Raw genomic sequence first — 144,179 nt, forward strand, 5'->3', positions numbered from 1 at the left:
TGACACTTTCAAAGTGGTTCTGCTTTACATTGTATGTTAACTTTAATATCTTTTTTTGAATACAACTGTGTGACGAGACGACTACAAACACCCACAGACAGTAATAACTTCTGATGGATTTGGATTGTTTATGTTTATTATTCATCACCTCCTCCTGCCCAGCTCTCTGAATGTCAACAAAGGGACATTTGTCTCAACTATATTTTTATCTACAGTCTCAATGGTGACTAGAATTGCCAGCAATGATAAAGTCATCCAAACAGCCACAAGCAATTCAGTATTAGAGGCTAACCGCATGATTTGGTCTCAGAAGTAACCAGATGTACAAAACACACATTCAAAAGAAGGGAGCGACTAAAATCAGAAATTGGACTTTCACCAGCAAAACTTCGGTATATGGTTTCCGTCAGGTCTCTGGAAAAGCCGGACCCAAAAGGACCCACACACATGCGCAAAAAAGTTGAAACGAGAGGAAGGAAGGAAGACCAAGACAAACAGAAACAGAGGGTCTGCGAGGACTGGAGGGCAGCTTCACTCTGAAACAGGCACAGAGGCAGGTCCTTTGAATAACCGAGTTTCCAGATCATTCCCGAGTATCTGAATAAAGACTAAACTACTTATTTTACTAGTGTTCATGTCAGAACGTTATCCTTGTGCTGGTTTTCTTGGATATTTAAAAGCTTTGGACAGATTTCCAACAAAAACTGGGATTATGTCCGGTGCCGAAATTTCAGGTTTGGAAATTACAAACTATGACAGGTTTGGTTAGATGTGACTACTTTAATCTTTCACAGGGCTCATGCTCTTCTTCCTGGACTCTCACCCTGCTATCTCTGGCTAAACCACACTAAAAAAAAAAATGAAACGTTGACTTTAATTAAAATTATTTTGTCAACAGGTTCCATGAAATTTTATCTTAAAATGTTAGTTTAAAGCAAAAGTCTTTAGGTCATCTAATTTAATAAACTTTCATTAAAGTAACACAATCCTTTTGAAGTGAGCCAATTTTATAAAACTACTTAGGATTAAAACCTAAATCAAGTTATGTTGTTTGGACATGAATTATGTATTTACAGGTTAGATTTGTTTTGTTAACACATTTCTTGTTTGTGGTATTTAAATGTTAAATTTAAGTTAGATTAATAAAAATATTATATTTTCAGCAAACTTGTGCTTTACTAATTAGTTTTACATAAATCTACAGGTTCCACACAAATGAATTTAGTACAAGCCACTTATTTCTCTTATTTTCTTTATTATTTTTTTTATTTATTCATTTATTTGTTTATACATTCATTGAACATTTTTTTTTTAAGAAAACAACAGCTGCACCACACAGTATTAGCCCATTAAGGTTAGTAACTAGTAGTGTGCACACAGATGCAGCATAAAGATAATGATTTTAAATTAAATGTCTCTGCCAGAAACAGAAGAAAAAACATTTAAGATCACATAATAGGCTGACCACAAAACCTTTAAATGAACTGTTCACCTTAACAGCCACAATCCTGGACAGCATCCCATGCCAAATTTGTGAAGAACCGAATAAACAGGTTCCAGTCACCAGGTTAGATTAAAAAAAAAAAAGTAATAGTAATAATAATAGTAATAATAATAATAATAATAATAAAACAGTCTACTAATATTCCCAAAATCATATCACCATCACAAATAAAACTTTAATAAAACATGCAAACATTATGGTCTGACAATAAAACAGCTTGCCAGTTTTCAGTTTTTTGCAGCAGCTTAACAGAACTCATTCAACACTTGCCACTGTCAGCTTTTATTTTACCTCTGTATAGGGAAAAAACTCAAGTGGCAAACATTTTAACATGGAAAGAATTGTTTGTTTTTGAAAGGCGACAAAATACACATTCATCCTGCATCCTCTCTCAATGAAACCCTTTAAATCTCAATACTTTGAATAATCTTTTAGACAGATTCCATGCAAATTAGACTGGACTATTGTAATTCTCTCTACTTGGGTCTACAATCTTCTCTTCTGCAGCGTCTCCAGCTGGTCCAGAATGCCGCAGCACGTCTCTTGACCGGCACTAGAAAGTTTGACTCTATCACCCCTGTTCTGAAAAATTTACACTGGCTTCCTATCAGATATCGAATTGATTTTAAAATTTTATTGTTTACTTATAAAATTTTGAATAATATGGCACCTGACTACTTAGCTGATCTCCTCTGTCTGTACAGCCCTCAGAGAGCACTAAGATCATCGGGCCAACTGCTCTTGGTGCAACCTAGGTCTCGGCTGAAGACCAGAGGAGACCGTGCCTTTGCCGTTGCTGCACCCAGGCTATGGAATACTCTCCCTCTTCATATTCGCGCGTCAGATTCCATTCAGTCTTTTAAATCACGTTTAAAAACGTATTTGTTTGATCTAGCATTTAAGGCAAATTAGGGTATTTTACATCTGGCTCTGTATTTAGATTATGTAATTATCTTATATTTTATATATTTGTAATTTATATTTTATTGTGATTTTATTTGTACTGCGATTTTAATGGAAAGCACTTTGGTGTACTTCGGTCTTAAAAATGTGCTATATAAATAAATTTTGATTTGATTTGATTTGAAATTATAACAATGTGACAACATTAGTTATTCAAGATTTGGTTTAATACAGATAAAAGCTACACTAAAATTACCAACCAGGTATTCTTTGAAGAGGATGCTTGGGTCTTCATTCAGGTAAAGAGGTAGTGCCCTGAGGACACACTCCCTCCTCTTTTCAGTAGCTTCATTCTGGAGAGAGTGACAGAGGTACAGAAAGAGAAAACAGAAATAGTTTAGGATGACACATTATATGCAAAATGAATGACATATCCACTGCAGAGATAGACATGTACAAGACCAATTAATGACCACATGGACATGAATAGTTAACCTGTGGGCAGGGTTTCCACCACATTATATATGTCCATATTAAGCAACAGAGGGAAGGACAAACTAATACAGCATCTTTTTGCATTCCAAAATTACTTACAGCTAGCTGTTTACATTTGAAAGTGATCTTATAACGCCATAACATTTTGCTATGAACAGAAAAACGCTGTGGCTGGGGCCAAAATTTGTCTAATTTTCCTCCCTGCAGCGCCTCCTTTTTTCTTGAAGACTTTTTGAGCTGGTCAGTGTATTGGTCAAGTTGCGCAAGAAACCTCGGAACAAGTGGAGCAGTAGTAATCCTCACAAGTTCTGCTTCCACCTAAAAACATGTCAACAAAAGTGGGCGATAAACAAACAAGAGAGAAAAACCGATCAGCTGATCATTGATCAGTTTCATGATTGAAGGAGAAACAGGAGAGGGAGGAGAGAGAATGAGAGGAGAAGAGGCAGCTGTGCAGCAAACACAGAATAACTCCAGCTTTGTGTCTTTTTCATTGTACCTGAAGTCCGGGACAAACTGCTCCTTTTCAGCTCAACACGAAACGCGTAATATTTTCTCTGAATACCAGACGATTCTGTTTTTTAGGGGACGGTTGGCAACTCTACTAACTAACCCTATGAATAAAATAAAGTTCACTATCAGTAACACCGTAGCACCCACCCAGCTGTATAGAAACTGCTAGCAATAACATATAACATGCTAGCTAGCACGCAGTACGAGTTATTGTAACTGACTGTAAAAAGTCAGCACAACGAAAATAAACTCCACCTAAACTTGGTTTATATCTGACCCAGATAGACTGCAGGTCAGAACTTCTTACCTGAAGTTCAGTTCACCGCCTCGGGTCTCTCCTCTTGCCTCCCCTTTCCCTCCTCCACCTGCTGGCCTCCACCACTTGCTAATGTTACTGAATCTGTGGAAGCTCCGCGATGCCACCACACGAAGTAACGGATAACGAGCCTATCTAAATCCCAGTAACGTGTTCCTGATTTTGGCATAATAACTAGTTACCGTGCTCATTACCACAATAATAACGTAGTTACTGTAACGCGTTACTTAATAACGCGTTAGTCCCTACACTGCTCATTATGCTTCTTCTTGACCTCAGTTAGCAATGCCAATCTCTCACTTTCAAGGCTGTCCTGCGTCTCTCCAGCCGGATAAGGAGAACAAAAATTTACCTCTGCCTTTCTAGGTTTTTTGACAGCATATGCTGGGTGATATCGATCAGTTGGTTTGTGCTTGAGGGAATTAATGCTCAGTTCTGGGCACTCCAAGTTTCTAAGCTTTGTCCTATAATTTGCCATCTTGTACTTGAGGCTAATCTTCCATCCATAGAAACTACTGAAAGATCCTTGTTCTCTTAAGCATGGATGTGCTTTGATTGAAGCTTCAGCTTCTATTTCCAAGTTTGCAGGATATGCCTTAAACATCATGATTTTCTCAGCTAGAGCTTCTAAAATGTCTGACTTAAGTTTGTGTCCTGGGTTCAGAAGCATTCCATTTGATATGAAAGCCTGGTTTGCACTTTGAAGTTGCATCTCCACGTCATACGGAAACTTTGGTATTTGGAATTCTGCAGGCCACTGAGATAGAGCTGTTTCTGAGTCAGAGGACGAAAGTAATGTCAGAAGATGATAGTGATGTTTCTTCCCCACTCTGGTTCATCCCAACTTCACCAAAGTGTGAAGCATCAGTCAGACGGATGACTTTCACTGTGCTCTTGTCCTGAATATCATCCATTCATTTAAGGTTGATAAACTCATTATCAAAGTCACTGTCCATGTACTGGCGTCTAATGTCCCCCTGAATATCAAACTGACGTTTGGTCTCATCCGAAAGCTCCTCCACAGACTTTGGCATGCCCGATGCGATCGTCAGTTTTTCAGTATTGTTGGAAGCAAGGATGATCCGCAGTTCTACTGGTTCAAACATCATTCGATTCCGTGCTTCAGTCTAGAAAAGAAAAATATATACATGAACAGAAATCCAGATGTCAGCATAATGTTTCACAACGGTACTTAACAGAGAACTGAGAAAAATTCTGACTAATCTCAACAAAAACACTGATTAAAGGTTTTCTTGTCTAGAAGATGTACGGATGGGCCTAACAGACTGTTAGATCCAACAAGTCACCGGGAGTTAGAGGCTGAACATCACAATAAAGCCAGGTGCTACTTTAGGTGCTTATGCCAGTGAGATTAAAGTGCATATTGAGTAAGCCGTTAATTACAGCTGTTTATTCACATATTCATTGTGTCCTTTTGATGTAAGGATATCTTTCAATGTAACCATTCGAAGGGGACCAATGAAGTAGTCATTTGATGGGTACTTCTCTGCCGGTTCATCATATGTTATCAAGGACATTTTGTACATGGTTGCATTTCAAAAGCTGCTCCCTATACCAAGACGAAAACTTGCTGACAATGAAATTCATTGTACCCTGAACAACACATATTCTTATTATCTCTCCAACTTCAGGTAGCCCATCAGTAAAACCACAGATAACTATCATTCTATTTCTGTAGTTGATCCCTCTATAGTCTGCACTTTTAGTTATGTTTACTTCTGTCATGTCAGGATACATCCATTTGAAAGGCAGAGAAATGTCATCTTTCAGAACCTCAAGAGGAACTCTTGATGCACTTGACACTTCAACTCCAGCTTTCTGTGGATGTAATGAGTGTAAGTGATAGGCAATCAGCAGTTGATGTTTCCTTGACAGTGTTAGAGCAACATTCTTAAAACACTTGGTATGATGAGCCACTTCCTTGAAAAAAAAAGTGTTTTCCCTCAAATCGCATTGTCAATAATCCAACAAGAGGGCCAAAACATCGGATCATCTGGGGGTAATGTTCCAAGTAGTGACGCTTTGGCAGAAGGTTTTTGTTGGGAAATGCTTCTTGATATTTCTCTCTGTGATCAGAAATTTTGATCTGAAGATATCCAATTGATTCTTCTGTATGGATCTGGGCAACAGCAAGTTCCACTATCTACTTTAAATCCAAAATGATTTCCCACACTGGATCACCATCAGGTATAACATCTCCAATCAAGAAGGGCAGCAGTCTTAACAGAGTCCAGTTTTCAGGTGCATTGTCACCTATTGTATTTTTTCTTAACAATGTTAAGAGAACTGGAGAACTGCTGGACGGGCTCACCTGAGCCTTCAGCGAGGACAAAAACAGGTGCGGGGGCCTGCTGGGCAGTTGCCGCTCCCACCCGCGGAGTAGGTACGGGCGCAGAGACTAGCGGTGCCTCAGCTGGCCTGGAAACTGGAGCAGGGACAAACTGGGCCCTGGCCCCCCTCACCCGAGGAACTGACACAGGTGCAGGAGATGGCTGGACTGCAGCTGCCCTGGGCGGAGGAGCACCGGAAGGCAAAGGAGCAGGCTCAATGAAAACAGTACCATCAAAAATAGGTGACGACCCTTTCCCACCACATTTAACAGTCCGTGCAGTCTTAGGTTTAGCAGTGTTCACAGTCTCAGAAAAAACAGACTCGGCAAACTTGGGTTTTAGCTTGTTCCCACCCCAACGAGCAGACCTCGAACTAAAAATCCCAGACGAATGCTTATTGTGATGAACTAGCGTGGGAGGATTCAAACCAAAACTGGCCTCCCAGTCCAAATCCTCGTCGAAAAAAGAAATCCCGAAAGTGTCTGAGGTAAGTTCATAGTCTTTACTGTATAACAGCTCAGGTGGAGTGTGGAAAGTGTAGTCCTTTTGACTCACCACCGGAGGTTGCTCAGACGTGTCCATATGACAGCGATGTGAGCGCCATTTCCTTTGGGCAGAGGTAGCTGGCGTCGTGAGCAACTGAGCCTCCGGTGCACAGAATGGTGACGCTGAGGATGGAGCGTGAGCGCCTGAAGCCATGCGGAGGACTCCCAACTGAAGCAGCGGCATCTTGAGTGCCAGCAGAGCAACAGGTGGAGACTTCTGGCAGCTCCGGGGACCGCCGAGAGCCAGCCGAGTGCCATGGAAAATGCGCCCAACGTCAGGGGTAAGCCATGGCTCCCAGCGGAGTTCCTCCTCCAGCTGGGCAAAGGCTGCTCGGCGTCGCTCCTGAAGTTCAATGTCTGCTGGGTCCATAGTATGGTCGCGATCTTCTGTTATGAGTAGGCTGTGTGCAGACAGGAATCATGGACCCAAAAGTGCAGACACTCGGAGGCACAAAGTAAACTTCAAAAAACAGCTTTAATGCTGAACTAAAAAGATACCAGAACTGAGACTTTAAACATAAACTCAGGCAAGCAGACAAAACACACAGCAAAATAAATGGTAGATCACGACACAGACACCGAGAAACACAGGGCTTAAATACACAGAGGGAGCAATCAGGGAATGAGTAACAGGAGGGAAACACAGCTGGGGCAAATGAGGCTTAACGAGACAAGGGGAAGCAAAACCAGATACATTAACCTCAGACAAGGACCTTCAAAATAAAACAGGAAACATGACACAGACTGAACTAAAGACACAGACTCGCACGCACTGCAACAGAGGGAACAGAGACGTGGGACCAGGGCAGACACAGACACTGACTGGACACGGGGATATAGCAACTAAGGATACACAGAGACGCGAGCTAAACAAGGGGATACAGCTGACAGGGGAGACAGAGCAACTAGAGAAGACAGAGACATAAACTATAAGACAGAACTCAAAGAAAGCAAGACTAGAAATAATAAATAATATAATAAACTCAAAAACCCTGGGACAACAACCCAGGCATCCTAACAGTTCGTGGACCAATATGTGGACGGTTTGTTTTATCTTTTCCCTTATAGTGAAAACTGACAATCACTTTATTTAAAGAGTCCAACGTGATGTATTTTTTGGATATGAACATACCCAGACACTGTGCAAGTTCCACTGGAACAACACCTTCCAAAAGATTGTGGAGTATGTCAGGTGGATATCCAGTTGACACATGAAAATGAGAAAGATTTTCCATCAGCACACACGGCCTTTTTACTCCAACACAATGTTTTCCACTCTCTACTGCATGTTTGACATGTTGTTTGTGCAGGTCTTTGGATCGAAGACTAAACTCTCCAGAAAGTACCGGTTTGGTCTGAAAGTCGCTGAAGCGTCCTCTGCAAAATCGACAAACATACACTCCTGAAAAGCTCTCCACAAAACCTGCAATCCCATGAGCACCTAGATTGTCTGCAGCTACACACTGTACCGTGCCTTTTATATTTTTTCCAGTCTGTGGGACAAATACCCCATGCTCCTCCAAGACAGCCAAATCACACAAAAGAGGTTCAAGCACTTTTTCACTTTACCCATATTCTTTGACGTAGCTGCTTTTACACAGTATTGCCAAGTACATGGATGACAAAGAGGAGTGTTGGTCCTGGGATAAGTTGCTTAATATTGTATCCTTAATATTAATATTGTATTTTCTTTTTTGAAGTACCGAGAGGGTTGCATACTTCAAACTCATCAATGTAAAGCATCACAGTAATTCTCAATTCATCAGCAGACAGGAACTGATTTTGTTTGAAAAAGTCTGCATCTTGAAATGATCTGTATTCTTCTTGCGTAGTTTCAGTTTCCTTGGATTGAGCATTGTAGTTTTCTACTATGTCATCTACTATACCATTCTTTGTTAGGAGCTGTTGTAGGGCCTGCAGTAATGGTATATATTGGTAGGTATGGTTGCTCTCCTTATCCAAAATATATTCAATTGGTTCAATTACATGGAACTTTTTGCTGAAGTACTGTTTCTGCTTAAAAGCAGTCCCAAGAGTACCGATATTTCCGAGTGTTTTTGTCAGCGGGTTAGAGATGCAGACTGCAGAGGCCAAATCCTCAATTTCTTTCACATTAAGATTAATATGACTGCTTTGTACAAAAAATGGTAACTATGGCATTTATTGCAGTCAAGGATGCAGAACTCATCAGGAAGTGCAAGTCCTGCAAAAATTCATCCACTGCACTGCTTGGAACATGGAGTACATTTTCCAGCTTAAGCAACATCGCTGCAAATTTCTCTTCTATCAACCTCTCATCACTTTTAGAGATCCCTGCCTGAGACAGATCTTGCGCTTCCACCTGACCTTCGTCGAATACTCCACTGTCTTCATGTTCCCCCCCTTCAAGAGCTGGCCTTTTAAAACTGCCTCTTACTGCTACTATTCCACCTTTAAAGTCACTGTAAGAATAACCAAGATCTATTTTTATGTGATTTGAATGTTCCTTAGATGTTTGTCCTAAATGTACAACCTTTGAACATGCATGGGACCGTTTCATTTTCTTTCAGATGCAAATTTATGTGAGTAAAATACTTTTCAGAGGTAACTTCAGAGAATCCAAAAACATGGCAGCTGAATCTGGCCAGTGACAATGGTTGCTGTGATTTCTCTCTGTTACGAACCCTACAAAACCGGGACATGAGTGCATGACTTGAATGTGCATGGACAACTAATATATGGGCAAGGATATGGGCGCCAGTGCCCATAATCTGGATGTTTTAATCTATGTTTAAATAACTGGCCCCCAGTTGAGGTCTTTGCACTGCAACCTTTTCACTGCCACATTCAGATCTGGAGAAGAAATAAAAGGGGTGGGTCAGTAAAGAAAACTTGACTCGTAAAACAGTTTTCTTTTGAAAAAGTATGACAGTTCACATACCACATGCAAGCTCAGCAGTACCACATACACCACATCAGTATAAGAGGGAGCAGGTAAAGGCCAGGATCTGAAATTTAGAAAGCAAAACAAGAAATTACAAAAAGTTAAAAATTATTGATTTAATTACAAGTAAATAAAATCTTACTCAGAAGAAAAGCAAGAGATCGACACTTCCATGTGCCAACTTTCTATAGAAAAAATTATCATCAGGTCTGTCAACCTTCTGTCTGTCCAGTTATATTTCGTCAATAATTTCATTTAAAAAAAATGTAATGTTTATTTAACAAAATTTATTTTACAACTATGTTGATATGTATAACTCTGCTAGGAAACATGCTGTCTTTATAGACCATTTTCACATAATACAGATGACAGAGCACAACAATGGTGTCACAGTGGCTTTCGGCCCTCAATTTTTGGATTTTAAATGTCACAACTTCATGCTATCATTGTTATCCTATTAGATATTTGTGTGATTCTCAAACTACAATAAAGCAAGTGGAAAAATATCCTAGAACCCCTTCAGCTAATCCCTTTAAAAATACCCATTAAAAATGTGTCTTACACGTTCTGCAAAGTAAGGACATGTTAGCAGTTAATATAGTTGTTTACAATAACCTGAGATAAACAGACACACTAAATTGTATCATTTGTACTATTATATCTCATCTTAATCCCAGGTTTGCTCTATGAGGGACATACTTCATCTGTGCCTCTAGCGCACGTTAAAAAAATTACAAGCGCAAATGTTGCATTTTGGGAAAAAATTATTTTGATCGTAGAAAAGTTTAATTTGAGCGAACAAAATTCATTTCTGCATGCAAGAAATGAATTTCATTGGTTTCTATTATCCATATACACTCACAATAACAGCCCCTCTCGCTCAGTTGTTTGCATTTGCTCTTGCTCAGATCTTAGTTAAATCAACACCGCTTATTCATATTCAATAAACCTGTGCATTTTGTGTTGATGAGACGTGATTGAAACATGTTTAGATGAAGTAAGGTGAGCTCTTGGAATATTTTAATCCCAATGCTACTTGGTCACTTAAATACTACATGTTATCTTCATATTACATAATGTTCAACAAAGTCTAAAGTCTGGTTAACATGAAGTTAAATGGATCTACAACAACTACCATCCTGCAGGGGGGCTGGGGCGTAACCCTGAAGTGACAGCTCACCAGTCTATCACACAGAGACAAACAACCATTTGCACTCACAGGAAATTTATAATCACCCATTAACCTAGCTTTATTAACTGCATGATTTTTAACTGTGGGAGGAAACCAGAATACCCAGAGAGAACCCACTACAAACTAGTCAGAGCACAGATTGGAACCCAGGACCTTCTTCCTGTGAGGCAACAGCGCTAACCACCACACTACCAATCGGTACTGAAAAACAGGAAAGGCGACTCAGCTTGACTGAGCTGGAGGCCTTCCTCAAACCACGATCCAGAGTTGTCGAGATGAAATCACATGCAGTGTTGTGAGATTTAACATCGCTATATTATTGACTTACTTCACTCAAACATTATATGAACAATTTAATATACCCTCTCTGCATTCATGCAGTTTCTACAGTCTATAGTTACAAGCTTTAAAGCATGAGGCAACTGTGCTGAATACACGCAAGATGCTTACATAAATCCAAGAGATGGCCAATCCCTTTTTTTCAGTGTATCTCTGCTTGTCTATGGTTGCTGAAGATGATCTGGTTGTGATGGCTTTATCTCATTGCTTCATACTTGGTTTACAACCAATCGCTGAGAATTAGCACCTTCAAGTCTTAGGACTTGGTTCTCCGATGGAAAAGGGTGGAGTGCAAACTGCCGCCAGAGCTTACTTTATATTTTTACATGCTGTAGTGCCATTTTTGGGAGTATTTCAAGTTGCTATACATCATTACAACTGTTATAGCCCATATTTTAATACTATGTATGCATTAAGTGCATAGTAACTACATAAATTGCAAAAAAGTGCAATAAACTACAAAAGAATTGAAAATCGTTTTTGTTCTTTTTTACATACATTTCTACTTGCAGAATTTTAAGAGGTTTATCCCTCAAAACTTTAAATCCAAAAAAGTTGCAAAAAAATAGTTTACAACAACAGGAAATTTATTTTGAGTGTCTTCATAGTTTATTTTTGAGATACAGCAATTTTTATATACTGCAGGAAAAACGAAAAACAATCATATGATGCAAATTTGCAAAGAAAACAGCATGTGCATCAAAATAAACTATTTCCAGCAGTGCAATTCGAGTTCTAAGCATCCCAGAAACTATTCAGAAAAGTCAAACATGACTTATAAAAACACCAGTATAGGCTTTTAAGGCCTACAAGTAAAAAACTACATTTTCCGCGAAAATGACATCACTTCCGGTTTTAGGCAGGTAATGGCGGACATTTGCGTCTGTTTCAATGTGGGAAGTGTTATGAACAGCTGATCGGATCGGCAAAGCTTGTTTCTGGAATATTATGTTTTTGTTCTTGCAAGAGCTTTTTATGCAATTTTTGCAAAGCTTTATGTGGAAGGAAACCGTGACCTAGGACAAGCTAATGGCATAAGATGTAAGTACAACTCCTCCGGTTTCATATGCAAAAAAATTATTGTGCTAGCTTAAGCAGTTCCGGTTCTACAGGGATTTAAAAATAGTTACGCAAAACGGAGCGTGCTGCTCTGACCGGCTTTAAAGGGTTAAGTAGATCTGGATGATTGGGGATGAATGGATGGAACATTTCATATGATAACTAACAACACAAAGTTGCAACAGGCACAAAAAAATTCCAGTTTTATTGCATGTTCAGTTCTCAGTTGTCTGGAGTAATCCTAACGACAAGCCAGATATAAAATAAGATAAGATAACATAGGACAATTCTCACAAATACTCATCAGACTTTAAATACATGAACTGACCACTCAAGACCACAAATGCATAAACAGCTTTGACACTTTTATTTATTTATCTTTTAGAAAACGTTATATCAAAATTGTAACTAAGAGCAAGAAAGAAATCACTATTGAACATTTAATATCCACAGCACAAAAGCAGATTTGCAGAACATGATTATCAGTTTGGGCATCTTCCTGTAGGAAGTAAGGCCTCATTACTGAAATGAACACTGAGTTCTCTTTGCCTCCCTTTAATAATGTCCACAGCCTATAGAACAGTGAGCTATATGTGTGAATACAATAAGTGTTCAGTCAAAAACTTCCTGAAGTCAGAAATGCTGAGATCCAGGAAGTGTGAGGCTGCAGTGTCCTTCTCCATGAAGCACATGAAACTATACTGGTAGTCAGAGATGGGCAGTAACTCGTTACAAGTAATGTTACTGTAATCCGATTACTTTTTTCAAGTAACGAATAATGTAAGGGAATATTATTGCAAAAAAGTAATTAGATTACTGTTACTTTCCCATAAGCACGCTGCATTACTGTGTTGCATATAATTAAATTTTTGCCAAATGCAAAGTGCATCAAATTAAAAGATTAAAACTAATAAACTAAATTTAGACAGAGGCTTTGATTCAGTTTTATATGACGGATTATGAAGAAAAAGTCAAGCTGGGCTGAAAGGTCTACTGCTTTATCATGGATTCAGGTTGTGTATCATGTTTTTGAAAAGTAACTAAGTACTAAGTAACTAATTACATTTGAAAAGAAATGATCAGTAAAGTAACTGGATTACTTTTTTGGAGAAGTAATCAGTAATTAGTAACTATGTTGGATTTAAAAATGGCTGTGGTGATTAACAGAGGAAAGAACTATGTGTTAGTCAGAAGTCTGATATAAAAACATCCAGCTGCTGCTGTCACATGTTCAGGTCAGGTGGTTCCACCCTCCTCCCTCTAAACCTGGTTCTTCTCTGACTTTTCTCTCTCTCACTTCTTTTTGTGTCTCTCTCTCTCTTTTTATTCTCTCGTTTATCATTTTGACAACAGCGCAGCTACTTTTGTGAAATTGAGAAAAATGTTTAAGTCAGCTTTTCTCTTTTCTCCACATACCTACATCCATTCCTCTTGGCCATTAAGATACGTGTTTATGACTGTGTGCATGTATATTCACTCTGTGTGTGTGTGTGTGTGTGTGTGTGTGTGTGTGTGTGTGTGTGTGTGTGTGTGTGTGTGTGTGTGTGTGTGCACTCTTAAGAGAGAGAGTGGAGCAGACATGAGTAATTTCTGCTCTGCACAAAATACTTTATATGATACTTGTAGACGATTTGACTGCAGTGAACCTCCTTAGATTTTTCCTGCTTAAGTTTAAACACACATTCAGACACAAACATTTAGACACACACACACACACACACACACACACACACACACACACACACACACACACACACACTCCACAATTCATATCAAAGAAAAAGAAACATACTGATTATTTTATATTTGTGTAAGAAAATAACATCCTGTTATTTTCTTACACAAAAAAACAGGATGTTCACTCACAGTGCGTGTTAGTTCACACAGGTGTTCTTCATCGCCCATGTGTCACATCCAGCTCTGATGGGTTGTGCATGTTTCTCCTTCGTCGTATGAAGTATTTAAAGGAGTGAGAGAAAATGTTCATGTCTTTTATACAATAAATACTGTGGAGTGTAACTTGGAGCTCTCTAAGAGAGCCATGATTGTGTCTTAGGATTAAAAATGTGTTGAGATTAAAAATAATGTACTGGTTTGTCTTTCTCTGCTCTAATGGAAGAGATCGAACAGCCTGTAACGGGATGCTCTGTGTTAGCTGGAGAGCTCAACATATCAAATCAAATCAAAATCAAATCACTTTTATTGTCACATTACATGTGCAGGCACACTGGCACAGCACATGCGAGTGAAATTCTTGTGTGCGAGCTTCACAAGCAACAGAGATGTGCAAACATAACAACACAAACGAGCAAAATACAAGAATGGCCAACCTGAAACTAATAAATATATGTACAATATATAATAGTGTATGCATTTCTGGATGTGTATACTAAATATTTTCCTACGTGTGTATGTGTGTGTGTATATCAGACTGCTTAGGTATGTTAACCTGGACAGTGAAAACAGTGTCTAAAACGGTGATGCATGTTAGTCATGTGATGCAGTCATGTGACCAATTAAACTAAAGTAGCGGAGGGCATTACACAGCAGTTGTTTTGTTTGCTCTCAGTTTTGACAGCCCTATTAAAGAATAATACAGTGGGGCAAAAAAGTATTTACTCAGCCACCGATTGTGCAAGTTCCCCACCTAAAATGATGACAGAGGTCAGTAATTTGCACCAGAGGTACACTTCAACTGTGAGAGACAGAATGTGAAAAAAAAATCCATGAATCCACATGGTAGGATTTGTAAAGAATTTATTGGTAAATCAGGGTGGAAAATAAGTATTTGGTCAATAACAAAAATACAACTCAATACTTTGTAACATAACCTTTGTTGGCAATAACAGAGGTCAAACGTTTACTATAGGTCTTTACCAGGTTTGCACACACAGTAGCTGGTATTTTGGCCCATTCCTCCATGCAGATCTTCTCGAGAGCAGTGATGTTTTGCGGCTGTCGCCGAGCAACACGGACTTTCAACTCCCGCCACAGATTTTCTATGGGGTTGAGGTCTGGAGACTGGCTAGGCCACTCCAGGACTTTCAAATGCTTCTTACGGAGCCACTCCTTTGTTGCCCGGGCGGTGTGTTTAGGATCATTGTCATGTTGGAAGACCCAGCCTCGTTTCATCTTCAAAGTTCTCACTGATGGAAGGAGGTTTTGGCTCAAAATCTCACGATACATGGCCCCATTCATTCTGTCCTTAACACGGATCAGTGGTCCTGTCCCCTTGGCAGAAAAACAGCCCCATAGCATGATGTTTCCACCCCCATGCTTCACAGTAGGTATGGTGTTCTTGGGATGCAACTCAGTATTCTTCTTCCTCCAAACACGACGAGTTGAGTTTATACCAAAAAGTTCTACTTTGGTTTCATCTGACCACATGACATTCTCCCAATCCTCTGCTGTATCATCCATGTGCTCTCTGGCAAACTTCAGACGGGCCTGGACATGCACTGGCTTCAGCAGCGGAACACGTCTGGCACTGCAGGATTTGATTCCCTGCCGTTGTAGTGTGTTACTGATGGTGACCTTTGTTACTTTGGTCCCAGCTCTCTGCAGGTCATTCACCAGGTCCCCCCGTGTGGTTCTGGGATCTTTGCTCACCGTTCTCATGATCATTTTGACCCCACGGGATGAGATCTTGCGTGGAGCCCCAGATCGAGGGAGATTATCAGTGGTCTTGTATGTCTTCCATTTTCTGATGATTGCTCCCACAGTTGATTTTTTCACACCAAGCTGCTTGCCTATTGTAGATTCACTCTTCCCACGTTTGAGACAGACGTTTGAAATCTGGGTATCCTGGTAGCACTGGGCAGCCCTCAAGTCCTGCCAGCCGGACTGATGCCAGCATCATTACCTTTTTAATTATGCTTGATCCACTGTGTCCATGTGGAATTCTCAGGGTTGCAGCACAAGAGGAAACGTGTTTTAATAAATGTCAGACTGGATCCTTATTGGCAGCTGCATGCTTCTGCTGCTTCATCACTTCCACTGTAGCACCTACTGGACTCTACTGCAGTGTGTGTGAAGATGAATATGCAAGTTAGTGTGTGCATGCAGTTGTTTTGTTCCTGCTCTATACTCTGCTCTTTGTATTTAACACAATACAAATGCAGACAGAAGTGACATGTGAATTTGTGAGTCAGTCACTGAACTAACACAGCCTCAGCATGTTTGTGTTCTCTGCTCATACGGGCGTCATGTTGTCCCTAACAACAACAGTCACTTCAAACTGCATTAGATTTCTTCATATTTCTTCACGGCTGCAAGTAGGGGTGACGTGGGCCGCGAATGGCCCCCAGGCTGCGAGTTTGAGACCTCTGATCTAGACAGTCACAACTTTTTCTTGTGTTTGTTTGGTTTTTGTGTAAGATAAAGGAATTATTAATTACATACGATTTTTTGACTGAGCTGTCTGTTACAGTCATGATTTTAGTATAGATAGAAAAGACTGAAATTAGTGTGTCTGGGTCGGTTGTTTGATGCCTGACCCCTCTACAGGATTAGATGTGCTTGAACAAACAGTAAACCTGACCTGATCTCATTCCTAGAGCACAACAAAGTGCAGTTATGAGCCAGCTGCTGGTGCATCGTGTGATTTTCTGAACACGTTTGTATTCTTCACTTTATATTTGCAGTGTTTTTTATCCATTAGTTGTTCAGTTCTGTTTATTTTACAGGCTTGTCTGGAATGAACATTGCATTTAGGTTATAAACTCAGTGTTACATGACACCGTTTCATGCTACCTACTTCATGCTACTGTCCCAGTACAGCTTTACATGGATTAACAGAAGAAAAAAGTCCCGGGCTTATAGTCCTGCAACAGATGAGTCCATTGACCACAGATGAATGTATCATCCTCAAACAAAGTACCTGTCAAGTATTACTATTATTAGTGTTACAGATGTTAGTGGGTTTATCTAGATGATCATCGTACACGTTCACTCGAGCTAACCCAAGTTACTCTGTCCACTGCGTGTAAATCTGCCACTGTGTGTGGATATATAACACGTTGTGGGGGTTGCACATATCAGTGGGTGGTTTCAGCAAAATTAAAGTACTACTTAATAAATAATAGCCAGCCTTTCTTTCCACCCCTCCTTTAACCATAATAAATCCATTACAACAGCAGAACATAGAGCTGCTCCTGTTTCTACTCAATAATTGATGAAAACAAATTCCCCCAGGCACTAATTAGATCAACAGGAAATTAGTATTTATTGGAATACAGGCCGTTGAAAAAGGTCATATTGAATATTTGCTCAATGTCTAGTCTTGCATGCAACACTTTTTTATGGTTATTCAAAAGGGTTCAATGGAAAGTCCATTGCCCAATAGTCACCAATGTATGAAAACTGTGTGTGTGTGTGTGTGTGTGTGTGTGTGTGTGTATGTGTTTGTCGCCAAATAAGACACTACTACAAGAAAATAGAGTCTTTAAGAGAGATGCAGTGGGAAATCAAAGAACTATTCAGTTCAACAATCAGAGAGAGCCTCATTCACTTTAGTAACTCAGAAAACTTTAAATGTATGTAGAACAAAAATACAGACGCTTACAGAATAAAACTAGATGAAGCTTTCAATTCACAAAGCTGTGGAACAAGGTCTGACGTTACACCATGGCTAGCCATACTTTGGCTTTACCATAGCTGTTAATGCAGAGCCATTATGACCATATTATTAGTGTAGTGCAGGGGTTAACCTTTAACACTGAAAGAGCCATTTGGAGACAGATACGGGCCAATCGATCCCTATACGACCGTTGCAAGAGCTTGGTTCGCATTGCCGGCAATAAGTCGGACTCATTCCCGGTGGGTGATGGGCTCCGCCAGGGCTGCCCTTTTTCACCGGTTCTGTTCATAATTTTTATGGATAGGATTTCTAGGCGCAGCCAAGTGGCGGAGGGCTTTCGCTTTGGTGGCCTCAGAATCTCATCTCTGATTTTTGCAGATGATGTGGTTCTGTTGGCTTCATCGGGTGAGGGCCTCCAGCTCGCACTGGAACGGTTCGCAGCCGAGTGTGAAGCAGCGGGAATGAGGATCAGCACCTCTAAATCTGAGGCCATGGTTCTCAGCCGGAAAAGGGTGGAGTGCCCACTCCGGGTCGGGGATGAGTTCCTGCCCCAAGTGGAGGAGTTCAAGTATCTCGGGGTCTTGTTCGCGAGTGATGGGAGAAGGGAGCCGGAGATCAACAGACGGATTGGGGCTGTGGCTGCAGTAATGCGGACGCTGCACAGGTCCGGGGCAGACCCCGGACACGCTGGAGAGATTATATCTCTCGGCTGGCCTGGGAACGCCTTGGTGTTCCCCCAGATAAGCTGGAGGATGTGGCTGGAGAGAGGGAGGTCTGGGCTTCTCTGCTTAGGCTGCTGCCCCCGCGACCCGGCCTCGGATAAAGCGGATGAAGATGGATGGATGGATGGAGCCATTTGGACCCGGTTTCCATGCAAAAGAAAAAACTGGGAGCCGCAAATACTTTTTGAAATCTAAAATGAAGATAACACTGTTATTGTTTTTTACCTTTATGCTTTGTGTGAACAACTAAGGTGTGTTGCTTATGAAATCCACAAAGTGCTACAGAGAAAATTACATGTTATTTATGTAATTAACACATTTTGTACTCTTAAAGAAATATAACAAAAGGAAAGCTGAACTAAAATGATCCAGCAAACAAAAACTGTTGTGAGCAATATGGGTAGTGGCTCACAACAGATATATCTCCTTTGGGCTTTTGGAGCCTTGACCCGACTGTTAAAAAATAATTGGAAAAAAGCTCTATGCTGCTAAAAAATGAAAAATAGATATTTGCCAAATTCAGCTTAAATATGTATTTTACCTGGTTAATGTGTGTGGCGGGACGTGGTCTGCAGCGCCGCTGCAGGGGAGGCGGACGCACCTGAGCGGCACCCGCAATCACGCCTCGCCGCCTTAACGTCTGTGCTCTCTGTGTTGTTGTGTTGGTGTGTGTCGGGCTGTGAGCTGCAAAGCTACAGCCGGCTGTACGTGTCAGCAACTGTGTATGAAAAGTGGTCATTAAAGAGATGCTGAAAAGCGTGTTCATGCAAACATCGTCGGGTCTGCCGTGATATGTTTACAACGGGACTTCTGCTCCTGAACCTCTGCGCACAGCGTCTGCAGGTCGGGGCTGTACGAAGTCACTTTATCTTTACAGGACTGTAAGCTATCGTCTGTGAGGTGTGAGCGTGTTTGTTTTAACATAGTTCACGGTGGAGAGCAGCTGCTGATATAATGTGGACCCGAACATCCATAATTGGCCTACCTGGGGTTGAAAGTCTCGATAAATGCACGGCGTTTCAGCTTCCACGAGTGTGACGCTTATTTTGAGCAATGAAAAAATAATATAATTTTATTTTTATATAATCTTCCAATTTAGAACTACAAGTTAAAAAAGAACTAATATAAATAAAATACACTTCAGCTAAACACTTCTAATTTATTTTCCCAAACCACGCGGAGCCACAGTATAAGGACTAAAGAGCTGCATGCAGTTCCGGAGACGCAGTTTGCCGATCCCCATCCTTTACAGAGGATGTTCTGCCCATTTTCCTTTCAGGACACATTGAAGTCTGACTAAGTTCTCCTTTGAAGTGCCTTTTTTCATTACCACATCTGATCATGGTCTATGATGCATTCTCAAATGTTCTTTAGCTCAACTTTGATCACTTAGTCAGATGTGTATTCTCCTGCTTCAGTGTGTACCATATGCAGATATGTTTTATGCAAATATTTAGAAAGAGTTTTTGAGCTGTGGAGCATGGCTGGTTAGGACCCTAATGCCATCTCAAACGGCACACGCACAATCCCTTATTCAGTTCAAAAGTCTATGAAGAAAAAGTAACTAAATCCACTAAACTCAGAGGTAGAAAACACAGAAAAAACAAGAGATGCTTTGACAAAAACTAAAGGGAAACAAAGGGCTTAGACTTCAAATTCAAAATCATGAGAAGTGGAACAACAAGGAAGTCAAACTTAAGACAAAAAATAAAGAAACTGTCGCGGCCTTTTACGTTCCAAACACTAAAAAAGTCCAAGAAAAGGCCATAGGTGGCAACGGGAGGTTTGTTTTAGAACGCACTTCTGACTCCATTGTTTAAAAATCATATGCCATTTATTTCGTGGAAAATTACAAACAGAAATCAGCCAAATAACTTCTTAAAACTTAAAATTAAACGAAAGTTAACTTAATTTGCTTTAACAACTTCAAAAGTGGTCAAAAAATCATTTTCTAACCCTCCCGTCTTCCCATCTGACATTTGGCAAACAAAAAACAAAAAACCTCTTTACCACACCCATCCAGGGTGCTCTTAATCTCTTGATTAATGGGAGGGTCCATAAGCTAACAAACCAATCACTTTCCAAAAGCTTCGCCAATAAAATTACTTACAAATTTACATAACAAAACCAGGTCAGTATATTCTTACACCTTTAAAGAAAAAACAAAAATGAATACAAATTGCATTTTATAAACATTCAACAAAAATGGCCACAACAGAAACCATCTACCAAATTAAAACAGGCTCTAGAAAGAGTACCTCCTTGGCTTGGAGCTGGCTTGGCCCTGGCTTATCGGAAATTGAAGAAAGCGGTGACTGCTGTTCAAAACCCCACAAGGCTCGCCACTCTGATGGAAACTGTGGGAAGAGCGGTGAGTGCTCAGACTGTTCTTACTGAACGAAATATGGGAAAGATCTTGGAGGAGCTCAGGGCTCTTCAAAGAGAAATACACCTGGAGACCAGTGATGGACATTAGAACGACTGAAAAATGGATGCAGTTCGTTCGCCCTAAACCAGTTACCTCCATCTCTAATGCGGCTACACCCCCACCCCCGACTGCGCCAGCTGCTTGAAGGTGGACGCCGAGGAGAAGAACAACATTCTTCCAAGAGATATGAGAACGAACGGACTCTCTGCCCTATTCCTCAAGGCCACCTGCGTAGGCTGCGCACTGTTGATCTTTGCCTAACAAGCAGAAGGACACTTTCTCAGGCTGAACTTAACACACACCCTGACACGCACACATGCACACTGATACTGATATGCACTCACCACAGTCCCTTCCCCAGATCCAACGCCTCCTCCCATCCTTACCTCCCACTCGATGGAGACAGCGGCTCAGTTGGAGGTGCGATGAATCGTAGCGACCATGACCACTGTGTACATCGGCGTACCCCCCTCCCCCCTTTTGTTGCTTGTCTGTGTTTCATGGCGTTACAGTGTGATGACGTCTGTTCTTCTTTATGTGCTATGGAGTTTTTTGTTTTGTGCCCATGATGACTCATTTGTTGGAGTCATCATGGGCAGAAACCCTTTTTTTTCTGCTGCACCTATGTGTTACATATCTCACTGTCTATCCCTTTTTTTGCTGCCTAGTCCAACCTGTCTCCCCAATGTAAGTTTGTATATTGTATGTACCGTATGTATGGTCGACTAGGTCTGTCATTTCAGGTGCAGGCAACTGCAACCGACAAATAAAGTTTATCCTTACCCTTAATAAGGAAAATGGTAACTAACGTTGACACTGGGATGGTCATGATAGCCCAGCGATGAAGATGGTCTATCCTAAAGGTCAAAGAACGTGCCTAATCGCTTTCCACTCAGATACACAGAGTGGAAAGTGACTACAGGTTCCATCACAGCAGGTTTCAGTACTTTTAGAAACACAATACCTGCACAATACTTTTATAAACAAAGCTAGACATGCTTAACGTAAAAGCACCAGGCTACCTGTTGGAATTGCTCTTTGATATCAGAAGTGGTGAACGAACCTGACTGAGCTCTGATGGATGTTTTTTCCTTGTCCACCAATGAGATCCCAGTGCGAGCTAGTGTGCTAAACAAGAATTCCTCATAGCTTTCATTTCTGCTTTGGTATTTCCTTTAATCACAAGCCTGCTCATTAGCACTCAGTATGCTAATGCTGCTTTTGCTTTTCTCTGTCCTACTTGTTATGCTAACTTATTGGCCTGTATTAGCATCACTACATATCACTTGCAGCTCAGCCCTGATAATGCAGCCAAGTCAGCTACACATGCTGTTATATACATTAAATACATTTTTCTCTCTGATGGTTGTAACATGAATGTCCAAACTACAAATGTCAGCCTCATGGTAGAGATTGACTAAAGCCAGTGGAATCTGTCCTCATTAAACCCGTAAGTATATGCAAATCCTCACTTCCACTCTTGATCTTACTGCTGGCTGACACATTCCTCGAGTCATGCCACCTACACGTCATAGGAAACCTGACGCAACAGCAGACAAACACCAGTATAAATGGCTTATCTTACAAAGGATAACTTTTAGAGGAGGGGAACATTCCCTGGATGGAATGGGAAACGGAGTTATTGTGGTTGACAATAAAGAGCTGGTGAGGGATTTGTGTGTTAGTCAAAGTAAAATCACTAACTCTTTAAATAAGACACGACATGATGACTTGTGCACACTTTCCAGTGTGTTTAAGATACCATTAAATGTTTATGAATACATGTGTAATCAATATGTAGAATATTTTTAAGTTAGTGAGCAAGGATACATAGGTAAAACATGAAATGTTCATAATTTAGCTTCTGACTACAAATTTCAACATTTATTTAAACATTTGGGGGAAAAGCAAAGCTTGTAGCACACTCACATGTGCTACAAGACTCATATGAATTACTTCATCATTCACTGAAACAAAGAACAAAGAACTGAAGCAAACACGTGCTACTCGTCTTGGTGAGAGGGAAGAGAGAGACTGCTTTTCCTGAACTGGCTCGGTGTAGGGAAAGCAGCAACTCTGCAACATCTGAGTGTAACACCACAAAGTTAAATAACAGAAATCACTGGCCAACATGACAGAGTGAGCAGGGAAGTAACGTCACATAAACTGAATATTCATTGGTGTTTGTAGCTCAGGTCACCTACTAATTGGAAGGTTGATGGTTCGATCCCTGTCTGCATGCCAAAGTATTCTTGAGCAAATACCAACCCCAGGTTGCTCTCAGATGCATCCGGGGCAAATGTCTGCCACACTGGTTTCCTGTTTCTCGTGGCATTTTTTATCGCGCAGAAACATTACTGAGCAGAACTTTCTATTACAGCTTGTAATGGAGTAATAACCAATAATAATGCTGTCATAGAAAGGTGGAAACAAGAAGTCATTACCACTTAGTCACCCAAGTAATACTCAATAATCATCTTATATCAACAGTGGCCGCAGCCGAGTAATATTACACTGAAACTTATATATATAATATATAATAGTGGGGTCATAATAAGGGACCATAAAGTGGGGGTAGTAATGTGGAAACAAACATCGTAAGCAAAACCAATGAGTAATAACACAGAGGCACATCAGTACCTCCACGTCTGTGTGGCACAAACACATTCAATCTGGGAACAAACAACAAACTTTGTCCTAAACTGTGGTTTGACTGCAGTGTCATACTACAGGGAAGTGAAGAATAGGTTACAGTGAACATAAAACATCATGAAGTTGTGTGGTAAGGCAGGAATGGCCAGTGACTCCGTGAGGTTTTTATAGGCTCATTGTTCTAACTCTGATTTATGGCAGCTGACCTCTAAGTGGAGACAATCATAACGAATGGTTAAGGGGAAAGGTCAGATCGTCTCTTCCTCTGTCTACTACAGATTGGCAGACTTTAAATGATAATTCTGTGACGTGAAAAAAAACAAAAATTACACAACAATGCAAAAAAAAGAAAAGAAAACACTTGTCTCCGCCCACATCCCATTACACACATCTTTATACAGTATTTTCTCTACTTGTGTGTAGCGCTGTACCTGCTGGATGTTGGACTGTTAATAAATGAGAGTTTTGTTCGTTAATTCTGAAAGGAGCAGAACAACGGTGCAGTTGTAGAGAAGGTCGTGTTTTGTTGGTCCTCTTTACTTTGGACAGCCTGGGCTCCACTCCAGGAAGCAGAGTTTAACTCTGATGTGTAAACTTTGTTTCATCTGCGTTTCCTGTCACCTACAGCTGCAGTTATGTAAAACATTTATATATTACATGTCAAACCATGATAACTAATAGAAACCATGTCTCCGCCCTGTTACCACCTGAACATATGTCAGCACTGACACATGTGCTGTGTCCTCCAGGGGCTGCATCCTTTGAAGGACTCACGGTCTACGTGGGCCGGGTTCTCTGAAGACCGAGAAGGCCGGAAGTGCGAGGCTGTGAAATGGGACGGTCTAGCCTTCAGATTTGCGTCCCCGCTGTCTCGTTGGAGTTTAATCAACTCAACCGTCTGCTCGTTGCTATCTAAAATATAACAGGGCGTTTGAGTAAATTCTCGACTTCTATTTAATCAGTTTTTTGTTTGACGTTTATTCAGCTGTGTGAAAACTATACTATTTAATCTCAGCTGAACCGATTTACTCAGGAACAAATAAAACACTGAAAAAAGCCAAACAATAACATTTTTATGTTATCTGAGTGACTTATATATCACGTTTAACCTGAGTAACGAAAGACCGCGGGGGGGTTGAAAGCAATGTGCTGAGACTCTCGTCGGCTCTAGTGAGAAACGAAGGACGTGTTTGTCGGACGCATTTGGGGTCTTCAGATTTGGACAGCCTTCGTCGCCTGGCTGTGACGTACTCGGTCTACAAAAGCAGCCCCTGAATCTGGACACCGTTCAGATGTTCATATTCCTCAGTCCTGTTCTTTATTTACCTGTTGCCATGGTGACTGCTGGTCTCTGAGATCTCTTTTTGATGGCGTGCTGTCTCTGCTCACACACGTGTGTCACACGGGGGGAACATACTGATCACCTTTGTGGATTAAAACTCAGAGTTGCCCATGTCAGAGTTAACAGAGTTTATAGTTGGAGCCACGTTTGCTCAGCCTGCTTCCTGGAACAGGGCCCTGGCTGTATTTCCATCCATCCTCTCTTTGTGCCTTTTTCTAACCTGTCCTGTCTGGCAGCTTAGCAAGCAGAATCATGAATGCACTGTGGTGCCAAACACGTCTGCTTTGCCAAGAGGAGCTCTATAAACTCACCATAAGCTCTTCTTGTTAGGCTTTTTCAGATTTCATGGTCAGCTAAGTGAAATCCTTTCTCACTGCAGCTCGCTGTTGTAACTATTGGATAAACAATATTTCACTCTCTCTCTAAACACTCCACTGTACTGTACTGAGAGTAAGTCAGACTGGAGATACGTGCTTTATTCTTATTGTTGGATGAAATGTGCTCCGTTTGTATCTGGTTTGGTTTTCAGTGGACACAAGACAGAGACAAGCAGCTGTAGCTGTTTACAATGTTTCAGGTCCTACCAAAAGCATTTCAGTGGGTTTGAGGTCTGGACTTTGACCAAGTCATTGCAACACCTTGATTTTTTTCCAAAGCCATTCTGTCGCAGGTTGTGAGGACAGATGGCTCCACATTTGACTCCAGAATACTTCCAGCTCTAAAAGCTCCCTGAAGTCTTCAGCTGATCCAGTACACAGCAGTGAGAGCACTGCCTTCCACAGGGAAGAAACAGCATGTTTCTCCTGTGCTGGAGACATATTGGAGGTTTTAATTTTTGTCCTTCTCCTCGCATACGAAATGTTGAATAAACAAGCCCCTTAAAGACCTCGTGGTATGTTATTATCCTAACAGAGGCTCACTGGTGCTTCTTAGAGCACTTAAAAGTAGAATGGGAGGCAGGCCCCTCCTCTGTGGAACCAGCTCCCAGTTTGGATTTAGGAGACACCCAGTCTACTCTAATAAGATGGTGACACTGAATCCTCCCTTTGTTATCATGCAACAGATCTAGGCTGCTGGGGGATTCCCATGATGCACTGGGTGTTTCTTCTTCACTGACCCTTTTTTTACTCTCTGTGTTTATATATGACGACTATATTTAAGCCATTTTTAATTGTTAGATTCTGTGAACAGGAGTTTTCTCTGTGACCCCTCCTGCTGTGCCTGCACCAGCTGACTGACCCTCTGATTCATTTCCTCATTTGTGAAGTTGCTCTCAAAGCACAAGTGAATTGATCTGCAGAAATTTGCAGTTTTACAAACACTGAAATCTCAGGTTTGTTCTTTTTTGTCCCCCACGATGAGCATTTCCACAGTCAGTCAGGCTTCAGTGTATGAGGACAGAGACAGTGATTACATCGTAGATTTATTATCAGCTCAGAATAAAATCTCTAGTCTCTATTGTTCTCTGCAGCTGTCAGACTATGAGACAGTTTCCTTATATTATAGACCTTTGCTGTTTGTGACACACTGGTCAATGATCAATTATCTGTCATGTTATATGTGTCACACTGATGGAGAAAAAAGCGCCTGTAACAAGTGGAGATGATGTTGTCATGTTAAGTCTTCAACAATGAGTGTAACTCATCTGTTCCATCAACGCATTAAATACTCGAACCTGAGTTACCGAGTTTTGAGTTTTGAGTTTTCGTTACTGTAAATTCAGATAAATCAGCTCTTTCACGTTTCTGCACAGAGATCAGTAAACCTCTCTCAGCAGTGTGCACACTTAGAGCAGCAGTCATGTTTCTTTGTTTTAGTCCCATCAACAGGCGCTCCCATCAATATATACCTGTACTTCGGCATGTATGTCAGAATAATGATGTTAGTGGAACAATGTTAGTGTTTGTTCATCAAACAGTGACGCTGTGCAGTGCTACAGTTCAGTTTCACATACTGCAGAAAGAGCGAATCACACATTTATAAACAGTAAGCACACTCTACATGTTCTTCCTGTTAAAAGGGAGTTTTTCCTTCCCACTTCCCCCCGAGTGCCTACTAGAACTAGAAACTAGAAACACAAAAACTAGGGAACTAAACAAGGACAGAGAGCTATCAAAAATACTAAGGGCATGGAAGAAAAGCACACAGCACTGAGGAGGTTTGATGGTTAATGACGCAAAAACAAGCAGGGGAAAACTGAGGACTAAAATACACAGGCTGGATAGAGAGGATGGGGGAACTGGTGGAAACACAACTGGGACAAACCAGACATAATGGGATGAGGGGAAAGCAAAACTAGACACACTGCACACAGGACAGGGACTATCAAAATAAAACAGGAAGCATGACATTCACAAAGACGCAGACTAGAAACTGAGACGTGGAAACATAAAGCACAGAGACAAAAGTAGCTAGACGTGGAACTCAGGGAAGACATAGTGACAGAGAACCAAGACAAGAACAGCACACGGACACAAAAGGACAAAGAGAATAAAGAACAAAACCTGCACTAGAGACATGACACAATAAAACAGAAAACAACAACTGCACAAACACCGGGTCACCAGAACCAGCGCGGTGACATTTTCTCTTTCCACTGCTTTTATCTGCTCTGTTGTTTTCTGTTGACTCCTTCATCCTGGTGATTCCTCCCCTCATCGCTTGCTTTTTTGCTTTGTCTCTTTGTTCAGCATCTGTCCATCTACTCATCTTATCTTTAAAATATATTTTGTCTTCCACTGTGTATCTGTGTACTCATCTTTTAGGCTCCGTCCTAAAAGCATGTTGACATCCTTTCCATCTTCCTCCCCCCGTGTTTGCTTCTCTCTGTCTTCCTCTGTCTGTGTCAGTGTGTCTTTGTCTGAGTGTGGGGGTGACAGACGTGACAGATGTGTCCTGGCCTTTGATCACTCTCAGGTAGGTAATGAGAGGAACATCAGCCTCATAGTCTCGCATGTATAGATCCGAAACTCCGTCACTCTTCTCCATCTCCTGCTGTCCTCATGTATCCTCATTCCCTTTCCCACCAACTCAGCCATTGTTGCCTTGCTTCCTTTTGACATTCCCCGAAACAAGATGAGTCTTCACAATCATTCATTCATTTCTTTTACAGGTAATTTCCTCTGCATGTCAACATGTGTCTCTGTGGGTGTCACTCTATGAGTGATGGGTTTCTTGTCATCATTAAACATGGTTCTGTACCTCCTACTTTTACTGCATTAGCTAGGTTAGCATCTTCAGTGTATTTGAATGGTAACTAGACCCAGAATTAGCATTCAAACGGAGATATCAGCTGGCAATTGGTAAATTTTTATTGCCAGCAAAATGGTAGTCAAGTCTACTGTGTCTTTGTTTTCTTTATTTCCACAGCAGCAGCAACATAGTGGATTCAGATTTGAATTTTAGTGACCCTGCCCTTAGTGATACGCTCAGAACTGTGCCGTTAGCTTGCAGCGGGTAAACTGTTTAAAGCTACCGTTGCCAAGCCTCAAAAATGCTTTTGAGGTTGAATACCTTTGGGCCATTCCCTGGGTCTCCAGAAGATTCTTTTTATTTCATATGTCAAAATGCTGAAATACCCCAAGCAGTAATATTAGCTGTAGCTGGGAACGGGCTGTGATTGATGGCTACAGTCGTTGTGGCGTTAAGTCTGTGCAGCAGCAGTTTGTGGAAATATTCCTACCTGCACAAAAAACAAATGTGCAAAAATCACCATCAGAGATCAAAGGAGCAGCTGATTGGTCAGCTGACATGAGAAACTCACAGGAATTAGGCTGTAAGTGATGACGTCCAGCAATTATGGGTCATTTCAAGCAAAGATAAGATCATGTAAGATAAGTTGAGATAATAAATAGCAGCTACTGCTTGTGTAAATAATAATCATCCATCCATTCATTTTCTTCTGTTATCCAGTTCAGGGCTGGGTCCTATCCCAGCTGCATGTTGCAGGGCTAATAATAGAACTATTATTATTACTAGTACCTGTTTAAAAGCTGTGTTTAATTTATCCCTTCATTCGTTCATACATGCTCCTAAATTTGTTCATAAAGCACAAACACATTAGATTTGTGTGTCCACACCTGTGAGAGTCGCTTCCTTCAGCTGGAATCATTTTCATAGATAAATTAGTCTCCCTCTGTCTCTTACGGTAAATGTAAATTTGATCACACCCATGTTTTCAGGCAAAAAACATGAAATAAGAAACAGACATGTGGAACAAACGATGAGTATTGTGTACTTGGACGCATGACATCTCAGTAGACTTATGCTGGGCTTACACTGTGCGATTTTTGGCCCATTTTGAGCCGATTTTTGAGTCGTGCGACCGTTTTGGCGATCGGCCCGATTTTGGCCTTCATCGTGCGTCGTGCATCGTGTAGTATACGTGGGGCAACGAGAAGCGATTGACACCTCACGACCAGCTCCCGATCATCAATCGCTTGGTCATGGGGATTTGAAATCCTTGCGACCGTCGTGAGGCTGTCACCGCAGTTTGTCACACAAATGTCAGCGAAAAAGACGGCGCAGCACGGCAGTGCAGCGTGTGATCTGGACACAAGCGATGGAGGCACAACTTGTAGAACTTTGGAAAGCTCATCCGAGCCTTTTCGATGTGGCATCACAAAATTATCACGACCACAACAACCGTGAAAATAGTTGGATTTACACTGCTGCTCAATCACAGCTGGCTGATCAGTGTTTTTCATTAGCAATTTAACAAAGTTGATGGTGGTGGTGTGTCTGTGTGAGTGAAAGACAGAGAGAGTGACAGAATTTCTGTTATAACCTTCATTTTATGGACGCACAGTGTGAGCACTCAGGTCGCATCAGAGCATCGGGTCGTATAGTGTCAGACCTGCATCGTGACCTACCAACTTCTAACCCCTGTGAGTCAATCATACAGTTTGAGCAGGAGCTGAATCACGCGACTGAAAAAATCGCACAGTGTCTGCCCAGCATTACAGTGTGCTTCTAATGGGAGCTGTGAGAACAAGCATGCATCTGCAGAGTCGATGTGGACTCCATGTGTGGCTTTGCACAGACATGGAGTCGATAACCATCAGCCTGCTGCTTCAGCAGCTTTTGTGTTTGTATACTGAAAACAATAGAAAGGCTTTGCTTATAGACTCATCGCTGCTGCTCTCAGAGCTTTCCCCCTGCATCTCTTATTTGTTCTGATTTCTTGTGGTTTTTGTTCTCCGTGGCTCTTCCCTTCTTCCTTTCCTGTCCTGTTCTGCTCTTTCTTGTGCGTTAAGCTCACGTTCAGTTTCTTCCTCCTTTATATCTTTGGACTGGAGAAATTTATTTCCCTTCTTTTCAAAGGTATGAGAACATATAGGGAGCAGAGAAATAGGGCCAGAGAGATGGTGTTAATATTGATCTCGGTTAATTAGATTCCTGTTGGAGTCCTGTGAGGGATTGGAGTGGCAAAGCACAGTGTTTGAGTGCAGCCTGAGGAAAATGGAGCTTGTGTTAGAAGGATTTTCATTTTAAACGTGTGTTTGGACACAGAAGGAAGAAATCAGCGCTTCTCATATTTGAAATATTCCAAATCTGAGCCTATTTTTTAAATTCAAACTCGTGTTTTCTTTGATGCTTCGTCTTTTTTCTCATGCTTGGCAGCATTTATGTTTTCTGGCTTTAGCTTTCTGGATGTGTGTGCACATCGGCACTAACTCCTCCCATGAACACGTATGATGAGCCTAAAAGGTTTTGTAAATTCTTATAGGTTACTTTTCCACTCTCACAGAGCACATTACACAGCATGCCTCATTCACACAAGCACATTTTCTATGAAGAAGTGCTTTCTAGCTAACAATGGATGCGGCAGAGAGTATCTTGGATTAGCATCTGGCCAACGAGTCCAACCAGGGATCAAACTATCGACCTTCTGATTATTAGACGACCTGCTCTACCTCCGCAGCTTCAGCCAAACAGCTGCTTGATCCCTTCAGTAAATTTGATGACACCATGAAAAACCATGTCAACATTGCAGGAAGCAAAGCTAGCAGAGCTTGGTATCAAACTGTAGGAAAAAAGCTGGTTTTGAGCAGCCGCATGATGATGTAGACGTTTCTGTCACTCTGCATATCACACAGTCACATCCCATAATATAAAGCTGCTGACTGCAACCAGCAGAGCACGTTTGACTCTTCTTCATTCAGTCATGTTACAGCCACACTTAAAACATCAAAGGAGACAAAAGAAATAAAGTGATGTTGATACATTGTACTAATGCCACAGCATTGACATATCTATAATTATATTCCATCATTAACTTCACTCACCCCGCCCCCTGTTTTCCTCTTTGTTCTTTTTGACCACGTTCAGGACTTGTCTTTATTTTGATTGGTGGCTTTCAGTGTTGCCTTTGGCTTATTTAAACGGGATCATAAGGGCTGGCAGTGAGATCAGAGACAAGCAGTGCTTGAAGTTAACTGTAAAGATCCTACAGTCCAGTGTTAATGAGCTTCCGATCCCCTCATTGCAGCACCTGGAAACAAAAAGGAGGAAAAACTCCAGCTTAACAGGAAGAGAGGTCTAGATCTGAGCTCGGGTGTAAAAACTCCCCCGTTTAATGAGCCATCTGACATGACTCATTAAACGGGGGAGTTTTTGTATTTAGCATTTCCGTTGTTACACTGTGGCTCACAAATGAAGTTTGCTGTGGACATCTCATTGTGTTTGTGAGCCTGCAGTACTGCACTGTCTGCAGAGACATGCCCCTCTATGAGGAAAGCATTGAAGTACATGAACTGTACTGCAGCAGGCTACGTGTTGTGTGATCACAGACAGCTCTAAGAAGATCTTGTCATCTCTACCAAACCTGCCTACATTTGTCACAGTGAGCTCAGTGGGTGCAGCTTGTGTGATGGGCAGACCACACACACACACACGCACGCACGCACGCACGCACGCACGCACACACACACACACAAACACACAGAGAGAGAACCTCCTCACTTATCCGGCCATCATTCTGCATCCTTAATTGAACCTTTTCAACATCTTGCCTGTGGCTCACTGGCAGGGATCGCCTTTTTAAGACTGCTTTGCACACACCCGACTTTAACAACTTCCCACTTTCTGTACCGAGCAGTGAGAAATGGCTGTGAGGTCTGTGGTTAGAGTCCTGTCTTCTGTCTGTCTCATCTTGGTGTTTGTCACTGTAAAAAGTGATAGACACAAGACCATTAGATGCTGATATGCATGGATACTTCTTTTGTCCTCCAATTGTCCAGTTTCCTCAAATGTCTTGACACACTGCACATCATGCTACTGCATATTTATTTTTTGGCTAGTAACTACCCTTTGAGAGGAGTAGAGACACTGGAATGAAACTGTCTTATCTTTGGTATTTTTCATAGATTTGACTTTTGAAAAATGTGAGTGAATAATGTGTTTTGTGACATCCTGTTGCATACAAGTACAGCAGTCTTTCAGGCAGTGACCAGCAGCATCTTAACTTATTTGAAACTGTAGCAGAACATTATTAAAATGATTTTTTGGTGGTTCTTGTGCCAGCTAACAGCAGGCAGCAACATTTAAACATGTAGTGAAGTACTCTAGTACGTCCTTAATTTCACTGTTTGTGTTGTACCAGCTGCTGCACCCGCCCCTGTGAGGGAGGGGCAGAAAAGCAGCCAGTGGAGCAGGAGTGCCAGTAAGAATGTACTGGTTCCCAATTTGTGGGTAAAATTCTACTCATTAAGCTGGGATATGCTCTAGTAGTCAGGGGGCTGGAGGACTGCCAGCAATGATTTTTACAAAATGTTCAATAAAAATCTCAATCGCATCTATCTGTATCGATCATTACACGCTATATTTTTATAATTAATTAGCTAAAGCTTATTATCTTTAAGCTTCCACTGATGTATGCTCTTTCACTGGCCTCATAATATTATGAACAAATAATATTACAGTACCTAAAATCTATATCCTAAATCTCATCATTCCCAATCAGAGAGATGTCACTACTCAGGTATTACACACACACACACACACAGTGCAGTGAATCAGGTGGTAAACAGAGAACTTGGTAGTTTACTGTTAAACGTGCCTCTGATTATACATCAGCTCCGCCGTGAGAAACACACCCGTCAATCGACTTATCAGTTAATGAATGTTGCAATTAATTGATTTGCCAGACTGCCCATATTTGGCTGCTGTGGTTTCAAATCAGAGTCACACACATATTAGCTCAATGTGCTGCTTACCCACAATCACAAACTGTCTCTGAGCGTCAGGACATCAGGGACATCTGCTGACATGGCTGTTTGTCAGTTCCTTGGAGGCCTGTTGTGGAAAGTCACATCAGAACCTAAATAATCAGACCTTTTAATGGCCTTTGCTGCCTCACAATAGTTCAGCAGTTAGTGGCCTTGAAGATCTTAAAGGGGAAAAGTAAAAGGTAGCTTTGAGTACAACATGGAAACCGTGCATGAACAGCTTCTCGTATGACAGCAGAGTCAAGTCATTTGAACTCATTCCGAGTATGACACAGTATTATAGAGATTGAAAATGTGACGTCACTCAGGGGTAAAACCGCAAAGAATTCTGGGAACTCGTGGCAAGAGGTACTAGCGCACGGAGGCTTTCAAAGGTCCTATTAATAAACGGTTAACGAATGTGTATTTATGACGACGATTTGTGAGACTGGTAAACTTATGATACGTACGATGGTCTTTACTTTCTACACGGTGCATTTTAAGGTCCTGTACCCATCCATCGGTAAACTGTACCTGGGCTTGTTGCAGTGACCTGAAGTTACTAAACTTCATGAGTGTATGCACTCACTCCAAGAACCGTATGATTATAAATATGAGCGTGGTGAAGTTGGGCAGCACGTAAACGTATTTTGTCCCTCTGTGTGCTCATAAGGATCTAACACTTTCACTGGTTTGATTTTTTTCCTCGTATCTTTTCTTTGACTTTTCATTAAGTCTGTCCTTGTACGGACCGGCATTGTTCTCCTTCGTTTTGTACATACATTTTTGGGGGGCAAAGAAAAAGCAAGAATTTATTGGAACCGAAGAATGAACGTTTTGCGGTGCTGCAAATGCTTGCATTTGATGCAGGTACTTGGATTGTTTTGCCACGAGTTACCGGCATGCAATGCGCGAAAGTCACGTGGTCTGTCAATCTCTATAGCACTCCATGGTTTGGCTTCAGATAGGAAAAGTAACCTGGTCAGCCCACATCGATGCCCCACCTAGAGCGAGGTCACTAATAGCCTTGTTCATAGGCACTGAGTGGAGAGCAGACTGAGGCTCTCAGTTCTACCAACCTCTGTTTACTTCTAAGTGATAACATACGGACACTTCATCATTAGACCACGTGTGAGAATGCATTTATGAGGTTGTCACACACAGCCGTGACAACCAAGGTACCAAGCTGACTGCCAATCATTCAGTTAGCATGCATACCCAACTCTAGATATCTGATAGAAGCAGTGTCTTTGAGGCTCTGGCTGAATTGAGGTGCAGATAACAGCGTGATGTTAAAGGAATAGTGCATGCCTGAGAGTCTATCTCAGCTAAAACGATGATTAAGGGCTCTTACCCTTTAAATAGACAATCCTGTTGACCCAATTTAGAGTCACAATCAATCCAGCACTCGCCACATTCATTGAGACGCTAAGCATTGATTTTCTCTTTTCTGCTGGCTCTGATAGCTGCCTGCCCACAGGAGCCCAGGACAGGGGGGAGCCCAGGGAAGTCACCCACTCAGTACCTACACAGACACACACACACACACAGACATGCACACACACACACACACACACGCATGCACACACACACACACGCACACACACACACGCATGCACACACACACACACGCACACACACACACACACACACGCATGCACACACACACACACGCACACACACACAAACACACACACACACACATGCACACATGCACACGCAAACACACACACGCACACGTGCACACACACACACACACACACACACACACGCACACGTGCACACACACACACACACACACGCACGCACGCACGCACGCACACAAACAAACAAAGTGATGTTTCTGTTTATCTCTATATGCATCTTTGGATAATTGCATTGTTAGCTTTTAATATAATTAGCCTTGGATCAATACTACACTCCAGGCCATGTAAAGCTCACACATCTTTATAACAAACCTTCCAACAACTTCCAAATCTTTGTAATTTTAATCTTTCTTTTCTTTGTCACTCATGGTAGTTGCTGCTCCTTAAAAGCACTGAAACACTGTGACAAACATGAAAAACGCAAAAGAAAACCTGTTAGGTAGTTCTTCCCATATGGAAAAGATATATAAATCTTATAAAGTTTGTATCTGTCTTGTGTGAAACTTGTATGAAAAGCATATAAGTGTGAAAACAGATATAAGATCCCTTGAAAAATTATATAATGAAACTTGTATGTTTTGGATACTTACTAAAACAATGTATGAAAGTAATGAGAAAGTGGCCACTTTCATGAGTAATCACATATAAGTTTTTACTATTTCTTTTCCGTATGGGTTGTCACGTGATTAGCCAACTAGCTTCTTCATCTTCCCATAACCAGTTAATGATGCATTTCTGTGATAACGAAACAGTTTATGATTATTGTACTAGACAAATGCACAGTATTATTATCGTGTGTTAATCAGCATTGGAATTTACTCTGGCAACTTAAGTCACATCCAGCCTCCACTAGCTGCCCCCTGAACCCACTACTCCACCCATCCACTGCAGCTGAGCCACATACCACACCCCACCACAGAGCAAGACACTGGATACCAGGGCTTTGATTAAATTTTGCCTCAGACAGTCAGAAATATTATAATTGTGATCATTTATCAGTACTGATACTGTGAGCCTTCATCAGAGGTGTGAGCATCACAGCCTTTGTGTCAAAGTAACTGAGGATAAAACAGAAAAACATAAACAGATTTTCCTGGCCTGGGTTTTTATAGCAGATAAACTTAAAAATACTCTGCAGTAAATCAAAAATGGTAGAAAAACTTGAATCAACATGTGAACATGACCTGATGCTGCTGAAGGGGAGCAGAGCAAAGTTACAGAGGTTTGATTACAGACACAGCTGAGAGTTTTGCAATTTGGCATCATTTTAAAAAGTTCATTTCTTCAGTCTTGAACAGCAGAAATGAGGCTTTCTTGTCGGAGGTCATTTAAAAAACAAACAAACAAAACAAACAGTGTCTGAAAGCGCTGTAAACAACGGTAGGCTGGTGGGTAATAGCAAATAATGCAGAAAACAGACATTTGAGATGGGAAACTGTTCTTGAAGCACAGAGAGAGAGAGCTGTGCAGGAAGTGTGATTTTTATCGTGTGGAAGCAAAACAGCAAAGTCAGAGGGAGTTTATGACGATGTTTATCAAACGTGAAGTCAATCAATCAATCAATCAATCAATCTTTATTTATAAAGCACTTTTCATACAGAAATGTAGAACAAAGTGCTTTACAGCCCACCCCACCCCGCCCTCCAATTCGCTCCCCACACTCTCATTAGCATAATCGGTCATGGATACATACCCCCCCACACACACACACACACTTGAAAAGTAGAATTGGGCAAAATTGGGCTGGGCACACATGAGCCAGGTGAGGAAACACTATCACACGGAGCCGTCTGCACCGGGAGCCGGTCACAGACCGCAGCCTCCAGGCCGGGCATACAGCAGGAGGGAGGCAAAGAAGCCCCCCAGCAAGGCTGAGAGGACCCCCAGAGCCCCAGCAGCCACGGTCGATCACAGCCCCGGTGCAGAGAGCCCCCTCTGGAGATATGACCTAATAAGAGTATATACAGAATAAAAAGATAAAATACAATAAATATTATGTAGGACCTAATTTAATAATGTAAATAGAATAACAGGATAACATAAAATAAATAAACGTTAGGTGAAAGCTAAATTAAAAAGGTGGTTTTGAGCCTGTTCTTAAAAACATGTACGTTCTCTGCGGCCCTGAGCTCCTCCGGCAGGCTGTTCCACAGACGAGGACCATACCACTGAAAAGCTGCCTCTCCGTGAGCATGTGTCCTGACTTTAGGAACGATCAAAAGGCCAGCACCAGAGGACCTCAGGGTCCGCGAGGGTTCATATGGTAAAAGCAAATTTGAGAGATGAGAAGGCCCAAGACCATTAAGGCATTTTTTTTATAACTGTGTGTTTATTGAGTTTTAAACTTTACACTGACAGCAAGATTAAACAAACAAACAACCAAAAAAAAACAAAAGCAAAAAAAACCAACAAAAAAACCCCAACAACATCATAGCAGAACGAAACAAAACAGACAAAACAAACAAACAAACAAACAGGCAACCCGGCTCATGAATGCAGAGAAATAAGTGGAAAATCCAGACATTTTAGAATAGATGTATCAAAGGCTGCGCTTAGATCCAGTAGCACCAGGACTGAGAGCTGTTGGGAGTCCCAGTTACATCTACGATCAGTTAAAACCTTTAGGAGAGCCGTCTCTGTGCTGTGGTTCACCCTAAATCCAGACTGGAATTTTCTAAAATTTTACTTAAAAATGGTGAGTTGGATACAGGTCTGTTATTAAAATCATTACAATCCAAATTGCTCTTCTTCAGAAGGGGCCTCACCACCGCCGTTTTAAAGGCAGCAGGGAAGACACCCAACTGAAGAGAGCAATTCATCATGTATAAAAGCTCAGCCTCAAAAAATCCATAAAGTGTTTTAAGGAGTGAAGAAGGAATTGGATCTAAAAGACATGTGGTGGGTCTCACTGTGGAGAAAACTTTCTGAAGGTTCTCAGCATTAACCAGGACAAAGCTGTCCAGTGTCTCCTCAGGTACAATCGAGCCCTCAGATGTGTTTACAATCATATCGCGATTAGATAAAATATCAGATCTGATGGCGCTGATCTTTCCCCTGAAGTGGTCTGCAAACTGCTCACAGAGCGAGTCTGTGGGGGTTCTTTGGGAGCTTTTAAAATCAGGGTTAAATAAATGATCTATGGTGGAAAAGAGGACCTTGGGATTATTTTTGTTATTACTGATTATTTTGGCAAAGTATGAATTTCTTGAATTTCTTAATGTATTATTGTACATTTTAAGTTGCTCGCAAAGTATTTGATGGTTGGTTGCATTTTTATTTTTCCTCCATCTCCTTTCTGCTGCCCTGCAGTTTCTTTTGAGTTTTTTGACTTCTTCGTTTCTCCAGGGTGATGCATGTTTTACGTTAATCTTTTTGGTGGTGAGTGGAGCAAGGGAGTCAAGGCTTTTCTTCAGTTTGCTGTTAAAATAACTAAAAATCAGATCGCAGGGTGCAGGTAAAATCACAGGGGGGCATTTGACTAAAACCCTGGTAAAATTTGCAGCCACTTCAGAGGTTAGATAGCGCCTCCTCACAATTCGCACTGCTGAATAAAACCGGTGATGTTAAAAAACACACAGTAGTGGTCAGAGACAGCCAAGTCAACAACAGAGGACACACTGGTGGACAGCCCATGGGTGATGACCAGGTCCAGAGTGTGTCCTCTGTTGTGAGTCGGCTGTGTGACGTGCTGGGTAAAATCCAAACAGTGAAGAATGTTTAAGAATTCTTTTGATGGGTCAGAAGGATTATCTATGTGCAGGTTAAAATCACCGGTTAAAATTATCATATTATAGTTTGAATGTATGTTTGTTAAAAATTCTGAGAATTCCTTGATAAAAGCAGCGCTGTCTTTAGGTGGTCTGTAAACTGTGACAGATAAAACTGGAGGGCTGCTGAAAACAATAGCATGAAATTCAAAAGTGGTAAAATGATCAAATAAAATTTGTTTGGTGGTGAGTGTGTTGTTGGCTAAAGATGCACTGCCACCACCTCTCTTACCACTTCTAATAGAAAAAGAGAAATTCAAATTTGGTGGGGAGGCCTCAGTGAGGACAACTGGTGCATCCGAACCCAGCCATGTTTCAGTTAAAAATAAACAGTCAAGTTTATTATCTAAAATTAAATCATTAATAATAAAAGACTTGTTCCACAGAGAGCGGACATTTAAAAGTGCCATACTGATCGAGACTGGTGGATTTTTGACAGCAGAGTTCAAGGCCGGAGGTTATTAATGTTGTTGGAGTTACTGGATTTGTGATAATTCTGTTGCTCTGTTTGTGATTATGACGGGTATTGTGTTGACTGTGGGAGAGAGAGGTCCGAGTCCAGAGTTTCGTGTATTACTGTTAAAAGTGGAACAAATATAGGAGCTGGGACCAGGAGGACATCAGTCAGTGGCAGACAGATCAGCAGGTAATGTCAGTTTGGGGTAATGACAGGGCCATGTGCGGGAGTGACGGCGTCCCCAGGCATTGAGGTGGAGCCCGTCTGCCCCAAAAAGATGCCTCCTCTCCCAGAAGGCATCAAAATTGTTAATAAGACCCACACCGTGGGAGACACAGGCGGAGGAAAGCCAGATGTTAAGGCTGAGCAGCCGGCTGAAACAGCCTATCCCTCTGCCGCAGGTGGGGGTGGGCCCGGAGATAAAAGCACTCACCTGCAACTGACCAAGGAGGCTGAAGAGTTGGAGGAAGTCCAGCTTCAGCAGCTCAGATTGCTGTTTGGGGATGTCATTGGTGCCGATGTGGATGATGAGCCGGTTGGCCTGTGGGTGGGACACCAGGATGTTAGGAATTCTGTTCACGTCGACAGCGGTGGCTCCCGGGAACGACAGCGTGAGCGCCCCCCTCATCCGCATGTTCCTGATGATGGAATCCCCGAGGACCAGCGTGGAGAGAGGAGGTGCCACCGGGGGCTGCTGGCCATCTGAGACGCCCACGCCACGGCACCGGGTGTAATAATGTGAATTATTGTTTGCAAGATGTTTTGTTCCACAATAGATTGTGTTGCTGCACGGACGTTTTAGAGTGTCACACAAGTAAGGATTGTTAGGGTGTATGTTGCTGTTGTACATGGCAGAGGACCAATCTGAGTCGCATGACTTGTTAATAAAACTTACTACCCCGTTGGGTAGGAAATAGATATTCTGGAGTCTGTCGTGAATGAGACCAGAATATAACATGGTGGCAGCGGAGCGGACAGCGGAGCAAGCTGCACGGCCGGAGTGAACCCCCGAGAGACGCCTGTCGGAGGGGTGAGCAACTAGCGGCTAATCGAGTTAGCACCGCCGCGAGGCATGGAGGGCCTTAAATCGCTGGTATTGGACTCCAGTAACCTATCACGGACATGGAAGACCTGGAGGGACGAGTTTATGCTCTATGTGGAGCTGACCATGGACTTAGATGGCGAACAGAAAAAAGTAAGCTTGTTCAGTTATCTCGTTGGTGAGAGCGGCAGGGAGCTGCTAGACACGCTAATGGGCAACACAGCGAGAGATCGGTGGACAGTTAAGGACATTATTGAGAAGTTTGACAATCATTGCAATCCTTTAGTTAATGAAACTGTGGAGCGTTATCGGTTCTTCACGAGAAACCAAGGCGCCAGTGAGACAATCGACAGCTATGTGACGGAATTAAAGCTGCTGACAAAAACGTGCAATTTTGGAGTAATAAGGGACTCACTGATTCGTGACAGGATTGTATGTGGACTTAACAACCCGAGTTTGAGGGAAAGACTGCTGCGTGAGAAAAACATGACACTGGATGCATGCATACAGCACTGCAGAGCCGCGGAGCTGTCGCGGGAAAACAGCAAAACCATTTCGGGAGCTGCAGTGGAGGAGGTGCATGCTGTGCGTGGAGCTGCACGCCAGAAACGGATCAGCGACGCAGTGGACTGTAAGTTTTGTGGCAGAACACGTGAAAAAAAGAAAGAAAAATGTCCAGCATACAGGAAGAAATGTAAAAAGTGTGGCAGAGAAAACCACTTTGCAGTTAAATGCATGGCACATTCAGAGCAGAAGAGAAGGACGAATGTACACAACATGACAGCATGTGAGAGTGATGAGTATGAGGACGTTCTCTGTGTTACAGAGGCAGACACACATGTTTCAACTACAAAGAACACTGACAAAGTGAGAGGCACTCAACTCTTTGCAGGCATGCTGATGGGCAAAGAGATTGTAAATTTTCAGATTGACTATGGTGCCAGTTGTAATGTAATGCCAATCCACATGCTAAGCCCGAACACACAGTTGGAGGACACACAAACAGTGTTGATGATGTACAACAAAAGTAAGATAAAGCCGTTGGGAAAATGCAAAGTTAAGCTACGTAACCCGAGAAATCAGAAACTGTATCGGTTGGAGTTTCAAGTGGTTGACAAAGACTGTAAAGTACCACTGCTGGGCAAGAGAGCCAGCGAAGCGATGAAACTCATAAAAGTACACTATGAAAACATCTTGAAACTGGACAGCATCGTTACTTCAGAGCACCCAACAGCCAATGAGTGGAACATGGATCAGATTAAAACAGAGTATGCCGATGTCTTCACAGGAGATGGCTGTTTGGAGGGAGAGTTAAGGCTCGAGGTGGATGAAACTGTGAAACCAGTGCAGTTACCAAAACGGCGTGTCCCTATTGCAATGATAAAGCCGTTAAAAAAGGAGCTTCAAGATCTTCAGCGCAGAGGGATCATTACACCAGTAGAATGCAGCACAGACTGGATCAGTGGGATGGTTGTGGTCCAAAAGCAGAGTGGGGACTTAAGAGTGTGCATAGATCCAAAACCCTTAAACAAAGCCCTACAACGGAGCCACTTCCCATTGCCCACCATTGAGGACATTTTGCCAGATCTGTCAAAGGCTAAAGTGTTCTCTGTCTGCGATGTGAAGAGTGGATTCTGGCACGTGAAACTGGAGGAGGAGTCGAGCTACCTGACAACATTTTTGACTCCATTTGGACGCTACAGATGGCTGAGGATGCCAATGGGGATAAGTCCAGCTCTGGAAGTGTTCCAGAGGAAGCTCACACAAGCTTTGGATGGACTGGCAGGGATCTACATCATTGCAGATGATGTGCTGATCACGGGTCAGGGGGACACAGATGCTGGAGCAGTACGTGACCATGACGAGAAGCTGAGAAAGTTTTTGACTCGTTGCAGGCAGAAAAACATTAAGTTGAACGCAGACAAGTCCAAACTTAAACAGAAGGAGACTACGTACATTGGACATCAGCTGACATGCAACGGTCTGAAAATAGACCCAGAGAAGGTTAGGGCTATAGAAAAAATGCCCAGACCTACAGACGTGAAGGCAGTACAGAGACTGTTAGGTATGGTGAACTACTTAGCAAAGTTTTGCCCACATCTGTCTGACAATTGCGACTTACTGAGACAACTGACACACAAAGACAGTGAGTGGAACTGGACGACTCGACATGAAGACGCATTCCAGAGACTGAAAGAGGCTATAGCAGAGGCTCCAGTCCTGAAATACTACTGCCCAGAGGAAGAGCTGACAGTACAATGTGGCGCTTCTGACAAAGGGTTAGGTGCAGCACTCATGCAGACGGGTAAGCCTGTGGCTTTTGCGAGTAGAGCACTTACATGTACAGAGCAAGGTTATGCCCAGATCGAAAAGGAGCTTTTGGCTGTAGTTTTCAGCATGGAGAAGTTTCATCAGTACACATATGGTCGTAAAGTGGTGGTACACAGTGATCACAAACCCTTAGAGACCATAGTAAGAAAACCACTGTTGAGCGCACCCAAACAGTTGCAAAGGATGCTTATGCGCATTCAGAAATATGACATAGATGTGGTGTATGTGCCAGGCAAAGACATGTTATTAGCAGACACGTTGAGCAGGGCATATCTTCCAGAGTGCTCACCACAGGGCTCCATAGAGGAGGAAATAGAGAGCATTAACATGGTCACTCATGCACCCATCTCACCTGACAGACTAAACAGCATAAGGACTGCTACACAAGAGGCCAAAGCACTACAGATTCTCATAGATACAATTCACGGAGGTTGGCCGACAGACAAAAGAGACACTGACGGTGACATCAGACCATTCTTCTCATTCCTGGATGAACTGAGTAGTCAGGATGGACTTGTGTTTAGAGGTGAACGTGTTGTTGTCCCGACTACCATGAGACAGGAGATCCTAACTAGACTACACTCGACACACCTAGGTGTAGAAGGTTGTCTAAGGAGAGCCAGAGAGTGTGTGTATTGGCCAGACATGAACAAACAAATTAAGACTTATGTGACTAAGTGTGACATCTGCAGGTCAGTTGACTACAGACAGCAGAAAGAGACCTTGGTCCCACATGAGATCCCGACTAGACCATGGGCTAAGGTGGGCTCGGACCTGTTTATGTTTGACAACAAGGACTACCTTATCACAGTGGACTACTATTCAAACTTCTGGGAAATTGACTATCTCCCGGACACTAAGTCCACCGCTGTGATTAGAAAGCTGAAGGCTCACTTTGCCAGACAGGGCATCCCAGCTGTAACATTGCTGGCCTTACGGATCGGTTTATTGAGTCTGTTGGCATCTGCGACCCTCAGCCTGCTCCCCCAGCATGCAACAGCATAGAGGATCGCACTGGCCACAACAGACTCATAGAAAATCCTCAGCATTTTCTGGCAGATGTTGAAGGACCTCAGTCGCCTCAAAAAATAGAGACGACTCTGGCCCTTCCTGTAAAGTGCTGTGGTGTTTTTAGCCCAGTCCAGTTTATTGTCAATGTGTACTCCAAGGTATTTATAGTCCTCCACAATGTCAACACTGACCCCCTGGATTGAAACAGGGGTCAAGTGTTTCCTGGTCTTCCTGAAGTCCACGATCAGTTCCTTGGTCTTTGCCACGTTGAGCTGCAGATGATTCTGCTCACACCACGTGACAAAGGAGTCGACCACAGCCCGGTACTCTGTCTCATCATCCCTGCTGATGCATCCAACCACCGCAGAGTCATCAGAAAACTTCTGAAGATGGCAGGTCTCTGTGCAGTGGCTGAAGTCTGTGGTGTAGAGGGTGAAGAGGAAGGGGGAGAGGACAGTCCCCTGTGGTGCCCCTGTGTTGCTAATCACCTTGTCAGACACACACTGTGGGAGACGTACATATTGTGGTCTTCCTGTCAGGTAATCAACAATCCAGGACACCAGAGAAGCATCCACCTGCATCGCTGCTAACTTATCACCCAGGAGGGTCGGCCTGATGGTGTTGAAAGCACTGGAAAAGTCAAAAAACATGACCCTCACAGTGCTCGCCGGCTGGTCCAGATGGGTGTAGACACGATTGAGCAGGTAGATGATGGCGTCCTCTGTTCCGAGACGAGGCTGATAAGCGAACTGAAGGGGATCCAGATGTGGTCTTACTATGGGTCGCAGCTGGTCCAGGATGAGCCTTTCCAGGGTCTTCATGATGTGGGAGGTCAGTGCCACGGGCCTGTAATCCTGGGGGCCACTGGGACGAGGCGTCTTTGGTACAGGGACGAGGCATGATGTCTTCCACATCACCGGGACCCTCTGCAGACTCAGACTCAGCATAAACAGTTTATGAAAGACTCCACACAGCTGGGGGGCACAGGTCTTGAGGACGAGGGGACTCACTCCGTCTGGTCCAGCAGACTTGCCTGAGTGAAGTCTCCTCATTTGCATCTCAACCTGGTATTGAGTGAAGGTGATGGGTGGGGGAGGGGTGTCAGGAATCTCACAGGAGGCAACATGTGAAGAGAGAGGCTGGCACAGTGGTGTGGCTCTGGATTCCAGGCTGACTGCAGGTGAGGTTGTGGGGGTGGGAGCAGACACTGTGGTGTCGAATCTATTGAAAAACAGATTCAACTCGTCGGCTCTATTCTCACCTCCCTCAGCTCCCCTGCTGTTGGTTGGCCTGAATCCAGTGATGGTCTTCATGCCCCTCCACACCTCTCTCATGCTGTTCTGCTGGAGTTTCCACTCCAGCTTCCTCCTGTAATTGTCCTTAGCCTCTCTGATCTTGTCCTTTAGTAACACCTGGACCTTCCTCACCTCCTCTTTGTTGCCCCCTCTGAAAGCCCTCTTCTTGTTGTTGAGGAGGGCTTTGATGTCCTTAGTCACCCACGGCTTGTTATTTGGGTAACAATGAACAGTCTGAGCTGGAACAATGGAGTCGGTGCAGAAAGTTATGTAGCCTGTGATACACTCAGTAAGCCCATTGATGTCCTCGGCGTGAGGCTCACAGAGTGTTTCCCAGTCGGTCACCTCGAAACAGCCCTGTAGTTCCGCTATTGCCTCCTCTGACCACCTCCTAACAGTCCTGGTGGTCACAGGTTCCCTCCTCACAATTGGCACATAGCGGGGGGTGAGGTGATTCAGGTTATGATCTGACCTACCAAGTGGGGGGAGGGAGGAGGAGCTGTATGCATCCTTGACGTTAGCATACAGTAAGTCTAAAATTTTCTCTCCCCTGGTGGTACTGGTGGGATACTGGTGAATATGTACTGGACTGCACTTGAATTAAGTGTGCTCCCTGTAAGATTGTGGGTTTTATCTGTAACAAAACATCCAAAGAACCCTTATTAAACAAAAGCTCTGATTATACAGGGAGTAAAGAATTATTAGGCAAGTTGTATTTTTGAGGAATAATGTTATTATTGAACAACAACTATGTTCCCAATGAACCCAAAAAACTCAATATCAAAGCTGAATGTTTTTGGAAGTCGTTTTTAGTTTGTTTTCAGTTTTAGCTATTTTAGGGGGATATCTGTGTGTGCAGGTGACTATTACTGTGCATAATTATTAGGCAACTTAACAAAAAACAAATATATACCGATTTCAATTATTTATTTTTACCCGTGAAACCAATATAACATCTCCACATTCACAAATATACATTTCTGACATTCAAAAACAAAACAAAAACAAATCAGCGACCAATATAGCCACCTTTCTTTGCAAGGACACTCAAAAGCCTGCCATCCATGGATTCTGTCAGTGTTTTGATCTGTTCACCATCAACATTGCGTGCAGCAGCAACCACAGCCTCCCAGACACTGTTCAGAGAGGTGTACTGTTTTCCCTCCTTGTAAATCTCACATTTGATGATGGACCACAGGTTCTCAATGGGGTTCAGATCAGGTGAACAAGGAGGCCATGTCATTAGTTTTTCTTCTTTTATACCCTTTCTTGCCAGCCACGCTGTGGAGTACTTGGACGCGTGTGATGGAGCATTGTCCTGCATGAAAATCATGTTTTTCTTGAAGGATGCAGACTTCTTCCTGTGCCACTGCTTGAAGAAGGTGTCTTCCAGAAACTGGCAGTAGGACTGGGAGTTGAGCTTGACTCCATCCTCAACCTGAAAAGGCCCCACAAGCTCATCTTTGATGATACCAGCCCAAACCAGTACTCCACCTCCACCTTGCTGGCGTCTGAGTGGGACTGGAGCTCTCTGCCCTTTACCAATCCAGCCACGGGCCCATCCATCTGGCCCATCAAGACTCACTCTCATTTCATCAGTCCATAAAACCTTAGAAAAACCAGTCTTGAGATATTTCTTGGCCCAGTCTTGACGTTTCAGCTTGTGTGTCTTGTTCAGTGGTGGTCGTCTTTCAGCCTTTCTTACCTTGGCCATGTCTCTGAGTATTGCACACCTTGTGCTTTTGGGCACTCCAGTGATGTTGCAGCTCTGAAATATGGCCAAACTGGTGGCAAGTGGCATCTTGGCAGCTGCACGCTTGACTTTTCTCAGTTCATGGGCAGTTATTTTGCGCCTTGGTTTTTCCACACGCTTCTTGAGACCCTGTTGACTATTTTGAATGAAACGCTTGATTGTTCGATGATCACGCTTCAGAAGCTTTGCAATTTTGAGACTGCTGCATCCCTCTGCAAGATATCTCACTATTTTTGACTTTTCTGAGCCTGTCAAGTCCTTCTTTCGACCCATTTTGCCAAAGGAAAGGAAGTTGCCTAATAATTATGCACACCTGATATAGGGTGTTGATGTCATTAGACCACACCCCTTCTCATTACAGAGATGCACATCACCTAATATGCTTAATTGGTAGTAGGCTTTCGAGCCTATACAGCTTGGAGTAAGACAACATGCATGAAGAGGATGATGTGGACAAAATACTCATTTGCCTAATAATTCTGCACTCCCTGTATTTACATCAAGATTATGTTAATTCTTGATCATATGTTGTGTATGAGCAGTTTTTACATGTTTATTTTACTTATAAGACATGAGACATGGTTTCAATCATTAACATGGATTTTATTGACAAAAAGATAACCCTTCCTGGAACAATCCAAGAACAACTAACACTTATGCATGAACAAAGGCCCATAGAAAAAAAATTTCAAATGCACATTTGAGCACAAAAGAAGGGGACACTGCCACCTCGAATGTTCATCTGCCTCTCCACATCTGGAACAACGAAAAGGGGAATATTTGAGGCACATAACCTGCAGGTTTCAAAGTAGCTCTAGCTTTCTGAAAGTCTCACATTTAGGGCTGCTGCTGGCCATTTGTGTTCCCTTGGAGAAATTTGCAATTTGGCCACCCGTGCTGTTGACACTTACCATGAACCAGAGACCAGTGCTACTGAACAGCAGATTATGTTATCCTCAGGATAAAAATAAGAACTTTTTATGCTCTCCACTCGTAGTCCGCAATTTTGGTGATCAATGTCAGAACCTTTGGATTGACTGCAAGGTTTTTCTTAGACGTGTTCCGCTCCACTTTGGGTTTATCTTAAGGCACCTGTCGAATGAAAAACAACAACTTCATTAAGAAACTGAGGACTGGACTGTATGTTTTTTACATCTGCAATAAATCTAAATGTAGATCGAGCTTGCTTTTGAGTGCGTGTTTGGACATACAGGTCATTGTGGAACAGAAGGGTGATGCAAAGATGTTTGGTTAACCTGTGAGTCTTGCAAATACTGTTTCAGGGCAGTGAAACATCTGTAAACATCTACTACTCAAAGGTCTCTTTCTATAACTTGACATGAGCATCAAGGATATTTCAGAGACAGCCATCTGAAACGCAAATATTAATTATTTGTTGATATATCAATCTACAAATCATCTCAACACTCAAGCATTGCTGTCTTATACGTTTTAGCTGCAAATGAAAGGAGATCTGATTATTTGATTTGGATTGCATAACTTTAGATTTCACTGTCTCGTCATTCTTATGTTTCAAAGCATCAAATTGACTGGTGCCCCAAGGTTGCTGCTTGGCCTAATGGATAAGAAATGTTCATGCAGAAGAGCCAAACATCAGGATAAGTGCGTCACTGAAGATAGTGATATGGCCATTCACAATGGCCTCATCCACAGATAACATGAAGTGCTCGGCTGCCAAAGCAGAGTTTCTTGTTGTGTACATGAACAAGAGACAAGGGGACAAAAAAACAAGTCCACACATGACTCACACAACTAACTGCAATGTTACAACTGACGTATATCAATTACATACACTGGCATGCAGTTTGGGCCGCCGGTAAACTACAAGGTGTCCAAACATTTGCTGTGGGCCCTTTCCTTTTCTGTTTTTTAAAAAAAATAAAAAGAACATGAAACTTATTTTATTTAAAATTAAATGTCATCTGTAACTTTATGCCATTTGGAGATTATTTCATCTTCCACTTGCTTAACTGTTCACATGAACTAAAATTTTGACCATGGGTGCCCAAACATTTACATTAAAGCACCACCACAACTGCGACAGGTGTAATCTTTTGACATCTTTTTTTTTTCGTTTCGTTTACGACACCAACTCTCTGCCATCTATAATCCAGTTTTGAGATCCCTTCCCAGACGCCTTAACGCCCACTCACATCCTGGGCCATCTGACCTCAGGAATTCGCATGATAAGGTGGGGCCAGGTTTCACAATGAACACACCCGAAACTCTGGCTGATTGGGACCCACACCCAGTTTCACACCTTGGCTCAGGCGATTAGAGGATCATCAGGGGGTCCTTTTGTCCCTCTGTGGGGGGAAACTCCCACTAGGTTTATATCTGGGACTCTCCACCATTTGACCTTAGAACTGAAGAAGCTTCTCGGATGAGAGGTGAAACGTCTTCAAGCAACTTAAAGAAGTCCAGACGCTTTTCTTTGCAAACTACGATGACCTGGATGACTGAGAACCTTCACAGACAATCTTTTGACATCCTTAAATGCAGCACAATACTCACCTTTACAGCTCACTGAATAAATTTGAGAACTCACACCACTAATCTGCAGTGGAAGAAAAAAAACCTTATAAATCATGAAACTTGCCAAAATCCAAATACATGTCTGCACTGTACGTTTATATGTAGTCAAATAATTCACCTCAGCTGCTTTAGTCTACTTCCTCTCCACAAAATAAAAGAAAATACTTAGCTTATCCTTTACATGTCCATTACATTTTACAGGGCAAAGCTAGCACAGTGGGATACTTCCCTCACTTCATCGCGCAGCTCATCTTGGTGCGCACAAGCTCTCTACAGGAGTGCAGGTGTGCTGCTAGAGTGAAACAGCTCACCTATTAACTCTTAAGTTGCATGCTTAATTTCACATTAAGACAAATGCATCAGTGGCCGCTGTCGTCGTGGCCCCCCTAACGGGTATTAGCGGTGTAGACACTATCCACGTTGCAACTGCTGTGTTTACACGGTTATAGAAAGCTGGCAGCTAACAAATTAGCAAACAACAACTCTGCTAGCCAGCAAGCTAGTGGCTGGTCTAACTACACCTTACACCACAGGTGCCGAACTCCAGGCCTCGAGGGCCGGTGTCCTGCAGGTTTTAGATGTGTCCTTGATCCAACAAAGCTGATTTAAATGGCTAAATTACCTCCTCAACATGTCTTGAAGTTCTCCAGAGGCCTGGTAATGAACTAATCATTTGATTCAGGTGTGCTGACCCAGGGTGAGATCTAAAACCTTCAGGACACCGGCCCTCGAGGCCTGGAGTTCGACACCCCTGCCTCACACTGACAGACGACGTGCTTTGCCTTCATAGTTAGGGATTCCATACCTTTTACCGTCTCAGTAAACTACGAGCCATAGTGGTCAAGCAATGCCAAGTTAATTCTACTAAGCTGAGTTTGATATACTTGCCTTGCAACACTGCATGGATGATCTTTCACCACCCTCTCTCTTCCACCGCGTGTTCCACAGCCATACGTGCGACCTTGTGGTTGTTAGTTCAAATTCCTCATGTCGTTATGTGTCCCAACATCCAATAGCATGTCACATTGTTTTCATGACCACACCCTCTCACCCCAGGTGCAGAGGCCTATTTCTGTTCAGGAATGTTGTGAATACTTAGAGATTTATATTAATTGCAATTCCTACCTCTACATTTATTTTTTTAAATATATAATTAGCACAGCGTGGCCGTGCAATGTTTTATATGTTTTTTTTTTCATTTTTATTCCTATTAATTATATTTTCATTTTTCACCTCTGAATTATTGAAACAGAGCTAGATGACATTTTCAGCAAAATTATAATTCAAATACTCCTTTAATTATTGATTTTTCTCATTAATTTTTAGAACATTTTATGTATTTTTTGCATAGTTTTACATTTGAAAAATATACTTAAAAAACAAGAAAATTATGTTTTATTACATTTACAGTGATTTTATGTTATTTTACATTTGACATGTAAAATCACAGTCTATTTATGTAAATTTAATGATATTGTAGAAAAACAATACAAAACTGTAAAATACACAGTAAAATACTTTTATATTACAGGGTTTTTTACAGTGAGATGACAATAGATTTAAGAGTGACAGGACTCAGAGCTGCCGAGTCTTTGATTTTATTTATTTCTGCTGTGGTTTACTTGCACCTATTTAAAAGGGTGTAAACACAAAACATGATTTGATTTTATATGCTGGAATATGCAGAAAATCAGAGACAGTTGCATATATTTAAATTTTTGCTTGATGCAATGTGTATTAAAAAGAGACTTTTTCCATTTCATTACATTTTATATGATGGATTATTCAGAAAAACTGGAACTGGGCTGAAAGTTCTGTTGCTTTATTACATATTCAGATTGTGTATCATGTTTTTAAAAAGTAACTAAATAACTAATTGTCATGGTTCGGCTGTGTGGCAGGCAGGAGAAGGACCCAAACGCAAACTCACGGAGACGAAAGGTAAACTCAAAAACACAGCTTTAATGCTGTCATAAAGTGAAACACAAAAAACAGTACTAAACTTAAACTGGGGAGACTAAAGCACGAGGAGCCACAGGGAAAAATCACACAGCTATGAGGGAGACTACGACACTGACAAAGAGAAACACAGGGCTTAAATACACAGAGGGATAACGAGGGAATGAGACACAGAAGGAGGGCACAGCTGGGAGAAATCAGGACTGGACGAGACAGAGACGCAAAACTAGAAACACTCACATGAGGCATGGACCTTCAAAGTAAAACAGGAAGTATCACACAGAGACGCGAACTAGACACAGTGGAGACAGCAACTAAGAAACAGAGACAAACCATAAGGCAGAGGTCTAAGAACCAAAATACACAGAGGGAAATACTCAGCTTTGAACACAAGAGACTAGACTAGAGGGAGTAACAAAAGACCAACCATGAGAACATAATGCACAATGCAGGGTGACAGAAAACAAGAAACTCAAACATGCAAAGACACACAATAAACAGAACAGAGGGGGCACAGAGAGACATGAAGGGCAGGGGAGACTTAACATGGGTTGAAACACAAGGGGGAACTAATAAGCAAATGAACATAGGAGGCCTAATGAGCTAAACATACTATAAACATCAAAATGAACTAGAACTCAAAACACTGGGTCCTAAGACCCAGGATCGTGACACTAATTATGTTTGAAAATGAGTAATCAGTAAAGTAACAGGATTACTTTTTTGGAGAAGTAATCAGTAATGAGCAACTAATTACTTTTTTCAACTAACTGGACCAACACTGTTGCTGACAGACTAAATCGCTCCTTGTCAGCAATAATGGTTTCATTTGAAAAATCAATGATGAAAAGCTGTGGGGTTATTGGTTATTTAAGACGAGGCTGTTTTATTTCTCTGACACACACACACACACACACACACACACACACACACACACACACACACACACACACACACAAGACCATGGCCATCAGATAACTTCTCATGTAAATGGAGCTCACAGTGTGAAATATGCATCAATAATACTAAATGGTAAAAGTATTATGTTTTCTGTTTCCGCGCGTGTGTGTGTGTGTGTGTGTGTGTGTGTGTGTGTGTGTGTGTGTGTGTGTGTTTTCTCAGTGAAACCTTGAAGTAAAATCTTTCTCCCCTAGTGTGAGAGGTGGCTTTTTCCAGACACAGGAATGATGGAAGGAGGGGAGATGTGAAAACCTGCTGAATATTTTACAAGTCTGTACTTCACTACTCCACTACAAGAAATCCCTGATGGTGTGAAAGTGTGTGTGTATGAGTGAAATCCAAGTTTGACAGCTTCCACAGTATCTTGTAACTTCAGTTCTTTGGTTTTCATGTGTGAATCATGGCTGTTTCATACCAGCTGCACACACACACACACACACACACACACAGAATCAGAAAGTGAAGAGATATACTGTATATACGACAGAAAAGGGCAGACTGCACTTCACTCCTGCAAACACAGAAAACCTGAAGTTTGTATGCAGACTTTACTGTGTTGCCTTATTTTTAAAGATTGTGTAATTGTAAAGTACTGTAACAGTCAAATAATAGTCTGGCATTAACTGTGCTTTTTAGGTAAAGGGGATAGTAAAAAAGGAATAACATAGTGGAAACCAATGTAATAGTGCTTGTTAATAATATGATAACCTGTGATCAATAATATTGTAAAGTATAATTTTTAGTACATTTTAATTAATATTCACAATCTAAAAACAAATACATTTGCTAATCTCTCCAAATTGATTAGAGACAGAAACATATATTATAGACATCATTAAATGCATATACATAAAATGGTGTTGATAGATGGATATATATCAGTCATTGATCTTTATTCATTAGTATAATAAAGCAATCAATATATGACATAAAAACAGCAACGCACACAGTTCCTCGGGCAGCGTCATCATTCAGTTCAACATAAAGACAACACTCTGCTTTTTATTTTTTTAAATCAATCTGTTTCCATCATCCCTCACTTAATATCTCTGCCCTCATCTCAGGGTATCATACATCACTTGTCCTCCATACTGACAGGACATCCTTCTCTCTGCTATGATAAAAGACTGTGATGGACAACTTCCTAAGCAGACAAGTGAGGTTCTGATTTGTTCAGCTGCAGGTTCAGGATTGCAGTCCAAATGATGATATATACGGAGAGGATCGTGAATTCGATTCCCGCCTGGGGTGTCTGTGTCCAGTAAGGGTCCTAAGGCTAGACCCATGCTAAGCAAGCCTACCGCAGACATGAGCGAGACATAAATATGAAGGCATGCCGGCTCGGACGTCGCCTAGATCAACAAGGTCCGCGTCAGGTGTTGAGGAAGCAGGGCACCCTGACGAGAAGTGGACTACTGGAACAAGAAGGCATCGGTGGGCAAGAGACGAAAACAGGGCGTTGTTGGAATGCTACTACGCAAGTAACCCTGGTGGAAGGGGCTACATGAATAGGATGAGAGACCTATGGATTCTTCGATACCCAAAATCCAAACAACTAGTAGTTCAGTGTTCCAACATTCGAAAGAAGGGACTGCTCTCACAGCTAGAGATTAACGAGGTACAACAAGGTGTACTCTCAGTGGCAGGGGAACAACATGAGAACAGCACCATCAAGGCTGGAGACAGAACAATACTGGAAGAGCATATGGGAGAAGGACGCAACCCATAACAGCAATGCTCAGGAGCTAGTGGATCTGAGGGCAGACCACAGCGACCTCCCTGAACAGGGTCCAGTAACATCACAGGGGCAGATATCCAAGAAAAGGTCTTCAGTATGAAGAGTTGGACAGCACCACGGCCCGACATGGTTCACGCCTACTGGCTGAAGGAGCTGACTGCACTCCACGAGCGACTGGCAGCACAAATGAGAGATACCCAGAGTGGCTAACCAAAGACTGGACAGTCCTGATCCTCAAGGACCCCCAGAAGGGACCAACTCTCACATTCACTCTCACATTGTGTGAATGTGAGAGTGAATGAATAGTGGAATTGTTAAGCGCTTTGGGTGCCTTGAAAAGCGCAATATAAATGCAATCCATTATTAACCCTTTAAGACCTACCATAGAACCAAGTCCGCCAGAGCTTATAGTATATTTTTACATGCTGTGGAGCCATTTTTTGGAGCATTTCAAGTTGCTATACATCAATACAACCATTATAGCCCAAATTTTAATAATATGTCTGCATTAAGTGCATAGTAATTACATAAATTGCAAACAAGTGCAATAAACCACAAAAAAATCGAAAATCGTTCTTGATTTTTTTAACATATATTTCTAGTTAGAGAAATTTAAGAGGCTTATCCCTCAAAACTGTAAATACAAAAAAAGTTGCACAAACTAGTTTCCCACCAAAGGAAATTTATTTTAAGTGTCTTCATAGTTTTATTTTTGAGATACACCAATTTTCATATACTGCAGGAAAAATGAAAAAATATATTATAGTGCAAATTTGCAAAATAACAGCATATGCATCAAAATAAAATATTTCCAGCAGTGCAATATGAGTCCTCAGCATCCCAGAAACGACACAGAAAGTCATAAAGTCAAACATAACTTTTAAAAACACAAGTATAGGCTCATAAGGCCACGATGGTAAAAAACTACATTTCCGCAAAATGATGTCACTTCCGGTTTCGGGGCAGGTCATGTGGTCATGTGATAGTTCATGCCGATGGACGTAGGAAGTGTTACAAACAGCTGATCGGATCGGCAAAGCGTGTTTCTGGAATATTATGTTTTTGTTCCTGCAAGCGCTTTTTATGCAGTTTTTGCAAAGCTATATAAGACCACAGAACTTCCAGATCAAGACATGCTGACTGAAAGAAAAAAATACAATAAAATAACCCTAACCCTAACAATAAAAATGAAATAAGTCTGTTGAATAGTTTGCAGACAAAAAATATTATCCCGAAAACAACTTTGGTAAAATGTAGTAAAATATGCATTGCAAACAACAATATGAATTTTAACACAATTTAAAGCTCAGACATAACATTCAACATTACTATGTTGCTTGCATACATTAGTCCTCCATTTAATCAGGCTGTATCCATTAATAGTGACTTTATGCTATTTAACGTGTGGAGAAAACATTCAATTTTGAGTATAACTGCTCCACTCAAACAATTTGTGAAAACCAGTGTGCATTTGCCTTTGTAACAATTGCTATCTGGCAAAAATCAGTGTTTACACTTCAAGTGTATAAGACTTTAAGTTATGGACGAACAATCTTTGTATAATAGCCACAGAGCAAACCACATAGTTTATATGAACATTTTATGACTTACAATTTTAAACTTTAAAACAGTAGACACACAAGGACTTCAGGATGCATGCTCGTCTTGTATGTATTGTGTCATCCTAAGAAAAAAGGGAATCCATAATGACAATATTTAGCTTTTAGGCAGCAGTTTGAAAAAGGAATACTTAGTTTGGAAGAGTCCAAAAGGCCACATGGTAAATAGACTGGTTCTTATATAGCGTTTTTCTACTCGGAGCACTCAAAGCTGCCTTTAAACAACAATTCATTCACCCAATCACTTTTTCTAAACTGTTTAAATGGCCTGTATTTATATAGCACTTTACTAGTCCCTAAGGACCCCAAAGCAATTTACATATTCAATTCAATTTTATTTATATAGCGCCAAATCACAACATAAGTCGCCTCAAGGCGATGACATATCCAGTCATCCACCCATTCACACACACCTTCACACACTGGTGATGGCAGCTACATTGTAGCCACAGCCACCCTGGGGCGCACTGACAGAGGCGAGGCTGCCTGACACTGGTGCCACCGGGTTTAGTGCTTCCTGTCTAACATTCATACACATTCACACTCCGATGAATGCATCGGTGAGCAACTTGGGGTTAGTATCTTGCCCAAGGATATTTGGCATGCAGACTGGAGGAGCTTGGGACCAAACCGCCAAGCTTCTGGTTAGTAGCTGACCTGCTCTACCACCTGAGCTACAGCCACCTCGAAACATCTGTCTCAACCAAATCAGACACAAAATGAGGCAACTAAACACTAATGTTTTTTGGGTTTTTTTTTTTTTCATTTTGATCAAAATTAACCATACGATTTTATCAATTACTTATTAATATAAGACTGATGCTTATATAATTTGTATAAAATATGAAAACCTCTTAGGACTTTTGCCTACCATATGTATAGATATCTTTGCTCATAAAATTGCCAGATTATGGGCATAAAAAGTTCTTAAGCACAGATCTAACCCACCTTGGAGATGGCCACGATGATGTGTCTCATTTTTCTGCCAGCCACCCCACCTTTGCCTCGAAAGAGCTCCATCATGCGTGGAGTGTACAAGTCTAGCTCATAAAAGAATCTAGATACTGTCGATATGCGCAGGAATTCCTTGTCAAACTGAAAAACATGAACAATGCACTTACAATATGCACCAGAGGAAGGACATACCAGGAATTATTAGCTGTTTTATCACTATGTTATGTCAATATTAATGAAACAAGAAATAACTGGTCAACCATAAACACACTCTTGCGACATAAAGCTAGACATATAGGACATGCACCTCTTTCTCGGTGAACAGAGCTGGCCATCTGCTTTTAAAATCTGCAATGAAGGGCTGTCCTTGAATAACTTCGTGCCTTCTGTACGAAAAAGTCTTCTGCATTTTCATTGTCACTATATTGTCATTGTTTCTCTTCTGAACCTCTGAAAGCAGTGCAATTCTCTCTTTTTCCAGGCTGTCAGTGGTTTCTCCTTTTGGATACTGCGGACAGTAATTGACTTCTGCTCTTCTAGGCTTTTTCACATTCAATGCTGCCTGACTTTTGTCTTGGGCCTTGTTCTTTAGTGAATTTACCAACACCTTTGTGATGCATTTCTGGGGAGAGAAATTAATTAAAACAAAGTTATTACTCTGACAAATTTGTGTTAATATCTACATACTGTGAAATGTGAAGACTGTTACGGTGCGTACACACCGAACGCGATAGATGCGACCAGAGCTTCAGGTTTACATATAAAGTCAATGGAGGAGCATGATGAAGCACGACTGGGGGTCCAGCTAAACTTCGGAAGCAGATTTGCATTGAGAAAACGCTTTTCTGCCTACTTCACACGACTGACGCCTTTGAAGCGCGAAGTAAAATACGCGCTGCAGTTTGTGTGGTGCATTTTCGGCATTCGCGCTTATCACGTCTACCGCTCGAGCTGGTAAAATCTGCGGGACAGCAGCTCCTCAAACTCGGCAAGGGACAGAAGGTGGTACAGCTGAAAGCGGCCGTCATCCAGACGCAGCTTCTGGAGCAAGTGGTGAGACTCACCAAACTGCTCACGCTTGTGGAAGACCTGATGGACCCAGGTACGGTGAGGACGTCCTTTACGCACTGCTCTGCTCTCCACAGCAAATAGAGAAGGGAGACTCTTTCTTCAAACGCTAGATTGACAGCTGCCATTTTAATAACATACCGTCTGGCACTACTTCCTCCCAGATCTCTTCTTCATACGCGTGAAAATTGCATATAAAGCTCGACCAGTTCATGCTGGACGCGCTTCGAGGTGCAAATGTGCACGCGATCAGCTAAGGGCGTCTATCGCGTTCGGTGTGAACGCACCGTTAGTCAGCCTTAATGCAGAGCACCAGAGAAACTATAACCCGAACAATTATCCACCTAAATCATTCTGAATTCGAAAACTAAGTGAATATATTACAAAAAATAAAATGCACATGCAATTATTGTGACAGATTTTATCTTACTCCTTGTTATTAACTCCCCTAAACGCTGGTTTAGTTGAATTAAACCTTTCATCAATCAAGTTAATGCGGTTGCCTGCGACTAAACTCCACTGACAAAAACAGGAATTTTAGATAGAGCATCATAAAACACTCATAAAATCACCCAAACCATGTCGGTCAGTCTTACCACTACTACCAACAATCACCAACTCCAGTTAAGCAGAAAGTAACCTGTCATTCACGGAGCTATATGCGAAGACGTTACGGCTCTACGCGGCTTTCCCGCTCTTCAAAGTTAGCTAACTCCAGAGAAGGAAGAAACAGTCCTACCCACGCAGATAACCATGAAACACACCTCATTCAAAATTGACAGAAAAAAAAAAAAAACGAACTTACCAAAATAACCTCATAACCTCTAACTCTTGAGGTCACACTTCTTAATTATCAGCACGTCTCTGAACTTACACATATGATGGATTACACAGACTAATGTGAAAATATCCAGCTTTACGTTTCAACTCTCCTAATGCCGTTGCTCGGGGATATCCTTAGTTAAAGGTACATAACCTTGTTATTATTAAATGGTCAGGGGTTGAGTGGCTTCTGTGTCCACTTGCTGGCAGTCTCTCTTGCCATCAGCTAAAAGAGGAGTCACTAACCCCAATAACAGCCACCAGATCTGCCCTCGGTGCCTGAAAAATAGTGGCTTCTTCACACACTGCAGTTTGCTGTCTGACAGGAATTATGACACGTAGGAGACGGGGAGTTTTTAGCAGTAAATTTGGTATTTGAGAAACAGAGGCATCGTTTGGTGGGGGCTGAGTATCCGTTTGTGGCATGGACTATGAAAACCTACTCTGTAGTCAGTCAGGTAAAAGGTCCCACTCATGCGAGGTGCATGAGGGGGACCCACTTCACTTTCAGGAACTTCACTGATGGGCTCTGTGCCTGAGAGCATTCACTATCTTCACAGCATATGCACTTAGTTCGTTCCCCTATGAGACTTATGCTGCTGTGTAATTGTGTCTGCCACCAGGGACAAAATCTAATGATATTAACAAATGTTAGTGCTTTAAGTGAAATATTAATTTTGTTGTTGTCGTATGTCATCATAACATTTTACAGCAAAATGAAGTTTCCAATTTCACTTTAATTTTAATTTGAAGTTAGTGTACACTTATAGTGCACCAAAGCTCTGCACAGACATGGCAAATAGCACAAGTTTGTAAATTCAGCAAAAAGTCTGCAGCTAAAGAGCACAGCATCCCTCATTCATTCTCTGGAGAGTGAATATCTGTGTGTTCATAGAAATACTGGTGACTGTGAGTTCAGGTGATGCAGCTACAAACAGCACTGCTGAAAACATAATACTCATGATGTTCATCTTTCATGAACAAAATCAGAAGAAAATTTAGACAAGAAGTTGAAACAGAAACAAAGAGTAACACTGTAACGCACTGAGCTGTGGAACATTTGCAAACCAACCCCTGCTTCTTTGGGTTATGAGACATTATTTCAGTGGTAAAACGTGTGATTTGTCTCTATTTCCACAGTAGGAGTACAAAATGATCACAGCTGCATGGTTGGTGTGGGCAAATTTTAGTGAACAAGATTGGAGGAGTTCAAAACGTTTAAGAAAGAAAGATGTACCGGTTCATTTCATGAACTTAGCTGAAACTCTAAATAGTAAACTGGGAACAGGAGTTTACATAACAACAACAATAATAATAATGATAATAATAATAATATATTTTCTCATAGTTTCATTCATATAGTTATTTCAACTCTTCAGGGAAGACAAAAAAAGAGAGAGGAGCAGTTGTTTTTACCCCGAGCCACAGCAGCTGTTTATGACCTCGGCCTCCCACACAGGCAGCAGTTCTGCTGCACTGCCTCCTATTACAGCCCCAGTCGTTAAGGAGCGCTCGGCCAGAGCAGCAGCAGCCACCCAAATATTAATTGAATATAAGCTTGTTCAGCACGTGTGGCATTACACACATTCATGAGTGCACATATACACACACAGTTAAGTTTGTGTGATTAAGAACACACAGTCATTTGTTGGAGACTCACTAACAGCAGCTATGAGTGTCTATACTATCTTACACACCAATGAAATATTATAGGAACTGAAATAAAGTTCCTACAATGCAACTGGGTGAAAGATTTCATGTATCCACAACACACACACACACACACACACACACACATTTCACAAAACGTTATTAAACTTTAGTTAAAAGTACGTGCTGCACAATAATATGTAGTATTTACTGTCATATTCCCATAGATCATCATGATGTTGTTTATTATGTTGCTCTTTTTTTGCTTGTTTTCTCTTTTTTCTTTCTCAACAGGTGATCCAGGTGATTGATAGATGTGTTTTTTGTCTGTTTGTTTTGTTTGTTTGTTTGTTTTTTTGCCCTTTATCTCCATCCCTCCTCCTCGCTCTTTTTCTTTCCCCCAGTCACGTCTGTCCCGTGTTTAGCAGTTTAAAATAAAATAAACAATAAAAGGTGAATCAAATAGACCAATACGGCAAGGCTGGGATGGTCCATTTGGTAAAGTAAATCTGTTGGGCATCTTTCTTTGCCTTTAGACAAGAATTCTGATGCAAAAGAACCAAACGGGACAGACGGGAAAATAAATAAATAAATACTTGATTGTTAATGAACAGTCACAACTGTTTCCTAATCATAAGTAATGTTATGATTTATGTGCATTCATGTTTTGTGGTTTTGTTAAAGCCTTTTGGAAACACTTCCATCTACAATGGGGGAAACAATGAATTGATCCCCTGTTGATTTCAAAGCCTGCTCACTTATAAAGAAATGAACCCACAGAGATGAAAACATTATGCTTTGTGGCTGACTTTCAGAACGAAGGTTTCTTCCACATAACCCTCGCATCTATGCTTCTCTGGTTATCATGGTCTTGAGTGTTAGCGCCGACCACTGACGTGAGCAGAGCTAAACCTGATTAACAATCAAGGCAGAACTGCTTATTTTCACACTTCTTTTTGATTCATGATCCACAGGCTGTGAGTCAGTCCGGGGTCACAAAGTCTTTTCATGAGTTATGAGAGCATTTAGTGGGTATTAGACAGCTATTTGTGCTGGCTAATCACCGCAGGTGTGTGTAGGAGTCTGCCTTGTGGGTGAGGTTAATTGCAAGAAGGAAGGCCTCGGTGTCCAAGCAGGTGTCCACATAAGTAGAGAGGAGGCGAAGGAAGCGGTAGATACGGGGTCAAATATTAGAGACCTGCTACTTCTACTGTAATTCATCAGAGAAACTAGACACACACACACACACACACACTTCGGTCATCATCACCGCGGTTTAAGGCAGTATTACTTACAGTCACACAGTCTGCAGAACAACAGAAAAAAGAGCAATCAGATCATTGGTATCCATGTGACAGCGATAAGATGGCGCTGCCACGACTTCCTGACCACTACGCTCTCACTGTGAACCTTTTTACTTATTTATTGCTTTGTTATGCATTCCAAAATCTTCTAGTTTTATAGTTTCATCTTTGTGTATATTTACTTACTTACTGTGCATAATGTTTTCTCTCTCTTTTTGCACAGTCGAGGAGCGTACAGGACACATTTGACTGTGTTATACTTGTATAACTATGCGTGTGACAAATAAAAGATCTTGTATCTTGAATCTAGTAAAGTAAAGAGTTGAGTCAGTGTGCAGAGTTCTCTCCATCCACCCCTGATCTCCCGTCAGGTACACAAACGTTTTTGAGAAAACCTGAACAAAACATTTTTTATTGATAAGTTTGAAAGTGTGTTGCACAATATTATAAGCTACGCCATCATATTTCATAACAATGGAAACAACGTTAGACATCTGAAGGACGAGGGATCTCCCCTTGAAGCAACACACTTGATGTATCTTGGCCATGAATTACTCTTTTCTGTTTTTACATTTTTTATTTGACCTCTTTGCTTAAAAACAACAACAACGTCTGTCTCGGTCATTCTTGTTCAGTATAATTCTTACAGAAGAATCACCTGCAGCTTCAGAGGATACGTTTCTGAAACCTGACTGAAACTCTTCAAATAAACCATTCCTCTGCAGATGATCTATAAGCTGTTTGACAACTACTCTTTCAAGGATGTTTGATATGAAAGGAAGGTTGGAGATTGGCCTATAATTAGCTAAGACTGCTGGGTCTAGAGATGCTTTTTGAGTAAAGGTTTAACTACAGCCAGCTTGTAGGCCTGTGGTACATAGCTGATTATTAGAGATAGGTTGATCATATTTAAGATCGAAGAATTAATTAATGGCAGGACTTCTTTGAGCAGTTTTGTAGGAATGGGGTCTAAAAGACACGTTGATGGTTTGGGGAAAAAGAAACTAGTAGCTGTGGCCTAAATGATGTTATGTGTAATGAAAACATTCATGAAGTCATTCCCAGTTAAGGTTAAAGGAATGCTTGGCTCAGCAGAGGTCTGACCTTCTGTCAGTACACGTTACAGTGCCACTGAAATTTGAGGAGACAAAATCCTCCAAAATCTGTCGAATTCATTCAGAGATAAATTTGCACAAAATCACAACTTTCCATAAAACTCTGTAGACTTCCCTGACACCATCAGCTTAATCAGTATGATGATAATTATTGCAGTTGTACACATTTCCCACCACAGTATTCCAGAAACAACAGTGACATGTGTATCCAATTGTGAAAAAGATGGTGACATGAGAGATGATAAGAAACTCACGATGGAAACAGACAATAAGAAAACTAGTGAGCAGTGAGCGGCTGAGACGAGAGGCCGCTTCAGTGCTGAGCTGGACAGTGTCCTTTCAAACACAGACAGTCATAATAGCAGCTCTCCTGTCTCTAAAAGCATGAGTGTCATTAAATCAATAATTCATTTACTTTAATGAGATAAGTACTCGCAAAACTAATTGCATACCACCCCATTTAGCCCAGCCAGTCAGGACCTTAATGCAAAATATCTCATTGCTATTGTAGCTGCAGGACAAAGACTGAGGGGGCCTCAGGATGGAGGAACTGAAGAAGAAGCAAAAAGAGGAGAAGAAATACAAAGACAGCAACAAAGAAAAGTGTGGGAGAGAGTGGAATAATAGAGTGAATGAGGTGGATGCAAAAGACAGCAGTGGGACATTTCTGAGGAGTTAAATCTCACTTCTACAGTCTTTGGATCCTCGGCTTGTCCTTCCTAGCTTGCTCGTATCCACGACCGACTATGTTGTGGAATAATATGATATGGAAAATTTGTTTTTCACGAGTGTTACAGTATAATCTTGGCCTGGTTCTGTTATCCTCAGAACGGAGCAGTTCACAAAGTTAAAGGTCTTATCCAGGACACCAGGAGCAAATACAGTCAAAGGCTTGGAGAACCAGGGGACTGGAGTGCACACAAGCCAGAGGCACTGGGCAATAGCCTGATGATGCTCAGACGGCCCTTTTGCAAGGCAGTCAGGCAGGGCTGCTTAGGAGGCCTGCCTGGTAGAGCTGACAGGGCCCTCTGAGATGAATCTGGGAAATAAAGGGTGATCGTGGCTCAAGAGTTGGGAGTTTGCTTCACCCGTTGCCTACTGGTGGTGGTCAGAGGGCCCGGTGGCGCCAGTGTCCGGCAGCCTCGCCTCTGTCAGTGCGCCCCAGCTGTGGGTACAATGTAGCTGCCATCACCAGTGTGTGAATGTGTGTGTGAATGGGTGGATGACTGGATGTGTGTAGCGCTTTGGGGTCCTTAGGTACTAGTAAAGCGCTATACAAATACAGACCATTTACCATATGAGTCGCAGATGGAGATCAGAGATTCCAGTTGGGACACGGTCTACAGAAGAGACTGCAGAACCTGGATGTGACCAGAGACTGACTCTTTGGCTGTTCCACCACTCTCAGCCTGTCGCAGGCAACTGAAACAGCCCCTCTAGAAAGGCCCACCCCTGCTTGTAGCTTAAAGGCTAAATGGATGAGAGAAAATAGGACAGTTGATGTGACGGGTTCCACAGAGACGAGTAAATCCTCAAGTGGCATCAGATAAACAGAGCTCCGTGTTAATGGGCATTCATCTCCCAGTTCTCAGACCCAGAACATTATGGATATAGAAATGTTAGGAGCTCAGTAATATTACATGTATCTGGCATAGTGGACGGTATGTTCTCCTTTTGTCTTTGCAAAAGCCTCTCCTCTCTTCTTCATGTTTAAAACGTGCATAGACTTCACTTATTCTTTAAATATATATTAAATATACCTGTGTTGTTTAAAAGAAAAATGTAATCAAACATAAAGCCAGTAAAACATTTAATTTAATTTAATTTAATTTAATTTAATTTAATTTAATTTAATTTAATTTAATTTAATTGCTAAAACTGTTAGTTAAAGTTAAAGTTTAACTTTAAATAAAAAATTCAGACATTAGAAAATTGTCAAAATACAGTTTTCTTCCTATCTTAACACCAAGATTGTCTCTACCTGCTCTTGAAACGGGGAATTTTTGTGTAATCGACGAATAGTTTAGAGTATTTTACAGTAAATTTGTTGGGTTTTCTTTTTTTTCTGTTTTTTAACCAAAATCTGCAAAATTTCAGACAACTAATAATAAGAGAGATGCAAAAAAATAAAACAGATTTGTTTAAATTCAAATGATAATAAAGCGTGTTTTTCAGACAGGATGTTGTAGCCATGAAGTTTGAAACATTTTAATAAGAGTCTGAACGCTGAGGTGTTTCTGGCAAACCCTTGAAGGTTCACCGAGGCTTACATTCCTGATATGTACTGTATAGCAGGTTGCAAGTCTCACATCAAGTTCGAGTGTCGTGTTTGCAATCATCATCCTCACTCATCTTCTGTGTCCCGTTGTGCATCACATGGACTGTGTGTTCGTCTTCCTGCTCCTCACAGAAGGAACACATTGGTGCTTCTACAGCCTTTGCTCACATTTAATTCAGGACAGCTAAATGTTTCATTGTATTTCACCATGCACTGCTGTTAACTTTAGCAGTTTGAAACATAGTTGTGTGTTTGACTGTAGGCGTAGGAGCCACGTTCAGTGTGGTTCTAAGTTCAGGGTTCTCTGTTTCATTGTCAGCTCTTTTTCAGTTTTGTCCTCCTTTGTTTCTCCATAAAAGTAAAACAAATAAAAATTGAAAATTGAATTGAAAGAGAGGCAAAAGTTCTCCACTGTGTTCTGTTATTAACAGAATTTAGTGCAAGTGTAATTAATAAAGGTGTTTTTGTAATCGTCATCATTCTGTTATTGATGTCATTCAACCACAAGCCAAATGTTTCCTTTTAAATAAGGAACAATCTATATCAAGAAATAAAGTAGAAGTGATCTTACAGCAGCAGTACATTATTTGAATTTTAAACTTATGTTAACAGTAAACATTGTAACTCAAAAGGTAGTAATACTTTTTGTGTAAAAAGACAAAGTTAATATTGTCACCAATGTAACCTTTTAAAATAGTTTTATCCATACATTTATTACATTTGTAACACTGCATGTCTATTTGTATAATTGGCAAATCATTTTATTTATAAAACCCAACTAATAATAGCAATTCTGACCTTGTTTATTTATAGCACTTTAATCTCATATTTCTATTTATATGTATGTACTGTCATTGTTTTACTTAATGTAAACATCTCCAAACTACAGACGAGCTCATGTAAATTTCAACTATGGAAAACTTCTACAATTTAAGAAGCCATTAATTTACATAATTTGACAGTATCTGGTTGATCATTATGGGTGTTTTTAATGTGTTTGTTGGTTTTTTACTTTTGATTGATCCTTCTATCCTTTGCAAAGCCAGCAAGGGGAAATTGTAAAATATCTTCAGAGATACGTACTAAAAGGATCCCTCAAATATCAACTGATGTGCACGGCTCTAACTGATGAAGAAGCAACATGTTGGTCAGAGTAGTCTGTAGTGATAGCACCCCCAGCTCCCCTTTTGCAGTGTCCTCTCTGCTGCCAGCACTGACAGTGGAAGGTCAATGCAGAATGTGACTAATGACTATCCAATAAGGTCAAATATACATTTTCAGTAAAACACACCTAATAATGTGGTTATTGGTTCCCCTGCTAATCCAAAGAACATAAATGTAAAGAGCAGGCAGTTTTGTTGATTTTGGAAATCAGTGTACTGTCATCAATAAGATGCCAGTTTCAGAGTAAGAAAGTTACATCAAAGTAGTGTACACAAGCTTAATGTGGAGGGTGACCGAAGTGCAGTAGAGGTTATATGATGGGCGATCTGCATCAGACATCAAAGAAGTCATCTTGAAACCTCCTCACCACGTCTAATTACACAAACATTAATTTGTGCCATTTTGATGAAATCAGATGTATCCACTATGGTGTCTTGGCAGACTTTTAAAAGCTCTTTTTCAGTCCTGATATTGAACATAGATTATGGAGTGATCAGTCTTCACATAGATCTACATCTCATAGCTCATCCTTTGTGTCAATGGGACTGTAATGGATCACAGGGCTCTGCAGCAGTGTGCTGACGGGGAGAAATCTGACTACACAGATCTTTTCTCTGAGAGCAGCTGATTCTTACATGTAAAGATCACCTCAGCCAAATAAAGGCAGTCTATCAGACTGTGATCCTAAAATCATTCCTTTGTTGTTTTCAACCACACGACCGTTCACACACACCCACATAGACACCCAAACATATCCACTGCTCACAAAAACATGTAAGGAACACTTTTTAATCAGAGTGTGGCATCTGGTCAGTTAGCAGAGGGCGTTAAAATTAGGGGCAAAGGAAATGTCATGGTATTTGTATTTCAGACTGTGTGATCATGTTATTTGATCATTGTTGGTCATAGTTTTGGTTTTCTTTAGTGCTTAGTGACTGCAGTCCTTCCTCCCACAGTAGTTATGTCAGCCTGTGTTTAGTCTCTGTTCCCATGTCTACTCTATGCTTTTCCTAATCCCACATTTCATGTCTTTGTCGCTATGTTCCCTGTGTCTCCCCCGTTACTGTGTTAAGCTTGAGTGTTGCGAGTCAGAGCTTCGGTCTGTGTGTTTCCTGTTTTATTGTATCCGCGATCTCGTTCTTTCGGTCACTACCCACAGCTCGTGGCCATAGGTGAGGGTAGGGACTTAGATCGACCGGTAAATTGAGAGCTTCGCTTTTACACTCAGCTCCCTCTTCACCACGGTGCAGCGTCCGCATTACTGCAGCTGCAGCCCCAATCCGTCTGTCGATCTCCGGCTCCCTTCTCCCATCACTCGCGAACAAGACCCCGAGATACTTGAACTCCTCCACTTGTGGCAGGAACTCATCCCCGACCCGGAGTGGGCAATCCACCCTTTTCCGGCTGAGAACCATGGCCTCAGATTTGGAGGTGCTGATCCTCATTCCCGCTGCTTCACACTCGTCTGCGAACCGTTCCAGTGCGAGCTGGAGGCCCTCACCCGATGAAGCCAACAGAACCACATCATCCGCAAAAATCAGAGATGAGATTCTGAGGCCACCGAAATGAAAGCCCTCCGCCACTTGGCTGCGCCTAGAAATCCTGTCCATAAAAATTATGAACAGAACCGGAGACAAAGGGCAGCCCTGGCGGAGCCCATCACCCACCGGGAACGAGTCCGACTTATTGCCGGCAATGCGAACCAAGCTCTTGCAACGGTTGTATAGGGATCTAATGGCCCGTAGCAATGGGCCAGACACCCAATACTCCCGCAACACCTCCCACAGGACACCCCAAGGGACACGGTCGAATACCTTCTCCAAGTCCACAAAACACATGTAGACTGGTTGGGCAAACTCCCATGCCCCCTCAAGTATCCTCGAGAGGATAAAGAGCTGGTCCAGTGTTCCGCGACCAGGACGAAAACCGCATTGTTCCTCCTGTATCCGAGGTTCGACTAACGGACGAACTCTCCTTTCCAGCACCCTGGCATAGACTTTCCCAGGGAGGCTGAGGAGTGTGATCCCCCTGTAGTTGGAACACACCCTCCGGTCCCCCTTCTTAAAGATGGGGACCACCACCCCGGTCTGCCAGTCCGGTCCGGTCTGCTTTAAAATATGCTATATATATATATATATATATATATATATATATATATATATATATACAGTGTGTGTGTATATATATATATATATATATATATATATATATATATATGTACACCCAGCACGCCCCTGCGGGCGGTTTATCCTTCAAGCTCGGGTCCTCTACCAGAGGCCTGGGAGCTTGAGGGTCCTGCGCAGTATCTTAGCTGTTCCCAGGACTGCGCTCTTCTGGACAGAGATCTCCGATGTTTTTCCCGGGATCTGCTGGAGCCACTCGCCTAGCTTGGGAGTCACCGCACCTAGTGCTCCGATTACCACGGGGACCACCGTTACCTTCACCCTCCACATCCTCTCGAGCTCTTCTCTGAGCCCTTGGTATTTCTCCAGCTTCTCGTGTTCCTTCTTCCTGATATTGCTGTCATTCGGAACCGCTACATCGATCACTACGGCCGTCTTCTTCTGTTTGTCTACCACCACTATGTCCGGTTGGTTAGCCACCACCATTTTGTCCGTCTGTATCTGGAAGTCCCACAGGATCTTAGCTCGGTCATTCTCCACCACCCTTGGGGGCATCTCCCATTTTGACCTCGGGACTTCCAGGTTATACTCGGCACAGATGTTCCTGTACACTATGCGTACAGGAACGAGCGTCTGGCAGCACAAATGAACCAGCTGCTAGTTAACGAAAGACACCCGGAATGGCTAACTGAAGGCCGGACGGTCCTGATCCCCAAGGACCCCAAGAAGGGACCGGTCCCCTCCAACTACCGACCAATAACCTGCCTCAGTACTACATGGAAGCTCCTGTCAGGCATCATATCGGCTAAGATGAACAGGCACATGGGTCAATACATGAGCGGGACACAGAAAGGAATTGGCAAGAATACCAGAGGTGCAAAACACCAGCTACTGGTAGACAGAACAATCAGCCGAGACTGCAAGACCAGACTGACCAACCTGTGCACTGCCTGGATTGATTACAAGAAGGCCTATGACTCAATGCCCCACAGCTGGATACTGGAATGCCTAGAATTGTACAAGATCAATGGGACCCTAAGAGCCTTCATCAGGAACTCAATGGGGATGTGGCGTACAACACTAGAGGCCAACTCCAAGCCCATAGCACAAGTTACCATCAAGTGCGGGATCTACCAAGGAGATGCTCTGTCCCCACTGCTGTTCTGCATAGGCCTGAACCCCCTCAGTGAGATCATTAACAAGACTGGCTACGGATACCGACTACGGAACGGAGCAGTTGTCAGCCACCTCCTGTACATGGATGACATCAAGCTGTATGCCAAGAGTGAACGAGACATCGATTCACTGATCCACACTACCAGGCTATACAGCAATGACATTGGAATGTCGTTCGGACTGGAGAAGTGTAGTCGGATGGTAACAAAGAGAGGGAAGGTAGTCAGAACTGAGGGGATTGAACTACCAGAAGGCAACATTGCAGACATAGAGGACAGTTACAAGTACCTGGGGATCCCGCAGGCAAATGGGAACCATGAAGAGGCCGCTAGAAAGGCTGCAACCACCAAGTACCTGCAGAGGGTCAGGCAAGTCCTGAGGAGTCAGCTGTATATATATATATATATATATATATATATATATATATATATATACATATATATATATATATATATATATATATATATATATATAAGATCCTGTGGGACTTCCAGATACAGACGGACAAAATGGTGGTGGCTAACCAACCGGACATAGTGGTGGTAGACAAACAGAAGAAGACGGCCGTAGTGATCGATGTAGCGGTTCAAATGACAGCAATATCAGGAAGAAGGAACACGAGAAGCTGGAGAAATACCAAGGGCTCAGAGAAGAGCTCGAGAGGATGTGGAGGGTGAAGGTAACGGTGGTCCCCGTGGTAATCGGAGCACTAGGTGCGGTGACTCCCAAGCTAGGCGAGTGGCTCCAGCAGATCCCGGGAACAACATCAGAGATCTCTGTCCAGAAGAGCGCAGTCCTGGGAACAGCTAAGATACTGCGCAGGACCCTCAAGCTCCCAGGCCTCTGGTAGAGGACCCGAGCTTGAAGGATAAACCGCCCACAGGGGCGTGCTGGGTGTTTATATATATATATCTTTCAGTCTCGGCTGACTGCTCAGTCAACCAGTAGCTGGTGTTTTGCGCCTCTGGTATTCTTGCCCCTTTCTGTGCCCCGCTCATGCATTGATCCATGTGCCTGTTCATCTTAGCTGCTATGATGCCTGACAGGAGCTTCAGTAGTGCTGAGGCAGGTTATTGGTCGGTAATTAACCCTATGAAGCCGGTCGGAGCGGGCATGCTCTGTTTTGCGCAACTATTTTTAAATCCCGGTAGCACACCACAGTTTGTCCATAACAAACAACATGTTTAGAACATAAGGGTGTCCATAAGTGCACGTGGCACCAGGACACCCTAGAAGACAAGTTAATGATCGATTTTATAGTTGTATCACCAGACCTGTGGCCATATGTTCTGGACACTTGGGTGAAAATGAGGGGCTGAGCTGTCAACTGGTCATCACCTGTGGTGAGTTGGATCAGGTAGCGGGGGAGGATGCTGGACAGACCTGGAGCACCTAAATTTACAGTGAGGGTGTGCTGGAAATGCCTGCCAGCGGCCCCAGTCTGCGATATCTTCAACTCCCACCTCAGGCAGAGCTTCAACGACAGGACACTGAGTCTGAATCGACCGTGTTCAGCACCTCCATTGCTGAAGCCGCTGCACTGAACTGCAGCCACATGTTGGTTGGTGCCTGTCGTGATGGTAACCCCCAAACCAAATGGTGGACACCAGAGGTGAAGGGAGCCACCAGGCGGATATGCACATGTTGTGCTTAAAACATCGAAGGCGTGCCTCTTGTTTCCATTAGAACTAGCAGTAAATTGGACTGTAATTCATAAAAAAATAAAAGTCTGAGTCATTTACAGTTGTTAGTTAATACTAATAAACACACAGTGCTACATTAATCAGGATAAATAAGGAGCTTTGGTGAAGCTGTGTGTACTTTAATACAGTTCTACAGTAGAGCTACTGTACAGTGCCTACATTTGTGCTCAGTCATCACTCCTAAGTTATTCAGTGGCCAACAAAGCAGCAGGACAAAGCCTTCATTAATTTATCTCTGTTCTGTATTTAACAAGCGCTACATGTGCTGAGGAGGCACGCACCCAGCACAAAGGTTCTGCACTATCATTAAAGGCACACAGGGATACCAAGGCTAATCATTTGACCTTTGCTTTTCTTGTTCTGGGCATCGGGAGGAGCAGCACTATCTACACAGCATAAGTCCATTTGTTATATTGCATGATTTATGATAGGCTTGTTAATGTGGAGAATGCTAAAACAGTCCAACTGAGACGGCACTGAACAAATAGCTCCTGAGTTCAAAATTAGCTGGGAGGTGATACTTTTTTCTAACCCTGGCTGCAGCAGCTCTTGATATTTGAAAGAGCTTATTCATTTACTCTCTCTGAAAATACCAAGCAGCAGTTTTGAAGCCGGTTACACATTTTAACAAGGTTCTCGTCAGACTTTGTCCAACAAGAACCTTGTTAAAATGTGTAGGCAATTCTAAACACTTATTTAGTGACTAATTCACTCATTTAATAAACACATGACTGTAATTCAATCAGTTTGTGAAGATATAATAGAAAGAAGACCTGCAGTTGGAAGTAAAGCCAAAATACAGCGTTTAATCGTTTGTTACTGTGAAAAGAGCATCATGCAGTCGCTCAGCGTGTGATCAAAGGGAACCAGCTGAGCTCATTGCCATCATTTGGCATCTCTGTGGAAACCTGTGAGTTTGTTTGAAGATCCACCAAATAAAAAGCACAAAGCTAAACACCGCTGCAGCTGAAATGTGGCACCGCTGATTCTGGCTTTGAGCAGGAAGTTGATGTTGTGTTGAATGGCTTTGAGGAAAAGACTGTTGGAGGCCTGGCTGGCACTGAAACCTCCCCAGGTCTCTGCCTGAGGCAGCAGCATCTCAGCAGCCTCATTGTCTCCAGTGCAAACATTTCTCTTCAGAGGACAAGAGGCTTTCTCCAACTATACTTCCTGAAAAACCTCTGCAGTGTGTGCTTTTCTTTCTTTTTAAACCTTCTCTCTTTGTCTCGTTTTTCTGTTCCTCTTTCTCACTGTTGCTACACTATGCTCCTATCTCTTCCCCTCTTCTCCTGCACATTCATGCAGAATCTCTCTATTTGTCCACTTTATGTCTCTGGAAGCACTGCACAGCATTCCTAAATACATTTTCCATGGTGTCCCACAGAGGGTGTTGTCTTGATGTCACAAGGACAAATTTACCAGTCTTTTCTTATCCATGAGTCAGAGGAAAGGCTCATCAGTCCAAACATGGAAACCGTTGCCTCACGAATGGCTCTCTTTTGAAGCCAGTCCTGTCTTAGCAGCATCAGCATCACTGTCATAGCAATGTGATTGATTATTGCTATTGAATATTAGAGTACCAGCAAGAACGCAGAACATGCCTGACTTTGTGAGACAGAGAGTGTGCTCGGAGAGGAAACAGTCCTAAACCATGAGGAGGAATGACACTATATTTACTGCAGTGGGTGGAGACATCATGACAGAGTAGAAAACCAGTCAAAATGCTTTGATTGCCACAAATATTACCTTATAGAGTTAGGGGAAGAAATATCAGTGACCATGGGGATGAGAGGGGAGTCGGTTATTCTCTGAAGGTTTCTTCTTTTCACTTCAGTTTTATTTGTATAGCACCAGTTGCCTGAAAGCCCTTCATACTGTATTGTAAGGTAAAGACCCAACAATATTGCAGAGAAGACAGAGAAAACCCAAACAATCCGATGACCCCCTATGAGCAAGCACTTGGTGAGAGCGGGAGGAAAAACTCCTGTTTAACAGGAAGAAACCTCAGGCAGAACCAGGCTCAGGGAGGGGTGGGGCCATCTGCTGGGGGTGAGGGGAGGAAGAGAGATTAATAATAACTCATTATTAAAGACAATGTGGAGTATAAACATGCTCTCAGAAAAAAATCTTGAACGCTTTCTTTAAACCTTCTTGTCTGATCTGACACTTTGTATATGAGGAAAAACCCAAATGAGTCTTTAAGATTAACCGAAGTTTAATGTCCAGAACTGCAACTGTTCTTCTGTTAACAAAGCAATGATTTGCATTGTGTTGTTTACTAGATGGTTAACAGGTGACTTGTTGACAGTTATTTGTATTGTTATGGTTACAGATGATTTAGAATAAGCTCTGGAAACTGATGAGGTCACAGAGAGCGGAGAGGGAGACCAGTCCAGGAGAGCCGCTAACAGATTCACCAGCAGTGTTGGTCAAGTTACTTGAAAAAAGTAATCAGTAACTAATTACTGATTACTTCCCCAAAAAAGTAATCCCGTTACTTTACTGATTATTTATTTTGAAAAGTAATTAATTACTTAGTTACTTAGCTACTTTTTAAAAACACGATTTACAACCTGAATAGGTAATAAAGCGATAGATCTTTCAGCCCAGTTCTACTTTCTCTGCATAATCCATCATACAAAATGTAATCAAATGGAAAAGTCTCTTTTTAAAACTTGTTTTATTAGTTTTAATCTTTTAACTTTATGCATCAAGCAAAAATTTAATCATATGCACCATTCTCTGACTGGAAGAAATCAGTTTAACATTTGAAACCTATTTTCTGCACATTCCAGCACATAAAATAAAATATTTTTTGTGTTTACACTCAGTCTTTCAAATAGATGCAAGTAAAACACAGCAGAAAATAAATAAAGTCAAAGACTCAGCGGTCCTGTTGCTCTATTTTCACCTGTAAAGCAGGAGTGGGGCAGGCGGAGGTTTACCCTGGTGCAGGTGTGCTGCGGCGGTCAGTGGAAGAATCCGCGAGTGAATTTCCCATCACGTGGTAGCGCACTTGGTGCTTGCTCGGAAGTTTAGGGGTTTTTTTCGCTGTAAAAAGAAATGCTGCACGCTCATACTCTCTCCGTACTCGATATATGATCCTGTCACGATCCTGGGTCTTATGACCCAGTGTTTTGAGTTTTAGTTCATTTTGATGTTTACAGTATGTTTAAGCTCATTAGGTCTCCTATGTTAATTTGCTTATTAGTTCCCCCTTGTGTTTCCAACCCATGTTAAGTCTCCCCTGCTCTTCATGTGTTTCATGTCTGTGTCTTACGTTTTCAAGTTCAGGTTGTCATGTCTGCGTCTTATGTTTCCTGTTTTCTTTTGAAGAGGTCTGGTGTTCTTGTGTTAATCGTGTTTAGTTTTACTCTTCCACTGTGACGTCGTTATGTTCATGTGTCAGCTGTTTCTCCATGTGTTCCCACTTCCCTCATTATCCTCCTGTGTGTATTTAGTCCGTGTGCTTTCAGTCATTCTTTGTCAGGTCGTCTGCTCATTCATGTCACAACTTCAGGTACAGTATCTATGTCAGTTCACCATGTTTAAGGTTTTTTCATGTTTAGTTTTAGTTCACCCAGTTTAGGTTATTGTTTAGTTTCACCAATGCCCTTTTGTTTGTACCCTCTTTGCTAGCCTCAATAAACGTCTTGTTTTTTGCTAAACCCACGTTCAGTTTTTGGTCTGCGTTTGAGTCCTCTTTTGCAAACACATACAGTCTGCCCCAGCCAGACTGTGACAGATCCACTGCTGATCTGCACACAGCTGTTGTCACGAACGTCGCACTCGCTTACGTCACTGTCATGAGACATTCTCGCAAAAAAAATCACGGTTTTATTAACGCAGTAACGCAGCGTTCCTACGGGAAAGTAACGGTAATCTAATTACCCTTTTTGCATTAGTAATCCCTTATTTTACTCGTTACCTGAAAAAAGTAATCGGATTACAGTAACGCATTACAAGTAACGCGTTACTGCCCATCTCTGTTCACCAGTCGTGTTAAAATGTATCATTTACAAATCGCTGACTCTGAGACAGCAGAGAGGATGCTAAGAGGTGGGCCACTAGTTTGCTCTGTGCATCATGTTGATGAGATTAATGAGGAAGAGGTGGGTGAGTGGGAACCTGAGACTCCACCAAAAAGACGCCCACATCATCCCAACCTGACACAGACACAGTCAGAGCACAAAAAACAATCAAAGCAGTGACAAACTTTTCACTCAGGTTAGGAAAAGAGTGCAGTTTGGGTTCAAACACCACGAGTTTGGGTGAATAGTTGATCACTTATCAAGGTTTCTAAGTCAGAGCGTTCGGTGACAGTGGCATGTTAAACATGTCAAACCCTCCCGTGAACTGTGAATACTGTGCTGATGTAAGAAAATCATTTTCAAGCTGCTCCGTTGTGTTTTCAGGATTTACCACAACTTATTTTGTCTCAGTTATGTCACTGTATTTAAAACCTTTAGAACTATTATTAATGTCATTAAACATTAAGCAACACAGAAAGAACATGTGGGCTGAAGGAAGACATGTGTAATGTAGTGACTTCAGGACATTGTGGTTTCAAAACAAACATCTTCCATCACATTGCTGGGGAGCAGTGTGAGTGCACTCAGACGTCGTGATTTTTTCATGGAGGTCAAAGAAAAAGTGAGCAGAAAGGAGGTTGGAGGTAGTTTTTCCGAGCACTTGATCCTTCAACACAGGGTTTTTAGTTTTTCACAAACTGCTTCTGAATTTTGGCTTCGTTTCTGTTAAATCCATAATGACATGGTGACCTTTGGTTGTTCATCTGTGGCTGTTTCAAACAGAACCTGGTAATGAGAACCAGCTCATTTAATTTTTATGTCAATACATAAAATGATAGAATTGACTCTCTTTTTCACATAACATACAAATAATATTTGATATGTGCCAATCGTCATCTCAGCTGTGACACCATACAAAATACGGTATGTACGTTCTAAAAATAACCCGCGATAGGTGAAATCTGCGAAGCAGCCAACTTTATTTGTTACAATATTGTCGATGTTTGAAGGCTGTAAAACCCCTCACTGCACACTTTAAACACTCAGACAGGCATGAACATCTGCACACGTTTCTCTCTTGTTTAAACTCTCAGAGTTCAAACCTAGAACAATCAGTCCAGTATTATAGGATGAAACCAAAGACGCGCAGGTGACGACGTTTCATCGACATTGTTGTGTTTGTTGGGGAGAAAACGTACAAACATACAGTGCAGCAGAGTCACACTGCTGGGATAGAAGATTTAAGTCAATTTGACAAGCTGAACGCACTCTGTGCTGTACAGGAGACATGGCACGAGACTGATTGACTATGGTCTACAGCCAATCAGGACGCAGAACACAATGTGCAGTAATAAAAATAAAAAAAAAACATGAAAAATTTCACCAAAAAAAACATCGGCGAAACAGCGCGGCCGTGAAGGGTGAATCACGATATAGCGAGGGAGCACGGCATAGGCAGGATTCACACAAAGAAAGTCTTTAATTATAACAGAAGCATAAATCCATAAACCAAAAGTACCAAAAACACACACGCCGAGACACTGAACACAGGAATGACAGGACTGCATGTATATACACTGATGGCTGAAAGTAGACACAATGAACGCACAATCAACACAATCACAGGGACACAGAGAACAACAGTAAAAATACTCAGAGTAACTGAAGTCAAACCCAAACAACACTGAGAACAAACTCCTACAGAACAACTCACAGACCAGACCAGCATAAAGCATAAATAAAGAGTCACTCACAACCTAAACCAGTAACATTGTGTCTGTTGTTTTTCAAGCGTGTCACTGTTGCTGATGTTCTGCATCTCTGCCTTTCTGCCCTCCTCACCTTGTTACCAAAAAATAACCTCAAAGTTATTTTTAGCATCCTGATCAAAGACTGAGGTGCATCTGGTGGAACCACCAGCATCAGCTTAACCTCCATCAGCTGTGTCGGACCTGCAACGCAATGCAGCAGTCTTACCCATTTCTGCTGTAGAACCGCAGCGCACGTGCGCACACACACATACACATGCATGCACACACGCGCGCACACACACAGACACGGGGCAGGAAATGATCTGTTCTCTTTGTGTTGTTTTAGATATAAGACATCTTTGCTAACACATGGCGTTCTCTCCCTTTAGCTGCTGTGAGCTGATTGCAGTGTTTGCTCTGCATTCACTGAGCCGCTCCAGCTTTCAGCTCATAATGTTTCTCCACTTCCAGATAAAATACAAGCTCGCACAGCCATCACATTTAACAAGACAGAGAGAAGAAGAAAGCAGCGCAGGGTCGAGTGATGTATTTCCTCTTCCTCTCCCTTTCTGCCTGTTTCTTGAAGGAGGCACTAAATCAATGTGTGTGTGTGTGTGTGTGTGTGTGTGTGTGTGTGTGTGTGTGTGTGTGTGTGTGTGTGTGTGTGTGTGTACTTTATGTGTGTCAGTGTTTGAGGCACTTGTCGCAGCAGGGATTGCTCGATAATTGATTTTGAAGTCTACCACTAGCTGAGGTGGTTGTCTTTAAATTTTCCTCTTTTCACTTTGTTTTTGAAAAATCCTGCACACACACGCACATACAAACACACACACGCGCACACACACACTCGCCTCCGTCCTCTTTTCTCAGTCGACAACAATAACAACAATGCCTACTTATGCTATAATAAATGGCTCAGTCGTGCAGCCTTTGTTTACTCGTTTGTGACTGTCACCCAGCTGTTGTCTCCCGTACTGTAAGCCTTCCTCACCCTCCCACTTCCTGTTTCCCCATGCTACGGCAGCCATCTTGATTGTGGGTGCTACACCATGTAACGGCAGCTGTTACTGTTATAACAGGGTGACAAACAGTGCGCGGTGCCACATATCGTGCTTCAGATGAAAGTGTTGGTGCAGAGTGAGAGGTGATTTATCAGCAGGTGAGCTCAGCTCTGGATGGGTGCTTTTATCACCCTGCCAGACCGAAGCAAGAGGCAACAGAGGAAAAGGGAACAGTAACACTTATACTATTCACTGACAGGAGACGCCTCGCTATACAATACTGTGCAAAAGTCTTAAGTCTTTTCATTTCATGTGGGCTTGATCACTCTTAAAGATTTTCTTTGGACATGAGCTGCTTTTTCACTCTTTTCGGTCCTTGCTGATCGCTTTCTGTGGATTTGCTTTTTACATCTTTGTTAACTGATGTTTGAAATAGCATGATAAAGGCACAATGAACGGATTAACCAATGTTTTGTCTACACATAACTTAGTACATCCAAAAACACAACAGTTGTTGAATCTATAAAAAATGGCGGGGCAGATCTTGGCATCAAAGCAGCCACACACATGTACATAGATCTACATATATAGATAAATAGATCTAGATTAATAGATTTTTTTATTATCAAGAGTGCACAGAGAGATATGAGCTCCTGTTAAAATAATACTTTGAAGTGACACCTCTGTGTTACTGGTCTCTGTGAGGAAGGACTCATGTTAGAGTCGTGTGAAATGATCCTATATTGAAGACTGACAGACACACTCCTCTATACTTTGGTAATTAATGTTCACTCTTTTTATCTCATTGCAACATAAAGCTAGTAAGGTAAATATCCTGCAGGCAAGTGGGGTTGCCATAGTGACACAGTTGAGCAACGATGAAGTAAGAGGAGGAATAACTCAGAAGGCGAGGAGCAGCACGAGCATTGAGACTGCAGAAATCTCTGCTATGCTGCCACTGAGTGTCGGCAGCAAGTTTGAGCTTTTATTATTTCCTACTTTTCATTCATATCTAGTCATTTAGTGGGTTTCACAGTTGTTTTCTAGCTGCACACTTTTAAGCATTAGTAAGGTGGTAGTTAATAGTTCATTAATTGTTTATAAAGCATTACTAAACCATAATGATTACCAGCGTATTTAGATGAACCTTTGTAGATACACAGATTATGTTACAAGTTAAATATTTGCGAGTGTATTAGTAGAGTGGGCAGACCACGGACACGCTGGAGAGATTATATCTCCTGGGAACAGAACAATACTGAAATGTAATTAAGAGCAGAGTCTGGCTTCATATAAGGGCTGAAGACACAAAGAGAAACACAGAGCAGCTGAAGACTAAAGCTCTGTGAACACTGTACTCATGATTGTTTAAAACAAAGACGTTTCCCTCTGTTTAAGTTAAAGTTCATGCAGAGAAAGTGTTACAAATGTGTACGACATGATACTCAAGCAAAAACAAATGCTCACACAAATGTGTGCAGTGATGTGTGTGTTTTTGAGGACTGTTTGTAGACTGGAGCACGTGCTCGTAGAACAGTTTCACAAATGTGTGCATGCTAACCTGAATAAATACTGACACACAAAGTCCAGCTTGACGAGTCGGATCATTTTCTCTTCCAAAACTTTCCTGTGAACACAAACGTCTAAAGCTGAAAACATCCCTCTGCTCACGTACAAAATCTTAAACGTGCACTAATCTCCTGATACAGATAACATCGCACGCCCACGTGGGCTTTTGAGACAAATTTCACCTGCAAATGTAAGATGTATTCAAGTCCCAGTTTGAGACTGGGACATCTGAGCTTCCTCTGTGTACCTTCATTTTTTTTTTTTTTAAAGTAGATGTTTCATTTTCTAAATAAACAGATCAGCTCATCACTGCTCTGCCAGAAGCATAGATTTAACAGATAAAATATTAAATTAAATTACACAGTGGCCTGTAAAAGTTAATACAGGGAGTGCAGAATTATTAGGCAAATGAGTATTTTGTCCACATCATCCTCTTCATGCATGTTGTCTTACTCCAAGCTGTATAGGCTCGAAAGCCTACTACCAATTAAGCATATTAGGTGATGTGCATCTGTGTAATGAGAAGGGGTGTGGTCTAATGACATCAACACCCTATATCAGGTGTGCATAATTATTAGGCAACGTCCTTTCCTTTGGCAAAATGGGTCGAAAGAAGGACTTGACAGGCTCAGAAAAGTCAAAAAAAGTGAGATATCTTGCAGAGGGATGCAGCCGTCTCAAAATTGCAAAGCTTCTGAAGCGTGATCATCGAACAATCAAGCGTTTCATTCAAAATAGTCAACAGGGTCGCAAGAAGCGTGTGGAAAAACCAAGGCGCAAAATAACTGCCCATGAACTGAGAAAAGTCAAGCGTGCAGCTGCCAAGATGCCACTTGCCACCAGTTTGGCCATATTTCAGAGCTGCAACATCACTGGAGTGCCCAAAAGCACAAGGTGTGCAATACTCAGAGACATGGCCAAGGTAAGAAAGACGACCACCACTGAACAAGACACACAAGCTGAAACGTCAAGACTGGGCCAAGAAATATCTCAAGACTGGTTTTTCTAAGGTTTTATGGCCTGATGAAATGAGAGTGAGTCTTGATGGGCCAGATGGATGGGCCCGTGGCTGGATTGGGAAAGGGCAGAGAGCTCCAGTCCGACTCATACGCCAGCAAGGTGGAGGTGGAGTACTGGTTTGGGCTGGTATCATCAAAGATGAGCTTGTGGGGCCTTTTCAGGTTGAGGATGGAGTCAAGCTCAACTCCCAGTCCTACTGCCAGTTTCTGGAAGACACCTTCTTCAAGCAGTGGTACAGGAAGAAGTCTGCATCCTTCAAGAAAAACATGATTTTCATGCAGGACAATGCTCCATCACACGCGTCCAAGTACTCCACAGCGTGGCTGCAAGAAAGGGTATAAAAGAAGAAAAACTAATGACATGGCCTCCTTGTTCACCTGATCTGAACCCCATTGAGAACCTGTGGTCCATCATCAAATGTGAGATTTACAAGGAGGGAAAACAGTACACCTCTCTGAACAGTGTCTGGGAGGCTGTGGTTGCTGCTGCACGCAATGTTGATGGTGAACAGATCAAAACACTGACAGAATCCATGGATGGCAGGCTTTTGAGTGTCCTTGCAAAGAAAGGTGGCTATATTGGTCGCTGATTTGTTTTTGTTTTGTTTTTGAATGTCAGAAATGTATATTTGTGAATGTGGAGATGTTATATTGGTTTCACGGGTAAAAATAAATAATTGAAATCGGTATATATTTGTTTTTTGTTAAGTTGCCTAATAATTATGCACAGTAATAGTCACCTGCACACACAGATATCCCCCTAAAATAGCTAAAACTAAAAACAAACTAAAAACTACTTCCAAAAACATTCAGCTTTGAGTTTTTCTGAGTTTTTTGGGTTCATTGAGAACATGGTTGTTGTTCAATAATAAAAGTCCATCCATCCATCCATCTTCATCCGCTTTGTCCGGGGCCGGGTCGCGGGGGCAGCAGCCTAAGCAAAGAGGCCCAGACCTCCCTCTCCCCAGCCACCTCCTCCAGCTTATCCGGGGGAATACCAAGGCGTTCCCAGGCCAGCCGAGAGATATAATCTCTCCAGCGTGTCCTGGGTCTGCCCCGGGGCCTCCTCCCGGTGGGACATGCCTGGAACACCTCACCCAGGAGGCGCCCAGGGGGCATCCTTGTCAGATGCCCGAACCACCTCAGCTGGCTCCTTTCGATGTGGAGCAGCAGCTGCTCTACTCTGAGCCCCTCCCGGATGGCCGAACGTCTCACCCTATCTCTAAGGGAGAGGCCAGCCACCCTTAGGAGGAAGCTCATTTCTGCCGCTTGTATCCGCGATCTCGTTCTTTCGGTCACTGCCCACAGCTCGTGGCCATAGGTGTGGGTAGGGACGTAGATCGACCGGTAAATTGACAGCTTCGCTTTTACACTCAGCTCCCTCTTCACCACGACGGACCGGTGCAGCTTCCGCATTACTGCAGCTGCAGCCCCAATCCGTCTGTCGATCTCCGGCTCCCTTCTCCCATCACTCGCGAACAAGACCCCGAGATACTTGAACTCCTCCACTTGTGGCAGGAACTCATCCCCGACCCGGAGTGGGCACTCCACCCTTTTCCGGCTGAGAACCATGGCCTCAGATTCGGAGGTGCTGATCCTCATTCCCGCTGCTTCACACTCGGCTGCGAACCGTTCCAGTGCGAGCTGGAGGCCTTCACCCGATGAAGCCAACAGAACCACATCATCTGCAAAAATCAGAGATGAGATTCTGAGGCCACCAAAGCGAAAGCCCTCTGCCACTTGGCTGCGCCTAGAAATCCTGTCCATAAAAATTATGAACAGAACTGGAGACAAAGGGCAGCCCTGGCGAAGCCTATCACCCACCGGGAACGAGGCCCGTAGCAATGGGCCAGACACCCCATATTCCCGCAACACCTCCCACAGGACACCCCGAGGGACACGGTCGAATGCCTTCTCCAAGTCCACAAAACACATGTAGACTGGTTGGGCAAACTCCCATGCACCCTCAAGTATCCTGGAGAGGATAAAGAGCTGGTCCAGTGTTCCGCGACCAGGACGAAAACCGCATTGTTCCTCCTGTATCCGAGGTTCAACTAGCGGACAAACTCTCCTTTCCAGCACCCTGGCATAGACTTTCCCAGGGAGGCTGAGGAGTGTGATCCCCCTGTAGTTGGAACACACCCTCCGGTCCCCTTTCTTAAAGATGGGGACCACCACCCCGGTCTGCCAGTTCACAGGTACTGCCCCTGATCTCCACGCAACATTGCAGAGGCGTGTCAACCAGGACAGCCCTACAACTTCCAGAGCCTTCAGGAACTCGGGGCGGACCTCATCAACACCAGGGGCTCTGCCACCAAGGAGTTGTTTAACTGCCTCAGTGACCTCGCCCCCAGAAATTGGAGGGTCATTCCCCTCATCCCCAGACTCTGCTTCCTCCTCGGAAGACGTGTCAGTGGGATTAAGGAGGTCCTCGAAGTATTCCTTCCACCGCCTGACAATTTTCTCAGTCGACGTCAGCAGCGCTCCACCAGCACTATACACAGTGCAGGTAGAGCACCGCTTTCCCTTCCTGAGACGTCTGACGGTTTGCCAGAATCTCTTCGAGGCAGTCCGAAAGTCTTTTTCCATGGCCTCTCCGAACTCCTCCCACACCCGAGTTTTTGCTTCAGCCACTGCCCGAGCCGCATTCCGCTTGGCCTGTCGATACCTGTCGGCTGCCTCCGGAGTCCCACAGGCTAACCAAGCCCGATAGGACTCCTTCTTCAGCCTGGTGGCTCCCTTCACCTCTGGTGTCCACCATTTGGTTCGGGGATTACCACCACGGCAGGCACCCAACCAACCACCTTGCGGCCGCAGCTCAATGCAGCAGCTTCGGCAATGGAGACTCTGAACATGGTCCATTCGGACTCAATGTCCCCAGTCTCCCTCGGAATGCTGTCGAAGCTCTGCCGGAGGTGTGCGTTGAAGATCTCGCGGACTGGGGCCTCTGCTAGACGTTCCCAGCACACCCTCACTACGCGTTTAGGTGCACCAGGTCTGTCCAGCGTCCTCCCCCGCCACCTGATCCAACTCACCACCAGGTGGTGATCAGTTGACAGCTCAGCCCCTCTCTTTACCCGAGTGTCCAGAACATATGGTCGCAGGTCTGCTGATACGATTACAAAATCGATCATCAACCTACGGCCTAGAGCGTCCTGGTGCCACGTGCACTTATGGACACTCTTATGTTCGAACAGGGTGTTCGTTATGGCCAAACTGTGGTTAGCACAGAAGTCCAATAACAGAGCTATCGTTACCCACGTGAGCATTGAAGTCTCCCAGCAGGACAACAGAGTCTCCAGGTGGAGCACCCTCCAGCACCCCCCCCAGGGACTCTAAGAAGGCTGGGTACTCTGAGCTGCCACTCGGCGCATAAGCGCAGATGACAGTCAGGACCCGTTCCCCGACCCTAAGGCGCAGGGAACAAACCCTCTCGTCCACCGGGAAAAACCCCAACGTACCGGCAGCAAGCCGAGGGGATATTAGGATACCCACCCCAGCCCGCCGCCTCTCACCAGGGGCAACTCCAGACTGAGACAGAGTCCAGCCCCTCTCCAGGAGACTGGTTCCAGAGCCCAAGCCATGTGTAGAGGTGAGCCCGACTATATCTAGCCGGTACCTCTCAACCTCATGCACTAACTCAGGCTCCTTCCCCACCAGAGAGGTGACATTCCATGTCCCTATTGCCAGTCTTGGCAGCCGGGGGTCAGTCCGCCAGGGCCTCCGCTCCTGGCCGCCACCCGGCACACAATGCACCCGACCCCTATGGCGCCTCCTGCGGGTGGTGGGCCTGCGGGAGGATGGGCCCATGTCTCCTCTTCGGGCTGTGCCCGGCCGGGCCCCATGGACTAAGGCCCGGCCACCAGACGCTCGCCCTCGGGCACCGTCCCCAGGCCTGGCTCCAGGGCGGGGCCCCGGTAACCCTATCCCGGGCAGGGTAAACTGTTCCCTCGGTGTCCTTTTCATAAGGGTCTTATGAATCGCTCTTTGTCTGGTCCCTCACCCAGGGCCAATTTGCCATGGGAGACCCTACCAGGGGGCAAAAGCCCCCAGACAACATAGCCCCTGGGATCCCTGGGACACACAAACCCCTCCACCACGATAAGGTAGCGATTCAAGGAGAAGCAATAAAGTATTCCTCAAAAATACAACTTGCCTAATAATTCTGCACTCCCTGTATATGGTTTTAAAAAACTGCTTCTACATCCTGAAGTTTTTAACGATCTTAGTCTGCTATTACCAGAGAATGGTGAGAGTAACATGACAAGTTCCACGTTACCTGGATTATTTGGAGATTGTGTATCAGAATTTCAGGAGCAGGAAACACGCTCTTTCCGGTTGTCATCTATATAGGTTCCCCCAGTTCCACAAGCTGTTCATTCTCATTTACGTGCGTCATTCTCATTTACGTGATTCGCCGAGGGTCCATTCTCGGTGAATACCTTTAAACACAGCTCATCTCTCAAGAGTAAAGTAATTTTACTCACTCTTCCATTCGCTAAAATCGCCCTCTCGTCCGTCAGCGCGTCAGACGAACAACTACTCAAGCTCTGCATCCATCGCTTCCTCCGGCAATCCCAGAAACACACCAAACATCACGGCAGCGCTTCCAAAGAACCGAATGCTGACGACCTCCTAGCAGTTTTCTTGCCACATGCGGTCTGCTAACCCATCCATCCAGTCGTCTCATCTGCACTAAATCCAGTCATGACATAACTCCTGCCGCCCGCCACTTCAGCAAAAACCAGCGGGGTCGCCCGCCTGCAGAACTCACAGCTCCTCTCACGTTGCTCCGAAATGGGTCTCAGTCCAGGCAAGTTAGCCGAAAAGCAGACGGCTGTCAGTGCCGAACCCACGCTTCCAAACAAATCGCAGCTCCAACAGCAAAAGCTACAGCGTACTTCGTAGCTCCACCCACCCGCGAGCACCAGGTAGGAATGCAAGCTGGAAATCTGTCGCTAGCTCCATACTGTCTACTGTTCTCCATCGTCGTGTTGTTTCCTTCCCTCCTTTCACTAAAGGCTTAAGGAAGTTGGCACCTAGAACCCCGGTTCTTCCCTATCCGCCATTCACAAACGCAGCAGCAAGCTTCCTACCACCGAACTGCCAGTTTCTCAGCAAAGATGACACACACACAAAAAAAAATATGCAGTATGCTTCAGCACAGAGTTGCCAGGTTCCCAACCTCTCATCTGTTAAACTCCACGGCAAACCTCGGCAACGAGTTGCCAGGTTCTCTGCCACTCATCCCACCGCTGCTAAACTCCGCGGCAAACCTCGGCACCGAGTTGCCAGGTGCCCAACCTCTCATCTGCTAAACTCCACAGCAAACGTCGGCACCGGGTTGCCAGGTTCCCAGCCTCCCACGCCTCCTAAGCTAAATTCTGCAGCAAACCTTAGCACCGGGTTGCCAGGTTCCCAGCCACCCACCCATCCCTCTCAAACTCTGCAGCAAACGTCGGTACCGGGTTACCAGGTGCTCAGCCACTCATCAACCCCTTCGCAAATTCTGCATTTAACCTCGGCACAGGGTTGCCAGGTTCCTGCCTCCCTCATTCGCAAAAGCAGCAACAAGCTTTTCGACCATCGGGTTGCCTGTTTCTCAGCATAGTTAAGAGAAAGAAAAAAAAAAGGCACAGAGTTGTCAGTACTCCATCCCTCCATAGCAAATGCAGCATGCTTCAGCACCGAGTTGGCAGGTCAAATCAAATCAAATCACTTTTATTGTCACATCACATGTGCAGGCACACTGGCACAGCACATGCGAGTGAAATTCTTGTGTGCGAGCCCCACAAGCAACAGAGATGTGCAGGTTCCCTGCCTCTTCCCTCCTTAGCTAAACTCTGCAGCAAACATCGGCACTGAGTTGCCAGGCTCTCAACCACTCATCCCTTCTTCCCAAATTCCTGCACCAAATCTCGGCACCGAGTTGCCAGGTTCCGAGCCTCTCGTCCCTTCTCAGCTAACCTCTGCAGCAAACCTCGGCACCGGGTTGCCAGGTTCCTTTATCCCTCATTCGCAAAAGCAGCAGCTTTTCTACCACCCGGTTGGCAGTTCTCTGCATAGACAAAATTAATTAATAAAAAAAAGGCACTGGGTTTCAAGCAGCGGCAAACCCTTCTAGCACAGTGGTGTCGGGTTCTTGCTATATCTGCCATGTGCAAACCGCAGTGACAAGCTTCTTACCCCTGAGTTGCCAGTTCCCGTCCATCCATCATGGCTAAAGCAGCAGAGAATCCTTCTAGCTGGTTCCTTCTATATCCATCATTCGTAAGCGCAGCAGCAAACTTCTTCCACCATGTTGTCAGTTTCTCTGCATAAGTTAAGGTTCTGTCTTTATCCCTCATTTGCAAATGCAGCAGAATGCTTTGGGCACGGCGATGCCAGGTTCTCTTCCTCTATGCCACTACGCAAATGCAGTAGCAAGCACTGGCACCGGGATGCCAGCTTCTCTTCCTCTGTCCCTCCTTTACGAATGCAATATCAAGCTTGGCACCGAGATGCCTGGTTCTTCTTTATCCCTCATTCGCAAATGCAGCAGCATGCTTTCTAATATAGAGTTGCCAGTTTCTATGCATTTATCACAGCAATGCAGCAGTGAATCCTTCTACCGCCACGATGCCAGCTTCTCTGCATCTAGCCCTCACATGCTAAGCAGCAGACGTTCCTATCAACACCAAAATGGCAGGTTCCGTGTCTCTATTCCCTATTTGCAATGCAGAAAAAGCTCTTTGCCCCGAGTTGCAAGGGTCAGTTCCCTAAGCAGCTCACCCTTCTGGTACCGAATTAGCAGCTTCTGCCATCAATCACTTGCACAAAAAAAAAAAAAAAAATTCCTCTCTCCATGATGACAGTTTCTCCATTTTGTCCTGTCTTCCACAAGGTGTAGCAGCAAATCATTCCGGTACATCCCAGTTTTGCTGCCATCTTTCCTGCCTTCACAAAGCAAAGGTTAACCTTTGTGGCACCGGGATGCCGGGTTCTGTCCTCTATCGCTCACTTTAAGACAACCAAAATGCGCCATGCGCATAATTCTTCATGGGGTCCCTTCACTTCTCACGTGCTTTCACCAGCATCATCAGGCATCCACCCTCGACATAATCATTCGAGACCGCTCTCTAAGTCGACTCACGGTTCTGACTGCATCTAAATGCCTTATCATCTCCCACGAAGTCCAGTGGACTCGCACTCTGCTCTCAGACAATTTTGGGGGCTATTATTATACAGATTATTTTCCTCTAATCAGTCTTTCAATTCATCAACTCTTCCCAAGTGGCTGCTGTTCTTCTGTTCATTCAGAAATCAGCTAAGTCGTTATTGTTACCTTATCTGAAGTAATTAACCAGCTAAGCACCCCCTCTCCATCTTCTACTCAAAGACAAGCTCACAAGCTTTTCAAGCCGCCATGCCCTACTTCAAATCTCAAATTCAGCATTCCTCTCTGTCAGAGCTTCAGCTCAAAGTCGAGCCATGTCGCTACCCGATCGAGGGTTCCCCTCTTTCATCTATTAAGATTTCCGTTGTTTGCAACTTCCTTTGATCTCTTCTCCTGCCATTCCTTCCTAATTGTCTGAGCTCATCCACTCCACACCACGGAGCGAGGTTCGCTCTCCCTGCGCTCGTCTTCGTCCTCTTCTCCTTCTCTCTCCCCAACCGGTCTCAGCAGATGGCCCCGCCCCTCCCTGAGCCTGGTTCTGCCCGAGGTTTCTTCCTGTTAAAAGGGAGTTTTTCCTTCCCACTGTTGCCAAAGTGCTTGCTCATAGGGGGGTCATATGATTGTTGGGTTTTCCTCTAGACATCATTGCAGGGTCTTGAGGCGTCTGTCACTGTGGCTCGGTGCTGTATAAACAAGTCGAATCGAAAATCAAATTATTCCGCTGACGTCTTCGACCTTTGTATCACACAGTTATTACTGCTTCTAGGGGATGCCTTCTTTGGGGATCTGCCAGGCCCGGGAGCCATCGCCAGTCCCTTTCGAGGCCTTCCCCAAACCGCAGCTCAATTCATGTCCAAGCATTTAGCTTTACCTACTTAAATGCTGCCAAACCTAAAATGAGGACGTGGGCCCAGCTAGTGAAATCTATATTCACAATACACAGAGAATAATCAGCATAAACTGCACAGGATGGTCCATAGTGATTTACAACAGAGGTTCCCTGACTGACTTTCCCCAGAAGTCTATTGTGTCTTTAACTGCTTAATCTGTTTCCTCGTAGAGGCGATGAGCTGTTCTGACAGATACATACAGAAATGTCCGTTTTACTGAAAAACAAACAAACAAAACTGTAGGGATACAGAGGAATGTCCCAGCTTTACACTGGGACTTAAATACGTCTTTCATTTGTGGATCGGTGTGAAGCTGTCAGCTTGAAAATTGTCTCTAAACTCCTGGTGCACATTTAAGGGTTTGTAAGTGAGGTTTACCTTACAAATCTTAAATCACATGTAATTATTATTAAAAAGGATTTGTAAATCTCATATACACATAATTTATTCATAATAGAACACGGAAAACAAATCAAATGCACCATTTCAAGAAAAGCCTATTTTGAAATGAAAATAATTTGTGACAGGGCCGTGTTTCGCTAACCCTCTTTGTCTGTCTGTATCCATGTCGTGTCCTTCTTTTTGTTCTCATTTTGAAAATAAAATAAGAAACTTTTATCTCAAGGCATCATCTGTTGGTTTTTTTTGCTCAGTGACCATAACATCTCACACTCCCTTCAGCGCTCTTCTGCTTTTTCTCCCTCTGATGAGGGAGTGGTGATGACATCACTCAAAGATGGGGGAAAGTTCCTGAGCAGGCCAGTTATGAGGCTCTAAGTGTAGTATTGATTAGCTGTCCACATCACTGCCTGTGCACATACAACAGAGGAGAGTCGGACCAGGCTGACCTCTCATCACCTTTCTCTCGGGTTCCCATCCTGACACACACACACACACACACACACACACACACACACACACACACACACACACACACACACACACACACACACAGAGCACAACAGAGCACAGACACACACACACACACACACAGAGCACAGACACGCACGCACACACACACTGTTTCATGCTTTCTTTCTAATGTTGAGACAAGACATAAAACCTAAAAAGCTGTGTGACAGGCCTCAAACCAACCGTCTCCTTATTCTAATTCCCGTGAGCGCTCCAGGCTGATGCGGTCGTTATCCTGAAGTCAGGAAGATGTGTTTGGTTTGATTTTGGATTCTTACAGTGTGACTGTTATAGAGAACAACAGGATGTTTTGATATCCTGGGTGTATCATTTTACCGCAATAACTGTCTTTGACATGCGTGTTCTTTGTCACATGCAGTTCATTTTGCTTCCACTCTGAAATCATGAAATAACCCAGTTTTTCTGCTTTGCAGCAGAGAGTCAAAAAAATGTTCCCGTCATTCAGTTGGCTTTGTTTATTTAATGCGTTTAACAAAGCAGGTGAGTATATGCATGTATTCATGTGAAAGATGAGCGACTCTTAATGTGGTCATTGTTAATCAGTGATTACAAAGCATGCAGTCAGACAGGTGTGGCTGCACAAACACTAAGCAGCAGTATTCTTATTATTAAGTAAGAAGTAGAATTCATTATTTGTCAGTGTGTTCATTTCATTTAGAGCAGCATAATAACAATCAGCAGTGCTTTACATTTCCCTGCATGCAGCCAGTGCCTAATTGCAGCTAATTACCGGTGGCTGCCATGTGGAATATGATATGTCTTCTTTCTGCAAGCCATTCCTGGTAATTACAGATATATCATGTCACCCAGTGAATGATTATTACATAAAGGTTCCCCCGGTGGCTCTTTTTCCTTTGGACAGAGGAGAGAAATGGCCCACATCCACCTGGACCAAGCTGGTCCAGTCCTTCCCATTAAGGCCAGACCAGTCCAGACCGATCGAGGCCACGCTGCAGGGTGGCATATGGGGTGGGCCCTGCGTGCCAGAATCCTGGCAGATAGTGCAGGATGAGAAAGAATATAGGCCAGTGAACACTTGAACCCTGGACAGAGAGCACTTTAATCTTTACCTGCATGACAAACGATGACAACACCGAGAAGTTTGGTGGAAAACATCTAGACGAGGAAAACTGAGGAAGGGACTAGAAAGGCTGGACAAGAGTGTGAAATCAACAAATGTGTCAGTGCATGCTCAATTATCAGGTAAGGAAATCCCAAAAGGTTGATTCTGTTCATGTGGACAGAGAAACATTTCATCATCATCCAGGTGACGCCTTCAGTCTCAGCTGACTGCAGGTTTGCAACCTTATAAACTGTACAATGACTGAAACTGCTGAACACTGTGAGGTCAGTGTGTTGGTGCTTAAAGTGATTAATCTGAATATTAATGATCAAGTCATTTTCTTCATATTATTGTAAATGTTTGTCCCACTGAAAACGTCACATCTCATCTACTGATGTGTGGAATTAAAAATAGCATTTCATGCAGACAACAAAAACAATGAGAGGGAGCAGCTGGCACAGACGGGCCTGTGATACAGCACATTTCTGATCTAACTGACCACTCACAGCACTTTACACTACAGGCCACATCTAACCACACATACGGTGCTTTGGTGGGCACACTGTAAGCACTCTGTCCGCCTCCCATCCATGGATAGTTTAGGATCAGCAGTTAGCCTAAGACACAGGATTCTGGGGACCTGAGGGGAACCCACAAACCACTACACAGCTGCTCTGTTATATATGATGGGTAGGGGTGCAACGATACACAAAATTCACGGTTCGATATTCTTTCGATACAAAAAAATGTTCATGGTTTTTTAATTTGTCATTTATTAAAATTATAAATATATATTTTAACTCAAAAGTACAGTTTTTAAATTTAATGTTGCTGAAACAACAAAGTAATAAAAAAATAAATCTATCTGATGGAGAAGTCCATCATCTTTGGAAAAGAGAGTTTATTACAGAGAAATGGCTCTTTCCAAAATAAAAGCTATACTATATGCTTCTTCTGGGCTATATTCTCAGCAGCATATTAAACATATCAGGTCCCCATAAGGAGAATCCTGTGTAATGGCTGTCTAAATGACTCGGGTAAAGTTAGTAGCATGCATGCTTGTTGTCTGCTTCCACTTGTCTTTGCACTAGGATGATGTCGGAGTAAATGTGCAGTCATATTCATTGTGTTCCCACTAGTGCTGTCAGCGTTAATCTCGTTAAAATGACATTAACGCCACAACACGGCAAATCTCCGTTAACGAGCTACCGCGGATCGCCCCATGCGTGGGCCTGGACAGCCAACACGTTAACGAGATAACTGCGCTAACACACTAGCTCCCACCCATGTAATTGAGCATTGCGTGGCACATCCGACATACTGTTTTACTTTAGTCTTACCTTCAGGGTCATACGTCACATGAAAACCAAAATAGTTCCAAAGGCCAGATCTGAATGAGGGTGGGGGAGGTTCAATTTGCCATGTTGCAACGAGCTTAGCTTCTGTCTCGCTAGCTTGCCCTGCGCTCAGTGAATCTGCGTTTGACTACTCCGCCTAGGCTGCACTGTCAAACGCAGATCCACTGAGCACTCAACACAGACAGCATCGTCAGAAGGAAAGCTGATAAAATAAATGAAACATTTTGTATTGTTCGATACATATGCGTACCGAACCGAAAGCACTGTATCGAACGGTTCAATATCCATACGAGTATCGTTGCAACCCTAATGACGGGTGAGAGCTGCTCTTATCATATATTTGAGCCAGAGCAGCTGTTTCTGCAATATCTCAGTGATCATTTGCACTAGTCATTATTAATGATGGGATAAAAAAAAAAATCTAACAACAGCTTCATGTAGAGAAACTAACACACGTTGATGATACAGCGCTCTGAAAAGAGATTTTAAAACACTCTCGATGAATGAAATGATTTCAGATTTAATCAGATTACAGTGACAATATCAACTATTATAATGTCAACACAGTCAATGAACCTGAATAACCCATCGTATGACTCGATGATGAAGAGAAGTGTGAAGAAAGTCATCTTTATGGCTCCTGCATTACTTTCTACAGACCCACCCTCACCCACAATGAAGCTGCCCACAGGATGTGAGTGTTTTGGAAAGGACCCGATGGCAGGTGGTGAATTACACACAGAGAGAAGAGAGCAGTTATGGAAGAGAAGCCGAGGAAATAAAACCAGCTCTGTGTGACAGAAAGAGAATGAAGAGACATGAAGGTGTGTGTGTGCATGTGTGTGCACGTGTGCGTGTGCGTGCATGTGTGTGTGTGTGTGTCTGCATGTGTGTGTGTGTGTGTGTGCATGTGTGTGTGTGTGTGCATGTGTGTGCATGTGTGCGTGCATGTGTGCGTGTGTGTGTGAGCGTGTGTGTGCATGTGTGTGCATGTGTGCGTGCATGTGTGCGTGTGTGTGTGTCTGCATGTGTGTATGTGTGTGTGTGTGCATGTGTGTGTGTGTGTCTGTGCGTGTGTGTGCATGTGTGTGTGTGTGTATGTGCGTGTGTGAGCGTGTGTGTATGTGTGTGTGCATGTGTGTGTGTGCATGTGCGTGTGTGTGCATGTGTGTGTGTGTATGTGCGTGTGTGAGCGTGTGTGTGCATGTGTGTGTGTGAGCGTGTGTGTGCATGTGTGTGCGTGTGTGAGCGTGTGTGTGCATGTGTGTGTGTGAGCGTGTGTGTGCATGTGTGTGTGTGTGTGTGTGTGTGTGTCTGTGCGTGTGTGTGCATGTGTGTGCAAGTGTGTGTGCGCGCGCATGTGAGCGTGTGTGTGTGTGTCTGTGCCTGTGTGCGTGTGTGTGCATGTGTGTGTGTGCATGTGTGTTGTGATCACATTGTTCAGGGTGTAGTTTTCTCATGGTGGTTTAAGTCTAGAGGAAGCTGAAATGGCGTCAGGAACATGTGATGTCATGTTAGTCATCAACAAACTGATGTGATTAGAGGGACTGAGAGCAGCTGGGCGTCTGCTTTTCTGCTCAGTCACATCAGTTTTTCTTTGTTGCTATGTAGGATTCATCTTTCCAGTAACTTAAAGGTGCTGATGCCATTTGGCAAGCAGGTAGATTCAGGGGGAAAAACACTGAAGGCGCACTGTAGGTGCGAAGGGTCTGATGTCTACACACACGTGTGCACATTGACCATCATCTACCAGCACTCTGCATCTCAGCTCCTCTTTAGCTGCTAATACATGCTAAAGCCTAACCAGGCAGCATTCACACGCACACACACACACACACAGCTCCATTACCGGCAGTTCCCTGTGACTGAGGATTCCTATGGTAATGGTGATGTGGGGCTGCCCTGGCTGCCAGCTGGCTCACCCCATGAGTGATACTGTGTGTGTGTGTGTGTACATGTGTACGTGTGTGCGTGTGTGTGTGTGCTTGTGTACATGTTTGCGTGTATGTGTGTGTGTGTGCATGTGTACGTGTGTGTGTGTGTGTGCTTGTGTACATGTGTGCTTGTGTACATGTGTGCGTGTGTGTGCGTGTGTGTGTGTGTGTGTGTGTGTGTTTACATGAATGCAGCATGGGAGAGAAGCAGAAGAGGAAAAGAGGCGGGCTGGGAGTAGCAGGGGTGACAGAGGAGTGTGAGCGGGCTCAGTCTATTTGCTGCAGTGTGCTGTGCTCTTAAAGCTGAAGTGAGAATTACAAGCTGCTCTTTCTTTACCCCTGCCTCTAAAATAAGCTCATTTATAAAACATGACTCTTTACCTCTTGTCTCCTCCTCTCCTCCTTCAGCCCCTTGTGCACGATCCCTCCATCTTTGCGTTCCTTCATTTGCACATCCTCCCAAGGTTGATTTTCTCTCCCTTTACAATTGATGGGATGAGCATTTCATGCATGAAATGTCTTGTCCAAGTCCCCCGATACCTCTTGGCTTCTGCATACAAACCTAGAATCCAGTGATGTACATGTATCCTGGTGTTATGGTGTTTAATGATTTCCCTGGACTGAGCATTAGACAGACTGCATGTATCACTGGCTACATCAGCAGCATCTCTCTCACCCTTGCAGATCATTGCTGTGTGTGGCAGCCCTGGGTTGCATGTGCTCAGTTTTAGGTGTTCGTGTTCTTTGAGCCTGAGTGTATAATATCTCCTATCAGAGCAGGCGTGTTAGCTATTCAGTTGTTTCACACTAGACAGAAAGTGTGAAGCAACAGCCTCAGTGAGGCTCCTCACTGCTCACTTCACTCTGGTTTGGCCTTCTGTTCACTTCAGGATAAATCTGCTTTCTAAGCATTCAAACTAAAGCGCAGCATAGTGTGATTAGCAGGATATTACACCAATATGGTGAACAATGGAAATACTGATGATAACAAAAGCTCACGTCTTGTTCGGCTTGAAAACTTCGAGCAGACACTGAGAGTCATCGCTGTGCTGCTTTTAGCTCTCTGCTTACAAGATGTTTGTTTTTCTTCACTTATGAATTGAGCCTGGGCACTAACACAAGCCCACGAGTAACCAGGGTGTAAAATGTTTGATCAGTATGGACAGAGGCATATGGTGCACTCCCAGCCACTGTAGAATAATGAAGCTGTTTTTGCTTCCTTCCATCTGATTTAACCAATATTTGTGTATTGTGAATAATTCAATGGATTTTCTGCTTGTTGCAAAGTGCCAAGCCTTAACTCTGCATGTATAACTGAACATATTTATGCTGATCTAATTGTTTTACACTTAGATGGCTTTGTAGTGCTTAGTCTCTGGAATAAACACACCAGCAGAAGCAGCCTCAAAGCTTAGTGACCCCTCCCTGTTTCCCCAGCAGCCTCGTGGGAATCCTCTGAAAGCAGTTGCTGACCGAGACGAGTGAGGCGAGGTTCTTCTAGGCAAGAGAGAGTGGCATATTTCCAATCTCAGTATGAAGCAAAGTATGCACCATGCATGGTTCGCTTTAAATCATTTCTGTATTGTGGCCATTTGAGTTGATGCTTTAATGCAGGCAGCTGCAGGGACTCACTGGGCAGACTGGGAAACAACAGCCTCTCACTCTGAGGAACAGCTTTTCGTACAGATGCACCAACATATCTGCAGATTCCTGTACAGCATGTTTATGTCATTTATCCAAGTGTCTGAGCCTCACAGTGGTCAAACATAAACAGTCCAATCAAACACACAACAGACGTAACCTAAATGTAAAAACTGTCTATAAAAGCTTTGATGAAGATGAGCGCACACTTCCTGCCTCCAGTGTCCTGCATCCTTTTTTCTCAGTCTCTTACTCAGCCTTTACCTTTAGAAGTTAAACTTCCTCCCAGCATTGTTGTTTCTGCAACTTTCTCCACTATGTTCACCCTCGACATTCTCCTTCAGCATGTAACTGTTTGCATTCACCTCCAAAAGTTGATCCTGTTCATCTGGACGTAGCGTTTTCAGTGGGAGAAACGTTTCTTCGCTTTCTTTAGGAGCCTTTCAAGCTGGGATAACCACATTTACTCAGGGCCTTCTTGATGTTCTTCTGCCTCCCTGGCTGCTGTGTCTGTGGGGATGGTGTTCGCTCTGTGTGGTAGCGTCCTGATGACGCCCAGTTTGTGCTCCAGTGGATCATGAGAGTCAAACCGTAGATACTGATCCGTATGCGTAGGTTTACGGTACACGTCAGCTTTTAGATGTTCCACACTACTGATGGAAATCTGTTGGGGTGGGTACAGTTTCCTCTGCCCTGGGTCCTGTGGGGCTTGGCAGTGCTGCTGCAGTAGGCCCCGGTCTGGATGGACCTGGGCTTCCTTGCCTTGGTGGGTACCAGAGGACGGGGGTGCCTACTGGGGTCAGCGGGGGAGCTGGCCCTAGGGAGGGCATCCACCCCTCCCTCCTTTTCCTCCTCATCCCCGGCTACCTCCCTCTTCCCGCTCCACCACACTCACCCACACAGGTAGGGCCTTGGGGTGCGGGTGTGTCACCAGGGTGCAGGGGAGATATCCCCCCCCCTCTGTTCCCTTCTGGCCACCTGTGCCTCAATTTTATCTCATAACTTAGACATCCACATTACTTACACTCTCATAACACACACATATATATAGGGCCTTGAGGGTGGGCACGTTAACGGCATCCAGTGGACGGTCTGTGTACTCAAACCTACCTCTGGCGCCGGTGCCCACCTCTCAACTTTAAATCCATGTAGACATTGAGGGTTCTCGGGAGGGGCCGTGCTAACACCTGCTGCTCTCTGGCAGCAGCACCATGCTCTCCCTTGTTTTAAATGCACTTTAGAACAACACGCAGCAACACTACACATGAGCGGGAGGAGGGAGGTATGGGGTCTTCACACACCCCCGTTCTCTACTAGCCATCGGGGCGGGGGGTCTGGGAGGAGATGTTAGCTGTCCGATTGGCCTCCCTGCTGCTCCGGAGCCTGGGACGGTCCGCTTGCCTCCACCCCGGGGGGAAGGGTAACATCTCTTGGGTCTGGGTTCTGCTTCCCCCTCTGGGGGCGAGGGTACCTGGACCCGGGGTATAGAGTATGTTTGGGGAGTGTGATTGTGTGTACATGTCCATTTATATCAATCCTTACGTTGGGTGAGTGCTGAGTGTTTGTATATGAGAGCATGGGGGTGGGAATGCATGTTTGTGTCTGTGTGTGCCTGTTTGTCTGTGTCTATATGTCAGGTCGGGTCTTAGACTCCACCTCTCTGGGAACTCCCAGGCCCTCCAAGGCCTATCTCCCCTCACCACACTCCCTGCTGGTGATTGATGCCCTCAGGGGTCGGTGCATTGGTGGTTCTTGGTGTCCGGGGCTGGGCGCTCAGGTATGTACCAGCTCACTCCCGGTGGCTACTTGGCGGGGCCTGGCGTCTGTTGCTCGGTCAGGCCTCCTCCGGGGTGCGGGGGGCCCTCGGGCCTCCGGCCTCTGGGCCTGCGGCTCGGTTCACTCTGGCACAGCTGGCTGCCGGCAGAGCCGGCGGGCACGCCGGTGCAGCCCCCTCTAGCTTCTGCTCGGTAGCTACTGGGTGACGCCTCGTCTGGGGATCCTCAGCCCTTCCCATGAGGGTGGCATGGATGCCCCTCCGGTGGTCCTCCTTGGGCTCTCGCACTCTGGGGCCTCTGGATGTCTGGGGCCTGGATCTCCTCCATGCCTGCTTCATGCTCTGGGGGACAGGGCTATGGCTCTCTACATCCTCTTGCAGACCGTTACATGTGGAAACCATTTGAATACCAAGCGCGCTGATCCACACAGGTGTGCACACGGGTGTTCACTGTTCGTAGACTTAAATTACACCTTTCTTGGCTGCTACTTCAAAGCACATTGTGCGCTGTCTGTCCTGCTTGCTGCACAACAACATTCAATATTTAGTATTTACTGCTGTTTACACTTAGCTAGATTAACGTGATGGTGTTATGTTTAGTATGTTGCTTTGGGTTTTTTTTGCTTGTTTTCTATTCTTTTTCTCCCAACAGGCGACCGTGGCTCAGGGGGTTGGGAATCGCATCTGTAACCGGAAGGTCGCCGGTTCGATCCCCGGGCTCTCTGTCTTGGTCGTTGTGTCCCTGGGCAAGACACTTTACCCTACTTGCCTACTGGTGTTGGCCAGAGGGGCCGATGGCGCGATATGGCAGCCTCGCTTCTGTCAGTCTGCCCCAGGGCAGCTGTGGCTACAACTGTAGCTGCCTCCACTAGTGTATGAATATGACAGTGAATGAATAGTGGTATTGTAAAGCGCTTTGGGTGCCTTGAAAAGCGCTATATAAATCCAATCCATTATTATAACAGGTGATCCAGGAGATTTTTTTTTCCCTTTCTCACTGTCCCTCTCCCCTTCTGTTTTTCTTTTCCTTCCTCTTTCTTTCTCCCTTTCCTATCTCTCACTCATGTCTGTCCCGTCTGTAACAACTGAAAATAAAATAAAATAAATAATAAAAACAAAGGTCGATCAAATGGACCAATATGGCAATGCCACGATGATCCATTTGGCAAAATAAATCCATTGGGTCTCCTTGTTGGTCTTCAGACAACAATTCTGACGGCTAAAAAACCAAAGGGGACAGGCAAAAAAAAAAAAAAAAGGGAAAAAAAAGGAAATCTCACAGTCTAAGAAGGCTAACCTGCCACTTTTCATATCCTCCCTGGTGAATTTGATGAGTCGGTCCAACGAGTTAATGTGATCCGTGAATTGTGGTACGTCCTGAGATTTGATTTTCACCCAGGTGTCATCCACAGACCTGAACCAATGGCTTGGTGGTGTTCCAGGGTAGGATAGCAAAGCCCTCTTTTCCACTTCTTCCATGTACAAATTGGCCGCGATGGGTGAAACTGGGGAGCCCATGGCACACCCATGTTTCTGTCTGTTGAACTGACCCTTGTATGTGAAGTAGGTGGAATGAAGACACAGTTCAAACAGACTTGGTCGATGCTGAGAGCGGTCCTGCTGCTGAGGTTGGGGTCATCCTGTAATCTCTTACGAACTACCTCCAACGCTTCTGTGACTGGGATGCAAGTGAAGAGAGATGTAACGTCGTACGAGACCATGGTTTCATCTGCCTCCATCATGACATCTCTCACCTTCTCAATACAGGGTGTTCTGGAGGTGGTGTTCAGAGCTGCCCACCAGCGGGTTGAGGATCGAAGCCAGAAACTTGGAGATGTTATAGGTGACCGAGTTGATCATGCAGACAATTGGTCTTAAATTGTTCCTTCAGTGAGACTGAGAAGTCACTTGGATGAGTGACGAAACGTTTCTCCCACTGAAAACATCCAGATGAACAGAATCAACTTTTGGAGATTTACTTACCTGGATGATTGAGCATGCATCAAGATGTTTGCATTCACATGTAAGCCTAAAACTGTGCCATTCTTCACAACTCCATTTAAATCTGGCATTTTCATCAAAACCAGAAGACTCGGTGGGGTTTCCTGTTCACTTATTTGCTGGACTATAAGCAGAGCGTGATGATGAGATCCTCTAATGAACTGCATCCTTCCCCGTATGTTGCCTCTTTTACCAGTGTCTCAGTGGACTTCAGCAGATGTTTCCTCATAAATACTTCCTGGGGACAGAGTATGTTGTCTGCCTCATGCTAGCTCATGGCTCAAAGCCTCATTGGCCGAGCAGCCGGTTAAACGGGCAGGAGCAGGCAGACCCACCTGTGCAGCTGTCTGCGGTGGAACACCAACAGAAAGGAAAGACTAGATAAAGGATGCTACAGAACAGAGAGATGGTAGAAAAGTGGGGGTAAGATAAAAGCCAGAAAGTTCCAGAAGTAATGAGAGCTAACAAACTAAAAAACAAAAGATTTGGAAAGATGTCTGTCAGAGAAAAGACTAAATAGACAACGATGTGCCTGCTGTGGGTGCTCGGCCCACATCAGTGTCATTCATGGACCTGACGGTCCAATCGCTAGCCGCTGAATCTTTGGGACACAGAGCATCATTCCATGCAACAACACCCCTTTTCACTCTCTTTGTGTTTATACATGCCTGCTTCATTTAATCAATTCAATTCATTTTTTTATAACGATTAGTAATAATTAAACTCTCTTCTATAGTGTGTCTCTTGTTCTGTCTTCCTCTGCTCTGATCTCTCCTTCTTTTAAGAAAATCATATTTACATGCATGTACCTTTACACAGTAACTAAAGGATGTCTGTGATTAAACACTATGGACGATGAAGCAAGGAGATAGAAATACTTAAAGTATTTAAATGGGGAGAAACGACCTCGTCCCTTTTTATTCTCTGACACAGTAAAAAGAAAAACGTCTGTAATCCAGCAGAGATTACACTGAGAGATAACAGTCAAACATATGGGCTCATCAGACGTTTTCCCACTTTCAGAGTTGAAGTATGAATAAATATCTACAAAAGTTTATCCGCATGACTGACTTATTGGACAGAAACGTACATGCAAATGCAAACTTTGAATCAGACAGTTAATCGATCTGAATTATTGATACTTGCTGGTTGGATTAGAGTTTTGGTTGTTATGGTCTGTGTTTTTGTCTGTCAGCTTTACGCCTTTCACATTTCTGCTAAAGCTTCTGTTTTTGTTTGGACTTTTAAGACTTGAAGACGAGGAAGTTTGTGTTTGTGGAGGTTATTAATAATTTTGTTTCCTCGTATTTTGGTCAGTTGTTGTTTCCTCTCTACCCACTCGAGTCCTTCTGTCAAGTGTCTGTGTTCAGTTTTTCCCTGTTAAGTTATTTCCTGTGTCATGTTAGTCCTTTGTAGCTTGTGCCTTGCTGATAATTTTACTTCCTTTGTTAATGCTGAACTAATGAATCAAACTACTCACTTTAGCTAAAGTTATTAAATTAGCTAAAGATTTGGGATGCTGTGTAAGACATAAATAAAGCTCAAATACAAAGGTTTGGACACCGTTTTGCATGTTTCCCTACTGTAGGGGTCTCTGCAAGCATGCAGGGCTCTGAGAGGGTCCAAGATGACAACTTTGGAATTCTACTAGAAACAGTCGATCATGTTTGTCAAAGCTGAATTCAACACAAACTACGCTAAATTAGTGTTTTTAGCTAACAGCTACAATAAACATAAAAGTTACTGTACGGCTATCACATGTTAACATGACGCTTCTTCTTATACATGTAATACATTTATTACCAACCTGAGAGTTTATCTGCTGGTCATTCGACATGACGAATAACTTCTGAGGTGTTAATCCAGCTCAAGATGCTGTAGATTCCCGTCAGTAACACTCTCGGTCCGCAGGTAAGACTGAGTTCTATTAATCTGCGCTCGATTATTCTGGAACCGGATGTAAGTCCCAAAAAGCTGAATTTTGGAACTGAAACTGAATGGTGAGAAGTGAAACTGAAATTATTCAAGAGCCACATTTTTAAAGGATAAAATACAGTTTCAAAGCAAATTAATTCATTTTCAAAATATAAAATTCAGTTTCAATTGAGTGACGATCACTTTCAAACCAATACATTGAATTTCAAATTAGGCTAATTTAAATTCATTTTTAAAAAGAATTTAGTGGAGAGGTAGGTAAGCAGGCATCAGTAGGAGATGTCCAGAACACCTCGCCCAAGAGCAGCCCATGGGGTCATCAGATGCCCGAACCAACTCTAGTGGCTCCTTTTGACGTGGAGGAGCAGTGGCTCTACCTCATTCTTCGGTCACTACCCAGAGCTCGTAACCATATGAGGGACACAGATCGAGCAGCAAATTGACAGCTTCACATTTGTGCTCTGGTCTCGACTCACCACGATGGAGTGGCACACAGCGTCCACATCCATGCAGACGCCATCCCGATCCATCTGTCCATCTCTCACTTCCCTTCTCATACATGAACAGGACCCAGTGTACACAAACGCCTCCGTTTGCAGCAACATCTGGTCCCTGACCTGGAGTGAGCACTCCATCCTTTTCCAGCTGTGGACCATGGCCCCAGATTTGGAGGTGCTAATTCTCATCCCCACTGCTGCAAACCACTCCAGTTCAAACTGGAGGCCACCACCTGATAAAGCCAACAGAACCACATCATGAGCAAACAGCACAGATGAGCCTTCTGGGAACATTGGGAAAATGAATAATTTGATGTAAAACTTTCATTTTGATGATAGTTATTCAGCCTAATAATGTGATGGGAAGTTTGTTTCAGATCGTTATTAATCTTATCCAAAACAAAGTGAAGTGAACTAAACCCTGACCCTAACCATAGCCTCCTACATCTGAGAATTTGGGGGAGATAATATTCAGGTATGTGAGAGTCCCTGTGACCAAGGAAAAGTACAAATGTTGGATTTCATGAGTTCTAATTTTATTGGAAAAACGATTATGTCCAATTTATAGAAAAGACTGATATTTGTGAATCATTTGTTATTTGATTAAATACTTCCTGAATTTGTCGGTTCTTCCAGATACAGTAATATTTCAACATGCCTGCTGTCTGCAGATGTACATCAGCTCTGTTTGGTTCATGTAACTCTGATGGAGAGGAAATATAGTTGGCTGTGGTCACACTGCAGTAATGATCCTGCTTTTACTTGACAAACTCGTTGGTGGACACCTCTGATCCATGTCATGGATTACATGTATGGTGTCATATGTACTGCACAGGCACATGCATGTAGGCTTTCTCTGACCTACAATAAATAACTCGGACTAAAATCTGTGAAACACTTTTTAAAGAACGCACACAGTCAGCTCCACTGTTGTGTGTGTCAGTTAACAGTTTATTGTGCTGATATTTGCAGCCATCTGCAAGGCTAAGCATGTGTGTCTACTTGAGAGAAGGTTAGTGAGTGTAATGAAATCAGTATTCGTTATTATTTTCTTTACATGGCTTGTCAAGGCGCTTTTTTATGATTTGGAGCTGATCCATAAGGATGCTGAACAATCATTTGGCTGTGGATTGATACGTTTTCTCTAAACTAATCCAACAAACATTTGATCCCGGACAGAGCGGTGAAATAACTGCTTTGTATTACTTTTGTCTGTACTAACAGATGTGATCCTCTGAACTCAGTTCATCATATTTTTTCATATTTTGATGCTTCATATGTTAGTGGCTGATCAAGCATGTCCTGTTTCAGTTTAGCAAATGCAGCAAATACATAAATAAATCCTAAGTCATGGATGCTGCAGAAGGACTGTGTGAATCTGCACTTGGCTGAGATGCTGTGCTGCACACATTAGTCTCCACATGACCGGCGAGGAGAAATATAGGAAAGCACTGCAGCCTGTCCATGAGCTTTTATTGGCCTTTATGATATTCATCAGTGGTTATTAGTAACAGTGCTGACCAATCCACTGCTTGACTTGATGGGCTGTGGAGTCTTTATTGGGTTCTTTGGACTCCTTGATGAGGAGCGCAATTAAGTTCAGTTTCCAAAGAGCCGTAGTAGAAATAGCTCTGGGTACTTTTCATTATTAAAGCCGATCAAGTTGAGGTTAAAAAATGAGCTTCAAAAAATTATTTTATTTTATTCAGTATGTTAGAGTTGGTCAAACCCATTTTAGCATGTTGTGCTGTTCATTTTTTATTGTTTTGTATTCATTTGGGGATTTTTGTTTATTTTGTGGTAATGTATTAGTCAAGCAATAAATGCATTAATAAATAAACAAAGATTTAAGTGTTGTGATCACACAGATCTCTAACTCCATAGCACTTGATGCACGCTCATTCATCCAGGGAAGTAAGTCCCAAAGGTTGATTCTGTTCATCTGGATGTTTTCAGGGGGAGCAACGTTTCATCATCATCAGTTGACGTCTTCAGTCTCAGCTGACTGCAGGTTTCCCCAAACTTATAAACAGTACATTTGCATAATGACTGAAACCAGCCCAGTGAAGGAACAATGGGCTGGGAGGTCAGTTCCTTCATCATTAATATGCAAATTAAATGACCATTGATCAACAACCACTGATCAATGGCCATGAGTCCCATTCACAGAGAGTTGGGGAATGGCTGCAATCACAGCATTGTAAGATGGTGACAGATGTACCCTCAGGCCCCCTCCTCCATTCAGAGATGGTCTTTCCCTCCTTGACTCCGCCCTCAAACCAGCGTTCCTCCCGGTCCAGGATGTTACATCCTCATCACTGAAAGAGTGTCCACTGGCCTGTAGGTGTAAATAGGCTGCAGAGTCCTGGCCTGACGAGGTGGCTCTGCTGTGTTGTGCCATCCGCTTAGTCAGAGGTTGTTTGGTTTCCCTGATCTATGAATCCGATACTCCTGACACATACGGGATCACTACAGGTTTTCTCTTAGGCAGCGGTTGTCCTTCTCTCCTGGATCGGAGCTTTCTTTAGGAGCCTTCCCAGCTTTGACAAAAGTCCAGCTGGGATAACCACATTTACTCGGGGCCTTCTTGATGTTCTTCTGCCTCCCTGGCTGCTGTGTCAGTGGGGATGGTGTTCGCTCTGTGTGGTAGCGTCCTGATGACGCCCAGTTTGTGCTCCAGTGGATGATAAGAGTCAAACCTAAGATACTGATCCGTAGGTGTAGGTTTACGGTACTTTTAGATGTCCCCCATTACTGATGGAAATCTCACAGTCTAAGAAGGCTAACCTGCCACTTTTCATATCCTCCCTGGTGAATTTGATGTGTCGGTCCACCGAGTTAATGTGATCCGTGAATTGTGGTACGTCCTGAGATTTGATTTTCACCCAGGTGTCATCCACTTATCTGAACCAATGACTTGGTGGTGTTCCAGGGTAGGATAGCAAAGCCCTCTTTTCCACTTCTTCCATGTACAAATTGGCCGCGATGGGTGAAACTGGCGAGCCCATGGCACACCCATGTTTCTGCCTGTAGAACTGACCCTTGTATGTGAAGTAGGTGGAATGAAGACACAGTTCAAACACACTTGGTCGATGCTGAGAGCGGTCCTGCTGCTGAGGTTGGGGTCATCCTGTAATCTCTTACGAACTACCTCCAACGCTTCTGTGACTGGGATGCAAGTGAAGAGAGATGTAACGTCGTACGAGACCATGGTTTCATCTGCCTCCATCATGACATCTCTCACCTTCTCAATACAGGGTGTTCTGGAGGTGGTGTTCAGAGCTGCCCACCAGCGGGTTGAGGATCGAAGCCAGAAACTTGGAGATGTTATAGGTGACCGAGTTGATCATGCAGACAATTGGTCTTAAATTGTTCCTTCAGTGAGACTGAAGAAGTCACTTGGATGAGTGACGAAACGTTTGTATACGAAATGTATACTAAAGTATGACAACATGAACTTTTGGCTGACTTCAGGTTTGCGGCATTTGATTGGAGTCTGGTCATTTCTGTTATACTGCAGTTAGCAGAGATGGGCAGTAAAACGCGTTACTGTAATCTGATTACTTTTTTCAGGTAACGAGTAAAGTAAGGGATTACTATTGCAAAAAGGGTAATTAGATTACCGTTACTTTCCTGTAGGAACGCTGCGTTACTGCGTTACTAAAACCGTGATTTTTTTTGCGAGTGTCTCACGACAGTGACGTAAGCGAGTGCGCTGTTAGTGACAACAGCTGTGTGCAGATCAACAATGGATCATATATCGAGTGCGGAGAGAGTATGAGTGTGCAGCGTTTAAAGCGTGGAAGTACTGACCTTACTTTGAGTTTGATTCCATAAAAAGTGACAAAAACATTAGTGTCCGCTGTGCGTGGGAAGAAAACTTCTTTTTACAGCGAAAAAACCCCCTAAACTTCCAAGCAAGCACCGAGTAGCTACGACGTAATGGGAAACTCACAGAGAAACTCGCAGATTCTTCAACTGACCGCCGCGGCACACCTGCACCAGGGTAACCCTCCGCCTACCACAGTCCTGCTTTACAGGTGAAAATAGAGCAACAGGACCGCTGAGTCTTTGACTTTATTTATTTTCTGCTGTGTTTTACTTGCATCTATTTGAAAGACTGAGTGTAAACACAAAAAAAATATTTTATTTTATGTGCTGGAATGTGCAGAAAATAGGTTTAAATGTTAAACTAATTTCTTCCAGTCAGAGAATGGTGCATATAATTAAATTTTTGCTTGATGCATAAAGTTAAAAGATTAAAACTAATAAAACAAGTTTTAAAAAGAGACTTTTCCATTTGATTACATTTTGTATGATGGATTATGTAGAAAAAGTAGAATTGGGCTGAGAGATCTATCACTTTATCACCTACTCAGGTTGTAAATCGTGTTTTTAAAAAGTAACTAAGTAACTAAGTAATTATACTTTTGAAAATAAGTAATCAGTAAAGTAACGGGATTACTTTTTGGGGTAAGTAATCGGTAATTAGTTACTGATTACTTTTTTCAAGTAACAGTTAACACTGGCAGTTAACTTCTTAATGTCACAAGATGTCAAGATTAATAGAGGAACAAACAAGCCTGTATGTGGTGTCAGAGGGACAGATGCCTGGGCAACATGGTTTCAAAGACAGGATTGGAAGAGGCAATAAAATGGTCTGGAGTTGGACTGTAGTGAGCACAGCTGACTCACTAAAGATGACAGAGGGTGTAAATGTGTGCATGTATGTGTGAATGTGGAGGGACACTCAATTCAATTCAGTTTTATTTACACAGCACCAAATCACAACAACAGGTGCCTCAGGGTGACCGTTGTCATCGATTCACTCAAAGACCTCCAGCTTCCAGCTTTCCATATGCACAGCTCACTCTCCTTTTCCTCCATCTCTTCTGTTCTTGCCATCAGCGCATCGGGAGTAGCAGACTGAGCAGTAATCCCTCGCTCATTCAAACACACACACACACACACACACACGCACACACACACACACTGGACCATGAGGAATCCTCCCCACGATGGCTCAGAGGAGGAGCTGCAGTCAGACTGAATGTGATCCGTGTGTTTCAGAGAGGACAGCTTCGGTTATTTGCTCTCCTCCTGGCCCAGCAAACCGTTGTCACACTGAGTATTATGGATTTTAATCTAATTACATCCACAGACGAGCTCCTTCATCTGCTCACTCAGTGGCTCGTCTCTTACAGCTACTTAATTAAAGGCTGTGCTTGTGCGAGATCTTAATAAAAGTTTGTGACAGGTTTAGTTAAACACACTGAAACGTTGCTTCCAGCTGCTAAATTACTCTTTCATCTTCTGTAGTCGGAGAGAAAAGAGTCTTTCAAACTCAGGTGACTCCAGTAATCCATAAGAAATGTGAATAACTTTCATTGATATATGCAAAAATACAGAAACTCTGAATATTCCTGTTTAAAACGGAATATTTAACTTTTTTTCATATTTATTTTCTTTTTCATTCCTTTATTTGACTTATATTTTTACTGTTCTTGAATATCTGCTAGTACTGAGTTTGATTCACTATTTAACAATAGCTGAGTTTGAAATAGGTGGAAATTCTGCGGCTGACACTAGAAGACATTTATGTTGGAACAGAAAGCAAACAGCCTCCAATGTTTCATCTTAACTAGAACAAAGTGTTTGGGTTCAGTGTGTGACTTTGTCCTTGCCCCTCACTTTACATTATTGTAAAGGTTGTGAAACTGACGGGAGCTCTTCGCATTTTCTCCCTCCCCTTATCTTTCCTGCTCGGCTTTCTCATGTCTCTGTCTAGTCTTGTCTGCTTCTCTCCTGGAAGAGTCTCACAAAACTTCTCTAAAACCTAAAAGAGGAATTATGGATTTGATCAACTGGTCCCTGAATGCAACTGACACCCTCCTCTCGACGAGAAGCCTGGGACAGCCCATTGAAGACATCTATCATTTTGGAACCATGATAACGGGGTTCTTGCTGATCGGCGCTGGCTTGGCCCTGGCTTATCGAAGAATACAGAAAGCGGAAACAGCCGATCAAATCCCCACAAGGCTGCTCGCTATGTGTTGATTGGAACGATGGAGTGAGCCGTGGCTTCTCAGAATGGGCTCATCAGACGCAGCACGGAGGACATCTTGGAGAAGCTTGCGGCTGCTGTGAGTGCTGAGACTCTGACAACATTGTGGACAGGCTCACGGCTGTCGTGAACACTCGTGCTCTATGAGCAAACTGGATAACATCGTGGAGAGGATCACTGCTCTCCAATGGGAATGGTGAGGAACCAGTGATGGACATTAGATCGACTGTGAAATTGACATGCAGGGGTTCACACTAAAGCAAGAACACCACCACTATTTCATGCGGCTACCATATCAGCGCCAGCTGTGGTCTCAAGGCTGGGTCTGAATATACTGTGTTTAGACTCTTCGTTCCAAACGCCCTCGTGTGCTTATCTCCGAGGCCGAGTCTGGGCCCAGCGCTGGATGCATAGCTGCAGGGCAGGATGGCTGTGTCTGCATCGGCTTACTTCTCAGTCCTCACCCACCCCTGTTGCTTGTGACGTGCTTCATGGTGTTGTGATGTGGACATTTATGCGCTCTTTGTGCAGAAGAGCACATTTGTTTCCTGTTCTCATGCTGTCCCCCACAGGAGCCCAGCATGAGTAGAGGTCTCTTTTCCCCCTCCTCGACCATTGTATTTTACATTTCAGTGTTTTTCAATAATACTACCGGTCTCCGGCCTGTCTCCCCATTCTGCTGCAGGGCAGCTTGCATGTGACAAATACTGGCTTTCTTGAGATTCCTTAAAGTTTATCATACAAGCTAACATTTATTCATAGCTAATTCTTCAGTTCAGGCTGCTGCCACTTTAATATATGAATGCATCCACAAAGGAAGCATTATCCAATCAGAGAATACTAATTGGTGAACACAGTGAGGGGCCACATCAAAGAGGGGCCGTGGACACCATCCATAACAATACGTTTAATGTTTTTTTATGAATGTTTATCATTGAGTCGTTTAGGTGACAGTGTCTGTAAGGTAAATATCTCTCTCTTCTACAAAAGTCTTGATGTCCTTCCCGGCGTCGTGTTCAATACCACAAACATGTAGAGGAGCAGCCTCATGTTTCATATCACTGAAGTGGACAGCTGTTCACTCTTCCTATGTTTTCATTTGATACAGTAGTTTTTCCATTTACACACCTACCAGCACAGCAGGTAGGTGTGCTGGTAGGTGTAAATAAAAACAACATTTTAACAATAAGAAGTTTGTCTACACATTTCTCCTCTCAGTTTAGGAGGTTGACTTTTTATTTAGTCACTGCAGGCCTTCACCTTCACACATCAAACAGAGCTTAAAAACAGTAACACATGAAAGACAGTCCGGTTTTTATTAAACAGACGAAAGAGGCAAAACTTTTTGCCGTAGTCTTTGAGGTTGAAGTGGGTCTGTGTTTTTTGTCTTGTGTTCAGCATTGGAACAAATGCAGGTGTCGAAGAGTTACGGTCGTGGTACTTCAGCATCAAGCTACCACTACAGAAGACAAGCGAGCATAAAGCTGTAACACGCTGTGGCAGCTCATTTCAAATTCAGCGCTTCTATCAGCTCAACACTAATTCAAACACAAACCGTTTGTGTGCGGTTTGTCTCACAGTGTGTTGCAGCTGAAGGTCTAGCTGCTGTATTTGACAGGGAGAGAAAAGAAAGAGCGCTAAGTTCACTCAGAGATGGAGAAAGATAAGAAAGAAGGAGAGGAGAGAGCTTAGAGTTAAAGCATGCTCAGTGGGGTTTGATAAAGTGTAAATTTAAGCTTACACTTAAGTCCTCGTGTTTTTAAATCAGATATTGGTTTGTTTTCATGTTGCAAACTAACCTGGATTAAATGTTTTAATTAAAGGTCCTCGTAGGTTGGTTTGCTGCTCTGTCATGGGTTTGCTGAATGGACTGATTCTTACGCAGTGCTTCTCCTCTCTCAGTATTCAAAGCTGTTAATACAACCTGCCACATTCACTCTCTTCTATGATTTTAAGTCCTTACTGACTAACATTCACACTCTGGTGGAGCAACTTAGACATATTTTAAGATGCAGACTAGGGGAATCGAACCACCGGCCTTTCGACCAGTAGAGCACCTGCTCAACCTCCTGAGCTACAGCCGCCCCACCTTACCACAGAGTCAAAGTAACGAACAGTGTGTGGCTGGTGCTCAGTGGCTGTGCTGCTCATGGTCAGGCTACATAACGGGCTTTTCCCTCCTCACCATCTTCATACAGTTTAATATAAATACAGCATGAACAGTGCAGAGGACAAACACCAGGACAACTTATAAAACATCTGCTCGAATTCAGGTGTTTAAATCCACAAAGAGCAGAGACCAGCTGATCACAGCCTGTAGACTAGGACCGGAGCTCTCAGTAGAAATTATTGTGCGTTGTGTCCCACTTCAGCCACTTCCCTGCTCATTTTCCTGTTGGAGGCAAAGTCAGCCTTTAAAATGTAACAGAAAATAAAGCTGCTTATTATTCCCCCTCTTTCTCTCTGATGAGGTTCTATTTCACTGCTTCAACCTGGTTCAGAGTTCAATCACAATGAAAGAGTAGACTAACATAATTTTGTTTTTCTATCTACTAATATTACTTCATTGTGATTAATATAACACTAAGTTAGTAGTAGGTGGTAGAAGTGTACTTTGTACTTTTACTTGAGTAAAGAAGTTGTTTAAGTATTTTATCTTTTACTGGAGTACTTTTTAACACAGCTCAGCTGTACTCGCCACCTTTGCTCGGCACCATTGTTTGTGGAAGAATCAATACAGAGAGGATCTCCCAGTCTTCTTTTGAAAGTAATTCATCACGTTTGAAACACTGAGTTTCCTCAGCTCTGTGATGACTTGAACAAATCTCATTCCCCCTGTAAGGAAGAGGACTCCCTTACTGCATTTATTTATATAAGATAAGATAAGATAACCTTTATTAGTCCCACACGTGGGAAATTTGTTTTGTCACAGCAGGAAGTGGACAGTGCAAAAGTTATGAGGCAAAAATTAGAATACAATAAGAATAAATACAGTACACAGCTGTACAGAATAGAATAAAATAAAATACTATATACAGTAGAATAAAATAAAATAAATATACAATAAGATAAAAATAGAATACAAATACAAATACTATATACAACTGAGTAAAAATACAACGATGACAGAAAGGATTATTGCACTTAGTATTATTGCATATGTATGGATGTGTGTGCTTGATCAGTTAAAGTCTTTATTATGGAGTCTGACAGCAGTGGGGAGGAAAGACCTGCGAAATCTCTCCGTCCCACACCGTGGGTGCCGCAGTCTCCCACTGAAGGAGCTGCTCAGTGCTGTCACAGTCTGCTGCATGGGGTGGGAGATGTTGTCCATCAGGGATGACAGCTTAGCCGCCGTTCTCCTGTCACTCACCACCTCCACTGGGTCCAGAGGGCATCCTAGAACAGAGCTGGCCCTTCGGATCACCCTGTTCAGTCTCTTCCTGTCCCCAGCAGAGATGCTGCCGCCCCAGCAGACCACACCATAAAAGATAGCAGAAGCCACCACAGAGTCATAGAAGGTCTTCAGGAGTGGGCCCTCCACTCCAAACGACCTGAGTCTCTGCAGCAGGTACAGCCTGCTCTGCCCTTTCCTGTAGAGGGCGTCTGAGTTATGAGTCCAGTCCAGTCTGTTGTTCAGATGAACACCAAGGTACCTGTAGCTGTCCACAGCCTCAATGTCCATACCTTGGATGTTCAGTGGTTGCAGTGGAGAATGCTTGTGCCTGCGGAAGTCTACCACCAGTTCCTTGGTTTTACTGGCGTTGATCTGGAGGTAGTTCAGCTCGCACCAGTCCACAAAGTCTTGGGTCAGACCTCTGTACTCCTTGTCGTCCCCATCAGTGATGAGGCCGACTATTGCAGAGTCATCAGAGAACTTCTGCAGGAAGCACTGGGTGGAGTTGTGGGAGAAGTCTGCAGTGTAGATGGTGAAGAGGAACGGAGCCAGAACCGTTCCCTGTGGGGCCCCCGTACTGCAGACGACCCTGTCCGACACACAGCCCTGAGTCCTCACATACTGTGGTCGGTCGGTGAGGTAGTCCAGGATCCAGGTAGTGAGGTGATGGTCCACTCCAGAGATCACCAGCTTGTCCTTTAGAACCGAGGGAAGAATGGTGTTGAAGGCACTGGAGAAATCAAAGAACATGATTCTCACAGTGCTTCCAGCGGTCTCCAGGTGAGCGAGGGAACGATGTAGGAGGTGAATGACGGCATCATCCGCTCCAATGCCAGGCTGGTAGGCAAACTGAAGTGGGTCCAGTGATGAGCTTATTAGGCGCCGAAGCTGAGCCAGGACCAACCGCTCCAGGGTCTTCATCAGGTGGGATGTCAGAGCCACCGGCCTGTAGCTGTTGAGGTCCTTGGGGCGTGAAGTCTTTGGCACTGGTACAACACAGGAGGTTTTCCAGAGCTGTGGGACTCTTCCCAACCTCAGGCTCAGGTTGAAGAGGTGCTCCATCACCATCATATTATATGTATAGCACTTTAGAGCACACCTTTCACTTTATTAAAAGCACCTTATCAAGCACTTTATGAGCATTGCACTTTAAGCATGGATTTGCACACAAGAAGTTTAAATATTTATTGACTATTTATTGGGAATTTTAAAATCAGTTGGTAGCCTTATTTCAGATCCTGCACAGCTGCTCCTCGTCAAGGAATGTGGTGGTTGTCTGTCAGGAGAGAAGAATGGTGATTGAGATTGTGATTAAGGTTAACCAGTAAGGAAAACTAATACAAATGTGTGTGTGTGAAATCTAGGGATAAAAGTGGTGCAATAAGTGTTTGTAAGTTAATGATTACTCACCTTTCTTGCCTGTGTCCTCTTCAAGGTGTTTGGGCAAATGTTTCCCCGGGGGTCCAGACACCATTTAAAGGTTCCGGGAGAGACCATTGGTAAAGAGAGTGTGGTGAATCTTGTTGTGCTTTGGTTTCTGGGTTTTTATAATACTGGGTTTGGTGTAACATTAAAGTGTGAAATATCTATTAATATGTAAATGTGAAATGTATTTATGTATTTATTTATTCTTATTGATATATTGTATACTGTGGTGGAAGGTTGGGATTTAAGAATTTACCTGAGAGTGGAATAATGGTTTAGTCTGTGATAGCTGAACATATTTAAGGCTGCCAGTTGTCATTAGAGGATGGATTTTTGTGCTGTGAAGAAGCTCGACAAGTTAATTGTTGTAAGGAGAGCTGTATAGCAAATAAATACTTTGTTCCACTACACTTGCCTCGGTCCGTCTCACTGTGTTTCCAGCCGCTAAGGGCCGCCCTGTTACACCCCCCAGTTTATTTCATATCTGTTACGAGGACAATGTGGTCTGCTTATGAAAATTCCAGTGGAGATGGTCCAAACGTCTCGGGTCTTCTTGTCTCCCAACGATGTGAGGTCAGAGGTTGGAAAGGCCGTCTGACTCCACAGCCCACAGCCAAAGGGATCCACTGTCTCTGTGAGGCTTGATTTTCCTTTGCAAACAACAGTACAGGAAGGAGCAGGGTTTACAGAGAGACGTTATCTGCCCACCGTGGTCACAGAATATAGTCACAACATTATGTATAAAACATGAGGAGTATAGTAAAACAAGTATATCTTGTATAGAAAGATTATATGGAGCCAGAACAGGATACCGTGGAGCTTTTATTCAATCAGATCAGCTCGACACAGAGAAGAGCAGAACTCTGCATCGCACACTGGAGGCCTTTGTTCTGGAGTCACTGCAGGGACACACGGAGGAACTCGTACTGTTGTTGGACTGGCATCCAGATCCCTGCAGCCTCAGCAGTGTGTGTGTGTGTGTCTGTGCATTTGTGTGTGTTTGTGCATGTGTGTGTGTGTGTCTACGTGTACAGGTTCTTACTATCTTGGTGGGGACCAAAATCCCATGGGGTTGAAGGCATTTTTGAGACTCAAAATGTGGTTTTAGTGTCAGGGTTACAATTAGGTTATGTTAGGGTTATGTTAATGGGATGTCCCCACGAAGACAGCAAACCAGACACCAGACCAGACACATCTTTGCTTTACAGGATTACAAATATGTGATATTGTGTTGTAAGCAGTGCCTGCCGTGAAGTGTCCTGTTAACAAAAGCTGAGAGGCTAGCAGCTTTCTTTTTGTTGTTTGCACACGTGCTGTTGGATTAACTTGTTTTCTTTGATGGGAGACTGACAGCAAACCAGGGTGCTAAACAAACCATTCACTGCTCTGTTTATTGTGAGTTAACAGGCTAAGTGACTCTCAGCAGAGGAGGTTCACTTACTAAACAGCAGTGCAGGGACTAATACAGTAACTACGTTATTATTGTGGTAACAAGCACGGTAACTAGTTATTATGCCGAAATCAGGAACACGTTAATCGTTACTGGGATTTAGATAGGCTCGTTATTCGTTTGTGTGGTAGCTATCACGGAGCTTCCACAGATTCAGTAACATTAGTAAGTGGTGGAGGCCAGCAGGTGGATGAGGGAGAGAGGGAAACATGAAGATGAAACCAGGAGACGTCCTTACTGAATCATCAGAGCTGAACAGGTGATGGAGAAACAGGTTTACCTTTTAGGTGACATGAATGAGTTGAAGGGAAGTTACGAACTGTTTCTGAGAGACAAATAACACCAGGATCCTTTTTTAGGTAGCTGACAGCTGGTAACTGTGCAGGGGCGGGTCTAGCAAAGTGTTGCCAGGGGGCCAGGGAGGGCATTAACAGGGAGAGGGGGGCACAAAGAAATACTTTCTTATTCTCATTTAAAATGTCTCACTTTTATTAAATAATTATCTGAATCTTACAACAAACTATTGATAGATTGATACATATATACCATCAGAACAGTGTCCATCACTGTCACAACAGCGTTTGTTTGCATTCAAAGGCTTTATGATTTTTCCTATAATGGTGGGCCAGTCTCTAGTCAAAATGCTCGGGCTGATTTTTTGTCCCAGTCCAGCCCTGTATGCAGATGAGCATACAGGGCTAAAGAACACTGCTAAACAGTTTGACCAACATTTATGATGTAAAGGAGTTGGAGTGTAAAATGATGAAAGAGGAATGTTTTTACCATATTTATCACTTCTAGTGCACTTTAAAAACAACAACACCAAATATAAAAGACAAACACGGACCAGATGGTAAAAGAAGACCTAAGTAATGTTTCAATGTTGTGTTTGGACAGAGGAGGCTTGAACTCTGACAGTTGCTTCAACTGGAAAAAGCAGGATTTTCCCACAGGACTCACATGAGGATGAAACTGTAGAGAAGGATCCGTTTTCACAGCTAAGTTAATGGATTTCTCATATGGAGCCAGAAAGGGACGCTCGATGCAGGGGGGCTGCTAGTGCAACTGGGTATAAACATCATGACTTCTGCCTTATTCTCATTAAACTTCAACCGATTTAGTGCAATCTCCTGATGTCAATGATGCAGTCAAGGACAGGCTGGACAGAGGATGCACCAGTGCTTCAGTGGAAAATGCACTTGAAAGTTGTTTGCATAACAATGAAAGGAAACATTATGTCTCAGAAAAATAGTGCCACTTATGCCCAAGCTGTAGCTCATGTGGTGATTCTTCGTACTCTTTTCAAAGGTTTTAATATTTGCTCTTAAAGCTCTCCATGGTTTGGCTTCAGGTTACACTTCAGATCTGCTTAGCCTGCACCTCCCACTCGAACTCTGCGCTCCTCCAGTCAGATGCTTTTATTAGTTCGACGCTCCCAGTTAAAATCTAGAGGCGACAGATCTGAAAACTCTGCATCACCAATTTTCACATTGACATCAGATAAACCAGAAGCTAAAACAGGATCCAGAGTGGGCCCACGTTCCTGAGTGGGACCACTTACAGATTGAAATAGATTAAGAGTCCACTATATCTCCTTCACCAGAGGTTTCAAACTAACATGAATATTAAAGTCCCAACAATTTAACCATAATTTCACCCGAGAGACAGAAGTCAGTTAAAAAGTCCCTATTAAATGTTGGTGAAAGGTGAACTATCACACAGCAGTGCAGGAGAGTGACTCGAAAAGGTTTCATTCAAAGCAGCAGAAAGAGACGGGAGGCGACGACTGTTTACGGGCAAAGTTCAGTGGCTCGATCTCCACCACGACCCGCGGACTAAGGCTGGACTCACCAGGAGACATCCAGGTGTCAGTGACGCAAAATAAATCCAGTCCATGGGACGTGAAGAACAAAAGTACTGTTTGTGACTAACCTGGCATTTAGCAGACACTATTGTTTTGGCTCTGTTTGTTTGTTTGTTTGTTTGTTTACGCAGTTTGTTTGTAAATGCTTTAAAATAACAGTATGGCACATATTACATGGCATGGACACATGTTGTCCAAGAGGGGGAGGAGCTGGATCTGACTGATGTAAAGAAGGAGTAGAGGGGTACAGACAACAGGAAACATGTGGATACTGTCTCGGGATTGTTTTATTACCAGCCTCTTACTGTTTGAAACACATTAAGTATTATTGTTATCAGTGACTTTATATCGTGAATAAGAAGAAATGACTTTCACTTTTGCAGAAACCAAGCCAGGAAGTGGTCTGTGCAAACCAGGAACCATTGCTTTGTTTGGTAACGTGGTGTACAGCGATCTACTCAACGAGCACTTGTGGCACTTTGGGCTTCCCGTCATCACCAGACTGGTCAGTTTTTTTTTCTCTTCCTGTTTAATCTTTCTTCTTCTTCCTGTTTACTGTGAGCTGCTCCTGCTTATTTGAATCTGTACTTGAAGTCCACGTGTCGAAATGTACTCACTACATAGCAGCTGTAAAACCTCTAACATAATTACACACACAGACACACACACACACAGACACACAGCTCACTCCTTGATTTCACTCAGTTGTTGACATTTGATGAGCCTGTGTGGTGCTCCATGGCCTTCAGGAGCTTTTCTTTGGATTGAGCTTGTTTATTAATTTGTTGTCTCAAGTCAGCTCCACCTGCTACACAGCTCAAGGTCTTTTGGAGGTGTGTGGGAAATTACTGAGGACCTTTTATGTCGTCGAGACGGCTTTTGCAGTTGTGTCCTGGGGAGGTAGCAGCACATAGAAGGGTAGGAAATGACTTAACAGACGGGTAAAGAGGGCCAGCTCTGTCCTGGCCCATCCCCTAGATGCTATCCCTGCCCCTGAGGGCAGTCAGAACATGGTATGAAATGTTTAGGTGGAAACTAGCAAGCTAAGGGCAGGAATAGCTCAGTAGGTAGAGTGGTGGCCCCATGATCGGAAGGTCGGGGGTTCGATTCCCCTGAACAGCTACCCTGAGGTACCCCTAAGCAAGGTGCCATCCCCACACACTGCTCCCTGGGCGCCCAATGGCTGCCCACTGCTTCACTGTGTGAATGGGTTAAATGCAGAGAGGAATTTTCCCGTGGGGATCAAGAAAGTACACTTTCTTTTCTTGTTAAATTTAATAAATTCTGTTTTCATGGATGCCTGGATGTTAAACTTAATTGTTACACCTGCTAAAGCAGCAACGCTGATGATTTTCAGGGTTCTTACGGGTGCTTGAAATCCATACGAACGGATGAGAGGAGAAATGATTCTCATTTCTCTCAGTGTTTGTTTGACTTTGGGACCTGAAGCGGACGGAGTTTTGGACCGGATTACTCCGCGAAGCTCCTCACTACGATAGCCGTAATGCTCTGACAATCCATCAAAAAATTTTTAACAGATTTCTGCAGCCAAAATCGGTTCGAGGTCAGTAAGCACAACCAGAATTCATACATAAGGCACACTTTTGATTTTTGAGAAAATTAAAGGATTTTAAGTCCTTATAGTGCGGAAAATACGTTATACAGAAGAAAAGAATATATCGCGATATATATCGTTACCGCACATGCTTCAAATTATATCGCAATATGGATTTTAGGCCATATCGCCCAGCCCTAATAGTAACCATCTGTACATGATATAGTTAGAACATGATTGAGAGTTATTTGTTGTTATTTGTTGCCAGCATGTCACACACTTTTCATTTTCATTTACTGTGTGCTTATGGATTCACTAGCTTACCTTAGCTTGTAGCCGACTGCTTGTAGCACTTTGGCGACAGTGGGAAGGAAAAACTCCTTTTTAACAGGAAGAAACCTCCGGCAGAACCAGGCTCAGGGAGGGGCGGGGCCATCTGCTGTGATTGGTTGGGGTGAGAGAAGGAAGACAGGATAAAGACATGCTGTGGAAGAGAGACAGAGATTAATAACAGATATGATTCAATGCAGAGAGGTCTGTTAACACATAGTGAGTGAGAAAGGTGACTGGAAAGGAAAAACTCAATGCATCATGGGAATCCCCCGGCAGCCTATGTCTATTGCAGCATAACTAAGGGAGGATTCAGGGTCACCTGGTCCAGCCCTAACTATATGCTTTAGCAAAAAGGAAAGTTTGAAGCCTAATCTTGAAAGTAGAGATAGTGTCTGTCTCCTGAATCCAAACTGGAAGCTGGTTCCACAGAAGAGGGGCCTGAAAACTGAAGGCTCTGCCTCCCATTCTACTTTTAAATACTCTAGGAACAACAAGTAGGCCTGCAGAGCGAGAGCGAAGTGCTCTAATAGGGTGATATGGTACTACAAGGTCATTAAGATAAGATGGGGCCTGATTATTTAAGACACAGGCATCGAACTCCAGGCATCGAGGGCCGGTGTCCTGCAGGTTTTAGATGTGTCCTTGATCCAATTATATGATTTATTTATTACATTTTATGTGCAGTGAATAAATAAAAGTATATTTACGATGGCCCCTACAGACAAAGCACGTACAAACTTCAAAAAATGTAAAAACACAACAGAAGTGCTCCAGGACTCTAGGGGGCAGTGTTGAGCTTTTGTTACCTGGTGGCTACACAAGCCAGGAAGTACCAATGACCGGATTTGGTGTGTGGTAGTAACAGGTAAATTAACTTTTTTTTTTTATTATTTGAATATATGAGTGCTTGTGTAGAAATACACAAACAATACACACATGCTTTCAATTGTGTAATTTAAGTGATCTAGTAGCTCTGTTTTGGAAGTTCAGTTAATGCTAGAAATGTGTTTTGGAGTTTGTACGTGTTTTGCCTCTAGGGGCCACCGCATATATTTATATATAAACACATATAAATAAAACCATGTTGTTGTTGTTTTACATTAGTAATTCGTTTTGTGCATAATTTTATATTGTTGTTAATAATAAATTAATTAAAGCAACAAAACAACCTGAAGAGCCATTTGGGAGCCGAAAATCCCATCACTACTGCAAAAGATGATGTACAACATAAGAACTCCAATCTGAAGTAAAGTTCCTGAATAATCTGTGGAATGTAGCATCATTCCAGAGATTATTCATGAATGTCGGATCCTAAAATTTGAATTCAAATAAATGTTGTTGTAGTCTTAGCTAAGAAACTCTCATGTGATGTGCAAATATAACACAGGCCTAACGTTAGCTTAAGTAATGTTAGCTTTTAGCCAGCTCCTCAAGTCAGGAGGTCACGCTTCCCACGTCTACTCTGCTGACGAGAAGTAACCGCGATCATGTTTATGCAGGTTTTTGTGTGTCAGAGACCTGAGTCAGAGACGAGGCTTGAGATGAGAAGGAAGAGGACGTCAATTTATCCACACGCTGGTCATGTTGTGACCACTGCAGTTTCCCTTCTTTGGTAAAGATCTCTGGAGACATAAAACATGAGTGGCCACTATATTCAGGATGGTGATGCAGCATGGTAGATTCCACAAACCTCTGCCAGCTCCTCTGTGTTTTTGATGGAAGTTTTTGAGAACACATCAGTTTGTTGGAAAATGTCGTTACACAGTAACCAGTGTATATTTATTAGTACAACGTTGTTTTTCACCTATTAAATAACCTCAAAGAAACAACAGAATCTACAGCATTCTTACTAATGTAATGCTGTGACAGCATTCACAGTCAGAGTCAGAAAAAAGAGCAAACAGTAGTGGAGCCAAAGTCACCTGCTGAGTTCTTCCAGGTAAAAGATACCTGTGTGTCTGCAGCTGGCAACACGTCAGTCTGTGGGTTAGACAGACATCTGCAGGCAGCCTGAAACTAGAACTCCGAGCAGGACGAGGAGGCTCCAGGATTACAGGCTCTAAGACACACACTCGTTTGACTTCAAATGTCTTACTGTTTCAATAAAAACAAATTCTATTATACATTTTGATAGGTTTGTAGCTTGAACCCATCCGCTGGAACGTTGAAGGCAATATAATTACACTGCAAAGCAAGACACAAGTAGGCAAGCTTCTTCATGTTTCTCGTGCACAGGAGAGAACCGGACAGGCACCGTTCCTTCGCTTGACCCCAGTTGCTCTCGTCCGTTCTCCCGTACCACTGTTCTTTTATTGAGGTTACATGAATATGCATAAGTTCATTAACATATGACGTCTACATACACACAAAGAGTACCTTGCCTGTGTGTGTGTGTGTGTGTGTGTGTGTGTGTGTGTGTGTGTGTGTGTGTGTGTGTGTGTGTGTGGACTGCTGATCAAAGGGTCAAACATCCTTGGTCAGGAAGAGGGTAGCCTCCCCCTCACCCTAGATGGTTCATCCTAGATAACACGGTGAGGAAGTCCTGCAGTTCATCTAAACAAAGAGCACTTAGACTCGAACAGACGCAACTACGTTAATCCTACCATAAAACAATAAGACACGGTATGACCTCTCATGCTCCCAAAGTGCTGTCTAATACACACAAAGTTTGCAGACTATCAAGGATCAAAACCTCTACCAATCTACAACTAATTACAAAACTCTAAGCATATATAAGTAAATATTTCTAAGCATAAATGACAATCAACAATACAAATCTAACATTTCCCCCCTTTTTGACCTTTATGCTTGAAAAGTTCCCAGGTATGAATACCTCATGTCTGACAGTTTCAATGCAAACATTTTTATACTCAGCATATGTCAAATCACCCTAAATTACTGAAAAGGTACACAGTTCAACAAATGTATTAGCAGTTATCCCATTCACTGAGCTCATCTCATGGCAAACTGCATCTTACGAGCAAACAAAGAAATTGTTAATTTAACCTTCCTGCCTTCTTGGGACCTTTTTGTGCCACTGCTATGTGTTAAATGGCTGCCATTTCCACTGTGTTCAGTGGAATATAACCAAACTTGCCACAGGATAGTTTTTACCTGTCAATGTTAATATTCCAGTGTGAATTCCTTAAATCAGCCTAAAATGGCTGAGCAGCAGAAATCCCCACACCCATCACCCTGGGGACCATTTTCTGCCCATTGACTTCCATTATAAACGCTATTTTTCAACCCCAAATTATCATCATATGATTTTATTTTTTCTTCTTTTCTTGGATGTCAATGAAGACTCAGGGCCTTGAAGTTTTAATTTTTAAATTGCAAAAAAAATGCAAAAAAAATAATGGCAGGTCAAAATGTATGTTGGTGCCAATCTTTGGTCCATCTAAAGGCCTACTGACAATCACATATTACTTCAACTGGTTTTTTGTGGAAATATTTAGTTTCGTTTTTTGGTTTTTGGGACTTATAACACAGGGCGCTCATGTAATAACACTGGGATTTGAAGGGTTAAAACAACGAAAATATAATTAAAACTTTACATGAATATTTCAGGGAGAAGTAGTTTTACAAGGTTGGCTAATTTAAAGTGGAATAAAATATGGATATATGGTCTTTTTATGGCGTGGCTGAGAATGGTCCCTAGGGTGATGGGTGTGAGTTTTTTAAAGGATGGCAGGAGGGTTAATAGTGAAAATAAGAAGATAACATTTTCAAAAACATCTCAGCTTGGTGATGCTTCCTCCGGGTGTGCAAATCACATGTCTCTCCCTGCAGAGTGGTTTAAGCTCTGCAGGGCGTCATGAATGTCTCTTCCAGTTGTTTCCATCACTGTCCATAGGACCAGAGTCCAAATGTATGTAGAATAAACATTCAAACATACCAGTTAGTTTTGTTGTTCGTCAACATGGGTCTCAGCTATTTCCAAGCTGCAGACCACTCAGCACTCCAGTTTTATGGCCTCTTACCAGCCCCCATCACCTGACTTCAGACCTTCGTCTTGTGAGGGGGATATTTATGACTCTGCCATTGTCCACGCTCTGCAGAAAAAGCTCTCTGTGGAAAGGGTGCTGGGTTCCGTCATCTTACTGCTGTTATGATCCCAGCAGCCTTCAGAGTGTCATCGTATGCACAATACAGTGGCACAGCGTTAGGTGATGTTCATAGGAAACTGCTGTTATCACCACCATAGCTTCTGGTTCCTGTGCTTTTCACAGAATCATGATGTCATCCTCGAACTCCTTCTGCGCTGTCGATGGAGCCCTCATCCCTCGAGTTTTCATGTCCCAATGCTGCTGAAGATTTAAGGCAGAGCACGTCGTACACCTTAATTGTCTTTCTCAGCGTCAATATTGAATCTTTCATTTTATTTAAAATCTTGCTGTGGGAAGTCTCCTCTTGATCTCCTGGAAGCTCAGTAGCACAGCTCTCTGTGTGATGTCTGCTGTGCTGAAGATGATCTCTGATCCTCCTGAAGCCTCTCTCCTGGCCTCAGCTCCCATCCTGTGGACGATCCTCTCAGGCACTCCTTCTCGTCATGCATAGTCCTGATTTTGGGCCTGCTGGATCTGTCTCTCTTAGGTGAGAGTTATCATGTGTCCATCTCCTCTGCCTTCCTCCTGGTTCAGCTGTTTCCGGCACCAGCTGGGGTCCTATAAGGATGAGCGTCGTAGTCAAGGTAACCAAGAGGGTCCTGGTCTCACACAGGTCCGTCACGCCTCGCACTTGGTTGCCCTAGAGTTGATCAGAGGCTGGAGGTTGAAGTGCGAGCTTACCCTACGGGGGCTCAATCAGCACTCCCCCCTCACCACTGAAACAACCAAGTGTGAGATTTCTCTATTGTGCTGTCTTGAGGGTGCCGGGGTTTCCTGGGACCTCGACCTCTTGCAGTGGCTCTGATAAATCCAGGAGGGTCTCTCGCTATTTTGCAGGCAGTTAAAATGGTCCTTGCTGTGGCTCCAAGGTCTGATCTCATGATGGGCCCCAACCAGCTTGACCTTTGACCTCAACCACTGCCTGGTCCTGTCAGCTATGCGCTTCCCACTGGGCCTCTGAAGATTTCTCAGGAGATTACTGCTGCACCTGTATTTCCTTGCTAGGAAGACAAACTATTTGGAGAGTATGTCAACAATCATCAAACCACATTCTTTAGTTCAGTGAACTTCACTTATAGGCCATCAAAGCCTCATCTGAACATGGGTGCACCACTTGCACAGGTTTAATATTTGTAAATAAAACGGCTAATCACACAAATCACTGCAACAATAATAAAAAACATTGTTTAATGTTAATCCTTGGACCCCTCCTCTTGACGCATGGACACACCCATGCGTCAACTCACCAAACCTGGATTCCTGTCTTAAAGAAAAAGATTAGCTAGATCATATCCCAGGCAACATCAGGGCATCTCCTCCCCTGGAGCAGCACCACCCTGGACCTATAATCCTGCAATAAAAATGTTAGTGTGTTTTGCATATTAAGTTTGCTTAACACCTGGCTCTCCCAGGAGCCTGCATACACACCATCATGGCCTGGAAAACAAGATCTGGAAGTAAAATCAAACGTCATACCTGTAAACAATTGTATCATAAGAACAAGAAGCATTCAACATCAGCAAGACAAGTGTCATGTGCAGGTTTTCTCAAATCAGTAAACTACAATTATTTTCATAAGTCGCCTCAGACATGGATCATCCCATGTACTCAGGCAACATTAATGTAATCGGTGACTGCTCTTAAGCAAAGTCACTCCACTCATATATTATTTATGGGCTCAAGAGTGGCCAGCAAATGAGCCCATATTAACTATTCCATAACACTGTATCTCTTATTTGTTTTTCTCATGTCACTTGTCCGCTTCTGCCGAATCCTCTACACGCAGTCATAGAAAAACAAACATTAGCAACACAGTGACCATTGGTGGTCAGATGCAGGTCGACAGGTTCCAGAGGTGCCATAAAAAGACCATAAAGTTAGCCATCTATAGCTGTGGAAAGAAGTAACACCAGTTCTCAACACAGGAAATTTCACACATGTTATTCACATTATCAAAGTAACCTTCACATTTTCCCATCAACACAATGCAACAGCATCACCACTCATAACCTGTAAACACAGTTTTCCTCACACATAAACCCAGAAATCCTGTAGTAGGAAAAAACATCAACCAGTTGTCCTGGTATAAATCGCATCATCAATTCACATGAAGAACTGGCATGCTGTAAGAAAAGAAAATGCAAATATTAGCGCTTGCGCAGGCGTATGCATACTTTGTCACAGTTATCTCTGTGAGCAACTCAAGCCTATGAATAACACACCTGATAAATGCACAGACACAGAAAATGGCATTTAAAAGGTTAAATCATCATGCAACCTCGAGTGTTGCTGTCATCTTTCTGCTCCTGTAAAAGGAAACACATGGGTTCATCTGCCCCTTTGTCAGGTGGGGGTTAACTTCACACAATCATGTTCAGTCAGTCAGTCAGTTATTTTAAAATTCTTACTCATTCAGTCAGTGGTTCCTTCTTTTGCTAATTGTGGAAATTATCATCGCATTCGTTTCCACGCTCAGCAAAACGACGTTAATTCAAAAAGAAAAATAATTTAGACTGGATTTCCTCGTTGAATCCTTTTTGGGGGGGACTCCCATTTCCTAATTGTCCCAAATAAGTGGCTTTCTCCTGAGCCCATTTTAAATGTGGAGAAACTCACTTGCAACAATTTTCTTGACGACGTGTAACGCTTTTAATTCCCGACTTGCAGATCTGCTCAAAGAAAAGAAATTCACAAGCAAAAATCAGTGCTTGTTCAAAAATGAAAAATAAAAAATAACAGAGATTATCAAACCAAACTTTCAGTGCACTGTGAAAGTATCGAAATAAAAATGCCTTGTTAAGTCATGACACAAACTCCTCATCAACTTCACAACAGGAGAAGAATCATCAGCTAGATTCACTCCAAACCAACCATCAGCTGCACAACACACAACATAAGCCTAATATCTTATTAGCTATGAGTTTAATCACCAGGTCTGTGCTCTTCACTCATTTAGGCCACAGATCTATTTTATTCAATTTTTCCTTTTTCCCTTCATCATAAAACATGTGACATGCTGTCATGCACTTCACAAAAGACGTTCGTTCTGACGTATTCAGAGTTGTGTATCTAAATACAGGATTCACTCGCACATCAAACAGGAAACTTAGTGTTTTAGAGTCTCCACTCTAACAAACTCCAACACATCTCATTCACTCGTGCTAGAATTCAATCACCTTTCATTAATCTAAAACTGATCAACTAATTTGCATATCAGCTATTAACCCGCTAAGTTGACAGGACGACAGAAAAGCATGTTCAAAATAGTATCACAAAAGACAATTTCCCTCATACAGTAAATCACTTGTGCTGCATCAATCAAGCAGGAAGCTTCTCCCAATTTACTATATTAACAACTAAATTTATTGTCTGATCACTGGTTGGTCAAACCAGGATCTTTTTTCCCCACAAAAGTTAAACTGCTGTCCTGCAACCTAGAGAGTCAATTTTTTTTTATTGGATAAATTCAGTATTTGATAACAAGTGTCTGCTAAATTGACACTATTTTAACACTGATGAAAGATAACAAGCTAATTTTCATTACATGGGTGTTTGTGTTATTAGGCAGGTTTGATGCATGTCTGTGGAGCTGCATATCCAGCAGAGCATGTTCTTAAAGCTGCCTTTCCTACACACTTCTCTGCTATTATTTAATCATTTCTTAACTAATGTGCTGTGAGTCCACTGGTCTTTGCATCACACGAGGTGACTTGGACAAGATGATAAACAGACTCACACGCTTAAGATGTTGTCTAATCTTCATAAGCTCTCTTGTGTTTGTGTTAGTAGGGTTAATGCATGTTTTGTGTGATTCTGTATATGTTTGTATATGTTTCAGACTCCTTCACAATTTTCCAACTTAAGCAGTCAGTTTTCTTTTCCCCAAGTTTGCTAACCCAAATTTTGATTTCCCACATTAAATAATTCCTATGTGTTCTCACCTAGTCTTCTCACTCTGTTGTCCTCTCACTTTTTTGTCCTCTCCCACTTTCAGCAGTCCAACAGCCGGCAGTTCTCCTTCAGCTTTGTCCTGTGTTCCACTGTCTCTTCTTGCCATTTTACTCCACAGGTGGCAAATGTCAAACTCCAACTGTTCAGTTCTCCTCAAACGTTTTCTTCACATGCACAGTGAAGTCACAGCCTGTTGTAAACACAGTGCCATCCATCCGATCAGTCAGGATGATGGGTTTGCTCTTCTTCTCTGATGCATGTTTGTCCACATTGCTGCTGCTTTGCTGGGACTCTTTGCTCAGGACTTGCTGCTGTCTCTTTATCATGTTATTGCTTTGGAGCTGCATTCCTTGTCTTCAGGGAGGGGTGAGAGCTTGCTTGCTTGTGAGGTTGAGAGACACGTGGCGCTGTAAATAAGTCAGCCAGAAACTTGGCCTGCATGTTTCCAATGATGTTAAACTATAACTTTCTTCCGACTGCTGGATGTGGAAAATTGATTCAGGTCTGCTTTTCACCTGAAAGTGACAAACTAAGACATTTCATTATTATCATCACTGCTTAATCAACACACATCTCTCTCTCTGTTTTTGTGAACAATCCTTTCTTAAAAGCAGAAAATGAAATTGTAGTTGTTTTTGGCTGATCAACACAAAACCTTTTTCCTATGGTTTTTCTTTTTCACTCTTTTTTTTTTCTTTTTTTCGTTACAATAGCTGGTGACCTGCAGAATCACCGCTCTCACTCACAATCAAAGGCAATTACTTTTACACAGCGCACAAAAACACTGTGATGTCAGACACATTCACACTCACTTTGTCATCTGCATAAATAAGTCATGTGGCTGGAGATATGTGCCATGGTGATCCATAGGCATGATCACACATTTATTTAATTATTTTCAACCCAACAAAACAAATAAACAAAAACATGATGCTGATGTTATGAACACTCTACACACAAGTCAAGATGCAGGAAAACTGCTCATGGAAACGCTGCACACTCCCTGTTTCCCCCTCTTTGAGTAGTTCCCAGACAGCTCTTGATCTGATAATGTGTAGCTTGCTCATCAGCTCAGAAAAAAACCTGCAACGCAACATCACACAGTAGTTGCATGCTCTGCCCACAGCGGCAAAGTCTTACACTTTCATATTCAACACAGCTCCTCCATCATGTACTTTTAGATGTTTCATACAGGGTTCAGCATATTAGTTGTTTTCACAGGTGTGCTCCACATCTCAACAATGGCTCATAACAAGACGACAGTCTTCCACACAGGTCAAGTGCCTCTATGCACTTCATTAGTTTTTTTTTTTTTTTTTGAAAATATTTTTATTGAAAAAAGAAAACAGTACTTGCAGTTACCGAAATACAATCAACCTTTCTTAATTTTCCTAATTAACACATATATATATGAAAAGAAAAACAAAAAAAAACAAAAAAAACAAAACACAACGCCCCCCCCCCCCAGTCCCACACAGATCAACACAACCATCAAACATATTAGAGGAATATAACAGTAACAAAAGTAGATTTAAACAGGCAATACCTCTAGACTAGCAAAATAAGAGATAAAGGGTTGCCACTTGTGAAAAAATTTGGCTGTGCAACCTCTCAACGTATATTTAATTTTTTCAAGTTTTAAAAAAAACATGACATCTTTAAGCCACCGGGAAATAGTAGGACACTTAACAGACTTCCAATGCAACAATATTAGACGTCTCGCTAATAGGGATGTGAAGGCTATAATATCCCTTTGTGTGGAATCAAGTGTAAGTGAGCGAGCAGGAATCCCAAATACAGCAATCAAAGGACAAGGATGAAGAGTTACCCCAAGAACAGTTGACATAATAGCAAAATACCCTGTCCAGAAACCTTGTAGCTCAGGGCACAGAAAAAACATGTGGCTAAGGTGACAAGGAGAACCATGGCATTTATCACATTTATTTTCCACTTCTGGATACAATTCAGAAAGTCTAGACTTAGAGAAATGCACCCTGTGTATGACCTTAAATTGAATAAGTCCAAGACGAGCACAGGAGGTGGAAGATCGTACTCTCGCTATAGCCTGTTCCCAAGACTCCTCATGTATTCGAAATCCCAGTTCTTCTTCCCATGTACGCTTAAGCTTAACATTAGAGTGGTTACTAAAAGACAGAATAGCATCATAGAGTTTCGAAATGGTTCCTCTGTGATGAGGAATAAATGATAACGTAGTTTCCCACTGCTGTTCTGGAGGCAAAGAGGGGAAATTTGGGAAACACTTGGCAACAAAATTTCGAATTTGAAAATAGCGAAACAAATGGGTAACAGGGAGATTGTAACGAGAAGACAAGTTGGGAAAACTATCGAAAACACCATCCACATATAAATGTTTGAACTGTTTTATACCCTTGTCACACCACACTGAAAATGTCGAGTCCAAAAGTGAAGGGGGAAACAAATGGTTGTCGCTTAGAGGACCCGAGGAAGACGGCATTACAAAATTAAAGTGACGTCTAAACTGAAACCAGATTTTGAGTGTGTTAAGAACCACCTGATTATCAGTGTACAGAGAGGGTCTCACGGGTAAAGAGGAATAGAGCAAAGCCGGTAAAGAAGAGCCCTTACATGATGATAGCTCCAATTTACACCACGAGGAACCAGAAGATTTTAGCCAGTAGCAAAGTTTATGGATGTGAGCGGCCCAGTAATAGACTAAAAAATTAGGTAATGCAAGTCCTCCACTAAATCTGCATCGCTGCAGCAAAGTTTTAGAGACCCTAGGTGGCTTCCCTCCCCAAATGAAAGAACCAATAATCTTGTCCAGTGAAACAAAAAAATGTTTCGGCAAAAATAAGGGAATTGACTGAAATAAAAATAAAAATTTTGGTAAGATGTTCATTTTAACAACGTTAATCTTACCAATTAAAGAAAGGGGGAGATTACCCCATCTTTGAATATCAGATGTGACCCTAGATATAAGAGGAGACAAATTTGCTGATTTAAGGCCAGCTAGAGAGCGAGTCACGTTAATCCCTAAGTACTTAAACCCAGACGGACTGAGACGAAAGGGTAGATCGGACTGTTGAAGTTGACGTGCTGCCGTATTAACAGGAAAACACTCACTTTTCCCCAAATTCAATTTATAACCTGAAAACGAACTGAAGTTCTCCAGAATACTTAAAACAGCAGGGATGGAGCATGCCGGGTCAGTCATATATAATAACAAGTCATCCGCATACAACGATACTTTATGTGTAATTCCATTACGGATGATTCCCCTGAATACAGAAGAAGATCGCAATGTAATAGACAGAGGCTCGATGGCAATGGCAAAGAGTAAGGGAGACAAAGGGCAACCTTGACGACAACCACGACCCAGCGCAAAATAATCAGAGTAAACATCATTAGTATGAACACTGGCTTTAGGGGATGAATAAAGAAGCCGAATCCAGGAAATAAATTTATCACCAAAACCAAATTTCTCTAAAACTGCAAACAAGTACTCCCACTCCACCCTATCGAACGCCTTTTCAGCATCTAAAGAAATCACAAGTTCAGGAAGTTCAGGTAGACGCTTTGAGTAAATAACATTAAAGAGTGTACGGGTATTAAAAAACAATTGCCGTCCCTTTATAAAGCCATTCTGCTCTTCAGATATAATTCGAGGAAGCACATCCTCAAGGCGAGATGAAATTACTTTAGCCAATACCTTTGCATCGGCATTAAGCAGAGATAATGGCCTGTAGGAACCACAGGAGGTTGGGTCCTTGTCATTTTTGAGAAGGAGCGCTATGGTTGCTTGTGTGAGAGTAGGTGGTAATGAACCGGTTTCCAAGGATTCGTTAAACACAGACAAAAGCAATGGTGCCAATTTACCAATAAATGTTTTATAGAATTCAATTGGAAACCCATCCGGGCCCGGGGCTTTATTAGACTGCATAGCTGTAATAGCTTTTAATACTTCTTCAACAGATAATGGGGAGTCCAATTGCCCCGCATCATTAGCACCAATAACAGGGTTTGAAAGATTATGAAGAAATGCATTCATTTTAGCTTTATCCGTGGGAAATTCGGACCTGTACAACAAAGAGTAAAATGTTTTAAAGGTAGAATTAATTTCCAAGGGATCTGTAGTAATATTGTCATCAGAGTGTTTAATAATGGGGATCACACGCGAGGAGGCCTGACGTCGTAACTGATGTGCCAACAAGCGACTAGCCTTGTCACCATATTCGTAATATGAGCCACGACTGCGTAGTAATAAGTGCTCAGCCTCTTTGGTTGACATAAGATCAAATTCTGCTTGCAAATCAAGGCGCTGCTTCAGTAATTCTGGAGAAGGGTTCAGTGTATAACTTTGATCAAGGTTACTAATTGCAGCTATAAGTTCTTTAAGCCTGGCATTAATCTTTTTATTAGCACGGACAGAGTAAGAAATAACTTGACCTCTCAGGTAGCATTTAAGAGTCTCCCATAGCAGAGAATATGAGACAGAATCATCCTGATTGAAGGACAAGAACTCCTCAATAGAGCCTGAAATAAATTCACAAAATTCTTTATCCGCCAGAAGGAGAGAGTTAAATCTCCAAAGTGGAGGGCTACGTTTATGGGTAGAAAGATGAACATCCAATAGCAGAGGAGAATGATCAGATATTACAATACCAGAATAGTCGGAAGAATTAACACATGAATTAAGAGTTCTGTCGATGAAAAAATAATCAATCCTGGAATAAGACTGGTGGACCTGAGAGAAGAATGAAAATTTTTTGATTGAAGGGTTGCGAAATCTCCATGGATCAACAAGATCATTCTGTTTCATAAAATCTGAGAATGTTTTAGACATAGATGATTGAGTCAAATTACGAGGACTAGATCGATCCAAAATTGGATCAAAAACACAATTCAGATCACCACCAAGGATAAGCAAATGTGTATTCAGAAAGGGGATGTTACTCAGCAATCTATTAGCGAATTCAGCATCATCAAAATTCGGGGCATATACATTTACCAACAAAACCTTTTTCTGCATTAGGGTACCAGCAACAATGATGTATCTACCGTTCCTATCAGCGACAACATTGGTCAAAGTGAATTGAACTTTCTTATTAATGAGAATGGCCACTCCTCTAGCCTTCGAATTAAAATTTGAGTGAAAGACCTGACCTACCCAAGGGCAATATAACCTATAATGATCCTTAATGCGAAGATGAGTCTCCTGTAAAAATGCTATGTCAGAATTTAGACGTTTCAAGTGAGTAAAAACCTTAGATCTCTTAACAGGGTTACCCATACCTCTGATATTCCAACTAATGAATCTAAGAGGCATACCTGACCCAGCAATGCTGGGGTCTATATTTCCATTAACCATTTACAAAAAGGAAGAGGAAAAAGACCAAACCAAAATGCCAGTGGCCATGAAGAGCCGAAATGGGACAGCCCCCCCCCCAACCCAACCCTGAACACAAATACACCCCCAAGTCTCCACAGAACAGAACAAAGGAGACAGCAGTGTACCCCCAAAGTAGCAAAAATGATTCACCGAAGTGACTGGACTAATTGTTGTCTAAATAAAAATAAAAGCGAGAGAGGGAAAAATAACCTCTCACCAACTTCTCTACAGCATAACAGTGTGCGCGTAACAGTAAACATGTTTTTTTTAAAAAGGGAAAAAATAAAAAGGAAACCAACCAACCAAAAAAAGATCTCACAGTACAAAATATGACTTCCTCAGAAGGAGAACTTTCCAACAAATCACCGAACGTGCATAAAATTTAAAAAAACAAAAAACAAAAACAACATACATAAATAGATAAACAATTAAAACAAAAACAACCAAACAAAAAAATAAATAAATAAAAATTTAACAGAAACGAAAAACAACTCAGTCCTATGCAAATCAATGCAGCAAGCTTGGAGAAGATTGTGCCGGACTGGTCCGAAGTTCAAGAGTATATTATATGATCCAGTTTCAATAAATAACAATGAAAATAAAAGGAACCAGCACACCAACAGTACAATAACCAGCACAATGGCCTAAGAAAACAATGCACAGGTGGCGTTAAACCTAAGGAGACCGTGAACCCTTAGCAGCATTACAGTATCAAACTGAGGAGCTAACGAGGCTCACCCGGAAATCAAAGTTTTGACATAATCACTGGCCTCCTCTGCCGAAACAAAGTCCTTCTCGACACCCTTATATGTGATGCGGAGTCGCGCTGGATGAAGCAGGCCATACCGAACACCGTCAATGCCACGGAGTTGCTGCCTGACCGTGTTGAATGCAGCACGAGCCCGTGCCACCCTGGCGGTGTAGTCGGGGAAGACTGAGATGGTCCGATCTCCAACTTTAATCTGTCGGCGTTCTCTAGCACGTCGTAAAATGTCGACACAGTCAGTGTGGTAATGAAACCTGCATACAATGGCTCGTGGACGGTCGCCAGGCTTAGGTGCGGGTTGGAGGGTCCTGTGCGAACGATCCAAAAGCGGCTCCTTCCCCAGATCAAATGCTTCTTTTAGCAAGGAAGCTACGGCGGCAGTGGTGCACGTGTCAGGGCCCTCCGGTACTCCCACTATCCTAACATTGTTGCGCCGCGATCTGGATTCCAAATCTTCACACTTACTTTCCAGCTTGGCTACATGAGCTGTGAGACCCTTGATAGTGTTTTTCATCTCAGCTATATCATCAGAGCAGACAGTAAGTGCGTGCTCCATCTCCTTCACCGTACCTTTTAGCTCAGACATGGTAGCGTCATTTGCAGCTTTATCGATCGCCAGCTGCGTCTTCACCGCCTGCAGGTCGAACTTAATGGTAGACAAAGCATCACCCAGAGTATCCTGAAGTTCCTTTTTAAAGATGTCGGCGATATCTTTCCTCAGCGAAGCCAGCAACTCGACCTTGAGAGCCTCAATATCAGGATTAGCTTGACATGTGGGGGGCTTTGCAGGAGACGACGGCTCACTCGAGGGTGTGGTCGCGGTTTGCAAACTAGGCCTCAGTTGTGTCTGAATAGTACTGCGGGTTTTAACATTTTTTGCTGCCATTTTACGCCGGCCCGAGTAAAACTTCTCAACAAGACAATTCACAAACCAAAACAGGACTGAAAATACGGCCAAAACGCGCGAATAAATAACAATTTAATCGAAATCGGCGGGAGCTCCCAGACTCGCGTCCTACTCCATCAAAGCTCAACCGGAAGTCCCGCACTTCATTAGTTTAAATATTTACCTATATCACTTCACCTCACATGTCATTGTACTGAATTTAAGCAACCACAAGCTTAATATAGATTACTTTTAACAACTATCCACCTCAATTACATCTATGGTCTGGCACACAGGCTGCTGTCGATCAGGGCAAGCTAAAGAATAAACATTGTGTCAGCAAGGGGTGGGGGGAAAGCCATTCACCAGAGCATATCTTAAGTGCTGCTGATGTGGGCTGGCCTTCTCCACAGCTCTCCAAGGCTGGTGTGTTTTCTGAAAACTTCTAACATTTGAATCTCTTCCATTTATAAGCCGAACTGCGCAACTCTGCGACTTAATGCTTCTGTACAAAAAACCCCACTGAGCGGCTTTGTACATCGCCCCACTTAGACGGCGAATTTTAGCCCCACTGAGCGGCCACGGACAACGCCCCACTGAGCGGCGAAGACGTACAGTTATAGAGTTGGACTCTAAACTTACTCGGTGTTGCTTAGCGTGTAATATCAGCCTCGAATCCCGCCAATCGCCATTCATCGAGGAGAAAAGACATACAGCGAATCCACAGGAACTTCCTGGCTGACGTCAGTCTTTCAGCGTGCCTCACCTCCCCTTGGTGAATGCGATTCCAGGGCTCCGGCATCGAAGGACCAATTAATGATAGGTTTGTAGCTTGAACCCATCCGCTGGAACGTTGAAGGCAATATAATTACACTGCAAAGCAAGACACAAGTAGGCAAGCTTCTTCATGTTTCTCGTGCACGGGAGAGAACCGGACAGGCACCGTTCCTTCGCTTGACCCCAGTTGCTCTCGTCCGTTCTCCCATACACTGTTCTTTTATTGAGGTTACATGAATATGCATAAGTTCATTAACATATGACGTCTACATACACACAAAGAGTACCTTGCCTGTGTGTGTGTGTGTGTGTGTGTGTGTGTGTGTGTGTGTGTGTGTGTGTGTGTGTGTGTGTGTGTGTGTGTGGACTGCTGATCAAAGGGTCAAACATCCTTGGTCAGGAAGATGGTAGCTTCCCCCTCACCCTAGATGGTTCATCCTAGATAACACGGTGAGGAAGTCCTGCAGTTCATCTAAACAAAGAGCACTTAGACTCGAACAGACGCAACTACGTTAATCCTACCATAAAACAATAAGACACGGTATGACCTCTCATGCTCCCAAAGTGCTGTCTAATACACACAAAGTTTGCAGACTATCAAGGATCAAAACCTCTACCAATCTACAACTAATTACAAAACTCTAAGCATATATAAGTAAATATTTCTAAGCATAAATGACAATCAACAATACAAATCTAACACATTTTATAATAATATCATGTTATTGACTGTGAGCAATAACATCTGTTTCATATGATTATATTTTAAATCTCCCGTTTTTGAAATCAGTCACAAATACAGATTAAAAAACATGTTCAGCTGAGCTGAAACAGATGTTAGACGGATGTGGTGCAGAGGTGGTCGTGGTTACTCACCCCATGGTCCACAGTCGCCTGGATGACCTCTGTGTCAGCTGGAGTGTTGAGTCAAACTGCTTTCATATCCGTCAAACATTTCACGGACTTCCTAAATACAAACTTTGATATTAACCCGATCACCACCTTAACCAGCTCTACTCTGAGTTGTGCTTCTCTGGTACTCTGCAGACTTTCTTGTCAAACACCTCTATACAGTGGGGCAAAAAAGTATTTAGTCAGCCACCGATTGTGCAAGTTCCCCCACCTAAAATGATGACAGAGGTCAGTAATTTGCACCAGAGGTACACTTCAACTGTGAGAGACAGAATGTGAAAAAAAAATCCATGAATCCACATGGTAGGATTTGTAAAGAATTTATTTGTAAATCAGGGTGGAAAATAAGTATTTGGTCAATAACAAAAATACAACTCAATACTTTGTAACATAACCTTTGTTGGCAATAACAGAGGTCAAACGTTTACTATAGGTCTTTACCAGGTTTGCACACACAGTAGCTGGTATTTTGGCCCATTCCTCCATGCAGATCTTCTCGAGAGCAGTGATGTTTTGGGGCTGTCGCCGAGCAACACGGACTTTCAACTCCCGCCACAGATTTTCTATGGGGTTGAGGTCTGGAGACTGGCTAGGCCACTCCAGGACTTTCAAATGCTTCTTACAGAGCCACTCCTTTGTTGCCCGGGCGGTGTGTTTTGGATCATTGTCATGTTGGAAGACCCAGCCTCGTTTCATCTTCAAAGTTCTCACTGATGGAAGGAGGTTTTGGCTCAAAATCTCACGATACATGGCCCCATTCATTCTGTCCTTAACACGGATCAGTCGTCCTGTCCCCTTGGCAGAAAAACAGCCCCATAGCATGATGTTTCCACCCCCATGCTTCACAGTAGGTATGGTGTTCTTGGGATGCAACTCAGTATTCTTCTTCCTCCAAACACGACGAGTTGAGTTTATACCAAAAAGTTCTACTTTGGTTTCATCTGACCACATGACATTCTCCCAATCCTCTGCTGTATCATCCATGTGCTCTCTGGCAAACTTCAGACGGGCCTGGACATGCACTGGCTTCAGCAGCGGAACACGTCTGGCACTGCGGGATTTGATTCCCTGCCGTTGTAGTGTGTTACTGATGGTGACCTTTGTTACTTTGGTCCCAGCTCTCTGCAGGTCATTCACCAGGTCCCCCCGTGTGGTTCTGGGATCTTTGCTCACCGTTCTCATGATCATTTTGACCCCACGGGATGAGATCTTGCGTGGAGCCCCAGATCGAGGGAGATTATCAGTGGTCTTGTATGTCTTCCATTTTCTGATGATTGCTCCCACAGTTGATTTCTTCACACCAAGCTGCTTGCCTATTGTAGATTCACTCTTCCCAGTCTGGTGCAGGTCTACAATACTTTTCCTGGTGTCCTTCGAAAGCTCTTTGGTCTTGGCCATGGCGGAGTTTGGAGTCTGACTGTTTGAGGCTGTGGACAGGTGTCTTTTATACAGATGATGAGTTCAAACAGGTGCCATTCATACAGGTAACGAGTGGGGGACAGAAAAGCTTCTTACAGAAGACGTTACAGGTCTGTGAGAGCCAGAGATTTTCCTTGTTTGAGGTGACCAAATACTTATTTTCCACCCTGATTTACCAATAAATTCTTTACAAATCCTACCATGTGGATTCATGGATTTTTTTTTTTCACATTCTGTCTCTCACAGTTGAAGTGTACCTCTGGTGCAAATTACTGACCTCTGTCATCATTTGAAGTGGGGGAACTTGCACAATCGGTGGCTGACTAAATACTTTTTTGCCCCACTGTATGTGCTTGGTTGGCCAGCAGGTGCTCGTCTGTCTGGAGCTCAAAGTCCCACAGGACCTCATCCCTGCTGTTCTCGAACACTGTCAGCTGTGTCTCCCAGCAGGAATGGGGGACGTATAATCCATATGCAGCAGAGATGTTCCTGCACACTGTCCCAGCAGGAAATAGAGTTTCTAAAATCCAGCATCTCAAGTATGGCAAGTAGGAAGAATGTTAATGGAAGATGTTTTTTGAATGGTATTACTGGAGAAAAGCAAAAGAAGGCAGCCAGTGTCGTGGCTGTCAGTCAGTTTGCACTGACACACCTGTCATGTGTACAGATGTGCAAACAGCCTCATTTAAAGCAAAGTATTAGGACAAATAGCTTTTTATGTGTGAGTATAAGTACACTCGTTATGACACATCTCAGCACTTTCATCATAAAGACTTCATGGACGGTTGAGGTGAAGCACTCGTTTATTTACTGTAAATATAGAAATGTCTTATTTTTAAATGTGGGAACGTTTGATTGATAATAAAAGGATTTGGACAATTTGGCAGGATAAAAAAAACATGGGAAGCAAAGCGACGCTGAAAGTACTTCATACAAGAATATGGACCGAACGTGTGTGACGCAGAAATAATCTCTGCTGCATTTGAAGTGAGAGAAGAATAGCTAATGTGCATAAATCATCTCTCTGAACATATTGGTAACATTTTAGTTTGTATCAGGGGTCTCAAGCTCGCGGCCCGGGGGCCATTCGCGGCCTGCATCACCCCTACATTGATGTGAAGTCTAATGCAGCTTGACATGACTGTTGCTGTTAGGGAGGATTTGTTTGTTGTTGAGGGCAATGTTCAAATGAGTTCTTAAATGATTTAATATGAAGGCAACATGAGCAGAGAGCACAAACATGCTGAGGCTGTTAGCTCAGTGACAGACTCACAAACTCATGTGTCACTTGCATTTGTATGTTGTTAAATACAAACACAATGACAGCAGCAGTGCTGCCACGTGTGTGACAGACAGAGAGGAGATACAGTTAGATCAAACCTGCGTTCATGTTTGTAGTTTTGTCTTGTTATAAAGTATTTGAAATTTTAAAAAACAAACACAACATTTTCAGAAATGTTTGTGGGAGTTTTCTTGTTTGTTTTGTACTACTTGAACACTAAAGTGTCCCTCAGCTCATTTCAGTTTGAGACCCCTGCAGCGCCCCATACAGTTATTGCTAATAACTGTATGGGGCGCTGAACCTACACACCTGCATTTACTTCTGAATTTGTGATTTAAATTATTGAAACGTTTCATTTTCTGATACAAAACTCGTCTTTGTTCATTTTTAAACATCCATATAACATATTGTTGCAAAGCTGTATGTAATGGAAACCTGCAGTAACGTCTATCTTAGGTGTGAATGTTGTCGCTGTTTTCTTTTTAATATGTCGTGATAACAGGAGGATAATTCATAAGCAGCCTTTTTCCTGTTTCTCGGTCTGAAAGTGTGAGGGGCAGTTTGAGTTCAGTCACAGTGCAGAGAGGTGCAGGAGGCAGGGCGCTGTGAATATTACCTGTGCTGTTAGCACAGTGACGCAGTCACACATCACACACACTTTGTGCTGAGGGGACGTCGGGCTGAAGCCCACTCATTGTGCCTGAAGGAAAGCAGAGCTTTCCGGTGCTCGCCGTGTGTGCAGTGCAGCATTGCAGGCAGTAGGTGGTTAAAATGGTGCTTTCCTCAGAAGTGTATTGACTTTACTGGTGGTGGTGTGGGGGGGGGAGTTGGTGGGGGAAATGTGCTGAGGCAGGCTACATCTAGCCCTGCCCACCCTCACACACTCTCTGCTGCTCTGCCTGTCTTTCCCAGTCTAACACACACACACACAAAATACATATCAGAATGATACAGATGCAAAGTCAGCATTATTCTGACACAGGTGTGTGTGACATGAGCTGATTTTACAAAGGTGCAAACATCCAGCAACACCCGGCTTCAGCATGCAGCCTGCAGTAATCCCAGCTCAGCCAAGCCAGCAAGTGCACACACACACACACACACACACACACACACACACACACACACACACACACACACACACACCTATTCACAGAGGCATGTTAGCGTGTTAGCGCTAGAAACAGAAGCAACAACAGAACAACAAGCAGAGGAAGCAGCTCCACTTCATGCTGGTTCTTCTTCTAAGCTTGTGTGACGGCTGTCTTGCCTCTGACCCCCCACACACATCATGGATGAACCTCCCGTCCTCTTCCTCCCCAGTGTTCCTTAATAAAACCAGCTGCTATCTCTGGCTCTTTCGCGTAAAGGGAAACGCTGCCAAGCTGCTCCGTCTTCCTCCCTCACAGCTCTTTGCATCTTTGCCTTTTCTTTCTTTCTAATCTCATCTTTCCTTGTCATTTGTGCTCCGGCACGTCCGTCGGCTATCCCACAACTTCCACGCAGCATCTCGCCATCCACCACCTCCCAGCGTGTATCTGCCACAGCAGCGTCCCTTCACAGTTCATCTCTTTCTCCCTCCTCTTAGCTGCTCTCCTTCTTTCTCTCTTCCTTTTTTCCTCCCTGCTTGAAAGCTTCTGCGCTGCTGTACAGCGTGGTGACTTCCAGGTTTTCCCAGCCCGACTCGTTCCAGTGCTTTTCACCCGCCAACGCTGTTAAAGAAAGTGGCTCTCAGACTGGTGTTCCCTTAGAGCAGAGCTGCTGAGCTGGAACTACTGGGAATGACATTTGAAGAAAAGAGGCGAGCGTGTGCTCAGACTGAGAGGAGGCAGGTTTGACTGTGTGTAAGTGGAACACGAGAATAGTTAACATCGGCGAAACGCAGGGAAAGATGGAGGCAGGAAGAGCTGAGCACTGAGTGAAAGCTCAAGTTGGACAAGGAGAGGAAGAAGAGACAGGCGGAAAAGAAGTGAAAGGAAGAATAAATAACAGAGTGTAGAGTAACGGCGTCTCACAGTACTCTCTCCTTCTTAGCACTATTTCTCTCTTTCCTTCTCCCTACGGCAAAGAAGCAAAGGGGGACTTTTGGAAAGGTTCAGGGGGAGGAGAAGCTCTGCAGCAATTTTAAGAAGCAAAAAGAGGCAGCAAGAGAGAGGAAGACCCACTGTGTTCAGGGCCAGAGGAACACATGAAAAGGATTTTAACTGCTGCAAACACAGAGGCCATCAGCGAACACTTAGCAAACAGCAAAAACAAACTGAGTGACGACGAAGAACAGCGCAGACACTGAAAACACTCGAACACACAAGACACAGAGAGAAAAAGAGGAAGAGCGCTGGTCTCTCTGGTTTCCTTGTGCATCTTCATCTTCTAACCTCTCTCATCCCCTCTCAGCGAAGATGATGATGTATTTCTGGGTGAGTACTTAGGCCCTGTGAGGGCTCCTGAGCATTACTGAGGGACCCCACACACACACACACACACACACACACACACACACACACACACACACACAATGACTGAGAATCCTTTTTGTGATGACATAAAACGTGTGGTGTTGAGTTTCTGGGTGTGTGTGGGAGCTGATGTGTTTTTGTCATCTTGGCCCACAGAGCTCAGCTCTCTCTTCCTGTCAGAGATAATGTGAAGCTTTGCAGTTATTAGCAGTGAGGTTACAGTGTTGCTCTTCATGTATACGTCTGCTTTGAGGTGAATTAGTAGGTCTGCAGACTACTCTGTGAGTACACAGTAGTGGATTACTGCACACTTGCATCACTGATATGATGAGCAGGACCAATCACAACTATTGTTATTACTGCTGCCAGGCTGGATTCACAGTTTGAGTCTGTCAGAGGAGACTTGTCCCCAAACTGTGAGGGTTTACTTTGATTTGTTGCTGTTAGTTTGTAACTTCAGGACAAAATCAACAAGCAAATTAAAAACATGTCACAGAAGTAGAAGATAGCAATGGCCAACTGCTTTTTAAAATGACAACATTACATGACATGAGTGCAAAAAAACTGCATTCTTCTTTCATTGGTGACAGTTTACAGACTGTGCCTCTCATCTCAGCTTTCCTTATTCCCTTTAGTTCACTGTAACACTGTAGCACTGTAACACTGTAACACTGTAACACTGTAGCACTGTCCCTTTGAACAGAAATGGACATTATGTAGCACTTTTCTAGTCTTGCTGACCACTCAGAGCTTTTTGCATTACTTGCACCCTTTACCCAAACACTTTGAGCTTTTATCTGACTCACATAGCCCCATATAAATATCTATGGATGGAGGGAGGACTGTAAGGAAACCTGTGCAGGTACAGGGAGGACGTATGAATCCCACACAGAGGTTCAAACCTACAACCTTCTTGCTGCATGTTGACAGCCAACCAAACACTGCAGAGTCACCAGTGAGTTGGAAAGCAATTAATGTAGGCAGGTACAAGAATGTTTCTCTCAGGCTAATGATCACCTGCTTGACTTTGCAGTCTGTTTACCCTTTTCTGTTATTTCATAAAAAATGTGCGCAGAAAGTCATACTGAGAATATTTCAAAGTGCACCTGTGTTATTCATCTGGAGGCATGGTTCAGCTATGTGCCATTTTCTGGGTTAAACATTATGTGGATAAGCTGCTCCATCACACTGTATGAGTGTGAGTCTGTGTTTGCGCAGTGCCTGTCATGGGAGCTGGGCCCATACAGGAGGTCGAGGAGTTTTGGCTGAAAGTGTGTAAAGCCGGCTTTTTATTGACGTTCCGGACGGAGCTGGAAGCACAGCAGTGCAGCGTGTACTGACCTTCGCCTGAAGAAGCTCGTTGCACTGCAGACCTACGGGAGGCTCTGGGAGAACCAGCAGCTCGATTGTCTGATTGGTTTGATGGTCGGCGTGTATATTTTAAAAACGAGCCTCGTATTGATCCAATACATGTACACGAGTTCCTCTAAAGCATTTTTTAAGGTTTAACTTTAAACTCAACATTGGACATCCCTCCCCCTCAGGCTTAGTTTAGTGTGAAACTACTGGGTTTGTTACAAAGTCATTATTTTAAGAGTTGTGATTTGAAACAAGTGCGATCAGCTGCAAACTGTTTCCATCTAACAAGATATAAAGTGAGAAAGAGCCGCATGACGGAGGTGTGCTGATGTGATGCTGTCCTTATTGTTGGTCTTTGTCTCCGTCTGTCCTCTCTCTGCTGAGCCACAGAAAAGTGGAGACTGTGTGAACACATGAAGCAAAGGGGTTGTGGGTGGGGCCTGTGTAGCAACCAGTCCAGTCGACATCAGCTATTCCTCTTTATCCTCTCTGCCTACCAACTCTCCTCCTGTTGCTCTCAGACACAAACATGCTACACATGTGGACACATACATGCACAAAAGTGTCATCACTGATGATGGTGCACAGATCTGCAGGTTTATCAAGCACACCTGCTTGTCTGCACACCTGCTTACCAAAAGATGGCTGCAAGTGTGTCATTAAACAACTTTGAATACAATATATTCCAAACCAGCTACACTGCAGTAGTTTCACACATACACACACTCGCAGTGCTGAGGTTGCAGTGATCTTCTTGATGCCAGTATGACAACAGTAACAGAGTTCCTCCATCTGTCCCTCCGGAGAGTACAGGCGGGAACAAAGACCTCCGGTGTGAGGGATGTGAGAAACGATCAGAGGCTGGAAGAGTGGAAACAAAGCAAGTATCCAGAACTGATGAAAAGGTTCATGGAAAAGAGAAAAGAAGCAGCTGGAGGGTCAGTCAGCAGCCAGGTGCTTATTAGAGAAATAGAAGGGAAAGAAAGACGAAGGTAATGACCAGGCTGCTTTGGCTTCTTGCTTGCACCACTGATTCATTAGTGTTAATTATTCATGTTTTACATAGAACGATGCAGATGGAGGGATAGTGACTTTTGAAGAGCAGAGGATGGAAAGATGAGAGCAACAGTCTAAAGCAGAGGGGAGATGTGCAGCTGCCTCCTCCCTTCACTGCTCTCAGTGCGTCTGTAAGCTAATAAATAATTGAGTGTGCCGAGCAGCGCGCTGCATGGGTTAGAGAGAGAGGGAAGCCTGCTGGAGTGCTACACAGTGAAATGAGGACCTGAGATCACATCTTTAAACCCATCTTCTGCTGCTCGTCCCCACTTTGATCCCTTTCGCTTTACTGTGGGTCGAAGGCGTTTGGGACAAAGCGTGGTCCAACCCTGCGCTGTACATTTCCTTTGAGCTGGGCTTAGATCCACTTCTACTCTGCAGGGTTAATTCATGCTTTATTTTAGAGAGAGAGCAGGAGTCTACTCTGTTCTGCACCTTTGTTTATGAGGCGAAGAGTAAAGAGCAAGCGACAGCACAGAAACATGCTGACAGGCGTTTTCTGAGAGCAGCTCAATGTAAGAGCAGCACTGACATGTGCACAGCTGGCAGTAAACGGCTGAACCTGCATGCATTGTCTATGACCATTTATAAGTAATATTATATGTGGGTTTGCATAATATCCCATTATGTACCACATATAGTAATTTTATACTCAACTTTAAATATTGTAATTTCTATATGATTATTATTTTGTTCGTCAGCAGCTTTCCGATGTTTCCATTTATTTTGACTACGGTTATATGGCACGTATTAAAGACGTGTGACAAAGGGCCTGCTGCAGACTGTTTTTGAAATGCTTCACACTGACTTTGAGAAACACTGATGAAAGTGTAGTCCACTTTACATCAGTCTTTTATATAAAACTGTGTGTCTCAGGCTGACCACTGTTATACTTTAGAGAGGCTTTAGAACAGGTTTTGTTTAAGGAGCCACTAAAATGACCTATAACCTTCCTTAACGCCGTTATTTCTGATTTTCACTCAGTCATAGTTACTATAAATCACAGACAGCAGCACAAAATGGATAGTTTTTAAAAAGTTTCCTTTTTTCTCCTAAGAAGCATCGATGAAATAAATTCCTCCTTCCTCCTTTCACTTCTTTTTGCTTTCAGCAGAATTTGTGACAGCCTCTCATTGTTCTGCTGGCTCGTGTTTAAGATACAGCCCTGAAACCTTGGAGGCTAATTGCTGATTGTTGTTAACACCATGATCATGAATAGAATTTTTCAAAACACAAAGTTACAAACTGCCACATAGTTTGAATAAAAGCCACACATTAAAGATAAGTGTACCTGTTCCAACATACATAATCATCCACACGGTCACTTTCATTTTGCACAAATAGAGATCAACTGTGGTCCAAAATAATGAGAGACAAAGGGGAAAAGAACCTATAGAAATTAGCTTAAAACAAACCACAGCTGACCTGTTAGGCTGTTACCAATTTAGTTGCTATAACCTCATCAGCATGATGGCTTTAGGGTGTAAGGTTGTGCTGTAAAATCTGAATACATCCAGTTCGTAATGGCTGTTCAGGTTGTTTTCCTTGAACAGAAAAGTACAGCTGGGCATCATTTGCATAGTTAGAAGAGTCACTGAAAACAGGTCACATATATAAAGACAATAGAAGGTGTCCAAGGGCGGAGCCCTGGGGGACTCCACAGAAGGGGACACTCAGTGTTGTATGTGTGCACATATATGTGGTGGTGTACAAAAGTGACAGGCTGCACTGAGGTGTGATTGATGCTAACATTTTTGCAGTGATTAGAAAACATGGACTGAGTAAGATTAAGGAATACTGTGTTTATTATTAATAAACAAACTAGTTTGTGAGATGGTTAAGTGTCTTTAGTGAGTCCTTTATGCAGAGGCAGTGAACATGCAGGTTTCAGTTATAGTCTTTAGTGCTTCCTGGTTACAGCAGGAGGTCACCAGGAGGTCACCAGCTGGTCTGTAGACCTGTGTGACAGAGGTCTGAATGTAATGTACAGTTATGTAATTCCATATGGAAAAGAAATAGTAAAAACTTATAAAAGACTTGCATCAGATGTGGCCTACTTCATATAGTGAATCATATATCAGGCTTATATGATTTACTCATGAAAGTGGCCACTTTCTCATTACTTTCATATACTGTTTTAGTAAGTATCCAAAACATACAAGTTTCATTTATATAATTTTTCAAGGGATCTTATATCTGTTTTCACTCATGAGTGCTTTTCATACAAGTTTCACACAGACAGATACAAACTTTATAAGAGTTATAAATATCTTTTCCATATGGGAAGCACAGGCCTCCTCTCACCATCACTTCTTCCAGCTTTTCTGGGGTGACACAAAGGAGTGCAGGCAGTATTAGCAAGATGAACACACACACACACACACTCGCTCACACACACACACACAATAGTTTATTATAATACAATTTGGTGAGCAGCTTCTCCCGTGTGCTCCCTCCTTTAATCCTTTACAAACATGCTTCATAAGCGTCATTTCCACAACTAATATTATACCGCAGTGGGCTTCACTGTTCATTTAGCACAGTCATGAGTAAATGGACATAGTGCAGTTGTCCTGGATTGTTAGAAGGGCTGCAGTGTGTGTGTGTGTCTGTGTGTGTCTGTGTCTGTGTCTC

Source organism: Aulonocara stuartgranti (assembly GCF_965226115.1).
Source record: "Aulonocara stuartgranti genome assembly, chromosome: 8".
NCBI lineage: Eukaryota > Metazoa > Chordata > Actinopteri > Cichliformes > Cichlidae > Aulonocara > Aulonocara stuartgranti.